Raw genomic sequence first — 142,039 nt, forward strand, 5'->3', positions numbered from 1 at the left:
TTGTATGAAGTAGAACGGAACGAGAACATGTTTCTCATGTAGGCCGGATAGCTAGTGAAAAATAGACTTTTGTACAAGGTAGTAAGGAATTTACAGATGCGTTGATCATGAAGTTGGAGACAGTTTACCCTGTCTAGCAGCACATTATAAGGCGATTCAACATCGCTTAGAATGAATCTCAGAATCCTTTTGTTAAGAGCTTCTATTTTGTCCCTGTTGTTTGCACTGCAAAAGTGCCAAACTGTTGAGCAATAATCAAAATGAGGGAGTATGTAGGCCTTATACGTTTCATTAAAATGTCTTTGGAAATAACGTTTCTGAACCTGAGCATTACATCAAACTGGTTGTTGACTTTTTTGCAAATAAGAGATATGTAATTGTGAAAATTTAAATTGTTATCAATGTTCATTCCTAAAATGTCAATTGAGTCCTTTGTAGGAAACGAGAAGGTGTGTTCCGATTTTCCCAGGATTAAAGCCTGATGTTTGCTTTTATTGGCCAACATTCCATTTTGCCGGTACCACCGGTTTGCTGTCTCGACTGCGTTACGCATGCGCCCATCTAGCGCAACAGGATCACTGTCCGATGAATATATTTGGTGATCGTCTGCATAAGCATTTAACTTAACATCCCCGCAAAACAAGAAAATGTCATTTATGAAAATATTGAAAAACATGGGACCGAGGACACTTCCCTGAGGCACGCCTCGTCTTGCATGTAGCCACTCTGAAAAAGTATCCCCTATCTTGACCCTCTGATTCCTTGAGGAAAGGTAGTCCTTAATCAGGGCACAACTTGCCTGGTCCAATCCGTAGGCTTTGAGCTTCGCAAGAAGAAGAGAGTGTTGGATTACATCAAACGCTTTTGACAAGTCCATAGATACAACTGCCACAGTGTCCCCTTGATCTCTCATCCTTCTCCATTCCTCCGTCATGCGTAGCAGGGAAGTTTCACAGCTGTGAAATTTCCTATAAGAGCTGATATAGTCCGATAGAATCAAGCTATAGAAATCACCAAGTTGCGCTGCCAGGCGTCTTTCAAATATATTATTTAGCGCAGGAAGTACAGTAACCGACCTGTAATTCGCTTTATTTAGTTCATCGTCCTTTTTGAATAGTGGTGTAATCTGTCCCATCTTCCAAGATGCCGGATACCTACTCTGATCAATAGAGCAGTTGAATAGCATTGTTAGCGGCTTGGCGATCGCAGAAGCAGAATCCTTAATCAGCCTGGGTGGTAACATGTCGTACCCACATGCTTTGCGCGTAAAGTACGTCAAGTACTACTTACCTGATATCCTTTCGGTGGTTGCTGTTGAAAACCCGTTTGCCTCCAGCCATGACTTGACTTCATCTTTAGAAAACGATTTGGCAAAGTACTCCATCTTTAAGCGGTCACTGTATGTTTCCTTGATCATAAGCACGGCGATTGAAAGGGCGCCAGGGGAGATGCAGCCTTTCTACCACAAATGGACAAAAGGCAGGCTGGAGTACACAGTCATGGGCACCAATGAGAGGTTTACGACTACAACTATCTTTGCTTCTGTTGGACAACCTATGGCTGTCTATCATTTCCCATTTGTAGTTAAAAGCACCATTCAACATAGCGACCTTGAATAACCCAATAGTTACTGTCAATTTGGTGTCCACGTAACCCGGGTATAATCGGCGCCAAAGGGTATAGTTTTTGAGCCATTCTGGTTTGAAATAGAGTATGGTTTGTGCACTCTGGTCTTGAAATGGGAGTGTTTTTTGAAGAAACTACTTCTTTATCGTTGTATTTAGACCATCAAAATCGTGTACGTTTCGCAACGGCTTGTCACGTGCCGGGTTTTAGGGGGTCTGAAATAAAACCTTGAAAGCGCCATTCAACATAGCGACCTTGGATGACCTACTGAATAGTTCGGTTACCCAATACTCACACGAAACATCCCGGGGGTACTCCCTTACATGGGCTATATAGGTATGTGGGGCACCAAAGGGTATGGTTTTTGAGCCATTCTGGTTTGAAATAGAGTATGGTTTGTGCACTCTGGTATTGAATTGGGAGTGTTTTTAGAAGAAAGTACTTTATCATTACAATTAAGACTACCAACATCGAGAAGGGTGTACTTGTACCTATCGTAACGAACTTTAGGGGTCTGAGCTATAGGGCATCAAATTTTGGGTTGGATCTGAAATAGGGTGAGGGTTTCAAGAAGCTCACCGCACACCCCCACCAAATTTTTTTCTGGGAGTACCCCTCCCAGGGTCACATGTAAGGCAACATAAGAATAAAGACAACCTTGTGGCAGACTTCCTGGAAGACATTTTAATTGGATGATTGCAAAGGTTTGCAAAGCCGATTGCGAAATGACAGTCTGGTCACGTTTTCGCGGAAATAAGCTGATTAATTGACTGATTGAGTGAGTGACAGATTGATAGATAGATTGGTTGATTGATTAACTGGTTGCTTGGGAATCTAAACCTTTCTGTAGCATTACATGTATCTGAATGGCTCTTTAACTCATCATGCAGCTAACTATAACGGTAATAAAGCACCATAAGTGTGAGGTGGAAATTATAAAATAAATTTTTCCACAAAATTAAATACATGTTCAAAGAAGACTTGTTTTTCTCCCGGTCACTTTTTGGTTTACATTACATTCCAGTAATTCAAAAGGCTATATGAATAAGAGCAGAACCTACCCTTAATTGGGCCCAACTTGGATAAAATGGAAATGGTTGTATCAGTCAGAGTCAAAATGGCTCTACTGGTTGGGCAGTTTTGGTGGAAGCAAAATGGCTCTGCTTTGCGATGTCAAAACGGCTCCATTAATAGGAGCTTAGACGGCCCTCAATTGGAGCCAACTAGACATGAACGGAAATAGGTCCACCAGTTTGAGTCAAAACGGCTCTAGTGATAGGGGCTGATACGCACCAAGGGGCTGAATTATTGTACACCGTGGGCCAAATCAGTTTTTGGTGGGGCAGAAAGGGTTTTTATTGGGGTCGATATAGACCAAATCGACCAAATGGCCCCTCGAGGGGTCAAATCAGCCCCAGGGGCCATAGAGCTGAATCGGCACTTTGGGGCTGAAACAGATCTTTTGAATTTACGGTGTACTGGCATGATAATGTGGAATTATAATTGTAATCTAGTAAGGATGCTGATGGTGTAATGTATTGCAATGACTGTATCAACTTCCCTTTGGTTCTAATATTGTAACCAAAACCTCCAACTTGGAAAATTTAAGTTATTTAACATGATAAATAATTACACTGTTATTACTTGTTAATTTCCTCCCAAATCACATATTACACGCATGTAATACGTGCTTGAAATTAAATGAGACCGGGTACTCTGCTCGCACTTCAGTAAGTGGTACTTTTTTGTTCATCAGTTTTCTTCTGTCTGGGAATGCGAGTGCCATGCGGTCTTCCACTTTCTTCACGTCTGGTTCTCTCCGCATGTACCCATTCTGTAACCACTCCTTGTGTCTTTTCATGGACAGCTCATCTTCCCCTTCTGGAAATGGTGGCTCCCAGTTGATTCCACCCCTTCTCAACTTCAGTGCTACAGGTTGTACTTCAGACCCCTTAGTTTTTCTCCTCTTGTAAAGGATAACTTCAGGGTCGTCAGTAATGGATTTCCGTTCATTCCTGAACGTCTCATAAAGCTGGGCAAACCAGGAGTCCTGAAATTTGGGTTTTAAAGTTAATAATATGCTTTTGCATTTACCAGTAACAGGTAAGAGCTTTTCAACTGACTACTTAAGAGATGTGACCTACCTGATATTATTTTTGTTTATTCCGATGATAAAAATTGACATCCTTAACTAAGCTCTTTAGTGCAGAGTGCACTATTGGAATGGTTTGGGAGGCTGCTGTTCGCTAAGGCACTACTGCACTAAACCATAATTAAAAAATGCCATAAGTTGTAAACTTTAATGTTTGCTTAATTAATTAATTTCAATTAAGCAATTAGCCTTGCAGGAAGGGGGGCTAAGTGTGGTAGGTACTCGAGTGCACTAAGCAACATGTGTCATACTTACGCTGATTTCACGACAACATGACAATGCTACATATATGTTTTTTGGGCCTTGAAAGAAAATACAAACATGAAACATACACAATGCTGAGATAATGTCTCATCAAGTTTTTGTCCGCTCATATTTTGCAAGGGGAAAAGCAAGTTCACTACAAAGGTGGAGAACGGCATGGGTGAGGACCTATGTGACTACTGTATCAGAGCCGTAAATTGCACTCTGCACTATCTGAGATTCTCTCACTAGTTTTAATGAATATTACCTTCCTAACTATAGCTTGCTATACTGAACTTACATATCCAGTTCCAACAGATTTGTCCTTAAGGAATGGATACGTCTTTACAATGAGCTGCGACATTTCTAGCAGCTGATTTTTTGTTGGATACCTGAAACAACACCATTAAAATTTACAAAATTGGAGTAAAATTTAATTACCCATGGTTTATTTTGTCCAATAAAATTTACCCTTGACTGGCAATAAAACCATTTGCCTGTTTTACTTCAGTTGTGAACACTTTGGCATTATTTCTATGGTCTGTAAGCGAAAAGACCATTAGAAAATGTGGTCAGTTTGTTTACTGGACTAGTTGTTATTTGGTTTGGAAAATTATTGACTGGACCATTAAGCCTGATATCAAGCCTCACTCAAGCGAGTGTGGTACTTTTAATAAGCAGGTTCAGTGAAACCGCTTTTCTTCTCTCCCAAAGCTTCTTTATTATTGTCAAGACAAATTTAATTAGAGGGAAATAAAAAATTATACACAAAGGAAATGAAGAAATAATCTCCATTTAACTGCCCTGAGAATAAAGGCAAAAAAGGGGATAAAAGCCTTTAGCCATTGTTAAGAGATTTAGGCTGAAGGTACCATTCACTATATAAGTGGATTTAAAAACTTTCTACTTACAGGGTGAATCTTGAAAAGTGCTCATATATTCGGGAAATGAAGCTTTTCCTAATTTTCCTTGTACGTTTTGAGCCATCCTTTTCCTGCAAAAGTTTTGCCACCTCTGGTCTATGATTAGTGGGCAAATCAATTTTCGCAGGCCAAGGGAATTTTCCATTAAAAACAACAGTTTCAGTGCTCACTTGGGCTGTGCTGGCAGCTGGTCGCTTCCTTAAACAAGAGTAAGAGGGTATAAGTCACCTACCTGCTTTTGGCTTGTAAGTTTATTCATTAAAATTGACTTAAATACATGGTATTGACGTTTTATTATTATAGGTAATACAACAATGATAATATTATTAGCAGCAAAAACTTAAGAAAAAACTGTAACTATAAACTAAGACACTTACTGTGACATATACTCATAAACTGCACATTTCTAGCTACTATTAATGGTGCAGTTCAAATTAACTGTTGAAAAAGTGCTCCCTTTAAATGTGTTCCCTTACAAGTAGATTCATAATAAAATAAGGAGTGCACATGTGTGGTTGGTAACTGAGCCAAACTACTCTACAGGGAAACTTAAAATAATACTATGGAGCTCTGATGAAGTGCACCTACTTGAAACAGGCTTGAGACAATTTTTTGCTAGTTCTTTTAATGGACGACACTTGGTATACTTATAAATACTTGTTATCATTACCCCAAAGGAATACATGTGACTCATAACTGATTGAGCATGAGATCCTTCAATAACCTCAGGTGCAATATGACAATGTTCCCTATAGTACTTAGCCTTTTCTTCCTCTGTTAGGATTTTTTTCCTTGCTTCAGAAATTAAACAAGCCTTTCCAAAATCAAGAAGTATTGGTGAGAAAAAGCTCTTGGAACTGCATGTAATAACTACATTATCATTCTTTATGTCATTGTGAATTATTTGTTTATTGTGTAGGTAATTAAGGCAGTCACTCAGCTGTGTTAAAATATGGAACCAGTTTTCTAAACCTCTGATTGACACCTCTGCTTCTTGTTTCATTGCACTTTTCAATGTCACTGGTTTAAAACTGGTGTCACCATAAAACTGTGTGACGATGAAAAATGGTTTGCTATTATTGTTCATCCCATATATTAATGGAAGATTAATATGGCAACACTGCTGTAAATATGATGCCTCTTTTTCAACCAGTTTGCTGCAACCGAGGTTTCAAAATACTTAACAGCTACTGGAGACGATCTAAATTGTTTCAGGAAGACAGTACCAAACCTTCCATTACCAAGTTCAACAGGAGTACCTTCAACATCTTCCAGCAAAGAAGGATCTATTTTCAAAATTTCTCTACACTTATCAGCAATTTGCTCCTTGGAAATGCTTTGATGACAGCCCCGAAAAGTCAACTGAGAATTTTTAATCTTATCTTTCTCCTTTTCAGATGCTCTCCACATCTCAAAATATTTTTCTTTTATAGTTGCTTCTATATTAAACTTTTTGGTGAGGGATTCATTCTCCTCTTGGAGGTCTTCAATAACTGCAGTTAGTCCTTGTTTCAAGAGCCTTTTTTCTTCCCTTTTTCGTTTGTTCCGTGCTAAACGCTGTCTCCTTCTACTTTCCAGTGAATGTCTAGACGATTTCTTCTTTCTGAAATTCATGAAGTATAAATTTATACATGTCCCCTTTGATGAGCGGCATACTTGATGTATTCACTCAAAAGGGGTGTCAGGAAAAGGCGGCATAATAAGATATAACCACCTAACATGACAACAGCATCTGCATCAAGATAAATTTATACACCTTGTATTATGGCCTTACAGCCCTCACTGACAAGCGTTGAGTTACACTCGAGTGAGTTGTTGGTTAAAAGCGGCTAATAATGCCACCCTAATCAACAGCTGTTGTACAGCACTGTAAAAGCATAAGATCAAGGTTCCAGCTGAGTCAGAAAGATTTTTCTCTAAGTTAGCTTAAAATGGCTTTCCAGAGTTTAGTTTAAAAGAGGCGGTTCATTAACTTTGGCATTAAATGCCAGTCAATGTGAAGTGTTTTTTTTTATGATTGTATACGCAACATCTTTTTTACATCAATGAAGATAAAATTGAAATTAGCGAACAAACGGAACAAAGCGATCTTAAAGGCAAAAACTAAAAGATGAATTTTTGTAACTCGTCGTTACCTTGATTTTTTTAAATTGCCAGTGGAAGTTATCAACAATATTTTATTCCTTATATCTTCCAATTCTCATGTATGGCTCTGAGGTTTGGAGCATTTGTGACAAAGATGATTATAACTCGTGGGAGAAAGACATAATTGAAAAACACATCTATATTTCTGTAAACAAGTTCTAGGTGTTAATAGAGAAATTCAAATGCAGCCTGTAGAAATGAACTTGGGTGGTTACCTCTAAAAGAAATAACCGACATAAATGAATATCAACCAGAAGTCAGCATTGCAAAACAATGTATACAAATATCAAAGGACCTGGGAATTTTTCTAAGTTCCCCCACCCCTCTGGAAATTCCGATTGAGCTTCATACATTTCTTTCAATTTTTTGGTCTTGCAGAACCCCCCATCCCCCAGGAAATTCAAATCCCTTCTGTGGGAGGGGTATGGATATTTTCTGGAACTGAACATTATGCTAAAAGCAACCAACCTCTTAAAAAAATGAAATCTAAATATACATGTATTGAACTTATCTGAAAATAACTCCCTGTCATTTTTTAAATTTTCGAAAATTTAAGGTGGCTCTGAACCCTACCTACAAGAATTTTTTTAAACTTTGCCAAAAGTTGCATCTTGTTATGCTTATCAAAAGTTGATAATATAAGAAAATTTCACCGTGCTGTTTTTCAATTACAAGCCCCTAAAGGTGTGATTAGGGGTGTTTTTAGCAGGTCATGCTGTTGCTATGGTAGCCTATTGCATCACGAAAATGATGCCAACGTGTTCACCAATGATTGGGCAGTTTTTTGATACCATGATTGTAGCATCAAGTGATAAAGAGGGCTTATAACGACCCATCAAAATCTAAGTGTTGGAAACTGTTTTGAGCCACCTTAATCAAAAATTGTTGTATTTTAATTACATTTTTTTATTTTGTTTATTTATTTATTTTTCTTTTCTTTTTTTTTTTTTTACTTGTATTATATTTTAGGTAATACCATGTACTCATATGGGAATTATACTGAAATAAATTGTTGTTTTTGGATCAAAAAAAGTGAAGTTCACTCACACGAACGTAATAAATTTTCTCTAGAGTTACATGTATATACCTCTGATTTTGCAAAGCCTGGGGTTCCTTTGTTTGCTCTTCAACATTGGCGGGGTCTTCAGGCGAAATTGCAGTGGGCGTGCGCGTATGCCCGGAGTCATTTGAGCTTTTTTCTTTTGTCAACAGCTTTAGAAATTTCATCCTGTGCCCCATGACTGGTATGAGTTCTTCGCAAGCCCTTTCAGTAAGGCACATGAGTGCTTCCCCGTCTATCATGTTTTCTGCGAATACAGTAAAGCTTAGAGTAAGTTTCCTACTCTGGGGTTAACGAGATTACTAAAATCAGCAGTTTTCCCGCCGCTTGATACCACGTTTATGCAAATCAACTTAAGCATAATGGAACTCGTTTCTGGTTCTTCTGCTGCTAAGAACTTAACAAAAGAATCGTGCTTCATGAACTGAAGCTTGAACGATGACAGAGTTGCGTCGTACTCCTTATAAAACGATTATAACACTTAACAGAATAATATTGGCATCGGGGCAGCAAAGGTCACTTAGGCTACACAAAACACTAATCGACAAACAATGCACTGTTACGCTCAAGCTGTTCTGTGTTCACTTACCATGAAATGCAGATGCATATTCACCAAAGCCGTTGTCATTCAGCCATGACCTTAGCTCATCAACTGATTTGTGTTCCATAGCTCCTTGCTAGTTGAAAGCGATAAAAGAGGATACAAACGGATGGCAGATCGTGACCTTCGCAGCTTGAAAGTTAGGCGCAAAAAGAGACCGAACTGGTTACTGTTCAACGATTTAGCAGTATCATTTATCGTTTAGCGCGCTTTTCTGCGCGATCCATTCGCCTTAATCACAGTCCGCCATGTTGGATGCGACGTCACCATTTTTCGCATGAAAGCGAGGCCACGCGTGTTGAAACATCATGGCTGAGTCAGCGAGTACCTTGATTTCTTCAGAGTTTTGGTACTGCAATCTGGTGGACATACCGACAACAATATTTACCTGTGACAGTGACAGTGTATATTGGCTCGGGGAAGTCTACAACAACAGGAGAGGATGACAGTTCCGGTTGGACCTCCATAGAACTTTCCTCACCAGAAGCTTGGCCGAAAGTTGATGCTATGGATTAAAATAAAAAACATAAAAATACTTCTGATTATTTTACGATTTTAACCAAGGAATGTTTAAAGAGATACCGACAACAATATTTACCTGTCACAGTGACAGGGGACGATGGCACGCTTACATCAAACAATCGCACTCGTGCACGCGGTGGTTCTCGCTTTGTCTGAGATTTTCTTTTCCTGGGTGATCTTGACCAGCAAAAAATACTCGGAACTGCATGCTTCTCCAGAACACGCTTCCCTGTTAAAGTTGTCTGAAAATCCGCTTCCTTAAAGTGTACAGAACATACTCTTGTGCTGTTTGTTATCTGTAGATGGACCAGATCATAATAATTAATGTAAATACATGTGCGCGACAATGACATCGATAACCTAACCAACTTACCTGGACACTTTTGCCCACGTCTCGCCGTATTTTGACAACGCACTGCTTTCGAATGGCTTCATCACTGGGAAATTGGTGAAAGGTATGATCTGGAATATTTTTAGCCCGATTATTTTTACATTGCGGGACGCAACAGTGATCTCCGTTGGGCATGATTGCAGATGATCGCCTTGTCTCCTCGATCGCCGGAAGTTGACTTTACACGCGTGGCCTCGCATTGGTGTCAAAAGTACATGACGTCAATCCAAGATGGCTGCTGTGCGATAAAGGCGAATTGGCTTGAAAAACCATGTGATGTTTGTTTTAATCGTCATGTGAGTGATATGCTTCGTGACGAAACCATGACGTTGCTTCGATTTCGCGCTAAAATTTACAGAATGCGCGAATGAATGCACGGGTTCGCGTCTTGTCGGCAGTGAACTTCACGGGATGCTTATGTGAAGGCGACTTTGATGTATTCGTGTACGTTTTGCTCTGGTTTTCTAGGGCATTCTTTTAAGAAGCTTCTTAGCCACATCAAATTTATACATAGTCACGAACCTAATTTCGCCATAACATGCGGTGATTGTGGGTAATCATTTCGCAAATTCGCTTCCTTTAAGACCCACATCAGAAGAGAGCGGGCAAAGAAAGCACTAGCCGAACATCCTGAAGACGCTGACACCGAAGTTGACGATTATGAAATTGACGATGACGGTGAGCAAGACTCTGATGAAGAGCAAGGAGCCGAGAACTACATCGGTGACGTCACGAAGTTTTTAACCTCGTTTATTTTAAAAACTAAAGAAGAAAACCAACTCAGCCAACAAACTATTGATGCAATTCTTGCAAACACGGAGGATGTTGTTGAAAGCAGCGTACAGTGCCTCAAGGATAAAATAAGGAAGTGTTTGGCGAACAATAACACAGAAATTGAGGCCGTGGATGGTTTAGGTGATATACTCGAAGAACCATGCGTCTTTTCAAGGGCCAAGGAACCACTGTCAAATGAATATCTTCAGGTCAAGTACTTTCTGGAAAACTTCGATTTAGTGGTAAGTTCATCATTTAGTAAGTTATTTAAACTCACTTTCAAGCTATCCAGTCCGTTGAATGTCTCTATCCAATCCATAGCATCATTGATTTTATATTGTTTCTTTCACAACTGCTCTGATCAATAATTATGGAGGGAAAAATAATTCTAACTCTGCTCAAGTTTTCAGATTGTACATGTAAGCGAGAGTGTAATTATGTCCTACGTATGCAATCAGTTTGCCTGGGATGATCCCAGGCAAACTGATTACATAACTTAGGATCCAGTTGAGTCACTTGAGTGTCTGTTAAAATATCTCTTCATCAACATGTTGACTGACACTTCATGACATTGGCTGATATATACGATAGCTAGTTGTCTGTTATGTAACGACCAACAAGCTGGCGGCCAGAAGTGGTAACCATCATCATGTTCACCAACATACTTACTTCTTAATTCTCTTTATCCCCTGTGGGACATAAGTCAACATCAAAAGAGGTAGACATAGAGCTAGACTTATTCGCCAAGAGTCTGTTGTGTCGACTCATAACATTTATAATCCTCCAAACACAAAAAGAATTATGTATGTGTGTAGAGTTAATTAATGGGTTAGAAGTATATTTTATGTAATGAGGTTGTGATGGACCTGTTCTCTTGTGGTAGGCATTTTACCTCTTTTCTGTCCTCGCGTCTCACTTTAGACTAATACATGTATATTCTTTGTTTAAAAAACTATACTGTCTAGGAGCCACAGGAGATAGTCTTGAGTCAGCACACTGAATACCGTACTATCAGAGGTCGACAAAAATTAAGGATTGTCAAGGAAACATTTCAATATATTCCAATATTGAAAACCCTCCAAGGTTTACTTAATCAGCCAGATATACTTGCAGAGGTAATAAGTCAATAATTGACCAATGAATATTAATATTAACTAGTAGTGATCAAAGGTTAGAGCAGTAGGTTGAGGCCCATACTTTGCACGTTTGGTCTACTTTGGTGGCGTTCAAATGGCTCAATAGAAAATAAGTTTGCTTGAATGACAGATAATGGTCTGCACCTGAAGTTGAACTAGCCATGTAAATAGATAGCCTGCGGTAAAAGTGTTTTTAATTAATTAAGTATTAACTTACTCTCTTTTTTTAACCAGCGACCTGGCAAGACAGCGCGTTGCAAAGTGGTTTCTATTTGTTTTACATTGCTCAAATTGAAAGTTTGTTTTCTGACAACCACTTATGGCCACAACAAATTGGCCAAGCTACAAATTGGAAAATTTATTTTCTGACCACAGGCTAAGGTCATCATAGCCATTAGCCGAGCTACGTGGAAGATTTTTTTTTTCTTACCACAACTCACACCAAGCTACAAAACATTCACTCCTGATGACGCAAGCTTTAGTTACTTGTTGTCAAAGGCGAGCCACGGCTCGACTTTCAAGAAAGAACCTTGGGTCCAGCTGGCTCCTGAGTTTTCAGATTTAGTTGCCAGCAAGAGTATTTCAGTTTCAACGCGTTTATGATGATAATTTTGTTTTTTATATTTCTTACCCTTTAGGTAAGAAAACCCCACAATAGTACAGATGGTCTTCTGAGAGATTTTTGTGATGGTGAAGATTTTAAAAGACATTTGCTGTGTGGGCAAGACCCACAGGCTCTTATTCTGCACTGCTACTATGATGACTTTCAAGTTACTAATCCTCTCGGATCCAAGACAAAGAAGCATAAAATAGGTACTTAAATGATAAATAAATTTCTAAACTGTAATAACAGTCTTCATGAAGGACACAATTTTTGTCTTCAATGACTTGTTATTTCTAAAGATAACCGTGCATGAAAGTCATTGAAGTTACAGTGCAGCTCATATATAAGCGAACTACGCATACACGAATCATGCGTATTTTGCGTATACGCGCATGTCAATACGCGCACATATGCGCGTATATACGCGCGTATATGTCTCTTTGTTATGCATTCCCATAAGTTTCTTTATGTGAAGCATTGTTAGTCAAACAAAGGACATTATATTTCTTGGGAATGAAAATGGCTTCAAAGCGAAATTTGCATATTGTTAAAACGTCATGCCGATCAATAAAAGCTATCAAAAATACCATATATGTTATAAATAAAAAACATACCTAAGAGAGTATCTACATATAAATTTTTGCTGTTTTTTTTTTATGTTTTATCCACTATCAGTTATACTATTGTTGATTTTATAGGGGCATTCTACTTCAACCTTGGAAATCTTCGTCCACAGTTCCGCTCAGCAATAAACATGATACAGCTGGTGGCACTTTGTCCAGTTCCTTACATAAACACTTATGGAATGAACAAAATACTTCAACCATTTATGCAGGATATAAGTCTTCTTGAGTCTGTGAGTAGCATTTCAAAATTCCAAAAGTAGTCTTTTAGGCAAGACTCAGTAGTTTTAAAGTACGTATTACTTGAGCGCAGCGAGGTTTGTACATAAAAGACTGTGGAACAATATTCTCTGGTATTTTCCTGAGCGAACTTTAGTAATAAGAGATTCGCTGAATGTCTAAAATGATAACCAGAAATGATTTTATTAAATAAAAGCAAAACGCAGAATTGAAAATGAAAAGGTTTCAGTTTCTGTTGGGTATTTCAGTTGGACAAGAATTCCTTAATGCTTTTTTGCAAACCTGTTGTAATTACAAGAGGTTTTTCATGAGAGTCAAGTTTTGTCTTACTTTTGCAAGCCATCACAGTGGTTTAACCAGATTCAATCAGGGCAATACCTAATGTGATACTTAAAAATATTTTTTGAAAAAGGAGCAATCTGAGTTGAGTATAATTTGATGGTTATAGCTTGAGGGTAGCCTGGCCATTAGCAGTTGATTTGTAGTCACTGTGGAAGTTTTAGCTTTTCACTGCCTGTTAAATGAAATCATTTATTTAAAATATATGTTTAAGTAACTATGATTTAATATGTCATGATTCATATCATCTGTTCTGCAGGAAATTGGTGTAAAGATCAAAATAGATGAGCAAGATAACATCTTTAGGGGAAGCATTGGACCCTTTGTTTCAGACAACCTTGGGGCACATTGTATTGGTGGATTTATAGAAGGTTTAATACCTTTAGAGTTTGCAGAGTCTATGGGTACAAACAATGATATTCAAACAAAGGTACCTACTACATTATGACATTATACTTGCCATCAATTCCAGGATAATTTGTAGTAAATGCTTCTTTCAAAATGATGTCCATTTCTGTCATTTCACTATCAAACCCATGCAAAGGGTATTTTTGTTGTTTTGCAAATTATGAATAATTAATAACGTATGATAAGGTGAAATTGTAGGATAAGTTTAAACTGAATTGTATAATATATACTTACACCTAATTATACACTTATGTTCAATACAGTTCACTGAGAACCAGTATCAACTGCAAACAAGAGCAGGCCACAAGAGACACTGCCAGCTGGTAGAAAATGATAAAACTTTATCTACAAATTATGGAGTAAAAAAGTTGTCCCTTCTTTATCGGTCCCGTTTTTTCCATGTGGTAGACTTGACCTTGATGTCATGCACGACCAACTTGAAGGGGTGCTGCCCCTTGAGATTAAGTTGTTGCTGCAAAAGTTTATTTCAGTGGAAAAGTACTTCACACTTGACATCCTCAACAGAAGAATGGCTGCTTTCAGTTATCCTATAGTTGATGCATGCAATAAGCCAAGTGCTATAACGCAGCAGGCCTTATCTTCTGATTCTCCCAGTTTAAGTCAGTCAGGTATGTTTAAGGCTACCTTGCCAATTTTGTTGCACTTGTTTTCTTTTAAGGTTTCTCTTCTGAATCAGACTGACAAAGAAACAAAAAAATAGCTTTTAGAATTTATTTGATCAATTATTATTTTTACGATAACTGCAGAAATTCTCGCATGCTCATTGGCTATTTTTTATTGTCAATAAGCGGACAGACACATGAATTTATAATTTGTGCGATGTTTCAATGGGGGAGAGCGGACAATTTGACAATTTTTTATTGTAAAAAACAAATTGATGTCAGTTTTTAATGCGTCTGACCTGTTATTGACAAGGAATTTCGTCATAACATTGTCAAAGTAGTCTGCGGATCCACTTTGCTATCGCCTCGTGGATCCACAGCTACTTTGACTATGTTATGATGAAATTCATGATCAATAGCAGGACAGACGCATGGAAAACTGACATCAATTTGTTAAACAAATGTGTAGTTCCATAAATTATCCATACCTCCCCCATGGAAGGGATTTTTCTTAAGACCCCCACCCCTCTGGAATAATCCCAATTGAGCATCATACATTTTCTAAAATTTTTGGCCTTCAAGAACCACCCACCCATCCCTAGGAATATCAAATCCCGACTGTGTGGTGAGGGAGGATTTTGGATATTTTCTGGAAAGAGGCAGTACATGTGAAAGGTCTTACATGTGTACATACAATGTCTGTGTGATTTTGTCTGTGGCATTAATTTTCATAGTGAGTGTTTGAACAAACTTTGATTGTTAATTGAGGGAATCTCACTGTGCAAACCCATGAGAAAATAATTTAGTAAGTATCCCTCTTGTGCTTGTTTTAATTAGCCTCGCAGATGTGGTGCTTGGCACGAATGCTTCCTCTCCTTACTGGGGACCTTATTCCTGCTGATGATAAACACTGGGAAAACTTTCTCAGGTTACTTAAAGTGGAAGAGATTGTTTTTGCTCCAAGAACAAGTGTTAGTTAGCAGCATATCTTGCAGTTCTTACTGAAGATTACCTCGCTGAATTCAGTGAACTTCATGAAAGAAGAATGATCCCAAAGCAGCACTATATGGTCCACTATCCAAGGCAAATTGGGAGGTAAGAATATACAGATTAACAATTGATGCAGAAAAAAACAAGTGAAATATTTTGTAACTAATTAGCAATAAATTAAGATAGTTCAAATTAGGATTATTAGGTCGATTGTTGAAATATACAGTTACGTCATACAGTGTAGGAATAAAAGTAGCTTTTGGTTTAAAATTCAGCTGGTCTCAATGAGAGTAATATTGATAAAAATAACATGTATTTCATAAAAGGTTATGTTAAGGTTACTGGTAAGTTAGAAAGTTGCATTGTCCTTAGGAATGGAAACATAGTTTCGTGATATATGTCTACACAAAATAATTATCATAACGAATTAATACCAATTACAACACAAATAAGTGGCTGCTTGAACAATATTTTAATTTGCAGAAGAGGACCATTAGTGAGGAATTGGGCCATGCGATTTGAGGCAAAGCACAATTACTTTGAAAGGCTAGTGGAGAGAATAAATAACTTTAAAAATATTAGTTAATCTCTGGCAAGGCGCCATCAAGCACTCCAGGCATATTTGCTCCAGTCTTCTACGGGAAATTTCTTACGAATGTCACTGGAAGTTGGACCAGGTACTGCAAAACTTAAAAAGCAACTCTTTATTTTCATCGATGCATTTGAACCTACATGTAAATTCTTTGGGAAAATATATCATTTTACGATAACATCTTCCAGGTACCTATTGAGCGACATTACATTGAATACTCACATGTCCCTACTTCATATCCATAGCCCACATTTGATCTATAACATTTCTAACATGTCTGAAACTTTCTTGTTGAAAAATAGAAATATTTTAATATTATTTTGCCCATTTATTCCCACAAGAGACTTGATTATTAACCATATTTGAATTATGATGATTTATATTGAACATGGACTTTAATACAGGGAGAAAAACAACTGTTCTTGAAGGTGGCTTTTTGGAGCCTTTGGAAGAGATGTATCAAGAAATATCTGGCGATGGCACACTAACAAGGTATGAGCAACAATTCTAGTTCCATAGTAATAGATGTCCAACAGTAGCAATTAAATAATGAAAGAATGAAAGATGCAAATGCAGCCATAACACTACTGGAAAAATGACCTGAAAAAATTGCCAATCCTGTTCAGAGCCTGAAAATTTTTTCAGGTCAGTTTTCCAGTAGTGTTATAGCTACATTCGCATCTTTCATTGTTTCAACAATTCTAATTGTTCATACAGTAATTTGCTTGTTCAACAAATATGAACATGTATGCATGACTGTGAAGAGTATAACTCAGGTTCATACATGTATTGTAGTAATACTCTTACTTCTGCATTATGAAAATAAGCTTATCAATATTTTATTTAGTGAGCTCAGAACTGCATGGCATGATAAGGCTACAAACTCCTTGCGCAGCATTACTAATTAAAGAAACATGAGCAACAATGTGTCTACTACAGTGTGACCTCGTTTGCCACTGCCTTAAGACATTTTGAAGTGGAGTCATTTCAAATTACATCAGCAGTTATGATGCGTATAAAACAAAGGGAGTTTATTTTTTGTTAGTACCATCAACATATTTTGTCAAAATGGCAATAATTAAACTTAATATGGCGACTAAATTGATAACTGTGAAGGGTAAAGTTACCTTGTATCTAGTTGCTCAGAAATTGCCATGAAGGGGGAGGTGCGGGAAGGGGACTTAAGGAAGCCTAAAGAGGAGGGGCCTTTATGTAGCTTTTTATACAGTTTTTAGTTGAGAGTTGAGAGGTCATTTATGTTATTATTTCATTTATGTGGCCTGCCCCTGGTGCATATATTAAGTATGTTTGTTAATAATTTACACTATTTGTATTTCTTTTATTTTTGGCAGAACCACGTGGGTCAAAGTATATGATGCTAAATATTGCAGGGGCTTTGTTATTATTGTTCGCATTTGGTGTGGCATTCCAATTTTTGGAGAAGTAAAGGAAGTTATAATTTTAGATGGACATAAAGTAATTTTGCAATATAGAACTTTAAGAGTCCTTGAATACGTCACTCATTTGAATGCCGTCAAAGTTGTGTCAAGAAATGAGGTGTCGTGTGTGAAGCAAGCAGAGCTTGTTGATTTTCATCCTCTTGGGAAGTGCAAGGGTTTTGGACGCTATACCAGTAATGACTTTATTGCCCTAAAATATAAAGTCGACTGCTGCAATTAGTGACAGAAGTAGAAAATAACACTTACAAGTTTTCTTTTTCAAATGTTTCAAAGGATGATCTTCTCTGCTAACCATTAGGTCAACATTTCAAGTGTCACTCTCTATTAGAATGCCTCCTTTATTGTGCTAAATTAAAGTGATTGTTTCAAGAAAACTTGTTAGTACTGTATTAAACAACAAAATCTTGATGTGATGTTGCACTGGTAATTTATAATTGACACTAAGAAATGTTTTTAATAGCCCTTGAAGGCCTGCTGTCCTTTGCAGGGTTACACGCCCATCCCCAAAATGCCCAGCAGTAAATTCATTGATATCGATTTATACATCCGGGGAAAGAAAGGCAGTGTGAGAGTAAAATGTCTTGCCCAAGAACACTACGCAGTGCCCCAACGAGGGCTCGATTACAGACTGCTTGATCAGGATTTTATTGCAATAGCCATTAGGCCACACTGCACCCCCACGCTTTGTCACTTAGAATATTGTTAGTTTGAGCCCTTTTAATAGCTTTGATTACACTATACAGCTATAGGAACTGAATAAACCATGTCCACTTCTTACTCTCTGAAAGTGCATTTCTTATACACACGGGATAACCGAGGTTTTAATACATCTGCTTATACCAGTCCTGACATTGGTATAGATACAAAAATTATCACTGTGAGCGTGCAATAACTAAGATTGTGTCTGTTGGTCCTCATCAACAAAGCAATTACACCGTCTTAATAGTGGAAAGTGTCAGCCACTTCCTCAGCCTAACTCCAGAAGAAGGAGCACTGGTTCAGGCAAGAAGACAGCTTACTCCACTCTACCGTTTTGACTAAACTTAATTGTTGCTATCCATTACCCATGCGTGAGTGGTGTGCACTTAACCTTTGAGTAAAAATACTCTTCATAATTTTTACTCAAAATGAAGAGTGTTTTCTACTCACTATTTTGTGCATTAAATAGTACTCAAATCGTGAGTAACTTATCTCATTATTTCGAGTAAAATAACCCTTTTACTCAGAAAAATGAGTGTGTTTCACTCAATCCAAAAAAGGCTTTTTTTGTTGTGTGATGGCAATGTCAGCCAGGTCATCTTCTTCACAATTGTTTATCTCCCTTATCTCCTTCACAGCTGCACTCATGCTCTCCTTAGCTTCCAAAATAGCCGCAGCCTTGATATGTTTTGAATGCTTCTCGTAACTTCTTTTGGCCATGGGCCCAGGGATGTTCAAAGTACTGCATATCTTTGACAATGCTACATAACCTCGTCAAATTAACTTGGAAACAAAAACAGCATTCCTATTTACTGGGAAAAACCGTCCAGTCTTGCAATCAGTACTAAGGGAGGTTTCTTCGCCACATTCAACGTATTTGAAGGTCATCTGGGATGCCAATCCCATTCTTCCATCCTCGTGAAGAAGCAGAGAGCCTTCTTTGCAGCTTTTGCAAACCGCAGCTTGCTCAATCGCCGAAACAAGGCTTTCGATATCAAAAATTCGCCGTCCTGAACGATCTTCTTCAAGATCATAAATTTCTTCCGATTCATCTTCCTTGAGATCAGACAGCCGTCGCTTTCCTCTAACAATAGGCACCTTAAGATACCAGGACGGGACGAGCTAGGACGGCTACCGGAAGTAAATTTACTCAACCGGGCATGCGCACGAGAACTTTCGACTAATCTCTCTGCAGTCCTCGTCTCGCCGAGGACGTCATTTCACCCGACTAGCCGTCGTATCGAAAACATGAGTATTTTGCTCTTGTTTTGCCCCGCTAAATGTTCCAATCGACTTTATTTTCAGTTATATTGATAGGAATTTTTATAAGGTTCGCATTTTTCGTGTTTGTAGTGTATAATTCTACGCTGACATACGAAAATGTGAATAAAAATATTCCTCGTCTGTTCGTTTGTGTTTCAGTCACTGTTCAGTCGCTCTCACGAGTGTGCAAGCTCAGTACAAACTGTATGCGTTGAGGATACATCAGTGTAAGTACAGTCGATAAAATGTTGTAAGAATGAATGCCATGGAGCATCTATCGAGCAAATAGAAGATACATTTTCAAACTGATGTTTAGTTGTTTTTTATACTACCCGGAACTTGATGCAACGTTTGTTTTATTTTCATAATGCTTGTTACAATTACAGATGGAAATTTAAATGTTCACCAAAAGTCAGGATTCTTCGGCGACAGAATTCTCAAACGCTCCGGTGGTAAAAAGCCATCTGAAGCAGGTCGATCAGTTTGTTCGTTTAATTTTTTCATACGGAAATTCGGTTTTCTCTATTAAAATATTGACAGATGTGTGCTTCGCTTATAAAGAAAAATAAATTCAGCATCGCTGTTCACTATCGTTTAAGCTTAATAGGATAACATTTCTACCATCTTTTTTATAGTCTAAAGGAAGTTTGAACTATTGACGTCGCCGTCCTTTGCGAAAATACACATCTTAAGCATTTTGTTTTTGGCGAAACGACGGGATCCGCGACAGTTTCCCGCGTCCACTGCCGTTCCCGTCCTGGCCTTCCCGTCTTCGTATCTTAAGGTCCCTAATTTTTGTGACGTGGGAATTTTGAGCTAATCACAGTTTAGCTCAAGTAGCCCCAGAACTACTGCGTGAGGTATTCGCTGCGAGGAGCACTCGAGTTTCATTCTATCATGGAATCTGATTGGCCAAGAAGAAACAAAAGTCATTACGTCACAGAAGTTGTCGAGGAAAAGGTTGTTATTCATCGTGGTAGATGCAATAATAAAGTGTATTATCGTTTGTCTCACGATGTAGTCACTTGAGATGTAGATCGCGACGTTTCGACTGCTTACTGCTATTCTTCTTTAGGCGATAAGGTCGACTGATTGCACGGTATCATTTATATCACAAAGGTCGGCTGTGATTGGTGCATTTCGATCCTCCTATTGTTCCATTGTTCAGGCGAGTAGCTGTTCCCTCAGTGGTCCGCTGTCGTACCGTTCTCCTGTTGTTGTGTTTCTTGATCGTGGGTATACATGCTTCAGGAGTTTCAATTCTACTATCCCTGTTGATGTTATTAGGGTGAAGTCTTATGTGAATAGCTTCCTTGACCCTACGTGTGTACCAGTGAGGATCTCGATCAATAAACTTGACCTCATTCCAGATAGGATAGTAGCCGATCTCGTGGGTGTGTTCAGAAACGGCGGAGGTCTGGGTACGGGCGAGTCGTATATCCCTGTCGTGTTCTTTGATCCTCTCCTGCATAGATCTCCCTGTTTCCTTGATGTAGACTTTGCCGCACTCACAGGGAATCCTGTAGACAACACCATCTTGTTTAGCCGGGTTGACGGTGTCCTTTGGTCGCACTAAGTGTGACCGAAGTGTCGTGTCGGACTTAAAGACGGTGCGAATGCCTTGTTGTTCTAGGCAGCGGCGGAGAGACTCCGAAACGCCTTGGACATAAGGTAAAACGGCGGTGGATTTAAATTCCGCGACAGGCTCTCTTCTTGGGGTTGTTCGTGCCTTTGTGATCTTCTGTACAAAAGAGGAAACAAGTACAGATGACTGATGTTTCTTCTCTCCAGCGATTACTGATGGTTTGGTCACTAGACGTTTAGCCCGGTCGTACAGACACTTCACAATACCGCGCTTTACTGACTGAGGGTGGTGTGAATCATACGCTAGGTACTGATCAGTATGTGTTGGTTTCCTGTAGTCAAGGGTGGTAAGGCGGCCATCAGGTTCTCTGTAAACGGACGCGTCGAGAAAGGCGATCTTGCTGTTGTTCTCGATCCCCATGGTGAAACGGATTGATGGTTGTTGACTGTCAGGTGCTGCAGGAAGACATCAACTCTATCCCGATCCAGGATGGTGAAAGTATCATCTACGTAGCGTTTCCAGATCTTAGGCTTGCAAGGTGCGGACTCTATTGCTTGTTCTTCAAATATCTCCATGTAGAGATTAGCAATAACCGCGGATACAGGGCTCCCCATGGCTGAGCCGTCTCGTTGTTCGTAAATCGATCCGTTGTACTGGAAGTAAGTAGATCTTAATACGAAATCCAAGAGGTCCGCGATTTGAACTGGTGTAAGTGTCGTGCGGTCAGCCAGGCCCACGTCGTTCTCCATTTTTTGTAACGCGGCTTGTACGTTTACCAACGTACCGATCGAGGGCGCCGTACAAGCCGCGCCACGACACTTACAGGGACCACCCTCAGTCAGTAAAGCGCGGTATTGTGAAGTGTCTGTACGACCGGGCTAAACGTCTAGTGACCAAACCATCAGTAATCGCTGGAGAGAAGAAACATCTGTCATCTGTACTTGTTTCCTCTTTTGTACAGAAGATCACAAAGGCACGAACAACCCCAAGAAGAGAGCCTGTAGCGGAATTTAAATCCACCGCCGTTTTACCTTATGTCCAAGGCGTTTCGGAGTCTCTCCGCCGCTGCCTAGAACAACAAGGCATTCGCACCGTCTTTAAGTCCGACACGACACTTCGGTCACACTTAGTGCGACCAAAGGACACCGTCAACCCGGCTAAACAAGATGGTGTTGTCTACAGGATTCCCTGTGAGTGCGGCAAAGTCTACATCAAGGAAACAGGGAGATCTATGCAGGAGAGGATCAAAGAACACGACAGGGATATACGACTCGCCCGTACCCAGACCTCCGCCGTTTCTGAACACACCCACGAGATCGGCCACTATCCTATCTGGAATGAGGTCAAGTTTATTGATCGAGATCCTCACTGGTACACACGTAGGGTCAAGGAAGCTATTCACATAAGACTTCACCCTAATAACATCAACAGGGATAGTAGAATTGAAATTCCTGAAGCATGGATACCCACGATCAAGAAACACAACAACAGGAGAACGGTACAACAGCGGACCACTGAGGGAACAGCTACTCGCCTGAAAAATGGAACAATAGGAGGATCGAAATGCACCAATCACAGCCGACCTTTGTGATATAAATGATACCGTGCAATCAGTCGACCTTATCGCCTGAAGAAGACTAGCAGTAAGCGGTCGAAACGTCGCGATCTACATCTCAAGTGACTACATCGTGAGACAAACGATAATACACTTTATTATTGTCACAGAAGTTGTTTCCTGTCACGGGTTCGCAGACGTTATTTTCGGCGGAGACAAGCGACAGCTGGAAATACGTCTGCGTTCGCAGGCTAAGTATTCTGCAGAAATATATGGAACTGATAACGAAAACTATGCCCTAAACAACAAATAAAGCACCAGCACACACCCCCTCTCTCTTTGACTATGTTTAAAGCAACGTGTTGTATTTCACATTTATTTTGTCGGGATAGAAACTGAGAGCAAATAATTTAACTGTTTTAGTAGAATTCCCAATACATTATCCACAATTAAACGATTTCCAATTATTTCTCTCCATTTCTCTCAGAGTAGCATCTAATCTTCACGCATTTCTAGCCCTACACTTGCTCCTATTCTGACTGTTGATAGCACACGTGTAGCTCAGGTAATCAAAATCGCAGCATTAGCATTAGAACACACGCAAAATTCACTAATTGTTGGTAGAAAAGTGCCGGATTGACGTCACTTTTCAAAGATATCATGAATTTTTTAGGTCAGTAGCCGCCTTATTTTTGTAGTACACTGTTTAAGGGTATATGTGTCTGTTGCTTCCCTTGCTTCTCCTTCGTCAAGCAATTCCGGGTACCCGTCCTCATTCATTTCGTACCTACGATTCTTTATTCCATTGTTTCGCCAAGAACATAGAGCGTCACATTTTACATCTTCTTGACCATGAATGTGCAGTTTTGGGCAATGTTCCTCGGAGTGTCCGTGGTAACTAAGTTTTCGTCGCAAGGGCGTATAAGTAAGAGGACGGCCCCTTCAGATGCTGATGGCGACGAACACCATTTAAATACTGGTGTTCGTCTGTCTCCATTGGAGAAATCTCCAGCATACCTTCAAAGAGAGATCAATGCGTAACACTCAATATTATTTGCTTGAACCTGAAGATCGTGAACCATTAGCCTGCATAGCAGATGCCATTCTCGTCCCCATAGTCCTTTTCGCTCCTCTTAACCGGCGGGGAAGCGAGAAGGGCTATGGGGACGAGAATGAGCAGACTCGCTTGTTTTTAAACAATCGTGTCTCGAATTCAGATATCCCACTGCCAAGCGTCAGACAGAGGGAGATCTGAGTACGAGATTAACGCTCGCTTTAATCAGGTGGGCGGGCGAAAAGTCACGCACGCGAATGTCTGCTCACTCGTGGAAGTGTTACTCGCGTGTCGCTGAGCTCTGCTACGGGCTAGTGGATCATGTGTTTATATGCTTTTGTATCTAATATGGGCGAAACCAGTAAACAAATTCTAAATCCTACAGAATGTTTTTGGATTAACTCCCAATGTTTGACGAGTGCTTCTGTTTTGGCAGCAAAGCAGAGTGGCGAAGTTGAATTGAATTTAACTTGTAGCTTCGCCACTCACGAATTCTCTCGTGGGATCTGACCGTTTGAGAAAATGGCGGAGAGCCACCAAAAACCACTAATCACGAATTCCGCCAGCTACGCAGGCTAATGCTATTATTCTTTTCACAGAAATACAAAAATAAACTAACCTGCGGTGAGAATCCTTAGAGTCAGTGTGACTGAGCGCATTTATGCCTTGTTGACCATGATTTCCTTGATCTTCCACTTTAACCTGTATATCAGATTAGAGCCAGTTTACGTTAACATTGGTATTTACAGTCCTGCATAGATAGAGGCTAGGAGGACAAAGTTTACCGGCAGCGTTAAACGCACTATTTTAGCCTGGTGAACTGTATGATTTATATGTAATGATCCCATCCCAATTGTAAACCAGCTACCAATTGTAAACCAGCCATGTGAGAAAGTAAAAACGACTGCTATTGACTAAACGAAACTGTGTGAATCACACAACTCTATATTTCCAGTGGTTCATCTTCATTATCGAAAAGAGGTCTTCCAGCAGGGGAATCAACACTGTTGCGTGTCCTAAATCATTCATCAGTCAATCAATCTATCAATCATTCCGCAATTGTGATAGAATTTCGGAGTGTTGATACCAAACCTAAGGGTTCTGGGATGGTTCGTCAAATTCCTAAAAATATATATCCCCTTGCCTTCGCCCTGAAAATTTTAAAGTTCCAATAAAATTGAAGGCAGGGAACACGTCAATAACGCACTAGTGAATTATAAACAACTACTCTGAACAAACACACTCGTCAATGGAAAAAAAATCAAGTCACTGTCAGGAAATTGCATGTTTTACTTGTTGAAAACTCTGAATGACTTTCAAGTATAAGAATCTTGCGTCAGATATAGTAAGGAGTGAGAAATTTGTTTTTCGAAGAAGTCCATGCATGCCTTTCGCGACTTCACCGCTCGCGCCCCCGGCCGAACACGAGAACCTGGTAGCAGGCTGTCTCAGAAACGAAACCTTCATGCGGAAAATAATTACTTTTAAAAGGCATTTATCGTAAAAGAAAATTCGCATATTACAATTTTTCCTTTTTGTAACGGGGACAAAAACGTTAAAGCATGTAATTTTTTTTAACTTCGGTTTCGACGGTTTGTAGCTATTAGGTGTTTACACTCTATAAATAAAGATTAATTGATTGAAGTACGGTAGTGAAGTTTTCATACCTCTTCCCCTCAGCTCTTCTGGATTTTAAAAGTTGTCTTACAAATTTACCTAGGAAGGACAACCTATCTTCGTTTAGATAACCGCGAGATTATCGTAGTTTCTGAAACTCTTACTAAAGTTTACCAAACAAAATAGTTCAGATTTCAAACCTAGCTATGCGACCAAGAGGAAGTCAGTACAGCACTAAAGAGTCAGTTAAAAGATATATTTGCCAAAGAAACTACTGTAGCAACCATGACAATTCTCTACATTCGTAAATCTTAAGAAGTATCCATTTTTCTGAGCAATAAAAGATTTCCTTGGCATTTTTTTTGTGAATTTTCTCTCATTTGTTGTAGCAACATTTATATTACAGTAAAAACCCGCATAAAAGGATACATGTTTGGGGAGTTCAGGCTGATTTTGTTCTTATATATCGGGTGGTTTCTGCAAAATCAGCCTGAAAATGTTCTTAAGGTGTTCTTAAAATTGTTTCTAAAAATTAAATACTGCATAGACTATCAACAGATGAAATCAATGTGCAAGCACAACATTTTAATTAATTAATGGATAGCACATACATTGATCTACTTAGTACAAAGTAATGTTCCCTAGTAGGTTATACTAATCTAACTGGCAACCATTTTTTTGTATATATATAAGAACAATTTTCATCTTGCAGGCTGAATGTGTTCTTACGTTTTTGACCAAATTTCAGCCTGAGCGTTCTTAACGAATCCACTTGTTCTTTTATGCGGGTTTTTACTGTACTTCTAACCGAAATGTTGAGGACAATTCAATGATGGTAGGGAATGGTATTTTTGCGTTAAAGATAATTTCCAGTCCGTACTGCGCACTCTCGAGAGTTTGTTTGCATTTTGTTTTGTTTCATGTAGGACATCACAAAATGTAAACACATACATGAATACATATCTATACTTTCATTCGGATTTTAGAGTAGCATAACAGCAGTTGTGCTATGAATGAATGAATGAATGAATGAGAACTTTATTAAAGTGTCAAAAACCTTATAGCCTGGAAATAACGTAATTAGTGAGTAGTTGTAGTAATTGTAGCTAATATCTCGGAACAAAGTAAAATAAATAGATAAATGAGTAAGGCAAAGCTGAGTCACTAATTACATTTCAATAATACTGATTAACAATAGGATAAATCTAAGTTACTACTTACACTACAATAAGACTAATTAACAATTAGACCCGTAGTCCTTGCGGGCCACGGGTCAATAGCCCATGAGGCGAAGCCTTGAGGGCGAAGGGTCTAATTGTTGTAGTATCACCCAACTCGGACAAAAAAGGTAATAATAAAGTTAGCAAATGCAAGTTGAAGAAATATTTATTTGGGAATAAAACGAAAGAAAGCGTCACGCTCGTTTGCGCCAATTTCGCTACCAAGGACTATTACTAATAGTCCTCTAGGAGCGTAGCCAATTAAAATGCAGGATTGTATTAGTCCACTAGTTGAGTGATACTAATTCACAATATTAACAACAAGAATTCTGAAAATCTTAAATAGAGGATATTGCATGGCTGCGCGGAGATACGAAATTTCTCTTCGAGTGTTGAAAAATATTTTTCAAACACGAAGAAAAATTTCGTGTCTCCAAGCAGACATGTAGTTTTCTTTTTATTATATAAAATCCTCACAATACAACAAAAGATGATTTAGTTTTTATTTCAAAATTGACTACACAAGCTTTCAGTCAGTTGTTTATTTGTATGAATCGTAAACAAGGCCAAGTTATTTCAATACAAAGAAAGACGTAAGCGAAAAGACTGAAATAAAATCTGTATAAATAGAAAATGGTCGTCACTAAAGGCATAAAGATAGTTAGAAATTTGGCAAACAGTAGCAAGTAACATACCGTTCTTTAAGCTTACTCCTGGCTTTCGTCGCTGCTTTCAACTACCCTTACACCCTTCCATTTCTTACTACTTTCAAATGTGCTCGAAATCACGTTTACCAGGAGAGGTTTTTCTGCTTCAAATTCACATTTATGTTGAATGTTCCTCCATCAATTGTTCCGCTTATTAATGAACCAAGCCCTGATAGAGGCATCCGAAGTCCTTCAGGGCTACGAATACACTGATATGGATGCGCGTGGTTCTTGCAATTGATTGTCATTCTGGCCTCTGAACGACAAAATACCGGATATTTTTTCTTTTTGTTTGTCCGGCAAGGATGAATAGTTGTTTACGGAATTAACATTCCGGTGTCCTGTGACCTGCATGATTTGTGTTGGAGGTATTTCGTTGTCATTTAACTTCTGTACGAGGTGTTTACAAGCACTATGGTTTGTCAATCGCTTATTTTCTAGTCCAAGACGAGCCTCGTTTACCATGTCTTTTAGCACTTGATACTGTTGAGCTTGTTTACCCCGATGGGTTGTACTTTATGCCAGGATTTTACTGATAGGCTGGATGGCTGAATATTATTCACCGCCAAGTAAAATGGGAAATCATCCGTCTTCATGCTTTCCGGGCGCTTGCTTGCATAAAATTTATAAACACGAACTGGATCTCTCTCAGCTCAGTGGTAGATCGGGAGCTGAGTACCTTCTTGGCTTAATCTTCCGCGAATCTCTGGGGTCAGATCCAGTTCTAGTTTTAGTCTGTCTCTCAACCGAGTATTCTAAATACTCTTTTCCGTCGGGCGTTTGCTTGAGTTTGACATCTCCCCAGCACAACTTTCTCTGTTCTTTGCCGCCGCGAAGACCAAAATGTATGGTCGAATTTAGCCACAAAGTGTTTATAACGGATTGAGGGCTTTCAATCCTCAGGCGTTTGGAAGCATACGGTTTTTCAATTTCCTCGTCTGTTAGGCCATCAGATCTCATAGGCGTGTTTCCAAATCCCTTGGCTTTTAGATCCATTTGTTTTGCTTTGAGGGTAGCCATTGTAGTTTTAAACTCAGCGTCAGTAACAATTGTGAAGCCGCATAGTTTTGTTTGTTCACATTACTCTGGATGCTTAAAAGAAAACCTCTCAAACTTGTTAGTTCATATTCGGAGCCATTTTTTTTTTTCTAACGCCAAAGATGAATTTCGAAAGGTCATTCAGAAATTGGGGTGAAAGCTCATGAAGAGATGCTGAATCAAGCAAGCCAGGATTTGATATCCGAATGAACCTCTTGAATAACTCGACGTCGTACGTAGTTTTCTTAGTCGTCCTTCGATGAATTCGTTCAGTTCGTCATCTGTGTTCTCGACAAACCTGCTTGTCTCCATTTTAGAATAAAACTAAACTTAACTTTGACTCGCGAAAAAGCCAAAGCAAAAACTCTCAGCGGACGACGGGCGACGGTTCGGCAGAACACAAGTGCTTGACAGCGCGCGAAAATACTGCAAGCTGATTGGTCAAAAATGATATCTTCACATGTGAGGATATCGTATCGTTTTTATCAATTTGTTACCACTCGGAATACCTCTGACTTTTATACAATAAAAGCGAATGTTGTGCGCTTTCCATTCGACCAAAGATTCCGGTTTGCATTTCCGGAAATTTCCAGAAAAGAGGACAACTTCGCGAACTATACCCAAATTTCCGGAAATTTCGTACCGGGAATTTTCGGTTCAACGTTTCGCGTTTCGGAAAGTCGACAATTTTCGGGTTTTCTGGAAACGTTCCCAGGAAATCTCTGTACCATTTGCCACCATTCGGAATTTTCGGAATTTTTGGTTGAGTAGGCAGCTTCCATTATCTTTAAAATCTTTACAACCATACAGAGCTCACACGGATTCATTTAAATCATTCCATCTTCAGTTTTCACAACAGAGTATCTAAGCGAAGAAAGCTCGTGTGTTGTTGTATTAACTCTAGGTGTCAAACATCTACTTCATCTGCATACTGTGATGGTTAATTCTTTTTGCAGATTACAAATGTAGAACCTTAAAAAGTATTGTCATTTAGCAATAATTCTCTATTGTTCCACTTCATTTAAAACACTGCACAGAACGAAGACTTAAACACTACACGCTGCAATGAATATGGAAATAAAAACCCTACACCGTCCTGTTTTTTAGCTGTTTTAAGCTTACAAAGACAACAGGACCCACTCGCAAATCAACGATAAGTTACTGAAAAGTGCATGCAAGAACTAAAACCAAACACACCATCACAAAATGTCGGTAAGCCCTATTGTTTTCCCTTTACAACTCGGTGATGGTAAATCCCTTTACAGATTGCAAGTGCAGATGTAGGTGTATCTCAAGGCGGCATGAGCCGTGCATGTAGATCTTTCACAGTCGATCTCAACCCGTCTAAGGAATCCGGGCAGATCACACCCATGATTAACCTCACAAGTGAGAAGCAGTTGATCCGGCACGAATGCGCATATCGTACAAAGAACATTGACACCTCGCTCTAAGAACTCTTCGTAGGGGGAGGTCTGATCGTTATACATCTTTTTTTTTCAGTAGCTCGAGTTTATCTCTGTCACAGACATTACAAAATTGCCAGACAGAAGAATAGTATCTGAAACGCGAACAGGTAAGGGCCTTGAACAGTTTGCCTTGTTTATCTAAGGATACGGGATTCTTAAGCCGAGAACAGAAACAGAAATCTGATTACTAGCTTTAACAAGTCTCTGTCAATACCGCAGTCATCCCAAATAGGTCAGTGCCATCATAAATAGGTATTGATTTACCTCATGCCCTCTCCCCACCCCACCCTCTTGTTATTGTGGTGGCTATTTACTGAAAGGCCATCTCTAAGTGATTTTCACTTTCCTTTTAATCCGAAGACTCTTCAGGCTCACTTTTATTGACACTTAAGGGCTCTTTATTGACCTCTTTATTCGCAGATTGGACTTAGGTGATTCTTAGAAAGCTACATGTACATGTAATTCACAAAAGTCAATCTGGGTGATGCTGTAGAGAACATTCCTTTTCGTTCACCCAGTAGCGTTCCCCTTCATTGCATATACCGACGCCATATTCTAAAAGACAGTGCCATTTTGAAGGGTAACAATTTTCATCCAGAAGATCATTTCTTAAAAAATGTTCAAAGAGGTATGATTATCCAATTACTTGTCGGTAAAACAAAAGGTAAAATGTGCAAGTCGGTCAGATAAAGGGATTTGACAAGAACTGCCAAGAAAATTGAGGGTAAAATATAAAAACAGTGACTCTCACGCATTATAATCATGTATAACGTTACCACTGTTGGCTCGCTTGTTTCAAGCTCGCCTCGCTTCGTCTGAAATAATAACAAACGAAAAACATAAACGCCAAAACATCTGCTCAGTGACTTCTACTCGTTTATTTTATTATGTAAACAAGGCGCGGCCACTCCGTGATAAATTACTGTCGTCGCATGAAGGTCTTCGCGGGTTGAAGTGAAAATTAAAATGCTCTCTATGGCCTCCATGTAAAATGATTTAGTGGTCTCCTCGGAGCCGATCAATCGTCCCGGCGGTGTCAATTATATTTTCACTGCCCTTTTTAGCGAGGCTTCGTCTGGGTGTTGAAAGGCTCATTTGGTTGAAAACTTGCATCAAGACCAGTTTGTGTTGTTTAATTAAAAGTCACCGCCACTCAGTGTGTCTGGCGTCAGAAACTCAGTGAATTTACTCTGAAAAGGTTAGAATCTCCGAAAGACAAATTGGACTTCCTGGGAAGTAATTTCCTAATAGCAGTAGTTTCTCTTCACCTAAAAATTTAAGAAGCTAGGAGGAAAGTCTAACGCGTCATATTTACGAACAACTTGATGTGATATTTTAAACAAAGAAAGAACAGCTTTCCATATGATTAAGACAGACAAGTGCGGCCAAGTCACAGCCATTCGGCCGATTCAGGTTATTTTTTTAAATTTATTCTTTTCCAACTGAGCACATTTAACAGAACGTAAATGATTTTTTTTTTTTTTTTTTTTTTTGGCATTTGGCATTTGGCCGCTGGGTGCAAAATTGTCGTAGAAGCGTGTACTTTTAATTTCAGTGTTTCGCGGTAGGTTTCTGTGTTTATTGTCAGTCTTCAATGCATCTTGTGGAGTGGGAGGACATCGGGAGAACGAGTTCGTGCTGAGCGTTGTTTGTAAATTATGTCTTTTTCATACCAGCTGCTGGCATCTTTTCAACATTTAGCCCTTGTATGTGTCAGTTTGAATCCTATCCTTGTGTTACAAAAAAAAAAAAAATGCTTCAAATTTTCTTCCTTTTATATTTTATTTACTAGTTCTTGGTATTTTTTACTAAAGATTGCATTGGGATCCAATGAGGGATGTACCACTTGACTTTAAAATTAATTCATATGACTTCATTAAATATTCCGTGTGGGTTTTCCTTCCCGGCGTTTCTACTGTACATCATTAGGATTTACACAACGCCAGAAAAACAGATAAATTAAAAATCCCTACAAGTAGAAGATATCTATGACATGGCACGGACGTTTTTCATTAACAAAAATTTCTCAATGAACGCTGCCTTTTTTCCGTGATAAACGATTCTTTAATACTGTCAGTACATTTTGCAAGACAAAACAACTTTCTTCCAAGTTGTCTTTGGTAATTTATGGCTATTTTAACAATATCTACAAAACCAGATCGAAATCTTTCCTCTGATATCAGTCTCGGCGCGGCTGGTTTGTGAAAATTTATTTCCTAGCTAACAGTTAGTAGCAACCTACCTAAGAAAACCGGGATATTCAGTTCAGAGAATTATTTTTTCCCGCTGGGAGATATTCTTAAATTTTGAGCCGTCAGTCACAGAATTGTCTTGCTGAATTACCATTAGCTTGACAGTTAATTTTGTATTCTGTGCCACCTGGAGTTCTCAAACCACAGCTCATTAGCATAATGCTTGAAACAGGCGGACTTGTTTTGTTTACGAAGTGTTTCACCTTTGGAAAAAGAAATACTTACTTTAGGTTTCACTTGGCGAAGACTTTTTAAATCACTTAATCACTCGACCGAAATATGAGATCCGTTATGAGACAGGTCAAATAACACGGGGAAATAAGTACGCTAAAATTCGGTCGAGGAAATAACATCTATTGCTTTTTCTCGCTCTTTGAGATGGTGACGTCAGCTGTTACGAGAAATTATAATGCAAGGAGAATAATAAAACCCACCAAAAAGGAGTGACAGCTGTTTAAATTCAAACCGCATAGAAAAGACTTTTCTTTCGAAAATCTCCTCGAAGACGGAGATTTTCTTGCACTTAATTTAATACGGGCTTGTTAGAAAACACGCCGGATTCAACAGAAGTCACACTCAAACAAAGAACATACGATTATTGGTGGATCAGACTTATTCCTTGTGTCGATTCTCCAGCGCGTAAGGTTTGGGCGCGTTGCCTAGAGGCGAGCACAAACTAGAGATGTGTAAACTCGAAGGTAACGTCGAAAACGCGAGCAGTAAATTGATACCGGAGAATGGAAACCACCGTTCAGTTTTCTATTCCCCCAGGGCTAACTGATCTACTCGAGGAATTTGTGGTCAAGTGCATACAGGAGAATCCAAGCGATTTGGTGGACTTCGCAGCTGATTACTTCAACATGTTGCGATTAGGAAGAAAGAAGAAGGACAGCAAAGCAGGAAAAGAATCGGCAGCGTCGAAACCAGAGAAAAAGGAGTGCGTGGAAGACAAAGATGAGGTGCAAGAGCCGCCGAAAATGCCTGCTCGTGGACGAAGACGAGCAGTTGCGGCGGAAGCTTATAACCCTAACGAAAATGACGCGAGTGCGAAACCTGTAGTTCACCCCAAAACAGACGAACAATTACAGCGCCTGAAGAAATCGGTGGAGAACATTTTGCTTTTCAAGTCGTGTGACCGGGAGCAGATGAAGGAACTTCTTGATGCAATGTTCGAGAGAAAAGTCAGCCCTGAAGACGAAATTATTCGCCAGGGAGCGGATGGAGATAATTTCTACGTGATAGATAATGGCGTCTTCGATGTATTCATCGAGAAAGACGGTAAGGAAGTGAAAGTTCACACTTTTAAGGACGCGGGCAGCTTTGGAGAACTTGCTCTCATGTACAACTGCCCTAGAAATGCTACTATCATAGCTAAATCTCAAGGAAGCATCTGGGCTCTCGACCAAGCGACATTTCGGCGAATTGTCGTCGGTGCCGCGGCGAGGAAGCGACAAATGTACGAGGCGCTTCTGGAGAACGTGCCCATGTTAGCACAGCTACAGGCGTACGAGAGAATGAATTTAGCCGACGCTTTGGAAACAAAGATCTTCGAAGAAGGCCAGTGTATTATACGACAGAACGACGAGGCGGACTGTATGTATTTTATCGAGCAAGGTACCGTTCGCGTCACGGTTTCAGGCAAAGAAATCTCACACCTAAAGAAAGGAGCCTACTTTGGCGAAGTCGCGCTTGTAACAAAGAACCCGCGATCTGCCTCTGTGTTTGCGGATGGCGGCGAAGTGAAGTGCGCTTGTTTGAATGTAGACGCGTTTGAGAGGCTTCTAGGACCATGTATGGATATCATGAAACGAAATATTGCACACTACGAGGAGCAACGGAAAGCTTTGGGCTTGGATTCTTAACTAGCGATGCTTTGAAGAACATTTTCCAAAACACCTGCCCCACCGGCGACTAGTGGTTTTAAAAGGAAAATCACAGAAAATAATATAAACAAAAATATCAAACGTTGGCCTTTCTCGTGGTGTTCAGGTGATTGTTTCAACAGAGAGGGTTATTTAACCTTTTTTTTTTTGGCAAAATTTCCAAACGTAGTTTTATCCAAGCAAGAAATTGTTAATATATTGTGATGAATTCATTGAGGACTAACCGCTCGATAAGAGGCTCGCTAATTGTCAATGCGAGATGCAATGTTTTGCATGTTTAATTACTTGAGCTGGTTGTTTTTATCTGTCATGCTGTGTTGATGCCACGTTCTACCGCTTTGAGTTTTCTTATTTTCAAAAGATCAGGTTGCGTCCAGCGTGTCTGAGAAGTAAAACAATTCTGGACCGCGGAGTTAAACTTTTTTGATTCGCGACTTTCCACCGAAACCGTGCTAACCGAAAAAAAAATGATGCATGTGAATGTACCTAGAGCTAAATAGTCATTTCTCGGATATCAGTTTGGTTTTCTCTACATCTGTGAAGTTTATCTGCCCGCAACGAATGACCTTTTAGGCTTCACCGCCTGTTTTTAACAATAACCACAGCTTAAGGAATCTCTTTATCACTGTCACGAATAGATAAGTTAATATATATATATAAACGTATTGTGTTTTCATTTGCAAGGCGGCATATCCAGCCTGGTCATACGCTTTGCTGTTCCAAATTGCAATTTTCCTTATTCCATTATATATATTTAAATTCCCTTTTCACAGAATGGAATTTATGTTAGCAATTAGTGCAGGCTGGAGTGTTGATTGAAACTCTCATGTTGACTCCAAAATTAAAATAATAATGTCTGGCTTTTATTCAAATGATTTGAACCACAGATCTATTTTCTAGCGAAACTGAATATTATATTGTATATGTGACTGACTTACTTGACTAAAAACTACGAAATCCAGGCTAGATTGGTGCTATTAAATCTCTGTTTTGCCGTCTTAGGGTGGTTTTATTGTTACCATGTGTAATTACTAATACATTTCTTTGGGTATTCCTTTGTTTAGTGGCCCTACGGGAGAGGTATATAGATATAATGAGATACTAAATTTACTTTCAAGGGTATTAAAATACCTCTTGTGAAGTAGAAAAAAAAAAAAAAAGACAGTGAGTACAAGATTTATTTTTACAACAAGGCCTGTTACGTCAGCTCTTCAACAATCTTAAATCTGGCTTTCGCGAAATTCTTCTTAAGCATACTGTGGTCGCAAGGACATTCTTGATTGACATCGTGTGGACCCCGGATGAGGACCGGCTCATTCGGATTTGCAAAGCGGGGTTTGCTAAATGGGACGGATAGCTGATAAAGTGAAACTGCAATGGGCATGCAGGCATGGGAGTTCTTGTATTTGAGGTTAAGCAACGAATAAGTATTTAGAAATTAGGGATTATCAACTGGAGTTTTTTTTTCATGTATGCCCATATCTTAATCAGTTAATACCGCTCATTCAACTCCTGATTGATCTATCGGTAACTGAGATTTGCATCTAAGATGAAATGGTTCAATGGTTCAATTGAATCTTCTTTCACTTCACGGCGAAACAGCATCGAGATAAGAACGACCTTTACAATTTCGTTCTTCAGTGATCTTGTCCTCATCTCCGCTTCACCATTTTGGTCAATGGAGTCTCTCTCTGTTTATAGTTGTAACAATTTATTTTTTCGTCGAATATAGCATAGCCTGAAGAGGTTTGAGTGAGTGAATGATAGCATATGCATAGCCTGTAAGACAGGCCTTTCAGATGTGGGAGTGCAGGATAATTTTCCTCGCGTGTTTGGCTCAGTGCCACCTTGGTAGAAGGCCAAGATGAAATCCATTCACATCAAGCTTCCTGTACTTTCTGAATCCACGATGACGCTCTCTCATCCATTACAAGCGTAGATATAACTTAAAAGCGATCAAGGGTTATTAAGATAGACAAGGCTATTCCACGCGATCTGAAACGTTTAGAGTTTAATGACAACAAATTGAACTCTTTAGAATTTCAGTGTGGGGAAAAACGTTTTAATCTGTTAACAGGTAGAAGTAAACATTTTTATGAATTGCTTATTTTGAGAAAAGCTAAAGTCTCAAGAGGTTTCATTAAGTGGAAAGAGCATTCTGCCTGGACGACACAGCTGTTTCCAAAGGTTTTCTTAATGCGAGATCCATCTCGTCTGAAACCTTTGTAAGGAGCTTTCAGTTCAAGATTTTGAACGACATTACTTTTACTAATTACCGCTTAGCAAAGATAGACTATGTCCCAAATGACCTGTGTACATTTTGTGGAATTGAATCGGAAACTGTAAATCATCTATTTTATAGTGTCTTTCACAAACCTAATCTGGAATGATTTCAGTTTGCATCCTTTTGGTCTTCGGTTTCTGGCAAAAGAGTGAACCTCACGCTACAAGATGTGTTACTAGGTAAATTGGACGCAGAAATAGAAATATTGAATTACTTTATTACGCTTGTTAAGCTACATATTTGGATAAGTAGGAAACGTGGTGTAACTCCTAATCTAAGTGCTTTTAAGGAAATTGTCAAAATGAAAGTTAGAACTGAGAAATATATAGCTATGAAAAACAACACAGAACTTAACTTTCAGGCCAGATGGCAGCCGTACGTAAAATTCAAATTAGAAACTTAATTTATGACATTCAGTCTTATTTTTATTTAATTTCATTATAATATCAGGGCATGTAAAATAATTGGTGTTACTAATGTTAGGCGTTATTAGGAATATGTAATTTCTTTTTGTTTTTGAACCTCACAAGGTTATAATAAAAAAGTGGAAAAGTGAAAAAAAAGATAGACAAAAGATATCAGGGGTGCGTCCAAACTGTAAGTATGCTTTAGTTGTGTTGGATCTCCATCTGTAAAAGACGACAGCTCAATGCAAGCGGTAGTAACCTTCGGCATTACGAGTTGTAACTCGATTACTGCACGACTTAAAGTGACCAGTTTGGAAAAACAACAAAACTATCATCGACTGATTAAGAATTATTCCAGCAGTGTGCGTTGGATATGAGATGGTAGATAGCCAACGAGGTCAACGAGGCACGTAGCGCCGAGTTGGCTATAACCATCTCATATCCAACACGCACTCATGGAATAATTCGGTAAAATAAAAAAAATTTTAAAAAAAGTCAAAACGCCCCAAAACATGACGCCCACGATTACCGCATTTGTAAAGCGTGGTATAATTACATTCATTTTATGAGTGCGAGATCCCACGCCAGCTTGTAGAGGCGTCTCTGAATTGAATTGCTCCTGCGTGCTATCAACCCATTTCTGATCTCAACTCGCCCACACAGCCCATTTTAACCAGCCTGATTGGCAAAGACCTTTTTCCCTTTAATTTGCTGCTCTTTAACTCGTAAAATGCAATAGAAAATTACGAGTTGTTGTTATTCACGAGTAAGCACGATCCTACAAGTTATCCGTATCAGCGAATTTCGTCGTAGCCGGAGCGCCAATCAAGCGAGCTGACACGAAGATTTTGGAAAAGTTGAAGTTCAAAATTGTGATGGAGTTCATATCGTTACTATGCAAACTCTATAAACCTGCGACACCTGTTAAAATGGGTTAATTCGAGGGATGTAAATTTTCTTGAAGCCATTCTGTTTTACACTTTTACAGAGTCTCATTTAGCCCCGTGACTGTACCATTTGAGTTAAACAAAAGTGGCAATTAAGAGAATTAACTTATTAATCATCCACAGAATCAACCAAATAATCAGCCTTTGTTGTAGGCTATTATTCAGTAGTTAACGGGAGTACAAATATCAGTCCGGGATCGTTATCAGATTTGATAACCTCGACCAAAACAAACCATTAACCAATCGCTGCGGAAGTTTTCGTTCACGTGACATTATTTGGTAGCAACAGTGTATAATTCAATATGGCGGTCGACAGGGCACTGCGATGAAAGGAGTTACTTTTTTCACAACATCACAATGCAATTTCATTTAATTGTAATTGTATGTTTTCTTCGCAATAGGTTACTGGATTATGGAATAGAAACAGAGATGTATGGAAGAAAACTGTCTTTGTCCAAAAGCTACAGCGAAAAGTTTCATTTTCAGATAGACACCGTATAATATTTGTTCCGAGTAAAAACACACGAAGGTAGACAACAGTTATTCTGTTCACAAAAGCTTTGTTTATTGATACTAATATGATAGCTTCTATTTTCACTCAGGCTTCATTTTCTTGGTAGTTGGCGAAGCCGGCTGTTCAACAGTCTGTATAAAATATAAACGAAACACTAACAGTAAATACATCTTGAGTTCACAAATTGACACTGAACAAGTTGCTTCTATATTCCAAGCGGAGAGCTGTAACTGAATTTCGTTCAATTTGCATGAGCGAAGCGTGGTTAGGACCGAAACATCTCCTACTATGATTCATTACTATGAAATGGAAATAACAGTATCGAAACAGTTCGCGACCCTCCCTCTGTCGACTCTCTGTCCAGATATACTGAAGATAGAATAGCTTACCTCGATGGCCATATCCCATCCCACGCCTAATTCCATTTCTGCGATTGCTAATTCAATCCCCTCTGCCGTATTGTACATTTCGTTTCCATCTTTGATGCACTGGAGTTCTCTTTGTCGTTGTGGGCTCGCCTGATATGGTTCTGGCACAACAACAAAAATATAGCAGGTATATTTACTTTAATTCGTGATACACCTCCGTTCAGTGGAATGGGTACATGCAACACTTTATGTCGTGAGATGTGACAGTAAACTTGGAAGTCTTGGCATTTGTTTTAGTTATAGATCAGTAGTCTATTGTTGTGCATTCAGTGATATGGAAAAACGCTTTTAATGACCGATTCATATAAAAGAAACTATAATTCAAGTAATATGTTTTCGTACCATAGTTCACTCGCTAAATCCAACAATAAGCTTCATTTTATAACGACTGGTGTGCCAGAAAACTGACCTAGTTTGGCCGGCATTTCCGGAAAATATTTCAGGACCGCGAGTTGTTGAAATTGACTCTAAAATATAGGCAACTTACCCTTTAACGTGGTTGTCGATTTTCCCGCAGTCCGAAAGGTGTTTTAGTTCCCTGTTTATGAAGTATTGCACCCGGCCTATCTGTCTTCCAGCAACTTCTCTCAAAGTGTAATTTTTCTTAGCGCTCTTGGATACCAGACTGTGGCACGTCTAGAAGTGTCTCGGGTATTTCTCTAATTTCCGGCAAAACACAACGAAGTGCGAACGAGTCTTTGTTTCCAATTTTCAGGAAGGACATGAAAAGGAGTTCCTTCTGGCCCCTTGATTTTGACCTCATGGTAACCCTTCAAAAGAAAATAAACAACTAATGTTAGATTCGCAAGTGGTTTCCCGACCACCTGGACTGCCGTACCATGAATCGAGCGACTCACTAAGAGCTATAATTTTTTCTGAAGGGGCTTAGATGATTTATGTAAGTTACTTTTACGTACCCCTTGATTTTGCCGCCAGTAATTCTTAAAGTTGAATGGTGCGTGTCTGTCAGGCCTAAAAGGAACGAAAATTTTATGCTGCAAAACTCGACAACAATAAACCTACCCTATGTAATGACCAAGCTATATCCACAAAATCGACATAAATTTGCTATTTTGATTCTATGGGTACCAGCATCCGCCATCTCAATACCTAGGAACATATCGATTACAGCTGTAAATATGGCCGCCGTTACGAACAACACATCGCAAATCAAAATACCCCCGTGTACTTTTTTCACAGATCGTGCACAACACTAAAAACACGTTAAATCCCAAGAATATGGCGTGAAGATTAACGACACATTTTTTGTGATTTTCGCAAAAATCTCCAGGTAACTTAAATCTAATGACAAAATGAAAAACATACCTGGTTTGGATGCAAAATTGCAAGCGCTGTTTCACTTTACGAGTAGCATTTTAAATCGTTTACGCTGGTCTTCAACCGCCATCTTCAAAACACGTGAGGCTCCATCTTTTCTGGTAATTATCGAATAGATTTATGGGTAAATTACCCGAGTATAATCGAACAAATAACGAGCAAAGCGAAGTGAATACGAAAATTCCCGGTTTTTGAAATGGCCGCCATGTTGTGACGTCACATGGTTATCAAATCTGATAACGATCCCGGACTGAATATGTCTAGCCGAATCACGATATAAAGCGGTGTATGGTGTATCATACAGCTTGAAACAATGCGGAAAAATCGTTGAAGGGAAATTAATTCACAACATAGATATCTGATAGGTAGCGTGGAATAAGTTGTTTGTACGTGTCCTTTGAAAACCAGCAAAACAATACTTCTCGTTGTTTTTCACAAGGAGTGAAGATGCGGTTACTGATACACTCTTAACCACTCTTGTAAAGCTTTGTTGGCAAAGATACTTGTAAGTAGTTTTCTTGAACTTTTCTTAGTAAGAAAAACAAACTGACATTTAGATAGAAGACATCTTGTGATTTTTGCTTTTTAGCTTTGTACGTAACCTTAAAGTGAAGTTCGAATGTGGAAGTCCAGTTATTGAGCAGCATTTTCAAAAGTTTATAATTATAATTGGACTTCACTTTGCTTTTAGTAGTGGCATTTATAACAGAGTCCCACTCGCCCTCTGCGAGTCAATAATTCATTTCCGCCGTGAAAACGTCCAAATAAAAGTCAATTATTGATGCAGTAATGAAAATTTGATTGAACCAACTGGAAACAAACCTTGCATTTTCTGCAGTCGTTCAGCGATGCCACTGAAAGGCTAAAATGTCTGTTTTAGTGAAAAATTTTTTAAACGCGTACCCCAGAAGAAACGGAATAACAGAAAGTGAATCAAATATTTTTCTTTCGTATTACGTTCTAACTTAAACTACCCGGGGTATGGGTAAAATGTCGAGGATACAGGTTTTTCTTTACTTTGTATTCTTCATGGCATGTTCGGCTCTCACTACAAAAAAGAAGATTCGCGATATCAAGATAGGTGAGTAATTTTAAAACAAATATTCGGCAGTAAGTTACATGCTCAAAATTCCTCTTGAAAAAAGGAAACATCTTGTGATGCTTTTTTTTGTTTTGTAAGATCTCGACTTACTTATAGACTCATTTCTTATAAATGAACCATTTATGCTAAATATGATATGCTGTTGATGATTCAACTACATATTTTTGGAAATGTAACTCAAGTTTGAAGGAACGTACATGGAGCGTTAATCTCATACATCGAGGAAAGATCTCGCCTCAGACATCGTACGTGTATTATTGTATGGATAAAATCGATCAATTTTTTGGTACGCTCTTTAAGCGGACCTCAGAAAGCAACAACAATGGTAGTGATTATTTCGGCGAAGAAAGGGGTATTTTTACTGGACTGTGCAAAGAGATATGTTGGGCCCTTGCAAGAACGATGACTGAATCGTTACAAGAGGCAGTTTGCCATTTAATGATTATTTACAAAAAAAATACAATGTTTTTTTTTCACGGTTATGAATCACATAAAAATCGACAATGTTCACGAGATAGGCCCTTTCCGGGTTGCGTTTGCCTTTGTGTCAAAACGAGTCTTCGGGCAAAACTATTCAAATGAAAATGAATTCACATGCGCGTTCATTTCCATTCAATTCTATGTTGCCTTAACCGTTAGGAATACGATTCCCGAAGGGCTGCATCGGTTGGGGAAAACCTGTGTTGCCCGTTAGAATATAATTTACCTCAAGCTGATACCTCCTAGGTTTTCAAGCTGTTTCTTAAGAATAATTTGTTTGATTAGCCTATTAATTACCTTTTACACGTCCTATTGTTTTTTTATATAATCATACATCTAATAACTAATGTATATAATACGGTTTGCACTGTTTTTTTTCTTCTCATGTTATATAAGCTTATTGTCTACCCCGGTTAACTTAACTTGGCAGTGACCAACCTGAAAGCCTTAGCTACTTCGGTAACTGTGGACATTTTGCTTTCCATTTATAATAATTTTTGTGTTATTGTTATTAATGTTATGTAGCATTTATAGATTTCTTGTTAACAATATGTAAATAGTGCAAGACAATAAAATCTGAAAAACGGGATCGTCCCAGAATGGGAGGCTTCTTTGCAAGGCTTTACACAATGGAACTGAAATAAAAGAGAGAGAGAATGAACTATTTAAAGTTTTGATGTCTGTAATGACTCTCTTTTAATTAATGATGTTTACTGTAATTGATGTTTGCGTTGATCTGCATGCTCAGGAACGCTGCACCGCAAGGAAACAGAGAGCCTTCTTCACGCCTTAGAATATGTCTTTGATTACGTACTTCCAAGGAAGCTACAGTTAGAAACACTCAGGTTCAGTTTGATTCACGTCAAGGTTGATGGCAAAGATCTTCTTTCCAAGGGTATGCGATGAACATGTCAAGATTTCGCTCATTTTCGCCACTTGTTGCATTGTCTGTGATTTTCACTATTTTTGAAAATGTTTAATTAATAGCTCATTCCGTTTTCAGTTTCTCATGGCTATATGATTTCTTTGTTTTCTTTCATATGTAGATGTGATATCTACACTGTCCCAAGTTGTAACCATCATTGACTTGGAATGTAAGAACAAGGAGGCTTTAGCTCTAAGTTCCCTACTTTATGTCCCGACAATAAAGGTGGACGCCTTAGAAGATAGCTCTGTGCACAAGTTTTCTATGTCTATGAGACCGTCATATCACGTCGCAAGTCAAGCCTTGTTTGATGTCATGGATTTCTTTGAGTTCTCCAGAGTAGCGGTGGTGTATGATGGTACTTTGATTTAGCTTGATAATAAGATTTAAACCCCGTTTACATCGTTGAATGATGGGAGCAATGCCAAAGTTATACAATGCGTCCATTCCCACTCAAAGTGTTTGCACGTTCTACTGTTTCAAAAGTCCGTTCAGTAACTCAAACGTTTGTTCACGATCTACAAAATTAGGAGCAATATAACAATAAATTCGGCTCAGGTGAGACTCAGGTGTCAATGGCACTGATAAACTCCAAGATCCATGTCAAGGTTATCATACCTCGGTATCCATCGTACTAATTAAGGGCCTTAGAGTGATGGTAAATGATGCTAATCTACTATGGAACGTTGCTTATCAGAGTTTCGCCTGGCCATAGCAACAATTTTCCAATACCCATTTGCGCACGTCGTTGGAAAGAGTTACTATAAAAATGAGAATATGTTTTGTCCTAGGAAACAAAACCGTATATATAGCACAGATACTTTACTCAAACTCGCAAACTCTTTTCACCACATCTGCTATGCCACATTTGAGTCCGTCTCTAAAAGTATAAAACGTTACTATTTGATTGATTTATTCATGCCTAATTTATTTAGTTTATATTTCAGCCCGGAAAACCAGAGAAGCATCATACTTTTACGCCAAAGCGCAACGCTGGTCACGCTTTAATATTGAAATGATACCGGAACTTATTGTGACCGACAAAAGGCAGACAAGAAACGCTCTAACTGCACTACGCAAGTCGCATATCAAAGAAATCGTCTTGTTTTGCGATCATAGAGACCTACCTGACATTATGAATGAGGTAACTGCGCAATTGTTGTCTGTGATTCAAGTAACTGGGCCCAATGACGCTCAAGGGCCATGCTTCAAGACCTTTAAATGCAGCAATTATGTCTAAGCGTATTGATATTTGAATTAAGGAAACATGCCGACGATAATTGTTGTAACTTTGCCCCAGTTTATTGCTTACTTTTTAATCAAACATGTTTAGTAGAGTTGAAAGGAATACAGGATAAGCCTCCAGATTAAAAGCGCTACCAGCCATAATTCCTAGACGTTCTAATGCTGTAGTCTGATAATGCATTATATTAATAGAGAATATTTGCTAAAACCGAAAAAATGTTTGTGAAAACGAATGTTTTCAGCGACATAATCTTTTAATACATTATTGGCAAAAAGTCGAGAAAGTAAAATAAATAAACTAAAAAGACTAAATTAAACGGCCTTTAATGGGGCCAGGAAAGAAGACCTGATCTCTTCAACTGAATAGTGATCAAGGCTAGTATTCATTTCATCTCCTTTTGATGTTCTAGGCGCTGTTTGTTGGAATAAATGACAAGGAATATCGGTGGATTACCTCTGACTTGGTAATGTATTATCGTACATACAAGCTTTTCGATGAATGGTAGAAGACAAAGACTGGGATGCGTCAAAATATAACGAAACAAACGAACACATAACTAAGATACCAAACCCTTTCCGAACTCCGTGGCTCAACAAAGCCGGCAGTGTACTCCAGTTTCCATAGTTTCAGAGTATGAAATGGTTTGAGTATCGCTACTCCACCCCCCAATCCCCTTGAATAAGATGCTGGTCTATCGACGGAGACGCTAGCATTCTTATAGAGTTGCCCCAACAGATCGTCCGTACCCATTTATACTCCAGGTGAAGAGAGGCACTTTGAACGTTAAGTGCGAAGTTGCACAACTGAGAACTCGATACAATGACCCCAGAGCTCGAACCCAGACAGCTCAAGCTGGATTGCATCGTAGTTACCCCGCTCTCTAGGATGAGGGTCCACGATATACATGTTTGATACTAACCTAAATAAAATAAATGATAGCATCTGTTCCGCAGAGTTGATTCGATAAAGTGTAGTCCATTGAATAGCGGTTACTTGCCTCCTGCACAGATGACATTATTGGCAAGAACTTTTCTTTGTTAACAGGAGGTTGCAGGCCCAAACCGGACGTATCCCGCAATTCTCGGCATGCTAGGACTCACGCTTCATGTTAGCAACGAGGCGATAGCCAGGATCTTGCAACAACATGCGAACAGTAGAAAAGGTGTCGAATACTCACTGGTGAGATACGTTATTCCGGCCTTCTCTGTATTGTTAGGGTTATGTGCAATAAAAGCAATATCTCAAATATACACTTTTTCAACGGGCCAACTAAGTAAGTGAAAAATAAAATAATGATAATGATAATAATAATAATAATAATAATAATAATAATAATAATAAAATAAATCGCTTTCGCTAAACCAATCAAAAGGCTACCTTTCATCTAGAACACGTTTCACAATGACCCACCCTGAATAAACGCATTTTCAAAATCAAAATATGGTTTGAGTGTGCACAGCTTTCTAGTGAAGGATAAAGCGAACCAAATTAATCTTTTCGATCAACTCTGACAGGCCATGTACGCATCAGTGCATGACGCTGCACTCGCTGTGGCAACAGCGGTGCACAATTTAATGAACAGTGGCCGCGAGGGTACGAAGTCAATAGATTCCCATTTCACTGACAGTGAGTGTCCTTTACGAAGTGCGTCAGCTTGGCATGGGGGACTAGGTTGGAAGCTTCTGCGTCAGCTCAAAAAGGTAAAAACAGCTTTAAATAGAGATACAGGTTTTACTGTATAATTAGGCGTATAATTAGGTTGTATAATAGGCTGTAGATTGGGTGGTTTAGAGTTTGAGCCCAATATTATTACCTCTCATAGTTCCTTTCTATCTATGTCTACCAACTCAAGATAGCTCTGGGAGCAGCCTGTCATGGAAAAACTGATCCCATCAAAGTGAGAGAAGCAGTACTCCTAACACCTTTATGCTGAGAAACCGCGTTACTGGGTGACGTTAAAAACCGACTAAATATGTGACGTCAGATTCTGCCACGTCTACGCTTAGCACGTGAGGATGACGTTTGCAGAGGGTACCGACCAGGAACGCGTTTGATATATGGCCTTATATTTCTAAATTCCCTGTTTGTCTCTAACACTCTCATCAGCTTCCACTTTGATCAATTAATTGTTATAGACGTATCTTTCATGACTCATTGCACTGATACCAAAACGCTACTTTTTTCTCAATTGTATTTGAAGGTGAAGTTTCAAGGTCTTACCGGCGAGGTGCAATTCAACTTGGTTACGGGCGAGCGACGAGTTCACAGCGGTTTGGACATTTTAAACGTTCTCAAACACAACGTAGAAAAGGTTTGTACGAGGTGGTAAGTCCAAAGCTTTTCACGGTAACTAACCTGGGTGCTTGCAGTACTTGTTTAATTCAGCGGTACTAGGCTCATAACGGAACTCTCGATCGACCAAGCTGGAACTTAGCTCCAACACAACTGACAAGGACTGAACTAAATTATCAAGGTTACCAAATTAGAGTAATTTACGAAGCTGTCATTTCCCAAGCAGGCAATGTCAAGCTCTGAAATAATATTTTTTGTACCTTCATACCTGTCCTTGCGTAGCAATTATTTCTTCCTTTCTCAGATCGGCTCGTGGCAGCCGGAACCTGGAATGAAAGAACATCGTGTGTCATTACAGGACAAAACGCCCCGGTGGGTGGGGGACTTCGCTGAATTTGTCAAGTGCCACAATCCGGGGAATCTTCAGCCCCAGGAGCCAGAGGCCATCCCAGTGTTGAAAGTTACAACTGTTTTGGTGAGAGAGATTTGAAATTTATAATTCCAAAGATAGTCAGGTTAATACTGATGGAGCCACCTAAAATTCAACATGACTCTGAACCCTTCGTACAAAATCGTATCATTCTTATCAAAATTCCATTGTAAAAAAGGTTTAGCCGTGCCGTTTTCGAAATACAAGTTCTTGAAGCTAACATTAAGGGTGTTTTTAGTAGATCATATTGTTGTTATAGTGACCTGTTGAGTCACGAAAATGATTACAACGTGTTCTCCAATGATTGGGCAGTTTTTTGGTTCCATGATTGTAGCATCAACTGATAAAGAGTGGTAATAAAGACTCATCAAAATCTACGTCTTGGAAAGCGCTGGAAATTGTTTTCAGCCACCTTTAAAATGCCTATTCACTGATGTTCATTGGTTCTTACTAGGAGCCGCCGTTTGTCGAGAAAGTAAATGAGTCAATGCCTTTACCAACTGGCAGAGTTCCTAAAAATCTTCTTCAAGGCTTCTGTATGGATTTGATCAAGGAATTGTCGAAAGAAGCAAACTTCGACTACGAGATTTATTTGCATAAAAGCTATGGAGGAATGGTGGAGGAGCTGAAAAAGAAGGTAACATTGCTCGCATAATTTATAGGCGTGTATAATACGTGTAATTAATTGCACCTATTTTTTTCCTAATTCAAAGCCTTCTTAACGTATGGCATGTATAAAGATCATCTTATAGCCTGCAGAGCCACAAAAAGTGCTATAATAACAAATTTGCATTTTACATCAATACAATACTGAATTTACAAATCTTGATGGCTGAAGAACTTGTTTTGAGTTTCACGTCGTTGTAGTTGAGACGTTTTACACGCAGGTATACCTATACCAGCTAAAATCTTTCAAATCCTGGATCTGTTATTCTTAACAATTTTCTAATTAAATGCAGAAGAATTACTCCTTCAGATAATAAACTGCCTAAAATAAGCAGTCCACACAGAATCATTTATATGGCCTTGTTCTATTCCTATAGAACCACAAGTTTGCTAGTACAACGTGTTGACGTTTTTCTAGGGTACCCATTATTGCTTTTGTTTTAAACCTGTTTTTTTATTTTTTATTTATTTATTTTTTTTCTCTCCCTTTGCAGGAAAAAGACATTGCTCTTGCTCCTATCACGATAACGGCAGAGCGCGAGTTGGTTATTGACTTCAGCAAGCCATTTATGGACTTCAGCATGAGTCTGATCATGCAGAAACCGGGAGAACCGCCCATCAACATATTCGCTTTTCTTCTGCCTTTTAATGGTGGCGTATGGTTTTCTACTGTCGGAGTGGTAACGTTTACCCTCATAATAAGTTTTCAAAGTTTATGTATCTAAGAATTATGATTATTAATGCTTGTTTTCCACGCTAACGGTGTCCGGTCTCTGACAAGTTTTCATAGTTGGGGATGAAACAGAGCATTTAAGTTGTTTTTTCGAGTAAGGCCTGGTTCATACGTCGCCCTTCTGCCGTGTTGAATTCAATTCAATTAAGTGCGGCAGAAGTGCGACTGTCGATTCATATGTTTCACTTGTGTCGTACTTAATACAGAATTCAGTAATATTGTCGGTTATGTCCGTCAGCGGAAAATGTTTTAAACGTAGACTTTTCAATATGGCGGTCGTAGATGCCGAGCGACGAAGGATTTCAATTTTGCGAAAAATTGTCAATTTAACGAGAAGGAGAAGACTGACGATGCAGCAGTATTTGCATGTTGCATTATATTCAGCAAAGGCACAGGTTAAAAAGTTGAATTTTGTCTCAGGTCATCGGCATGACAGTAATGATGTTTGTTATCGACTATTTGAGCCCGTTCGGTTACCGTGCCCGAGCTCGAGAATCAGATGAAGAGCCTGGAAATGAGTTCAACCTGTTGAACAGCCTGTGGTTTGCTACAGCTTCCGTTCTGCAGCAAGGTCCGGATAACACCCCCCTGGCGCCTTCTGGTCGGCTGTTAGCTTCTGCCTTCTGGTTTTTTATAATGATACTAATATCAACTTACACAGCAAACCTTGCTGCTTTCTTTACCAGTAAGTATTGATGTGTTTACATAGAATGATGCAAACACGGCTGAGCTTGTCGCGAGCTGCAGTCGAGCGTTTCTAGAAGGACTATCCCGTTCTTCAGAACAGTCCAGTTCTATGTTTCTCTAGTAACAGACCACGTTCGATATATCAATATTCTAACATGGCTCCGAGGCTTTCGGGTCAAAATTATACATTTTTAAAGTTTCTTTTGTCTCCTAATTCCCAAAAGAGACTTGGATACAAAGAAAACCACAGAAATATAGAAGTTTGTCCTGAAAGCCTCGGAGCCGTGTTAGGATATTGATATATCGAATGTGGCCTGTTGATAGTTCGTCCAGTGTTAGAGGCTAACTAAACAATAACTACAAGAATGTGACACAAATCTCTTTCGTTTTAGGCTTAAATTGTAGCTTAATCGAATCATTACTCATCTCGGAAGTCTATGTCAGGGTTTCAGAAAGTCAGAAAAGCGATCCTTGCCAAGGCAACTTGATTTGGGCCCTTTCTTCTCTTATTCTAACCTTTTAAACGCACGTTCGCATTAAAGTTTACCGCTTCGCCGGCTATGAAAACAGTCGCCCTATTAAACGGTCACCTATTAAACGGTTACTCTTATTAGGCAGCCAGTAATCAAAGTCACAATAATTAATGGTTTTTCTATTGTTGTTACCTCTATTAAGCGGCCAGCCCCCTTTAAGGTGGCCGAACACAGTTTTCGCGCGCGCTTTTGCTGATGCAATTGAGCGCGCGCACAAGGATTGCAAAAACAAACATGCCGTCAATAGAGCGATCATTTTCTTTACTCAACACCCGCACTATCTGTGCTATTTTTCTCTATTATTGAACGCAGTCTATTGATGGCTTCAGTCTTTTATTACAAAGATATGTTAGAAAAGGTAACGACGGAAAGAACCCAGCAATTCTCAGCTTTCTCTTTGTTACCGAAAGAACCCAGTTAAATGAAGCGCATGCGCAGTTGCTCGAAAAATTGAGACCGATTGCTTTTGCAGAAACTTGCGGATTTCTGACGATCCAGTCGTTAGAATTTCAAGAAATTTGGCAAAAAAATAGTTCAGAAACCACGTGAATGATCTATCGCAAAAAATCTGAATTTTGACATAGGGAATTTTTAATAATACAGAACATGCGGTGAAAACGATTAACGGCGAATTACGAAAATTGCCTATGTCAAAATTTTATTAGAACAGTGTTGACAGAAGGGATTTAATGTCAATTCGTAGTGGACTTTTTAAATAAACAAAAACCATTTTTTAAGCCTTGTTTTTAACCAGCCCCGTTGCCATGGCAACAGCACACACCTCAGCCAAAATGCGAGAATAAACTTTTCTGTGGTTAACCTTGACTCTTGCAAAAAACGGGCGCCAAAGCATAAATAGCTTAAAAGTAATGGTGAATTAGGCATAGGCTCTTGAAAACTGTGTTCGGCCACCTTAGGCGGACACTATTCATTTTCCCGAGGGTGACCGTTAATTGAGGTTGAACTGTAATTAATGATGTCTAGGCATTCTTCACGATAATCAAGCGACTGCTGCATAAGATTTGCATTCATGGAAAATGAATGAAGAACTACATGGTTTTCTTTTTTATTTCTTCAAGTAAAACGAACCGTGAAAACTATTAACTCCCTGGAGGAACTGGAGAATCAAAACGAGACTAAATACGGAGTTCTCAGCAATGGCTCTGTGCAGAAGTTCTTCAAGGAATCGGAAGATCCTCTTTATCTAAAAATGTTCTCGCATATGAGGGAGCACCAGACATTCGTGAATGCTACTTCAGAGGGCGTTAAGAAAGCGAGGAACGAAAACTACGCCTACATAACTGAACAGCCCTACCTGGAATACTACAATCAGCAAAAACCGTGCAATACAAGGTTGCTGAACAACCTTCTACAAGCCAAGGGCTATGGGATTGGCTTGCAGCAGAATTCGCCCTACACAAACAGAATTTCTGTGGCAATTTTAGCGGCGAGTGACGAGTTATTTAATCGTATATATTCTTATCTTTAAATTTAAAGGCCGTTTCTTTGCACGAGGTTTGATGTTGAACTAAACCAGTATAAGGTTCATTAACTCTTTATAATCAAAACCCATCGTCCCTGGTTCAAACTGAACTGCAAATCTTGTCACTTAATGTGGCTCCACTCAGGAAAAGTGGCCAGTGGATGAAACCTTTAGTACGCTGCCATACAAATAAAAGATATTGAGCAGTAATTCATGTAAGATGCTGCTTTTCGCCTTCTGCTGACGAATTTGCAGGTGAAGTTAATTGAGATTTTTGACCGAAAGTGGATTGACAACTAGTGACTACATATCGTGTTGTTAGGCAAGGCACTCGCCTCTCACAATTTTTCTCTTTACTTATAAGGGAGCATAAGTTTTATAGTAAAACCTGTCAACACGCTCGAGGGGAAACCAGCGATCTCGATAGACCCTTACCTAATCCAGGTGGGGGAAGTGATACTCCCAATCTCCTTATCAGGTACAGAAACGGAGAAAGTACTGGTTTGGTCTGGCAAATTTCGCCCTAGTGCAGAATTGTTTTCTCCTTAATCTCGTGTCATTATGTCCTTACAGTTACGTGAGAGATACTTTATCGAGAGGACTCGTCGAAAATGGTGGGATGAACGTAGCCAGTGTCCAAAACCATCACAGTCCAAAACAGGGAAAACACAGAGTCTTGATGTCAATAACATGGCCGGAGTGTTCCTAGTTTTGCTGGGTGGTGTCATTATCTCCTTAATCCTACTCGTTATTGAAATACGCTGCAAGAGGTTGGTTGTGTACTTCACAAGTAGCCAGGTAATATTTCGTGCGACAGGGACGATACAATAATACCGTACTGAAGTATTTTAAACAAGATCTTTAAGACAAGGTGCCCAACGGTGAATCATCCTATCTCCACTTTCTCCCATCCATTGCCAATATCCTTGAGTGATAAGTTAAAACACCCGATTGTCATTTTGAAGACAGCCGTAGAATGTAAATGTTTGATTTTGTAAAGTTTTTATGGTGATATTGAGACGCGCGAAAATAGGTACGAATGAGGCATTCATTGGAATCTTTACTGAGGCATAAGCAGCCTACATCTGGCAAACGGCATTATCTTAAGCTGGATGTTGTTACTGACGTTACGAGGTGACATTTCCTTTGCAGAGTGCCCTTAAGCGACGGCTGAGTCGTAGTTGTGAGCCACGTGAACAGTCAAGCGTTCCCAAGGCGATTCCGGTTCGAGTGGCTGTGGTGTTGTCCCAGGGAGACAAGGTGCTAAGACGAACTGAGGAAAAACCTACATCAACTGCTTGGAATAAGTTGTTTGGAAGAGGCTGAAGGTAGTTCATTCCTTGCATGGTGACGTCTTGTTGGGAATGGGAGAGATATGTAATGATAAGATACTGCGGTGGGGATTTGGTACGAGCAAAAGGGGTTGTACATATAATACAGTCGATTCTCCCCACAACTGCCACCTTGAGGATAGGGGAAAGTGGCTGTTTTGAAGAGGTTGAATTGGGGCTTTGTATACCACTATTCGTCAGTCTTTGACTAACAGGCCGTTGTCGAGATGTTATTTTGGCAGTTGGGACGCACTTGAGTGGTCCTTGCCACTTTACTACGCCCGTTTCGGCCTTTCTTGTCCAGAAAATAGCTATCTCTTCTTTCTTGAGTAACTTTGCTTTTTCCGTGATTTTCAGTGTCCCAAAGATGAAGATGAGGATTACGCATACGAAACAATAGATGTAAAGTTAATATGCTGAGCCTGCTATGAACTTTAAAAAGCGATCAATCCTCCTCAACACAGAAGTGGGCGCTCGCATCCAAAGAGCTTATTACCGCTAAAAAACTACACGAATTGACTTGCGTTGCTAGACTTGTACTCATTTCATCGAGCAACACACAAAGGCTTTACAGTGGGGACTAGCAAGTGCCTCTGCATGTAATTTTTGTGGTTGCTTTCTTCTCGAGTTCTGAACATCTTGTTCAGTAGTTTCAACATAATCGAAACGTAAGTAAGGTGGTAAAAGATAATGGAAGAAACCAGCGCTTGAAGTGGGCCACATTCTCTATGGAATTATTTATGAACTTGAACCAAGAGATTATTAAGGTAAGAGAGTGAATCCCTCATATAGGCCTTATGCCATAGGTAATCCCTCTTAAGTTATTTTTAGATATGGTGCCCAGTTATTCCGAGAATGTTACTCGCGCGATGCGTGGACAGCCATGGGTACCATGTCTAAAAGTGACTTAAGAGAGATTACCTTTGGTATAAGACCTATATGGGAGATTCTCCCTCTTACCTTGATAATCTCTTGACTTGAACTGACTAATCGCACAATTCCTTGAACATAGACGCACAGTGATAAGCTAAAGGAGAACGTTGACATGCTGTAGAAGCTAAATTCAGTGATGACTGTGTTACTTTTCTATGGAGTAAAGACTATAAGGTCTCTAAAATGTTGTTGAAGGTCCTTCTAACAATCTTAATTCACTTCAGTGGCTTTTTGCCTGGTAATGTAATTATGAAAGGAAATCAGAATGCTCTGTTCTCCAGCATCTTTTAAGACATCCAGGTTCGATGCATAATACATTATAGAATAGAGAAAATGTAGCGGAAATGTATAAATTAATAAAGAGCATCTTAATAAGGAAGGAGACTTTCTCTAAATCTTTTCGTTGGGGATATTAAGTAGGCCCCACTCTTCATGAACATATACTCCAGGCTTCTTATTAACTGCCCGCAGCCGGCTAAAAAACCGGCTACTTCGATTTCTGAGCCGCCTACTATTCGGGAAGTAGTACGTGAGTAAGTTGTATAAGAGTAACTTGGGGAAAACACAGTTCATAAGTTATTAGTATAAATCTATTAGCGCTCTATCAGGAATGCCGTTCTCTGATTGGCTACGCTACTCACTATCTATTCTGTGATAGATAGTGAGTAGTGTAGCAGTGTGCCCTTGTTAACAAATTGACGGCCGCTTCTTGGCATTTTTGAAGTGTCTGTGAAGAGGATTTGGATACAGTTTTGAACGACTAGTAGATTTATACTAAAACAATTGGATTGTTCGTCTCGATTTCTATGCGATAGAAATGTCGAGCTCATAATCCAGTTGTTTATTAGAATAATAGAGCGGTTTTCAAGTGAGTGTCGAAAGTAATCAGGTAGACTATTAGCAAAATTTGTTAAATAGCAAGGATAACTATTACGTTCCCTAAATGTCTGTTTCTCAATCTGGATTTTTCAGTACGGCCTGTTGCCATGGTAATTAATAATCCTCTCTAAGTCCACTTTGCGCGCTTTTGCTCGGTCAACCGATCATTCACGGAAATCTTTTGAGGTCTTCGGAAGTGCTTGGCTACCTTGGTCGTGAACTTTTAGACTAACTTTCGGAATGTTCGTTAATCTTCGAATATTGGGGAGAAGATCGTGTCAGTCTTCGGCTGATATTCGTGAAAGTAATCTTCACGCTCTTTACGTTGCGTCGATCTATTGGAAATCTCCCTTTCACTGATAGTGAAAAGATTTAACAGCTCAATCAGTTAAGAACTAGCTAAAACTTTGGAAAAAATTGAACAGTAAAAGAGCTAGGGATTAAATGTAGTTAGGTCGGAGACCAAAGTGGAAATAATTTTCTGGGTATTTTTTCAGCTTTGTCAGAGTTGCTGTGTGGGTGTCTTGCCGGTGAAAAAAAATTGGAGCTAAGGTCAATCACACCTTTACTGCAGTCGAAGCACCTATATGTAGTTCATAAGGCGGGACCATCACAATGACACAAAACTAAATGCAGTTAAGTAAGGTTTATTCAAAGGATACATAAACGACAACTGAAGACCCACTTGCAAGTAAGTACTATAAAATAAAGGTCAATGATTATGCTAATTAAGAGTGTGTATACGTGACGAACTGATCAGGAGTTGCCAGCAAGAGTATAAGTCTTAGTCAGCATTAAGCAGCGCACGATTCAAAGCCTAAATTTTCTGTTTACGGAATGGTCTTCATGACTGCATAACTGGTAACTGGAAAAATAATAACGATGAATAACATAATATCAATCTCATAAGCAGCCGTCGATAAACGTGATTTCGACTTCGGAATATGTGCGTGCGAAAGTGATTTTTAAGAGTGCCGACTTGTTTACTATTTCATATGAATTTTAATGCAGGCAAATGTCCGTTTTCCAGATTTAGTCACGAAACAGGCCGCTATGCATAATTTAACAACTTCGTTTTCAATGTAAACACGTCCTGAGAAAATCAATTATTAAAGAGAAGTTTTCTGACTCATCAACGAAGGGCTGCGATGCGCATTTAAAAGAGATCTCGAAGAGTGTTTCAAAGATCACTGGCTGATTGTTTCAGGAGGAACTGACCCTGGAATCGATTTGCTTGCAAAAACACAAAAGCTTTAAATATTACGGAACGTAATTTCACCGCTTGGAAAGAAAACACACGGACTATTGCCTTCACGGAGTATTTCAGTATCCTGAAATAAGCTCACAATGTGGAAGTCTTTCGTACCGGCTTTTCTCCACGCCTTTTTCCTTTTAGCATTGACGTCCCAAGACAAAGCGACGCTGATCAAAATAGGTAAGCTAAAAGAATAAGAAAACCTAGCTAGCCCTTTTTGAGACTCATGTTATGAGAAAATGAAAAGTTGTAGCCAGACGAAAGTACATCACAGCGCCTGCAAGCCTTTTCAAACAGCGAAATCAAGGTATGTTCGGAGTTTTTGTATGCGTTCTTGAAAGAAAGTGTTTGTTGAAAGATTATTTTCTGATAGCCACTACTTTCAGCCGTTTTGTTAACAAAATGTAAACCCAGGAAATAGAATCAAAGCATGAAAATTCTTTTTGTCTAAGAAAATACGAAATTAAATATCAGAAGATAATTCAGCTGAGAAATTGTCATTTCGAATAACTGAGTTGAATTAAACACAACTTTGTTAGCTAATTTTGGCCTCGCACTCTTTTGTTATGTCAGAAACATAAAAGTTTTATGGTGTTTTCGTGGAATTGATAAAATTCTAAATAAAATCCGTATGCTCCAAATCGCTAAGGTAAAACTCAAGAACTGTGTCATAAATCTTTATTTAAGATATGGTTTTCTTCAAAGAAAAACGAAGAATCATTTTACTCGAGTCAAAGAATTTGATGTACTTAACAAAAGGGATAGCTAACGATTGATTTTGGAATAAAACGTGAGAAAGCTGCAAAAACATAATTAATCTTGCGTACAGCCTGATCATATTGTGGTTAACAAACCAGATGTTGACAAAATACCGTCATACTAGAAGCACATCATTACTGATGGTGAAGATTCATTTACACAACTTGGCAACTTATGATTATTTTACATTGCTCCCACATTTTCCAACACTTTCTCTGGAAATAAATAGTTTAGGTCATCATATCTTAAATACATTTTCTCACATGCATATTTTGCAAAATGGGAAGACGTTTTTCATGATCGAAGTGTAGTCAAAATTTATCCAGCATCATTTTCACTGTAAAACAGATTAATATTTCATTGACACCAAGTGAAATTCATATAATGGAGAGTTTTAATTACGGCCAAAGGTGAGCTTTCTAGAGCATGTGTTGTCATTACAGTTCAGCCTGCTCAAAATACAGCTGTAGGGCTGTTCATGATAACGTTCAGTTTATTCAATAATGAAACAACGATAACAAGAACCAATCAGCCAAATTATACAGAACTTTGTAGAAAACGCTCTCGGTGTGGAATCTTTCGGGTCAAATCTCGGTAAAATCTATGTAGTTAGTCAAAACTGTGTAGCTAAGAGTCAGTCACTTTAATAAAGTGTTACTTCTTCTTATTTCTTCCTCGGACGTAGCTCGAGCGGGGCGAGAATCGAAGATTGTTTACTTATGTGGCAGTCCGCTAACAAACCACTTTTCCTCTCCAGGGGCGTTGTACAACAAAGACAGCGAAAGTCTTAAAAGTGTTCTTGAGGACGTCTTTAGGAACGAGTTGCCACGGATACTTAAGACGTATGACTACAGATTAGTGTTAACTCCTCTGAGTGTTGATGGGAAGGATCTTCTTTCTAAAGGTATGTACAAAATGAACACGTCGCGTTAACTTTCAGTCGTTGAGGCCGTTTTTAATTCTCTTTTTCCGTTTGTTTATACGGTAGACATACTGTTGCTAATTGCTTTCTGTATTTCCATATCTTTAAGGGAGGCGGCGTGGCCGAGTGGTTTAGGGCGCTGGATTTGAAATCTGGAGGTCCCTGGTTCAAATCCATCGCCCTACCGCTATCTGGATTTGTTCTCGGTAACCCCGAGTTCAACTCCTCGGCCGCGTTGTGTAAATAGCCAACTGGTCAGCCTCCCACCAGTTGGGATTCTTAACAGTTTATGTTATATTTGAAATATTTGTTTATTTATTTACAGTGTCCCCAATTAGCACATTAGTGCTAAATACATCGACACTTAAATAAAGTGATTATTAATTATTATTATTATTATTATATTTCACGCTACGTTTCATATTGCAAACCAGTTTCATTTGGCTAAGTGTACTTTTTAACATCAGCGTTGAAGCTACTCTTCGCTATGCTCTTACATCTCATCTGTACATCTTTTCTTAAAAATGACATGGGTTCTTGGTTTCACGAAAATGACTGTGAGATTAGAATTCATGTTCATATGGAAGGTTTTACATCTGCACTCAGTTTTGAAGCAGAGGTAAATTCTCTTGATAGCTTTAGGTGTCAGAGAAATAAGCTTTTCCGTCAGTTTGCGTCACTCAGCCATGATACCTTGTCAATCATTTCTTGTGAGTGAAGAAAGTAGTGCCATTAAAATTTTGACAATATATTCTACACGGAATTGCTCTTTAAATGAACCAGAAAACATTTAGATGTACAAAAAATTATATAAATATCAATAATATTTCCCCTGTCCGCAGTTTTGATACATAGGACATCACATGGCTGCCACTATGTGCAAACAACTGTAGCTCTTTTGTTACGTAACAAAAAGACGCAGCCAGCAATAGCAGCTACTTGAAGGCTGTGTTTACATGGCAACCTATCAATGCGAAAAATTTTGGCCATGATGTCACCGTACGTAGGGTGATCTTCTTTGTTTCCTTCCTCTTGCAGATGTAGCGTCTAACTTCTCTTCAGTGTTTTCTGTTATCGACTTGGCGTGCAACGATGAAAAAGCCTTTGCGTTAAGTTCACTCCTGCAAGTTCCTCTGATAAAAGTAGACGCCATTGAAGACGAAACTTCTCACAAATACGCCATGTCTATTAGACCGTCGTATCGTGTTGTCAGCAAGGCTCTGTTCGATGTGATGAAATTTTACTCATTTAATCGAGTAGCTGTTGTCTATGATGGTAAGTGCATGTAATTATAGTTCTGCATATACAGTAGGAACCCAATTTTTTGAACCTTCAAAGAAAACGAAAATTAGGTTGAAAAATCGGGCAGCTCGAGAAATCCGAGGTAAAATTACAGTATTCGAGTGAGGGGAAAGAAACGAGTTTTGATTCAAGTTATCGAACCATGACTGTGTTTGGATATCTGATCATAATTAGCGTAGGCTTTTTAAAATTTTTTCCTCCCTTTTCTCCTTAGTTTTAGCTTCGATTGAGAAGATATAGAAAACTAAAACTCATGATAATGTGTGACCAAATTTAAAAATGCCTCGAAGCTCGTCAAAAGTATCATTTTCAACTGTCATCTCGGTGTTTGGAAATGTGGCCAAACACGGTCCTTCGTGTTTGATATATTACTTTACGAGTTTGGACTGTATGCCAATACGCTTTGTTTTTATCTCAATTTCAGCTCGCAAGTCCCGACAGGCTTCCGTGTTCTATGCATCAGCTCGCAAGTGGACGCAGTATAACGCTGAAATGATGCCAGAGCTTCCTTTAGATAATAAGTACAAGCTGAGAGAAGCCCTTACTTCCCTCCTAAAATCACATATCAAACAGGTTATACTCTTCAGCGATCAAAGGGACTTAACGAAGATTATGAACGAGGTAACATGATACTGGTGCAATAGTATTCCATAATGGTCTTGGCCATGATTTGGTTCTGGTTAGCTCCCTGGGCGCTTCGAAGTTTTCAAACACGCAAACCAACTTCACCGAATTATTTTGTTTGAAACTTTGTATAACGAAAGCAGTTTTCTTTTATGGAGTGGTGAGAAACCCTTTTATAAGTAATTCTGGTGTATTAGCTTGGGAAAATAGAAAAAAGCAACTCGTAACGTACTTGCTAGTTGCTATCGCAGCATTCATTAGGGTAGGATCGTTAATGTTTTCCCGATCTTTACATTTATCACCACTGATTTTATTTCTACCACAAGCTTATTTCAACTACTAGGAGTGAAAACTGAGACTGTCGCACTCGTAGTCAATAGAAAGAAAATACATTGGCCAGTGGCGCGCACTAATACAACAGTTTTTGAAAACTGCTGTTTCATTACCACGCTTTCTTATTTTATATTTTTCTGGTCGTTACAGGCACTGTTCGTGGGAATCAATGACAAGGATTTAAAGTGGATAGCCTCCGATTTGGTAAGGCTTTGTTATTTCATGTTTTGCTTTTATAAATTGTTTCTTGATCGATTTCCCGACATTCAAGATATCTTAAAGACAATTTTACTACATCAGTGCTAAAAATAACCGTTTTCACTCAAGAGACAGATAACTCCTCCGAAAATAGTTATCTGAAAAGAGTTATCTGTGAAACAGGACAATCATGATTTCAAACGCATAACTCGTACGATTTTATCCTTGTACTTTTCTGTTGGTTCAGGTAAATCACTGAGTAATATTGTATTACCTTCCTGGTCTATAAAGCAATCCCGAGTTAATAATTATTCAGTGATACTTGCTCATTTTGAAATCAACAGGAAGTGGCCGGTCCTAACAAGACATATCCAGCCATTCTTGGCATGGTGGGACTAAGTCTTCACCTCAGCAATGAAATCGCTGCGAAAGACTACGAAAAGAGAGCCTCAGAAGCCATCCAGAGAGGAGCCCTTGATTACTCCCTGGTGAGTATCGCGAAAACGGAAAGAAAGCATAACATGTTGGCGGAAGAGTTGGCGTTTTTTCGCTTTGGTTTTGCTCTAGTTCATGTTATGCTCAAATATATCACGTGAAAAATACGCCAATACTATGGGCAATGAGAGTTTCGTCTGTCTTTCAATAATATTGATTACCATATAGCTGAAAATGCCAGGACATTCTCAGTGAATATATTTGTATTAGAGTTCGAGTGGTAATGTTCAGACAGACAGTGATTTCAATTAGTTTCAATATAATAATTGTATGTTTACCGAAACTCCGTTCGTTTCGATTCCCTTGCGAAAATCGAGGAAAGTACGACTATAACTCGTAGCAACAGAGGCCAGACCACTTACTTGATAATTACTTTTGAAGCAGGGATGGCGCGGTACTTAGATCGCTCGCCTCCTACCATTCCTCCTACCGGGTTAAATTCCGGCCCGGTGCCATATGTGGGTTGAGTTTGTTGTTGGTTCCCGCCTTGCCTCGGGGTTTTTTCTCCGGGTATTCTGGTTTTCCTTCCTCCACAACAAACATCTCCAAATTCCAATGCGACCAGGATAGAGGACCCGCATTAAAAACCAGCAAAGCCTGATGTGGCTTGCTCTCTAAATACTGTGATTTAATTTCCTAAACGACTTTTTAATGAATTAAGTTCATCTTTCCTTAAGGCAATGTACGCCGCAGTATATGATACAGCCGTCGTGGTCGGAAAAGCAATGGAAACAATCCTGATGAGCCCGGAGGGGAGAAAGATGATACATTCATATGGAAACGATGTGAACTGTCCTTTGCGAAGTATGGTGAAAGAGGGTGAAGGACTGGGACAAAGAATACTGCATGAGTTAAGAAAGGTGGGGGAAATACGAATCCTGCTCTCGCCTGATGTCATTAACACTCCGAAAACAATAGTACATGAGCTGAGAATTAGGCAAAATACTGTACCCTATCCCCAAGGACGGACTTGGTGATAAGACAGCGAGAGAGAGTGTGTATCAAAGGGATACACTCGGAAAAAAAAATACAACGAAGCGACGTTAAATAAAATGCACTCAGTGAATTGCTTATGTAGTGACTAATTTCAATTTTGATTTCCAAAACTCCATAGCATATCTAGTATTTCGCTTGGTTTTTTCTCTCTCGCTCTGATCCTATGTCATGCCAGATGTTTATTTATAATTATTCACATTCATATTCATATCATTATTCATTTATAAGTATTCATAGAGAAAATGCTTGTGTTCTCATCGTGGAGCGACAGATTCAATAGGTTTGGTTATTCTTTGGATTAATTTCCAAAGGCAACATGTGCTTTAGACTCTAGAACGTTTTCTGTGATATTATAATGGCAGTTAATCAGGGACATCAAGAGAAGATGAAGGGTAAGAGAGTTAATCCTCTATATAGGCCTTATTCCCAAGGTAATCCTACTTTTTAAGTTATTTCCTTAGATCACTCGGCTTCAGAGATCAAGGAGGGTCAAGACATAACCAATCTTATAACGTGGATTTCACTTATTTGGACAGGCAGTTTCATCCTTCTCGAAAGCATATTACGCATCTTGCGTGGCAACATTATCTGCGGGAGGACTGGTTCTATATCTGAAAATAACCTGAGACGGATTACCTTAGAAATAAATCTATATGAATAATTAGCTCTCTTAACCGTCATTCTTTCTGGGGATTATATACATTATTTAGTATTTAGTGAGATAATAGTTATGCGGAATTACTCATAGAAACGTTTCTTTTTTTTTCGTATTCCAGGTCAGCTTTAAAGGTTTAACAGGTGATGTAAGATTTGATGGCGATTCAGGCGAACGGATGGTGCAAGATGGCATGGACATTTTGAATGTTCTTCCTGAAGATGTCAAAAAGGTACAGTGTAACTGTGTTTCTTTAATAATTGCTAAATGTGTCATCTTGGATTGGGAAAACAGAGGAAGGTGAATAAGAGTTGGTAAAAGTAGGGGGGGGGTCAGGATGAAAGACTAGGGGGTGGAACAGGGGAAGTTACTTCCTCTTTTTCACCTCCCCCTACTTATCAATTGCAAGTGTCTCATTAACCTCTAAATTTTGCGAAATTTAGCTGAAGTGGAAGCTAACTGCACAAACAACTCCTTTTTTCGATGCTAAATTTGACAGGAGGTTGAATAAGTGGGTCACTGGGTTGAGTTCTTGGGAAAGACACTTTCACAGTAGCGAAGTAACTCTCGTCAATCGGGTATGTGATCGAATGGGTGACGGTGGAACGCTGGAGGGAGGGAGAACCCTGCGATAGACTAGCATCCCATCAAGGGAGAGGATTGAAGCTGGACATAATGCCACCGTGTGGGTCACTATGCTCTAACACAAACTTAGCCTTACCTTACTTTTCTGCTTGACTTGCACATTAGGTTGGCTCATGGAAGCCAGTGCCTGGTGAAAATGGAGTCTCTGTTTTACCGATGAACAGCGAGGAACCGGATTGGCTTGGGAACTTCTATGAGTCTGTTAAATGCCATAATCCTGGTGACCCCGGGCCGCGTCCAAAAATAAGGTTACCAAAGCTCAGCATAACTACAGTACTGGTAAGGAAAGAGAAAGAGAGAATTAACAAGTTGAAATATCTTACATTATGATTCTCTTCCACAGACTCGTTTGTCTGAAGATGGTAAAGACGTTAAGACCGACCCTTTTGATTAAAACTTTCATCAGTTAACAGAGAGCGTAATGACGTGATTTGAATAAAGAAAACTCTTTGCGAAGTTTATACAAGAGATATGAAAAAACAAATTCTTGGCGTGATTTTGAATTTCGTATTGACAACAGGAGATAGAAATGTCATTTTTCAGTGTGCGACCGTATTACTTGATAATACTGCCTTCCATAGCTTTCGCATCCTGATTAGCAATCAGAAAGGTTAGAGGGTTGTCAAAAATATCTTATAATGTTTTCAGGATTTTTCATAAAGTCGCTTTTAGCTACTCCTCTATTGAAGAAAACTGCTTTGAAATCAATAGATTCATCAAAATCATCGATCCTTACTTAAGAAGTGAAAGATTTCTCTTATGTTTAGGAAGATTTAAATGGATTACGAAAGTTGAAAAGTTCAGCACTACGCGGTTTGCAGACATTGCTGAGGGTGGTCGGGTGTGAGTTTCCAGGGAGTCGAGGGGCTGAAGGCTGGGGTGATCTGTTATCTATGATGTAATTCCTTCAAGTTAATATTGCTTCCTTTTAAAATATCGCACGTTCTTCTAGGAGCCACCATTTGTAGAGATGGCAAATAAGTCAGCTAAACCAGAAGACCTGGCGGGAAAAGTGTCTGAAGGAGTTCTTCAAGGATTTCTCATTGACGTAATTAAAGAGCTTTCGATAGAAGCTGAGTTCGAGTATGAAATCTTCTTACGAAGTGATGGAAGTTACTCAAATGTAATTGAGGAACTAAAGAATCAGGTAAACACATTCTTTTAATTTGAAAGGTGTTGAAAACCTCACAGTATGATTAACGGGTGGGTTTCTTTAGGATTCTTAAATAAATAACGAATTTTGGGTTTCTCTACTTAACGTACAATCCAAGATCGACTGGATCGTGGTGCATCAAGGCAACCGAAGAATCCCAACCCAGAGTGGATTTTTCGGTTCCCTTAATGCACCACGATCCGGGTGATCATGGACAAATTTGCTTAGTAAAGAAACGCAAAATCCGTTTTCGGATTTAAGAATTCAATTTTGGTTATTTCCTGAGAAACGCAATCTCGTTCCCAGAGTCTTCGCCCCCCTTGACCAGCGGTCGGAAAACGAGAGCTCTGGGAGCAACCATTTTGAAATAACCGAATTCTGCCCATCCGGTTTCTCTGCGCAGTCTGCATCTATTGCGTAAGCCTGAAATGATTGCTCCCAGAGCTCTCGTTTTCCGACCGCTGGTCAAGGGGAACGAAGACTCTGGGAACGAGATTGTGAGAAACGCAGCTCTGGGCATGCAACATCTAGCAACAGTGTGGCGCACGTCACTAGCTGTGAAGTTACTAAGAATAAATACCATGTTTCTTTTAGGAAAAAGATATGGCGCTTGTTCCAATAACAATAACCGCAGAACGCGAGTTGGACATTGATTTTAGCAAGCCATTTATGGACTTCAGCCTTAGTCTCATCATGCAGAAAGCGGGTGATCCACCCATTAACAACTTTGCTTTCCTTCAACCTTTCACCGGTACAGTGTGGTTGTCCACGGTTGGAGTGGTGAGTGTTTGATCCATTTTTACTGACCTCAATCCAAGGGCAACAGTAAATTTTGTTTCAGCGAGGTCCTGAATGTTTGTTTAACCGAGATTCTGAGTGTCAAGGGAGCAAGAAGTCATTGTTTCCAGTTCGTCCAGCTATACGAGTTTAGTTAAAATGTATCTTGCAAACGGTAGTTGTGAGGTATAACTATTAAACAATGTTCTAAATTACGTGTCGATGTTCATTTTAAGACTGCAGAATTGTGTTTGTGTCGTGCAGTATATGGCTTTATCGAGTACAACCTTTTAATGCGATATACTTATATGATCCTCGACGTCACTGAAATGCCTTTTGAATATATGTCCAAGCATTTTTAGGGCGCTTGATTCTTTCCAGTAGTAACCCCAACCCACCCAACTCCACCCCACCAAAAAGAGCAAGCTAGATAGTCTGGTCAACAATTATAACAATAACAACTATGATTGTTTTGAGAATTTGACGGTTGGTTGACTTGTGCATTTCCTAGTAGGCTTCAGGCATTGCAGCACTGCAGTGGCTTCTTTTAACGACACTTGCTATTCCAGGTTTTGTTTATCACGGCAATGATGTGTGTGATGGACTATTTGAGCCCGTTCGGTTACCGTGCCCGAGCTCGAGAATCAGATGATGAGCCTGGAAATGAGTTTAACCTGTTGAACAGCCTGTGGTTCGCTACAGCTTCCGTTCTGCAGCAAGGCCCCGACAACACCCCCTTGGCGCCTTCCGGTCGACTGTTAGCTTCTACATTCTGGTTCTTTATTTTGATTTTAATTTCTACCTACACGGCAAATCTCGCTGCCTTCTTTACAAGTAAGTAAAAAAAAATCAAAAAGTGCTGTTATATTGGTCTAAAATATCTGACACCATAAAAGCCTCTCCATCTCTGTTTTAAGCTTTCACATTACAAATACTAGATTCCTTCGGCTTTGTTGAGTAGAAGCCGGTTACCGTTTAAAAAAAGGTCACATTTAAAGTGTGCTAAAGGAATACACTGGAAGCCCCTGAGGACATCTAGTCGAGCTGTTTACCGCTCGTGTCGATGTGCGGAACCACCAAATATCTGTAAATTGATTGTTTTAAAGTATGCAGTCAAACCTCTCTACAACGGCTACCTTGGGGACAGATGGAGGTGGCCCTTATAGAGAGGTGGCCGTTAGGGGAGGTAAGGGTGTAAATTATGACACCTGTTTTTTTAGGGGTACAACATATTGTGTTTAAAAAATGTTGACTGTGGCATAGAAATACCCATCACAATCTAATTATATCGATAAAACGGAAACCAAATAGCAACGCCGCGCGGTACAGATCACGTTTGCGACCTTTTACAATATAAAATGTGATTTTGTATACACCATTCGTCTGTCGCTGATTAACTGGCCGTTGTCGAGAGGTTATTTTGGCAGTTGGGACGCGCTTTAGTGGCCGTTGCCGTTGTGGAGGTGGCCGTTGTAGAGAGGTTCGACTGTACATTCAGTATTCTCCTCTTGCTAAATGACGCTATCGATGACAATTTATCAAATCTACTAGTCTACCAAAGTAAATTCTATCTTCAAAATATTATCTCGGCAAATTAGGAATCAAGAAACGACGAAGAAACAAGAACTATTTGCCATATGTCTGCAATCCTGTGCTCTTCTTACACATTTAAGATATCTGGTAATACTAATTACTCGCTTCTTACCGTCCAAAACTGTTTTAGCAATGTTAAATTGCAAAATGGGTTTCAGTAATTATTATTTTATTTCTCTCTCTCTTTGCCAGTCAAACGTACTGCAGACACCATCAATTCATTAGAGGCTCTTGCAAATCAGGATGACATTAAATACGGTGTCAAAGATGGAGGCTCAGTGTACAAGTTCTTCGAAAAATCAGAGGACTCGCTGTATAGAAAAATGTTCTCTCACATGAGGGAGTACAAGACCTTTGTAAAGGATACCGAAACAGGAGTGGGACGAGCGAGGACAGACAAGTATGCTTACATAACGGAATATCCTTACCTGGAGTACTACAATCAACAAAAACCTTGCAATACGAGACTGTTGAAAAATCTCATTCAAACAAAGAGCTATGGAATTGGACTGCAAAGAAACTCTCCGTACACCAACAGAATCACGGTTGCCATTTTAAAGGTAAGTATCATTGGAGGGACACAGTGATCTCCGTTGTCATAACCTGGCAAAGAATTTTCGATTAGTTTTTTCCAAGAGAGAGAGAGAGAGAAAAAAAGAAAATACGAACAGTAGCAACTGTCTTGTTCCTTAAATCTTTTACTTTGTGGAACACGCCACTTTAAACTTTTTATTAGGAGTCAGCTTTGCAACGATTTTCGAACATTCTTATTAGCCACTCAGATATTGCGTTTCTTAACAACAATGTAAGATCGTGTCTTCAAAATGGAGATAAATGACGGCAGAGTCCAAGTTCAAAAAGCGGGAAAAAGGCACGTGTGTAAGAAGAAATTTACTTGATAATTTCACCATGAAATATTGCGATAAAATTGAAAAACTTAAAACCATTTTGATCAAAATCACAATTATTAGAGAAGAGTGCTCTTGAGATCTCGAAACCTCTATTTTCATTCGTTCTTGTAAATGTTAATTTGCGACTCTTCTGTTGTGAAAGCTAGGGGTATTGTGTTTTTTCTTTACTGTTTCGTTTGGCCAATTATAAAGAGTCTTGTAAGTGGTGATGGTCGACCCATGCCATTCAACGTCCAATGAAACTTATGCAGTAGTTGTTCTGCGCTAAAGACGAGAGGTCTGAACCAGTTAAGTATGATGAAGTTTGTCTCCTAGCTCAAACGACGCTCTTGACAACTCAAGGGCGAATGGTTCAACTCATACCATCTATAGAACCTACTTTAGCTAAGTTGCCCACATTGTGAAGATTGACGTGCCTCGATTTTTTATTTGTAGTTACGAGAAAAGAACTTTATTGAAAAGACACGTCGAAGTTGGTGGGACGATCGCAGCCAGTGCCCAAAGCCTTCACAGAAGAAAACTGGCAATACACAGAGCCTCGACGTGAACAACTTGGCCGGTGTTTTTATTATCCTTCTTGGCGGTGTTGTAGTCTCAATTGTGCTGGTCGTTATCGAGATACGCTGCAGAAAGCTGGTAGTTTTCTTTACGAATAGCCAGGTGAAGTATTTAATTTGATGCGTGTTTTTACCTGGATTTTGGTGACAGTGCTCTCTCTTTTCGAACTTTTAAGAAACAATTTATCGAAAACTTTATCAATGTGTTAAAGTTTAGCTAGCGAGAGGGGAAACACCCTTCTATTAATTGGGGACACATATTGTAGCCGAAAAATCCATACTGATGGCAGTGTCATCACAATAACCCATTTTAGCATTTAACAGTTCCGTGCTTTGCGATCAGGCCTTTGAGCAGAAGCAAGACTCGAGCGAGACTAATTTTCCGTTATTAGGTTGACTAGTTTCTTATTTTTATCATTCCAAGATCACCCTAAACTTCGCTTTCATGCTGAGGCTCGGTTACTTTTCACAGCACCGTACAATGGTCTATTATCTATTCGGAAAATACTGAACAACAATGACAAGCAACACTACATGAAACTTCAACTCGCTGTTAGCCAGAATTACTCCACTACAGTTATTGACCGTAGTTTTGTTTTCGAGAGCTGAAGGGTTAAATAGTTCTAAAGGCGCAGTGGCGTCCTGGTTAGTGCGCTTGCCTCCGGATCGAGCGGTCCGGGCTCGAGCCCTGGCCAGAGAAATTGTGTTATGTTCTTGGGCAAGACACTTTATTCTCACAGTGCCTCTCTCTACCTAGCTGTATAAATGGGTATAAATGATGAATTTAATAAGGGGGGGGGGGGGGAACCTCGCGATGGACTAACATCCCATCCAGGGGGGAGTAAAACTACTCTCAGTCGCTTCGTACTATTGATACCGGAGATAAACGTTTTGGTTTACCTGCTAATGTTGTTTGAAATACTTACTGGACGCGAGAATTAAAATCGAACTTCCAAAACAGATGTGTACAGGAGCTACATGGAAAGGGAAATGAATTCCATGCATAAGCAATAATAAGAAAACAGCTCGCACGCAACTCCTTACCTATTAAATAAACATATCCTTTTAACCAGTCTTATTATTTTCCATCGGCAACCGTCCACTCAGAACTATTTCTGTTATTTTTTCCACGTTCCTGTCTCGGGCACGTTTCTAAATTTAGCTGAAATCTATACGATTACAGCAAATAAAGGTAGAACTAGAAGTAAATTGAATTTCAGACAACATTTGGCAGGACGTAGCCTTCTAGGTTATTAATATCATTAAAAAAAGAAAATGCGAGTTGTTTTGATGTCTTGGAATTCATTTCCTTCTATAGCGAGCCATCAAGCGACGTCTAAGTCGCGAGACACGAGAACAATCACGTGATCCTAACAACACCCGCGTGAGAATGGGAGTTGAATTGTCGCAGGGAGACAGGGTGTTAAAACCAGTACGACAGCGTGATCCTGAAAAAACTGGCTGGAAAAAGTGGTTTTAAAAGGACAAAAGGTATCAATAGAACATGATTAGCATTAAACGATGCGCCCTTTGTTTGAGCACCACCTTTGAATTGGTGTAGCCTTGATAGACAATACTGGCACAGAAGGTTTTCCTCTTAGCGAGGGATCAATATTTGAGAGACAACGTGTCGGTTTTTGGAATGCAAGGAATACGAAAACGTCCATAACAAGGAGGTACCCGTGGAAGTCCTATTCTTAATTGACCGGAGGTGAGGTGCAGAAAGTGCCCGTGCCTATTGGTAATATCAGAACTTGGAGCTGACGTTGGAGCTTGTGGCCACGTGCACTGAAATTGTTATGCATAATGTTTAGTTTAAAGGTCGGTACACACTAGGGCACTAGTCCCTGCAACAAGTCGCGGAGACAAGTCCCATCGTGTGAACTGGCCATTGTTGCTTCAAAATCTAGTCGCAGGGACCAAAGTTTAGTCCCTGCGACTAGTCCCACGAATTCAAACCAGTTTGAATTTTTGGGACAAGTCCCTGCGACTTGTTGCTCAAAACGCTTCGTGTGAACTGTTCGTGGGACAAGTCCCTGCCACCAGCCCCTACGTGTAAACTCTTCAGGGGACTAATTGCAGGGACTAGTCGCAGGGATTAGTCCCCTCGTGTGTGCGACCTTAATGACGCGGCTTGTCTCGGGCGCTTGGAACGTTTTTAATTGCTTGTGTGATATGTTCGTCATTTTCAGTGTCGAAAAGATGAAGACGATGAAGACGATGAAGACATCCCTATGGAAAACATCAGATTTGTTGAGCCCGGAATTAAGAAACCAAACATGATTAATCTGCAGCACCATGACAAATACGCCTACGCACCCGAGAGTAAACTCTGAAAGAACAGTGCAATCTAACTGAACTGCAGTGTCTGCAAACAGAATCTCGTTATAAAATGAGATAGGGTTAGGCCACCCACGGGTTTAACAGGTTAAACTGGTTATCTGTGCGAGGTACCGAAAGTAACTTCCTCGTAAATTTAAAAGAAGCTCAGTGTACCCTACATAAAATACAGAAGATATAAATCGTATAATTTTGATTAATTGTGGGATATTTCAACAAGTTATGTCACCACTCTGCGCAAGAATAAGTAAGTAAGCCCTTGATAAGGCATCATCACCAACGACAAATGAGGTGACCATTATCATAAAACAACGAATGAGATGACGATATTCAAAAAGTATGCAATATTTTAAAGATGATCAAAAAGCAACAAGGATGTTTGAAACTGAAGGGCCAATTGAAACTGCAAAACAAACCAAAAACATTACAAGCTTAAAATTATGTAGCACCCGTGACCTAGTTTCTTTGGTGCTTTTAAGTTGCTAAACATGCCTCGCGGTATCGTCACACTGGAGGCGACAGACCAGTTTAAGGATAATTCCCGCGTATTTATATGTTCTTGGTTCAGCTTTTCGTACACTGTAAAATTATTGTGCTGCTAATATATACATTTGCTGCTGTCAATCTGTTATGTTTAAATAGTAATACGGAGACATCTTTATTACTTCAAATCTTGCCTTGAGAAATAATGATTTTAAGTGTAATTTTGGTGCATTGAAATGTGCCCACAACGTAATTTCCATTAACACAATCATTTTTGTAGCTTATATTTGTATAGATAATCAAATGATTTCGAGTAAAATTTGAAATAAATAAGTCCAAGAACTAAAAAACCTGCACGAGCCTGTTGGGTGAGTGCAATTTGTAGTCTTTGAAAAATTCACGAGTGCTTATTTATTTCAAATTGCAATTGGATTACTTGCTAATAATAAACCATTATGTCATTTTAACTTTCCACCCTCAGAAAGTTAAAGCACTGAGCTTCAACTTTTTACATTACTTGGAACTAATTGGCGTGTTGTCAGCCAATAGGGACGCTTTAAGTTTTACATTTTTATTATTATATGCTAAAAGAACATTTTCAATTAAGATTTATGAAGTTTTAGTTATTTCCAACCTTTTTTTTCATATAGATTTCCTTTTAACATTTAATAGCAAGTTCTCATCATCATGAGAAAATTATTGCGCTTTCTATTACCTTTAATATTGTAGCTGTACTCAGGAGTGGTTGACTGTTTTTGATCCAAACACGTTTCGGATAATACTTTAGCCTTCGTCAGTTTAGCTACAGAAAGCTGACTTTCATTAGCGTTCTATACAGTTTCTCGCTGAATTTCTATTTATAGTCAGCCAAAACCGCCACAGAGAATAGAAATATGCATTCTCAAAAGGATTCTTCTGCAAAATTTTAAACAGATATTCATAGTTTATAAAATTATAGACGCTGTCGTGCCACTTTAAATGCGAAAAGGCACTAATGGGAGCGAAGTAAGACGAAATCATACAAAACGCAATAAAAAATCTACAATCAAATGAAAGAGCGCCTTGTTTTTGGTGACTTCATCAAAATCGACCTTACTTACATGAAAAGTGAATAAAATACAAAGTTCTAAAAATCACTCTGTTCAGTGCTCTCTACTTCAGAAATTGCGCCTTTTATGAAGAAGTTTATTTTATGACTCTTGAAAACGTTATATTCAGTTCCTGATCATAATGAAACAGTTTTAGATTTGGTAACAAAGGCCATTTCCTGAAGGATCGAAGCTGAACTGGCTCCCATACCTTTTTCGTTTTTAAAGTGGCTCCGCTTGACAAGCACAATAATTTGGTAAGCCTTTTGGTCTGACTTAGATGCGCAATTGCTTTTAAACCTTGTCGTAATAAAGACTATACAGAAAAAAAACGGCTTTCAGCGAGTAAAATTAGTTTCTATATTGATAAAGGGAATGGGCCGCCAATAGTTGGCGATTTCGATAAGAGGATTTTGGGGGAGTGTGTTAACACAGTGGAGTATACCGAGTAAAATATCAACTGTGCAAAAGATAGAAAATCGATTTTCATTTGAGCATCGTTCATCGTTCCGATGGGAACTGAGCCATCATTTGTCCGTGATCAAATTTTTACGCTTTCTAATTAAAACCAGGCGTTTTGAAAATGATTTTTACTCAATTGTTATTCATGTAAATCTAATACATTATTTCTATAAAAGCATTTACGCCGAGACTCTTCTCAAGACAAGGACAAAAAGACCAAAAACAGTTCGGCTATATCATCTTAAAAGATAAACGGAATGTGCATTAGAATGATCTGTAGGATAAGAATGGAAAAATATCGATAAAACCTCCTTTGAAAACCTTGCGCACCTAACCCCGAAAGAGGCGGTTAGCCTTAACAACTGTCCCTTCTTCTGCTGGTTCGCCAAATGTGTCCATGAGGGGTTAATTGGGTATAGTCGAATTGCTTGAAATGAAATGCAACGGAGAAAAAAAAGAAGGAAATTAAACAAAATCACTATAGTCTACAACATGGATCGTCCAAATACAAGAACACTTATGGTTTAGAGCGTTTGTTTTGGTGTCTATCTATTGAATACTAACCTTACAGATTTTCGTTTCTATTAGAGCTTCAGCTGTCCTTAATTGTTGCACAAAGTCAATAAATCCCCCATCAAAAAAAAAAATCTCTCGTCGTTTCTCCACCGTGAAATCAGTAAAAAATCGAAAAAAAAAAGAAAAAAAAATCAACAAGAAACTCGAATGAATGTCTAGAGTTTTTTAATTGTTAATTAACAACACATTTTGGTTCCATAAAGCCTACAAAACATCGAACGATTAAGCCCTGTTAATGAATGAAAAACCTAGCAGGCAAATATTATCCGTCCTTAATTAAACAACCCTGCAGGTGCAATTTATCAGCGTTATTTGGTTACTTTCACTTGTCCGGCTGACTCGCAGACTAACTAGGATTTTAATTGGTCGAGCGAGGCGGAAGGCAACAAAAGATGTCAAAACTTGTCAGGGAAAAAGCTAATCAAAGTTTTTTTTTTTTCGGATATACGGCAAACGGTGGCAATAACTGTATGGTTTTGTATGAAACAATTATGTATGAGATAACAGTTTTTTGGCAAGTGGGCAGTGAAAAGTTTTCCTGCAATTTTACTTGCAGAATATCTTATCCTTTGTGAGAGTGAAAAACGTTTATTTTTTTTATCTTATTACATAAGCGAAAATTATATTGATACAGCTGTCGTCTTGAGTCTTTCTATGCCCTTTGCAATGCCGAAAAACTAAACCGACGGCAGTATGCCAATTTAATATTAACCTGAGTTTCAAGAAACAAACGTGTTTTGTTATTAGTTTCATAGTAAGGAATAGCACCGGAGAATATGAACTCCTTCATTTAATAAAATAACTTGAAGATAATAATGTTTTTTTTTTAATTGCACAGGATACGCCGCAGTTTATTTATTAAACGCGAATAGATAAGAAAATTTCGAAATTCATCCAGTATTTTCAAGTGAAAAACGTTTAGTACTATACACATTTTTTTTTTTTCGTGCTTTGAACTTGGTTTTACCTCCGATCTTATCAACAAGGCTTAAATAACCCATTATATCAGACGTTTCTTACTCCATCAAAATATATTGGCTGTAGATTCCCGTTGATGTCAAGAAATCCATGAAGTAAGAGTGCAATTTGAACTGTTGTCATGGAAACCAGTAAGAACTAAGATAAATTACTGATATCACAAAAAGACTATTGATTGGTACAGTGATATCTCTTGCAAATCTTTCCCGACGTTTGAATAAATTTGAACCGCTGTTAATCGCTCGAAATCGGGTCAGATGAGATTTTTAAAGTGAATTTCCCATTAGTTTTTAACAAGTCGATCATCTGGCTTAAACAAAGAAGTAAAACTAGTATGTATTCACTTGACGTTAAAACTGACTTTCAGGCTCGAGCTTTACTGTATATTCCAAACAAAGGCTATTGCTTGGCAGTAACGTGGGAAGATAGGCGCATCATTATCATTTTTAGGAGGATTTCAGGTTTCAAAATAAAAGTAAAAAACAAGAAGAAACAAAATTAAGCGTTTCACTCTGCAGTTAATAAACTGAACTTGATCTCTCCGTGTACAGTATACGTACTACGACCAGGACATGAGCGTCCCTTTTTATAGATTCAAATTTCAAGTTAATCTTGTCGTTTGATTTCCACGAGACATCGATCATAACTAACACATCCTGATAGGACATCGATTAAAACTAGGATTGCCACTACCATTTAAAGACTCTTATCCTCTTGCAAAGTTAATGTTTTTCGTTCTTAATAACGGCTAAATGTTTCTGTTTGAAACTAGTGCACGTTCAGCCGTGTTCGATGAACCAGCATTCTCACTCACGTCGATACGTAGCGTATTGTTTTTTCGAAAAATTCCTATTAGTGCTTGGCGAAAAGCTTTGCTTCGCACCCAGTAAACAATTGGATTCACAACCGAAGTAAGCCCCACCGAAAACGTTGAGAGCATCCGTGCAAATCGAGGAACATGCAAAAGAGTGAACATTAAGAAACCTAGGAGAATTGTGGGAACATAGCAAATGGCAAATAGGCATATTACGATGAAGATCGTGTTTGTTAGTTTCACCTCTTGTGCGTTTATTATTTCCAGCTGCCTGGAGCTCGAGCCTTGGGCAAAGAGCGAATGGACTCTGCGATTTCTTGTTTTCATGGCTTTGAAAATTTTTGAATAACAAGTTACGATCACCGTTGAGTTTACTATCAAGAAGACAAATAGGAACATGCTGTACGATGTACTGGAGCTGTGATCGTGAATGCAGAGAGCGTAGAAAGGCTCAAACTGATACCGTCCCCATCCGACTAGAGGTGTACCGGCGAATGCAAACGATGCAACCCAGACAGCTGAGATCAAAACACAGAGTGTTTTTACTTTAAATGTTCCACGATGCTTGACTGGATGAACTGTGGCGTAATACCTTGTAACACTGGTGACGGCCAGGGTTAAAAGACTGCAAGAGTAGGAGAGATACGTTTGAAAAGCCTGAAACTGGCAAACGCTTCCCTGAAAACCCCACGCGCCGCTGACGAGAACGGAGATGAGAAGTGGGAAACTGGCCGCCGCGTTAAGAATATCAGCGGTGGCCAGATTCAGCAGGAGGAAGTTTGGTACGGTTCGCAGTAGCTTGTTTCGATAAATTGCCAAGTAGACAGTAAGATTACCAGCTATCGCCAGGAGCATGAAGATGGTGGCTATGCCTGACTCTAGAAGCACCAGAAATGTTGAACGAGGTGGAAGAACCACTGTCCCGTTCATGACGTTATATTCAGATAAAACAGCAGCCAGTATTTTTAGAACTGATCTTACTTAAGGCGAATTAATCTAAATCTTTGAGATGATGCTGACTGATTTTAAGGAAGAATTTGTATTCAGTCGCCCTTGCAGAGCCAATAAGATTAAGATGACGCAACAAAAGGCGACGTTTGAGTAAACGAAACTGACAGCTTACGTCCTTTGAAGTGCTTGAGTAAACTCGTCGACCATTTCAGTCGATGAAATGCAGCGTGGGTTGGGCTAATGAATAAAATATGTTGATGGATCATCTGACTGGTCCATTAGCCACGCGACAAGCCCAAGTATATGGCCGATTAACACTTATTAATATAAGTTTTGCATAACGTACCAGGATGATTGGTTACCTGAGTTGCGACAAGAATTTTTTGTCTATTCATTGGTCTTTATTTACGAAACACTTAAAAACAAATTGGGATTAAAATTTGCATGGGACATTTAGCGGATTTTTTTTTTCTTTAATACGTGTCTGATCGAGATCCGCGTTGGCTGGGAGGGTGTTATTCAAAGAAAGAACTTAGTCTAGGTTGTTATTAAGGAAATGCTTTTCGTTTTGGTATTGTTCACAAAGACCAATTTTTTTTGAACAAGAACCTAAAGGGAAAATGTGATATCTTAACAAATACATTAGTATGAAAATTAATTTAAAAAAGTTTTGAATGGATGAAGATAAATGAGGTGGTCAAATTAATGTTTGTTTCCGTTTGTTGTTTCCTTGGCATTGGCCTTGGGAGAGACGTACCCTAGAAAGCTACTGTACCCCTTTGTGTTCGTCTTTAAACGAATGGTGAACTTCAATAGTCCGACCTTTTAAAACTTTGTCAAGAAATACGTAATTGGAGGTAAGATCAGTAACGTCGCTAAATGCATTGCCCTTGTAGAAATAACTGTATTCTCTCTACAAACATGCACCATTTTGCCTGACCCACCTAATAATAATAATAATAATAATAATAATAATAATAATAAAATATAAGACATATTTATGCAGGGTGGCCATTTCAGTTATACAAAATGCTATCGATATCAGTATGGGTCCTGCATAAAATAATAAATAATTAATAAAATAAAATATAAAATGTTCAAAAATTTAAAAAATCTGTGCAAAAATCTAAAAATATAAATATAAAAGGAGATATAAAGACTAGAACTAAATCCATGACACAATTATTAAAAATGTGTGCCCCTTTGTAAAAAAATGCTCTTTTAGTCGATTCTAATTTAACCTTATCGATGACTAATTCATTCTTATTCCTTATTCCTTTGTAGAACAGACGGTTACGTGCGTTTTTTCTAAGCGTGTTACTTTGATGAAGGACATGGATAGTTTCCCCTGTGGAAATTAAAAACTTTTTCTGTGTTTTAATCAATTTCGCTTTGTCTTATGCAGTGTATGTTACAAACATGAGGAAATGTATGCATGTTCTAAATCAAATTAATCAAGAAATAGGCTATAGCTAGTATGCATTACTGGCGTTGCATTCAAAACGTGGTGCAATTAATGTCTTGGGAAAGTTTTCTTGTGAAATTAAAATTTAGTTCGTTTTTTTCTTCATTCTGCTATTCAGTGTAAGCATTACACAGAGTAATGCTGAATGCATGATTTAGGATCTATCGACTATAAAGTGAAACTAGATTCATCCATCATAAGCTCATAATTTTGCATTTGACGTTTTTTTGGTCTATAAATACATTGAAACAAGGGTAAGGGTGGAAAAAAATATGAATCTTTTATTCACTTCGTTAGCACTTTAATAAAAACAAGTAATGGACTGTTTGCAGGCCGCACGTCATGGTTAAAGCTATGAAAACGCCGGTCAGAAAAATATGTTTAATTATTGAAAATCGTGTTGAGACAACTGTCTGCCATCAGGTTATTTTGTGCTCAACTTTTTTTCTCTTTGTACTTGATAACGCTTAATCCAGTTAAAAATCAGTGGTTTCGAAAAAATGTCGGTAGCTGAGAGAGGGTTTTGTTGGTAAAGCCTTTAATTTAACGCAGTATTTTTTGCGTGGAGAGCTAACGGATTTATTTCCCGAAAGCTTTCTTGACTTGACTTTTTGAAGTTTTAAATAGCGCCACGATAACACAAGCGAGTAATGCCACCAGTGTTGGCGTTAGCTAGACATAAATTTTAAAGTTATCTTATTTTCTCCACTTTGAATTGTCCACAATTGCCTTCAGTATCTTATCATTTCGTGGGTAGTCAATGACTTGTTTCTTCTTGTTATCCTCAAAACCGACCGATACCCTAAAAGGAATTCATCAAGAATACTCAATAACAATCAACTTTTATTTGTCTAAACGAGCCAAAACAAGATCGGTCCAACTTAATGAAAAAAAGTTGACTACGTTTTGCATAAGAATTCATTCATCCAATTACGATGAAAAGGAGCAGAGTTTTAACTAATTTTTAAATTTCAAACGCGTTACTGTTTGCCATACCTTATGTTTTGAGATACATATTCCGTTGAAGCCTTATTTTGCGTTCTCTGACACAAGCTGCGATGTAAAAGAGAAGTGGCACCTACTTCTTCCCACAGTAACTCATTTGCATTTTTGTTTTGCATTTGAAGAAAAAAAGTTTGCAAATTTGTTGTAAAATTCCGTTACAAATTTCCCCAATCCAAAGTGAACAAAAAACCTTGTAATGGTTTGAAATCCCTCGGGTTTTTTCAGGAAGATGTCAATTAGAACTTTTGGAAACTCGAGATAAACGTAAAGTTAAGTATTTCATATACATGATTAGGAACTTTGTGGACTGAGCTTGAATTTCGCTGCGCACACTAGCTAAGACCGGTATTGCCAAATGTTCTTCTGTTAGATAAAAACAATATTCGTGCACGCTGAAAATGTTCAAGAAAGCACGGGAGAAAGGTTCCTTTAATTATATTTATCGATCTTGGTTGAAAGAGGAACTCTCCTGGGGAACCCCCTTGAGCATTTGTGGTGCACTTTCGCAAAAGGTACTACGTGATCTGAATTCTGCACGTACAATATGTTCATCCCACCGTTTACATTTGTGTGTGATTTATTTCAAGAGAAATTTCCCGGACTCTTATAAAAAAGTGCTTCGATCAGATTGTTATATGTCACTTAGTGACAAATCAAGACGGAAAGAATCATCAAAACACAAAGACGTGAGCACATCCTACAAGGAATTCATCAGAATACTCATTAACAATCCACTTTTATATGTCTAAACGAGCCAAAACAAGATCGGTCCAACTTAAAAAAGTCCACAACGTTTTTTTCATAAGAATTCATACATCGAATTACGATGAAAAGGAAGAAAGTTTTAACGATTTTTCCAATTCCAAACGCGTTACTGATTGCATGCCATGTGTTATGTCTTGAGATACATGTTCTGTTGAAGCTTGGTTCTGAGTTCTCTGACACAAGCTGCGATATGAAAGAAAAGTGGCCTCTACTTCCTCCAACCGTATCTCATTTGCAGTTTCGCTTTGCATGTGAAGGAAAAAGGTTTCAAAAAGCAAAAGCTTTATATTATCTTTATAATGTCCTCCCTTATATTTTTTCTTTACAAAGATGTGAATTAGAAGTTTGGAAATCTGAGATGCATGAACGTAAGGTTCTGTATTTCAAATGCGTGATTCTGAACATTGCGGACTGAGTTGAATTTCGCTGCATACACTAGTTTTGATCACTACCTATTGTCAAACGTTATGCTGTTAGCTAAGAAAAAATTTCGTGCTCGCTGTAAACGTTCAAGAAATGACAAAACGGTTTGTTTTTATGTTGATCGCTGTTGGTTGGAAGAAGAACTCTGCATGGTCTATTCTGGGGAACCCACTTGAGCATCTGCGGTGCACTTTCGCAAAAAGTAATTCGTGATCTGAATTCTGCAAGTACAGTTTGTTTATGCCCACCGTTTACATATCTACACGATTTATTTCACGAAATATTTAACCCACTTTAGTAAGCGCTCCGATCAGATTGACATGCCTCTTTGGGACAAATCAATATGAAACGAATCAACAAAAAACAAAGAAGTACGTGCAATGTACAGGAAATGAGCTCTGTTTTGACGTCTGTGCACAATGGCCTAAGGTGGTCTGCAAAATAGCAACGTTTTCTCCTTTTTTCGAAGTTTTGAGGGAACAGCCTTTTTAATTTTCAGAAAAAAAGAAGTAGTAGTAATTAGGAAATACAAATCAACTTAAATTGTTATTTAGCATTTCGTAATTGTAGCAGAAATCAGAGAAGTTTAGCTAGGTGTAGATAACTTAAGACAAAAAAAATTAGTGTATGTTACTATTGTAAATAGTAAACAACAAGTAGAAATGATGTAATCACAAAAATTAATGCAATGCAATACGAACAGTAATGTTTTAAGTATATTTATGTAGAGTAATTAAAAAAAAATTTTAAAAAATTGTAATTTTCAAATGAATGATTCAGTCCGCGCAATACTAAGTCGACATGCCAAATCGTTATCTAAAGTAAAGCTAGTTCGAATTGTACCAAAACTGATTAAAAATTTTATTATGAGCTCGAGATTAAAGAAAACGGCAGAAATGTTAAAGTAATAGAAGTATGCACTGACCATTCTAGGGACAAAAATCTATACTTCATTTTACTTTCAGCTTCAAGCTTCTATACAATGGCTAATGAAGACGATTTCCGCTCAACATTCGAGTATTAAAGACAAAAATATAGTTACCAAAAAACCCTCATGGCATGGTAACATTTTGAATACTGTGAATCAAGAAGAACTTATCGAGACTTTATTTCTCAAGCTGACCCCTAGAGAGAAAGATTATTTTGAAGTTTTACGTATTCTGATAAAATCGGACGTACGTTCAATGTCAGCTGAAAACAAAATAACACACGCTTTAAGCATTTTTACGAGGTTTGATACAACTTTCTCGAGAATCCTTGAGAAAAAAGTATTTCAAATGTTATCGTGTTTTAAGGAGATTTTAGAAGATAAAGTTTGCACTTATTGCTTTAAGGGGCTAGGTCTCGCAATTTTAGGCAATTTCAGCTCTGATCAAATGGTCATAGAATTAATTAAAATAACACAAAAACGGCTCAAAACTATAGAAGATCTCAAACAAAACACAGGAAAGCCAAGAAGTGACATGGATGGACAAAACTGGAGAGGATTAAAATGGATTGCTTTTGGGTCAATTTGAAAAACGTCGGCCCACCTTTTTTCAAATTTATATCAGTTTATATCAAAATGTCACTTACACAGCTGGAAAATCATTCTCAATTGTTATGTGTCTGGGAAAAGAGGCTTACGGAAAGGACCTGCTATCAGTCCAGCGTTAGTTTCCTTGGTGAGTTTATCGTGAACAATGTCGGGCCGCGAATAGCACTCTTTAAATAAGAAGGCTCAAAAACTCGCCTCTCACCTTGGAAGTGTACACGAAAACCAAAGTTAAGACTTTTGCTCTGCCATTTTGACGTTTAGAGCTCATAATTAACAAAATTAAACAAAATTACCAAAAACAGCGTGACCTAGCCCCTTTAAACTTTGAGCAGAATCCGCCTTATAAAACATTAAAAAATGTCATATATTTAAGTATATTTTAATCCTCTAATTCCAAGAAATTGTTCCTGCCAACATCAAATCTATGCTGGCAATATCGATAAATCGCTAGGCAGGTTTGGCTGACGGAAACATCTTGTGACATCTTGACGACGCACCACTGTTCTGTGGTAACACAACGTCTTTTTCTACGGTTTCACGGCTTTACAAAACATTTCGTTTTGCTGGCTCTCGACATGCATCGTTTTACAACTATTGCAAAGAAACACAAAGACGGCAAGAGAGTCACGTGACGCTTCAAACACTATCGCGGGGTACCCACGGGGTACTATTACAAGTCAAGTCTGTTCGGTTTCTTACTTGTCCGGAAAATCAGGGTGCGCATTATATACGGGTGCGCATTATACACGGGTAAATACGGTAGTCTACCCGTGCAGGCACCTTGCGTCTATGTCGTAGTGAAAACCACACCTTGCGAATAATAGCATCTCATATTGATCAGACAATATAATTTTAATTTCCTTCTGTAATGCGTATTTTCTTTTAACTGTCATTAGACTATTTATTTTAACTGTCATTATTTAATCCACGCATGAAAGTATTCACACCTCGTCATTTCATGTAAACATATAAAGACAAAACCTACAATTATCTCTATTTCTAACTTAAAGGTGACATCAAAACGTCAATTTCTTGCGTTGATCGATAGTCATTGTAAAACAAACAAACGAACAAACAAACAAAACGTACGGAATTACAACAATAAAAAAATTACATCCTAATGATAGATTGCAGTTCATTTAAATATAAGTAATCCTAAGATAGCCCTCCTATGACTTTTCTGTTGGGATGTATCGCTCAGTTCTCCAAATCCTTGCTCTATTTCAGACCAAATCGAGTCGTTTTAGAATTGTACTTTGTTACCCGAAAACCTATATGACTAACACTAATCCAGGATCAAGAGGTGAACAAGGCTTTAACTTCTCTTCCAAAGAGCAGTTTTCGCTCGAGTGTCGACAGTGATTCGCATTTGTCAAGTGATTGGCTCAAAAAATTCCAGCCAAGTTTTGATCCAATCAGAAGTAAAATTTGATTTGACGACGCACGTTTTCCAACGCCTCGCATCAGCTACACGTGTTTGCTCCGAGTGTTTATTGATTCAATGAATTGTCTGCGTCCTTTGTCATTGGTCAGAGTGATTATTTTGGTTTTGATTTTTATCAAAGTCGATTAAAAGCCGTTCTAAACGTGTTTTTCAATGCTTTTTGAGATTATTCGATGTCAAAAATGGTTGATAGAACGTTTTTCAGATAACCTCATTGAAACGTAAAAAAACTGAAAGCAAATTGATGCTACACCAGTCAGGTTTGGCGTCGAGATCATAAACCCAACTTTTTAGTATGGAATAATATGTATATTTTTTATGCAACCACTAAGATAAAATGGACCGATAAGAAGGGATAAATATACGTTGACGTAAATAAATTCTCTTGCTTTTCTTTAAACCATACCCAATTTGAGACAAGAGGACAAACCGATACCTGAAAAGACCAACATGAGAAGTCTGTAAGTTATGATTCATTTTCTGACCAAAATTACTGTATCATTTGGGGCAGTGCAAAACGATATTTTTGTTTTCAAAGAATACTCCCTAGTAATAGATAGTACAAATAATGTATTAAATACTTTGAGAAAAATATTATATATCGCCATGGATCCTTTGGTTTCTTTATTCCATTGAGAACTGGCACAAGATGGACTTTCGTGATGTTCATCTAATCACTGTTAAAAGTGATTCAATACTACTGAAAGGACTTGAGCGCATTTGTTGACGCTGAAAATAGCCTAGTTCATTACCTGCTTCTTTTAAATCTGCATCTTTATGTAGTTTCGCATCCAAAACAAAAAAGAAATGTTGAATGACATGGTCGCATGCAATGTCGAGGCACCAAAATATCTTTTGTTGTTTTCGTCGAACTGTCAAGGGACTACTGGCCCAGGCTTTTTCGTGCAAAGGTATGTCAGAAAAACAGTAAACATTATCGAGGTAATCTGGAAATATTATGTGTAATAAAGATTTAAATTTTAGATTGAGTTAAGTTAAATATTTTGCTGGCGGTTTTGGCTTAAAAATTCACCCCATATTTAATTATAAAGGTTTTCCTTTTGTGTATAAAAATTTCATTTGGTCTAATTAAGCTGAAAATGGAAGGCGTGTTTTCGTTGAGGTCAGAAAAAAGGAGATTTTCTTTCAACATTCCTTCTTAGCTTCAGAATTATTTAACAAAACAGAATACGCTTAAAGAAATGTCTCTTTTTATTTTAGTTTAGTTATGTCAAATTAATTATTGATCATTTTGTTCGCAGCGTTTTTCATTAAATATCAAAGAATGCTTCTTAAATTTAATTAAGACCTAGGAGTTGGATTTTTCTAGGTTGAGCAGAAACCACAGCAAAACAAAAATATGCATTTACATTATCAAATGTTGTTTTTGTCTGACAATCCTGGATAATGTCACGTAATTTTATAATAATTTATACCCAAAGGCTTAACTTTAATTCTACTTCTTAATATTTGCCGTTTTTTCAATAAAATGGTGCAAAAATATGGTATTAGTATTTAATCTTTTGAAACATTTATTACCGACTTGCTTTAGTATTGAATTATTCACTAAATAAGCATTTAAAATTACACATGCTTGGTGAAATACGCCAAATTCAACCACACCGAGGGAATACATCTACACCGGAAAAACGTTTGATTTTCGCTACAACCGGTCCTCCTTTTCAGTACACAAGGATTACAATTCAATTCTGCAAATGCGTGCGATCACTTTCATTCTTTTTATATGCCCGATATTGGCTAATTTCATACAGCGAGTGGACCTTTCCGATCGTCGAGGGGCAATAGGTAAGGAAATTTAACACAAAAATCACATTCTCCTTCTCATACGGAAGTAATATTTTACAGTATCTTGCACAATGGTAGTTTTTCATGCAGTTTTCAGTTTAATCACGATCTCATCTTCTATAAAAGGTTTTTTTTTTAACATTCAATATTGAGATAATTAGGGAATACTTTATTTTCCACGCCAGCTGCCGGCAAAAGAACTTGTAAAGCTTACTAGGATTAGTGTTACCAAGGAGAAAGCTTACAACAATTGATTGCCTTTCAGGTGTCGTATATCACCCCAAAGATGAATCTATCGCTTTAATGCTGAATGACAGGGCTGCTTCTATCAACAGGACTCTTATTTACTCACGACGCCTGAGTATTGACATAATATCAATCAAAGCTAATTCTGCAAAGGACTTGCTACTGATTGGTAATTATTTTCATATTCTTATCAGTCAGTCAGTCTGTCAGTCCGTCCTTCCGTCATTAGGTCAGTCAGTTAGTCAGTCAGTCAGTCAGTCAGTCAGTCATTCCGTCCGTCCGTCCGTCCGTCCGTCAGTGAGTCAGTCAGTCGGTCAGTCCGTCCGTCCGTCCGCCCGTCTGTCCGTCTGTCAGTCAGTCAGTCAGTCCGTCCCTTCATCCGTCCGTCCGTCAGTAAGTCAGTCAGTCAATCAGTCAGTCAGTCAATCAGTCAGTCAGTTAATCAGTCAGCCAACGAACCAGCCAGTTGGTAAGTCAGTCAGTCAGTCAGTCAGTCAGTGAATCAATCATTCCGTCTGTCTGCCTGTCTTTCTGTCTGTTTGTCTTTCAGTGGTTCGGTCAATCGATCGATCAACCAGTCAGTCAGTCAGTCTATTAGTGTGCCAGGCGGTACGTCAGCTTAATGAGCCAAACAGCTGGTCAGTCACGCTGTTATTCAGCCACTCAGTCTGTTTGCCTATCTGTCCATCTTTCTTTTAGTTGGTTGGTCAGTTATTCGGCAACTCGGTCGGTCCGTCAGTCGGCCAGCCAGTCCGTTCGTCCGTCCGTCAGTCCGTTTGTCTATCTGTCTGTCTGTCTTTCAGTGGTTCGGTCGTTCGATCGATCAACCAGTCAGTCAGTCCATCAGTAAGTCAGGCAGTCTTTCAGTGAGCCTTTTTCACAAAAAACCCTAAGTCAGCAGCAGCAGCAGTAGTAGTAATAGTAGTAGTAGCAGCACCAGCAGCAGCAGTAGCAGTAGTAATAGTAGTACTCATAGTACTCGTGGTAGTCGTAGTCGTAGTAGTGGTAGTGGTACTGGTAGTGTAGTGGCAGTGGTAGTGGCAGTGGCAGTGGTAGTGGTAGTGGTAGTGGCAGTGGCAGTGGCAGTGGCAGTGGCAGTGGCAGTGGCAGTGGCAGTGGCAGTGGCAGTGGCAGTGGCAGTGGCAGTGGCAGTGGTAGTGGTAGTGGCAGTGGCAGTGGCAGTGGTAGCGGTAGTGGCAGCGGTAGCGGTAGCGGCAGTGGCAGTGGCGGTGGCGGCGGCGGTGGCGGTGGCGGTGGCGGCGGCGGTGGCGGCGGCGGCGGCGGTGGCGGTGGCGGCGGCGGCGGCGGTGGCGGCGGCGGCGGCGGTGGTTGCGGTGGTTGGGGTGGCGGTGGTGGTGGTGGTGGTGGTGGTGTTGGTAGAGTCGGCTAACATACATTACCGATGCGATATCCGCAACAACTCATTAGAAGCAAGACTGATCAATGTTTTTTTACTCCCGCTTATAGAGAACCTGAGGAGGATGTCATGTGCCATAGTAATCTTTGACTTGTCGTTTGGAGATCATTATACCTTTGCATTTGCCGAGGTGCTGAACGTTCCATTACTAAGCTTCAAGCCCGTTATACAAGACTTGTCAAACGAGTTCTTTTATTCAGCGCTACCATCTTACGAAACGTACGCGCGCGCCATAGTGGACCTGCTGAAGTTCTGCATTGGCAAAGAAAACACTCCGAGGGAAAAAGTGGCCATTTTGTTTGAAGGTAGCAGTAAACGTTAAATATTTCTTATCATGCAATGTTTCATGGGGAAACTGTAACAAAATCTCACTGAAAAGCTTCAGAAACTTCAGACTCGTGCAGGCCTGATTTTACTGTTCGCTCGTTATGACTGATTGCAATGTGGATGATCTGTATTAAAAAGATTGAAATATAAATATCAGTAAAAATACATAACTGCTTTACCCACAAACGCTAGCAGAATAGTAAAAACAGCAGCCAAAGTCGTGCAGTGAGGTTATCAGAATCGCATATTGTTACAATCAAACGTTATCATTGTTGTCGACTAAAGTATTGTGCATTGTGTTCAAATTGTTTTTCAGATGAATACTCCACGATAGCAACAAAAGTGTATTCCATTGCCCGTGAAATGGAGAAATTCAAAGTCGACCCTATTCCGGAATTAGAAATGAAAGACAAGGACAAATTACAACGCGCACTTAAAGTTCTGCCCAAAGTTAGAGCAAAATACGTTTTGGTCATTTGTAGACCTGAAAATCTGGCTACCATCCTGGAAAAGGTAGTATTTGTCCTTCAGGCGTCATGTTATAGGAAACTTAAAAAAAAAAAAGAAAGGGAGAATAGTAATACCGTCATAATAAGGAAATAGGAAGGAAGTCTTGGAAATAGTATAGAATTACTATTCTTCAGCCATTTTCTGTCGGATTTAGAATGTATATCGAGCTGTATTTTGGATTGTATGACGCAACAAACGGAGGAAAACATGTGACGTCATAGGATTCAAAATGACCGAAACTCAGAATGCAAATTGTCATATTCAAGGACAATTAATATTGTTACACTTTTTCCTAAAATTAAAAATACTCAACAGACTTACTTATCAATAATTCGTCTGTACAAAGTAAGTCTAAATTCATAACGGACCATGCCATTGACGGCAAATCTTCCCGTCATTCTATACTCTATACTTATAATTGATCAAAGGTCGTTAGTATTCATTTGGATTAATTTGATTTAAATTAATTTTTCTCTTAGTCTATCAATAATGTGAGTAAATGCTCCCTTTCTGTCTCAGTCACTTCAACTTGGAGCTATGAACAAAGATTCAAGATGGTTTACCTTCAACGTGGTATAAACTGTTCAAATGATGTTGTTAATGTAGTCAATGCGCTCAGCTACACCTAGTTAGTTTACGGGCATGCTACTTAAACTGAAAGAAACAGATATATCTACTAAGCATGACAGTCGTAAAAATCCCAACTGGCGGGAGGCAGACCAGTTGGCTATGTGCAAACATGACCTAGGAGTTGAACCAGGGTCTACCGAGAAACAATTCCAGCTCAGCGGTCAGAGCGGGACTTGGACACGCGACCTCGGTATTTCAAGTTCGGCGCCCTGGCCACTCGGCCACACTACCTCCTTGCTATTAACGCACGTAATTACTTGAACAATCTTGAAAAATGAGTCTGGTGTAAGCTAGTCTTCATGAACTTGAAATATAATGAAGGATATCAACAGTAGAACAGTAAATTGTCAAAATGGGAGAAAACTGATATTTTTTCTGTTAGCCAAGAAGCACACGTTGTGCACATTACTGGATGGTATGGCAAGATGGCAAGAAAGCCGTAATTTTTTTATCGCCCGTCTTTATGCAGTTATTGGGCGGTTTAGCCTATAGGGCTATAGGGCTATCATATTTCACACGACGTGCCTAGTTATGGGCGCTTCAGTTTTTGATCAAACTGAATATAGACCTCTTTAGCCTGGGCGGTTTGTTTTTCATTACAGACCACGTGATCTTCTCTACGGAATTGTTCTTTTGTTTTAAAAATTATTCCTTCATAAACACGTGACTTTGAAAATTTAAAAGCAAGAATTCTCAAGAGTATTGAAAAGGCATGGACAGATTAACTGCCTGCTGTGGATTTACATGTTCTCAAACTCATCGATGATTAACCAAGTTAAGACAAGGAAAATCACGACCGTGAAGGAGGTTTGGATACCCGGTCTCAATTAGCTTAGATTTTGACGATTTTACTTCTCCGTTTACTCCTTGGTTTTTGTTTCGATTGAGGAGATAAATCAAACACTCGAGACAGTACTGTTTCATCGGCTATCCAAACACCTCGAATTTCGTCACAAATACTCCACTGCGCGTCGTATTTTCAACTCTCTTCTCGGTGTTTGGATATCCCGATGAAACACTGTCTCTCGTGTTTGATATGTTACATTGATAACAGCATGCTGCGAACGGTAAAAAAGAAAAAAAAACTGTAAATAAATCGACAAATAAAGCGTGCTTCCCACGGTAAAAGCACACACACAAAACAAATAAACAAAAGATCAAAACAATAAACAAAAACAAACCTGGACTTGCCACAAGTCGACCTTTGCTTTTATCTTCCTCGAGCGAAGCGAGAGGGCAATCTTCGAGCGACGAAGTCGCGAGCGTGAGCGACGTAGAAACAAACAGGCCAGGTAGAAATTATTGGAAAGGACTTTTAGAAAATCTAAAATAAACCTTGAGAGGACGTAGAGTTACAACGAGAACAACTCTTGTTTCATGCCCAGAACCGTGTACATGCAAAAACATAACGAAGCACCGCCCTTGAATATTTTAAGTACCTTACAAGGTACTTAAAATATTTAAACACATGTTTCCTGGTCTGACCGTAATTTTGTTTCTTCTTACTCTTATGTTGTACAGGATGTAAATGTATCAAAGACTTTCTTTAAGGGACTTGTAGGTCTCCAGGTCAACTTAACGCACCCGAAAAAGGCAGAAGAAATGAAGAATAAATACGAGCACGACAAAAAGAAATTATCTGAGGTGACTTGGATTTGTCGTCTAGGGAGATAAGTAACATTATTGATGTTGTTGTTTGTTTTACAAAAAAAATAATAAAACTTTTAATCGAAGACTATCATATATGATAATAAATGAATATTTTAAGAGGAAGCCTCCAACCACCTAGTGGTGGTTTTCAGGAAAGTCCTCTGAAAAAGAAAGGTCAAAAATAAATTAAAAGCCTAAAATACAGTATATTAATAAAAGCTAAGAGCTTAAGACTACAACTAAGACTTAAACCAGAATTAAGATTAAAAATACTACTAACTTAATTAGGTTAACAACACTGCTAGTGCTTCTGCGAGGGCTAGTAATGTTTAATTACTGTCGTAAAATCAGAACAAAAGTAATCAAATGATGTGAAGTTTATATGAAATAATTCATATATGAACTGCGGTTGTAGATGAACTTAAATTGGAAAATTTACTGCGATGATCATTCTTCACTTTCATCTATAACCGCAGTTCATATATGAATTATTTCATATAAACTTCACGTCATTTCACTCCTCACGGGAAGATATGAACTCAATAAATTGACCTCGCTCCCAATGTGTGGCTTCATAGCTCAGTTGGTAGTCAAGAGCATCGCACCGGTATCGCGGAGGTCACGGGTTCGAATCCCGTTGAAGCCCTGATTTTTTCAGGCGTCTTCTTTCCAATTGCTTAAATTGGAAAATTTACTGCGATGATCATTCTTCACTTTCAAAAGTAATCAAATCTGACTACAGTATTTAACAAAAACATTTTTTTAGAAAACAGTCTCTTAAATTTGTGTTAATTTTACGTTATCAGTTTGTCCCCATGATCACGTACGCGTTGGTTAACGACACTCTCTATGCAGTGAAGGAAGCCTTTGAGCAGCCGAAAGTCGAGGAGATCTTGAAATCAAGAATTAAGAATTGCTTTGAACCTGGAAGGCGGTCTACATCAAGCGCAAGAGCACTGCTTAAAATTTTAAACGAAAAGGTAAGTTAAATCTAATGATAAAAACGGTTTGTTCTGTCGTTCGTTCCTCCATTCTTTTGTATCCTGCAGACGCGCTCTGCAATCGTGTATCGCGTTCCGCTCTCTGCCCCACTAATGCAGGCTATTCTTTTGTTTCTGTTTTTTATCACCTGCATGACTCCAAGAAGTTCAAATTAAACACCTGGCCAAACATATCCGTTCGGAAGGTCCTTAATCCCCTCTGATTTTCTTAAGAGAATTGTCACCTCGAGCTTTCGTGTATGAGAAATTTAATGCCGGTTGTTTTCGGAGTGATAAAATGTCGTTTTGGGTACCGGAAAAAGGTCGTCTATGACAATGAGACCTAACTGTTTTTGCAAAATAGACAAAAAATTAATTTTAGCGCAGCCTAAAATTAACTTACGGAGCTCTAAAAACACTCTAGATTAGCAAGAACAGTGGTTTGAAGCGTTTGAGAGAAAACGTGGTGCCCCTGCATGAAAACCTCCCAAAAAGACATTTTCATTGATTGAAACTGAAAAAAAAAATTGTTTCGTTTATTTTTTTTCGCAAAGTGCTGCATAGGTCCCCTGAAGTTATTAAAGGGGTTATGAATACATATAAAGGCTGTGATGTTAAATTTTCTAACTTCTGACAAACGTTTTCAAATTCTATTGTCGCGTTTTCCTCTTAACATTCTTGGTCTTAGTGTTTTAGGAGCCAAGGCAGTCAGTCATAATTTTAGCACTGTTTTGAACAAAAATGGAGCAACATGCAGTGATAGTGTCCCATAAAGAATTGGCGTCAATAGCGGGAATTGAAAAGGGGGTGAACCATTTGACTCTTGAAGGAGAGGGGTAGGGGGTGATTTGGGTTACGTCTTTTTTTTTAACCCTTTTATGCACTAGGAAATCTTTCCCGGACATGTGCATGTATGATATTTTTATCTCCATATATTATACTTCTTTTAGAGCTCTCTGAACGTGCGTGAACTTTTATTCGCCAGTACAGTGGATGAGTGTATGCATTAGTTTTTGGTACAAGTATACTTAGAGGATATTTTGCAAAATCACCCACCCCTCTCTCAAAAGTAAAATGATACACCCCTAAGTCACATCATAAATATTTTATCCACCACGAACTGACTCATTCACATATGTCGTATATACAGCTTCACTTGATATGGTCGGGTCGTGGCATAGCATAGCGATTTCACAGGTACTAATTTGTTTTTAGGTTAAGTTTAACGGAGTTTCAGGAATAGTAGCCTTTGATAACAAGACACAAAGCCGGCAGGTGGAGAGACTGGATATCATGAACGTTCAGGAACAAGAGAAAAATGGCAATACAAAACCTGTGTTAGTGAATGTAAGTCTTTAATGGCTGTTGGAATCTACATACCTCTCACTAACCGAACTCGAAGTCCGTACTGTAAGTTACGGATCCTCGTTTTTCCCCCTTCGATTTATATGGGCCATAAATCGAAGTCCAATACGGACGTAAATCGAAGTCCAGTGAGGACTTCGAAGACGAGGTTAGTAAAATATTTATTATGTTTCCACTACGTGCCTGACAGGTTCGGGAACGATTTCTATTCACGCGGAACGGCTTCAAATTTCTGACGCACCTCGAAAGCAAAACAAATCAATTTGAAGTCGTTAGCACGCTTTAATACACAATTTAGAGTAAAAGAAAGTTTTGAACTTTTACTTGCAATAAACGTTAAGAGCACTTGGCGATAAATCACGGAACAGTTTGGCAACAAAACCAACTTTAACATTTAGCGGACCGTACAGGAGAATACGGCCTGCTAAATTGATCAATCACAGCGCACGTACTAACTGAGAGATATAAGCATATTGTATATGAGATGATAGATAGCCAACGATGCGCGTAGCGTCGAGTAAGGTATAATCGTCTCATATCCAAAAAGCGCGAGGGGAATAGTTGCTTTATTAAAAACTCCCCCAAAGTATAGAAAACTACACTAAAATAAAAATAAAAGATCCCCAAAAAATTACTCGTACGCTTGCCCTGTTTGTAGAGCATAGTATATCGGCTCATATACCATTATGGCTAAACCAATAAAAACTCTTGTGCTGTGGAGGCGCATTGGCCTCATGGTTAGTGCGCTTGTCTCCGGATCGAGCGGTCCGGGTTCGAGTCCTGGCGGGGGACATTGTGTTGTGTTCTCGGGCAAGACACGTTACTCTCACAGTGCCTCTCTTCACCCAGGTGTATAAATGGCTATTGGCTAAGTTAATGCCAGGGGTAACCCTGCGATGGACTAGCATCCCATCCAGGGGGGGAGTAGAAATACTTCGAGTAGCTTCATGCTAAGGAAACCGGGATAAGCTCTGGCCTGGTGGGCCACTTGGCTTGTATGCAGACTTTACCTAATAAAAACTCTTCGACTGCATTATTCTATGATCCAGTTTTCATGGACACCTATTGTTATTACCTGTATTAGATTATCCGCATTTTGTATCTACTAATGTATTTGCTGTTTTGTGGTTCTGTTTAACAATTAGATTATTCGCTTTCGATTGCTGTGCGTAATAGTTGAGGAGTGCGCAGCCCTCTTTAACTATCTCGCATAGTAATCGAGAGTGAATTATCTAATTGTTTTAGTACAAATCTTCTAGCCGTTCAAAACTTAAGCTAAATCCACTTCACAGACACTTCGGAAACGAAGTCGACACTTCGAAAACAAAGTCGACACTTCGGAAACGAAGAGCTGCCCGCCATTTTGCTTTAAGAAAACCACACACTGCTAAGCTACCCCACTATCAACAAAAGTATTGAAAGTTAATAGCGAAGTCAATATGAGAACGGCTTTCGTAGTGGGATTCAGAAGTAGATTTAGACTGAATAGCCGTAGCCAGTTTCAAATTCACGGCTTACCAATGGAATTTCAGAAAAGACAAATGATTATTTTCTATTGAACATAACCACTTATGGAAACTTGAAGCAAATAAACAAATTAGAGATTTTGCCGAGGCAAGTGCCTCCGTTCGCTGCCAAGGAACTCGGTTCGTTACGGCCCTGTTCTATAATAAGCGCTGGGACAGATTGGCAAGTTCTGGCTCTATTGACGTTAGTCAGCGTGTCTTGCATCTTTACCATTTAAGACAGGTAGTTTCTGAGTGATGGATCTGGTAAATGGGCCTATTGAACCCGCTCTCCTCCCCCCCATCTTATTATTTTACCTGCGTCCTTCTGGCTGCAGGCAGCCTCGCTGCCCCTTTTGTACTCTATTCATTATCTGAAACAAACAATATTCATTCAGAAACAACTATCGCGTTTTCACATCACGGAAATGTGAAAACACGACGCAGGGAATATCTACAGGATAAATCAATATCGTTCAGATATAAAAAGAGTAAGTGACAAGCTACAGTGCTGGATCATTGTAGGTTGGTCACTGGAGCGCAAACAACGAAAAAACAGCGAACAAGCCAGTTCAACTGAACAGCTTGGAGGACTCCATCGATTGGACTGGGGATTTCTGGGAGGAGTTACAGTGCTTAAGGAAGCAATCTAAGAAGAAGCCTTTGAAAGGACAGCATCTAAAAATTGTCACTATCGAGGTTAGAATCAGCATTGATTGTAGCGAGGACAGATTCAGTGACAAATGTAAAATAATAATTTTGCGATAACTGCAGAAATTCTCGCGCGCTCATTGGCTAATTTTTATTGTCAGTAAGCGAACAGACACATGAATTTATAATTTATGCGATGCCTCAACGAGCGAGAGTGGGCAATTTGACAATTTATTATCGCAAAAAACAAATCGATGTCAGTTTTTAATGCGTCTGTCTTGTTATTGACAATGAATTTCGTCATAACATTGTCAAAGTATTCTGCCGATCCACTCGGCTATCGCCTCGTGGATCCACAGCTATTTTGACAATGCTATGACGAAATTCATGATCAATAACAGGACAGACGCATGAAAAACTGACGTCAATTTGTTAAAGGAAATATAAGGTATACAAAATCACGAAGTTTTGGGATTAATAACCTTACATCAGGCAGACGAACTCAGTTTCAAACAAGGATGAGTTACTGCATGGTCTTGTACAAGGATGGGCACCTTGGAAACTTAAACTAGAGGGACCTTGTAAATAAAGTGACACAATAACAAGCAATAGACCATTTTCCGAGTTACCTGGTTCCTCTGTTTTAAAACGAGTCTCCCTGGAAAATCGAGGAAAATAGGTTTGATTTGCATGAAAATGAACCTAAGGCGGAACTCATTTTCATATAAATGGTTTTGCACAAAGACTCGTTAGGCAAAAGGCAACTCGGAAATGGTCTATTTACGCCATCGATCGATAGCGAGATTTTGCTAGCTTGAGCCTTCAGTCTGAACATGTGGCGTCACCCTGCAAAAAAAATAATTCCGAAAATAATATGAATGGTTTCGCACGAAGACACGTTTTGAAACAGAGGGAAAAGACAACTCGGAAATGGTACCGGCCTATTCAATTTCAAAACCACAGCAATCCCTTCGACACTGAACCATTTGTTTTCACTTGATCATTTAGCAAAAAATTTGAAAACGCTGTCTAAGAAATTGATTGTTTTGTAGGACTCACCATTTTGTGTGAAGATAGCGAACCATACAGAAGGCAAACCACAATACGAAGGATTCAGTATCGACCTTCTTGAGAAAATAAAAGAGAGGATGGGTTTCAGTTACACCCTCACAACTTCCAAAGATGGAAAAATGGGTTCCAAGGACGCAGCTGGAAACTGGAACGGACTCATAGAATATATCGTGAACAAGGTTTGAGCTAACTGATGGGATTACAAATTATACGACATATACCTCTCATCAATCGCTTTTGAATGGCCAGGGTCGTTACGTCGCGCTTAGAAAACACCTCCCGACTCTTCAACGTTGATTTTTCCGACTGTGTGACGATATCGCACGTGCAATCAAAATTTTACAGCGGAGTATCATCAGTCTACTTAACACCTCTCGTGTCAATACATAACCTCTAGATTGGCATACTGAATGAACTAAACATAGCATCTTCAGGAAATACATGCTGCAAATTCCTGAGCTGCTCTTGGCTATTCAGGGATATTTTACCCTCACAGTGCCTTCCTCCACCGAGGGGTTTAAATGGACTCCGGGAAGGGCGATCTAAAAAGTGCTGAATGCATGAAGTAATGGAAATAGTAATAGGGGCTACTACGGAAAAAAGGTCAAGCTCCAGCAAGATGGGACACCTACCTAAGTTCGAAATTTTCCTTGACTAACACTGTCTTGTTATAATTAAGGTTTTATTTTATATTATGGTAATTTCAGAAAGCAGACGTAGCCATAGGAGCAATAACTATTTCAGCTGCAAGAGAACTGTATGTCGACTTTAGCAAGCCTTTCATGGACTTTAAAGTCAGCTTGTTGATGCAGAAGCCAAAGAAAGAAGACGTCAACCTGTTTGTATTTTTGCAGCCTTTTGAAAGAGATGTTTGGCTTTCCACCATTGCCGTTGTAAGTATACTTGTGTCACAAGTTTAGTGAAGGCACAGATGAAAATGCCATTTTCCTGTTCCATTCAGAGGCTGTGTCGTTGATGTTTCACCAGTATTGAAAATTGCATTTGAGAAATAGCTTTTATTTTTCACTTCGCATCTTCTCTTCCCACTGCCAGGTAATAGCCATCACGTTCCTCATCTTCTGCTTGGACCACTTCAGTCCCAGTGGCTACCGGGCGACAGCCGCCAGAACTGGCGAAGGGGATGGTGACGAACTCAACCTGTTCAACAGTCTGTGGTTCGCGGCAGGCTCTATTCTGCAGCAAGGTGCTGACAACACTCCAAGGTCTGCCTCTGGAAGGATGCTGGGTGGAGCATTCTGGTTTTTCACATTGATTTTGATTTCTACTTACACTGCTAACTTGGCGGCCTATTTCACAGGTAGTTAAATGACTTATTTGTTGTCTTATAATAAATTCAAGAACGTGATACACGAGGACGGAAATTTGCGAACCAAAACAAACATCCTTCCCGATTCAGGATTCCCAACATTGACGATTAGGTCAACTTCTCCTGGAATTAAAGCCTGACCCTAACAGAAAAGGTGAGAAATAAATTTGGATTGAATTTGTTGATATTATTTACTTCCAGCCAAAAACACAAAAAGCAGCATCAACTCTCTGGAAGACTTGGCCAAACAAAAAGAAATTAAATATGGAGTGTTAAACGGAGGTTCGCTGTACACTTTCTTCAGCCAGTCACAGGTGGGGACCTATCAAACCATGTTTCATACGATGAGCACCGGCAACACGTTTGTCAACTCGACAAAAGAGGGCGTGGAGAAAGTGAGACAGGGTGGCTTTGCTTACTTAACCGACGGGCCGTATCTCGACTATTACAACAGTCGAAATCCCTGTAATACCATGATGCTGGAGAATTTGCTTGAGGCTAAGAGTTATGGCATTGCACTGCAACGAAATTCGGAACTGACCAATCAATTTTCCGTCGCAATACTTAAGGTAATTTTAAAAGACTTTCTTATATGGCTAGGTCTGTGAGCGTGCCAGATGAATCAAATACTTTGCTGTCAGCAAGCAAAATGGAGCTATCTTGGCCGCTCGGTATTGTGCACTGTACCTTGAAAGATGAGAACATTTTTGGGTGTTCTTTATCCCATATATTCACCAAGCTTGTACGTTGAAGATGGCGGGGTATTTATCCTCGTTCTTTTCTTGCTTGTTTATAGACCTCGACTCCGTCTCGGTTCATAAACACGCACGTAAGATAATATGTGTTTTTCAAGTGATTGGTTGAAAATAATGTTCCAGGTTGTGCATATCGAGGAAGAAAACTGATCTGATCATCGTTCATTTCTTAGCTGCGCGAGGAAGGTGTCGTGGAGAAGCTCCGAGAGAAATGGTGGGATCATCGCAGTGAGTGTCCAGACCCCAAAGCAAAGGTTAGCAGCACGCCTATGAGCATCTCATTGGATCACATGTCTGGTGTGTTCATTGTGTTAGCAGGAGGAATCGTTGTGTCAATAGTCTTTCTGATGGTAGAAAGAAGATACAACAACCTGAAGGAACAAGTCAACAACAGCGGGGTGAGATGATGGCTTAGTCTTTATGATACTCCATTTAAGTTCACAGAAGAAGTCGTCCTGTATCAGTAAAATATAAGGATTTTTTTTTGATGTATCAAAACCAAAATCCAGCTTATCACTCGAAATCAAATCTGCGGATCTTAATAACAAAAGTAAAAAAACGCAATGAACCAATCAAAACGCAAAGAAAATACATACAACCAGTGTAACCACGCGTCTCATCGTCTCAAATCTGGACTATTCCTCTTTCGTTTATCATGACCTTACGTTGGAATTTAATTATCTTTTGTCGAATTTCCGCGTCTTGAGGGCTACAGTTCGCACGAGACTGATTCTTCTTCATATTGGTGTAACTGGTTTGTTTTTTAGCAAAGGTTTTTTGTCAAAAGAAAGATTGCCCAAATTTCGTTGCATTTGACTTTTAAATGAATTGTGACTTCCTTCTTCATTCAATTACTGGTAGGTTGTACTACAATTATTAGCATACAGCCTTTGATATCTCTTTTGCAGTCAATGGGGAGTGTGGGAGAGCAGATGGACAAACCAACCGTGGTGACTCGAGTCAATCCCAGGCCCCTCTCAGACCAAGGATTCGAGACCAAAACTATTAACAACACTGACAATCGAAGGAAAATGGACATGAAGGACGGAGCCCGGGCACGAGACAGCTTGAATGTTCTCAGAATGCCCAGCAGGCTTCCAAATATTTACGCCGGTGCACCAGAAAGTAATCTGTGAATGGACACAGCGAACCCTCGTCAATCGAGGTTTTAGTGGCCCGTTGGTTCCATTCTGCGTCGATCACGACTGGAGAAATTATATTTTGAATCCAGTTGTATCACAAGTTTATAAGGATACACAAGACACTGTCCACCCGGCAGCAGTGCAAACGTCTGCAGCTTTGACGTAACTATTTAGGTTTCAAAAGTAATATCTTGGGATGTCGCTGAATATTTAACACATAGTTGCCTGTTTGTAACTGAGTTACTTCATGTAAATGTCGCAGCTTATACGAAGACATACTGTACGGCTCTCTTGCATGTTTACTCTGCTAATGAGGAAAGCACGAAAAGCAATATATCTCCCTTAAATTCTTTCGGTTTTCCTGGGCTATGACAAGTAAATATGGAGTTGCCGTGTAAAGTTCACGAACATTTTTCGTCAGTGTTTTTTTTATTTATGAGTCCATGTTTTTGAAATTATACCTACGAGAATCTACTAGACCCGAAGTGTTGTCTTAGGGTCAGTAATTGAGGTTAGCAAACCACTAGTGCCAACCGTTTACCTAAAAAAAAAAGCATTTCAGTCAACTGTAAATATTAAAAATGGTAAGGATTATTAAGTCGCTAGAAGACTTTAAGCAAATGTCCGCTTTCCCTCAGATCGTGCTCGTGCCGTGAAAGACCGTGTCTGAAGCCCTCCGAGCCACAGCTCTGTGACAGGGGAGGTTAAGAACTCTGGGGTGGGTTTTCCCGCGCTTTCGATTCTCTTGACTCGCGCTTTGCTGCTTTGTCCACACTTCGATTTTAACATCGCTTCGCGTTGTTTTCCCTACTTAAAAAGATTCATGTATATATAGAAAATAAGATAAAATAAAATAAAATAAAGTTAGGTCACAATGGAATTATTGTCAAAAGGGAATATACAAGTAAGCTATACTATATTGGTGATTTCACATCCTAATCAACGTGTTTGTGTGAGGCAACACAAAAGAAAAAAAGGCTGCTCTCAGTCTACAATAGAATACTCACACACAGAGAGATATATAAAATAAACAAAACAAGCAACAAAAACAACAACAACACAATGGAAGGCCGGCGATATATTACCACAGAGAGAGTTGGGAATTCTGGCATTTCCGGACAGTTTTTTGGAAATTATTGCTGAACATACGAGTAGATAGCGCTCTCCACGTTGCACTTTAAAGGGATATTTGGAGGAGATATTTGGGAATTCCCGTACTTTAATAGCTTTGCGGATTAATGGGGATTTTTTTATCTCTTATTAACCATCTCTTATTAACCAAGCGCGAAGGCCGTACGCCCGGGGAAAATATCAGCCCGAGGTCTTGATTGTAGGGACCGAGCGCTGCGAGGTCTGTCCAAAAAAGACCGAGGGCCGATATTCTTCTATCACGGTCCCGAGGAAGATTGGCTCAGGATTAGAGATTTATCACATGACTGATAATGTTAAGAAAAAAAAAAATACAAGAAGCCACGATCAAGAATTGGGGAGAAAAGCATCGCATACCTTCATGAGCGCAATTCTGATTGCGACTGCCAACAAGGCGTATACTCACATCTGATGCTCAACAAAACAGAAGGGAAAAAGAGTTGGAAGAAAAAGGAAAGCCATAAAACTACCAGAAAAATTATCAAGACTGATCGTGCGAGATTATTCCGGACAGTGCCCGGTTCAATAGTTTGAGAATATTGGATCGCGAATGGAGCAATCTGATTGGCTGATTATAGTAATTGGACCTCTGAGCTATCTTACGCCCGGGGAAACGAATTTTGTCTTCGAGTGCGGTTTATTTCACGAGATAAAGCTCGTATCCCCAAGCGGTCACGTGCATTTTTATTATATGGGTATTGATTAAAACCCCAAAACTAAGACATCTTCATCATTTTTTTAATTCATTTTAAAAACAGCGAAAAACTGTGGTCACCTTTACTGAGGTCGGGAAAATGTGATAGAAAATATTTAAATTAATATAAGGACCATTTTAAAGAAACGCAAAGATAAAGTTTAGTTGCTTCCAAGTGTTGAAAATGTCAAATTCAACACCAACGATGTTGACATGTCCAACTGCTATGTCTGTAGCCATGACAACATCAATATCCTTACTTCAGGCCGGTGCTTATCCCGATTACTGTACGATGAAGCAACTAGGAGTGTTTCTACTCCCCCATGGTCAGGATGCTAGTCCATTGCAGGTTTAAGCCCAGCATTAAGTTCACCAGTACCCATTTCTACGCCTGGGTAGAGAGAGACACTGTGAGAGTAGTGTCTTGCCCAAGAACACAACATAGTGTCCCCACCCAGGGCTTGAACGCGGACCGCTCAATGCGGAGGGCAAGTGCAATAACCATGAGGCCACTGCACCTCCACACAGTTCAGAAGATTACGTATTAGTACCAAGCTCGATCTTTCGCCTTTAGAGGATATTAACCTTTGATGACATACGTATCTTACAATGTCTTGAAAGGCCTAGGGATGAGTCAGTTGAGGCATAAAACGTCCTAGTAATAAACAAAGTGAGCTCAAGTAAATCTGACAAGTCATTATGTGGGTATCTCACAGAAACAAAGTTGCTCACCAAACCACCCCGCCCCCCCCCCCCCCCCCGACACACACACGCTCACACACAAGATTCCTGATTTTCATTGGTCAAGTACGGAGAATGGAACGTGATTTGGCAACAAGTTTCAAAATTGAGAGGGAAACACACTTGACCTACAGTACAATAACCACCACTGAGCAATATCACGGCCTACAGTGTCTGGATTTAAGTCACAACAGGACCTCATGCTGGTTTCTGAAGCATGAATGAATTTTTTTCCAAGATATTATAAACCTAATATTAGATCCTTTGTTACAAGTCATTAACAAAGGCTCGCCTTAGTTAATTATAACATAGCCTCGGTTCGGTTTATCATAGCAAAGGCCCCCTTTTAGCTCGTTATCTTAGCCTAATGTACATAATTATTGTAAATAATTAGTTTTAAATTAATCACACTATTCATAGCATATCGTTTAATTTATATTACTCATATGGTTTGTTAGGCGCATTTGATCATATTCACATGTTAATTTGATGATGATGATGATTATTATTATTATTATTATTGCAGCTGACTGTGTAAAACATTTGATAAATCTTTCTATTGAAACTGGTGCAGTCCCGTCTGAATGGAAGCAAGCAAAGGTTGTACCCTTGTTCAAATCTGGAAACAAAGATGATCTGGACAATTACAGGCCTATATCAATTTTACCGATCTTGTCGAAAATTCTGGAGAAAGCTGTCTTCCATCAGCTACATAGCTACCTATCAGAAAACTCTCTTCTCTCGCCTTATCAATCGGGGTTTCGCGTAAATCATTCAACTCAGTTGGCCGTTACCTTCCTTACAGATAAAATTCGTGGTCATATGGACAAAGGGCTATTGACGGGGGCAGTGTTTATTGACCTGAAAAAGGCTTTCGATACTGTTCCTCATGACGGTCTTTTAAACAAGTTGTACAGATATGGAATTCAAGACCAGCCTCTCTCGTGGTTTGAGAGCTATCTCACTAACAGGACTCAGAGAGTGTCCATTGAAAATCACCTTTCTTCTGCCGCCAACATCAGTAGCGGAGTACCTCAAGGTTCCGTGTTAGGGCCTCTCTTGTTTATTCTTTACATAAACGATCTTCCTTTGGCCGTTGGTCTGTCTAGTGTTATGTTATATGCCGACGACACCGTTATTTTTACTGCTGCTTCAAACATTGACCAACTACAGCTGAACTTAAGCCTTGATCTCAATAACGTCTCTAACTGGTTAACAGCAAACGGTCTTTTCCTCAACCTAAAGAAAACTGAGTATGTTTTATTTGGAACTCGGCAAAGGCTAGTCAGATCTGAATCTCATAGTCCGCTTTGCATGGAAGGAAAGGAAGTCAACCAAGTAAAGTCGTTCAAGTACCTAGGAGTCTTGCTAGACGAGTGTTTATCTTTCAACGATCACATAAGCTATTTAAGGTCAAAAGTTGCTAGCAGACTTGGCCTCCTGTCACGATTACGAGGTTGTTTAACCACGGAAGCAGCAAATAAGATCTATTTGTCCACGGTGCTACCGATATTAAGCTATTGTGATACGTGCTTTTGCCCTCTGGGAAGCACTAACAGAAAGACTCTTGAACGCCTGCAACGACGAGCTGCGAAAATCGTATACGGTTTTAAACCTGACATAGCCACGGAAACAATACTCGAGAACCTACGCTGGCCCTCTCTTACAAAAACCATGGAAAAGCACTGTGCACTGTTAGTTAACAAGTGCTTGGTCGGAGAAGTTCCTCTATACTTTAAAGACTATTTCCTGTTACGCTGCCAGAGCGACAACCAACATGTTTTTAACAGATGCACTAGATCGTCAATCACTGACATTATACTTCCTAAATTTCATTTAGATGTCGCTAAAAAGTCTTTTTATTATCATGGTGCATGCACATTTAATAGCCTTCCAACGAACATAAAGATTTTGCCACCTAAGGAACGTTTCAAGGCTATCTCCGATTTTTTTTCTTAGGTTATTTTTTAGAACATTTTCAATTCTATATCCAATTTTTATGAGAACGCTATTACCTTTTTAAGCTTTTAAATTTTTTAAACATTTCAGCGTATCTTTTAAAGTAGTTAGTTTTTTTTATAGATATATATTATTTATACATGCTCTTTTTATTTTACGTTATACAGGGCCCCCGTTGATACCAGTCCTGCGACTGAAGGGGTCACCCTGTTTAAATATTGATTATTATTATTCCCATACATATCTTGACCGCATCCATTTTAATGTTTGTTCGAGTGGAGAGAGTTGTAATATGAAAGAGTTAAATGTCATAACTCATGTAGCAATTTAACAAAAAATTAATTGTTAATTGGTAATGTATATATAGGTAACATGTTGAGAAAATACAAAAAGATACCATCAAGCATTCAAAATATACTAACAATTTATTTGAATGAAATCAAATTTACATGCTTTTGAGAAACATTAGAGAAAAGATTTCCAAAGCTCACAATAGGCACCCAATTTTAAGTTCTTAGAAGCATAACACACAAAGTTAAAAGAAGACCAAAATCATGAAATTTTTACAGTGTTAGATGCTGTCACGCCTGTTACAGTGACGGTTTTACTGTACTAAATTAATGGACACAGCATTCCTTGACATCTTTTCTCGGTGTTAAAAAATAGAAAAACAAACATCTGAGACAATGTATCTTCTGTTTGATGTTTCAAAGGACAGTTTCTTTCCCATATTCCAGCTTATTTCTTTCCTTCAACTCTTTCTCGCAGTCTGTTCACAATGTCTTTTTTCTCTTCCACCTGTTTTTCAAGCTCAGCAACTCGTGCCTCCTTAATATGGAAAATGAAATGAAGAGTTATGTTAAAAGTGTGGGTCAACCCAAGGGATCAGAAAAGCCAGGTACTGAGCTGTGGGCTTAACAGTGACTAGAAAAAAAAAAATCAGAGTATTACATGTACTTCCAATATGGTGGGTAATATTGCAATCAGAGGACAGACACGAGCAAGGTATGCTTAGATTTTAAATCAATCATGGTGTTTTCAACTCATTGTTTTGTTCATCTTACAGTTGTAAAATTATTTTTGAATGGCAATTATCACTAACAGGAAAACTGACTGTCTGAGGCTAATTTCACTTGCCAACTGGACCACCAGACCTCCATTTTCAGTTGCACAAGAGCAAAATTTACCTGCCCTGAGCAATCAGACCTGGGTTTTTCCCTGCCCTGATGTCTCCCTGTACTAACAACTTTGTGTATGGTAGGTTTGAAGATTTGAGAACTTTTCCATCCATTTTTTTTATTAGCATTGTTAAGGTTTTTGTGCACTTATTGGCTACTTCAAGGTCCCAAGTCATCTAACAATGAAACTCACCTGCCAAACATCTCTGAGCTAACAAGACATCTACCTGTCCATGTACTTATACATGTACAATCCTCCATGGAGGAAAGAAAAGATAGCCACTTGACATAGTTTTCCCTTTGGGGGATTGTATGTATACGGTTTAATACAGGTATGTGTAGATGTCTTGTCAGCTCAGAGACTTTTAGCAAGAGAGTATCACTGTTAAATGTCACCTGACCTTGAAGTAGTCAACAACAGCATGCAATGTTGGGGAACAGCTATATAACAACTGAAGAAGCTAGTCATAAAAGGGGATAAGTGACGATTTTGGTTGCTTTTCTTTTCTCTTGCTCCAAATTAGCTGAAGTTTTGCATGTGGTCTTCAATGTAATAGAAAAACGTGTTCCTGTATTTTTGCCGCTGGTTTTTGCTTCGCTTTATAAAGACGCCGCTAGGAAAACCGAGTGGTTTTTTGCATACGCAATATCCTGAAAACGAAGCAAGGTTTAGCGCAAAAACTACGGGACATTGCTAAACATACCTAAACAAAACTCTATGCGAAATTTGGAGCGTTTTCGACAAAGTTCACTTTTGATTAAAATACCTAACGCCTTTTTCCCGCCGAGGCTGCAAATAAACGAAGCCGGGCCTTTGTTATGATAAACAGAGCCGATCCTTTGTTATAATAACCAAGCCAAGCCTTTGTTATAAGTCGAAGTCTCGCCTCGGTTTATCATAACAAAGGATCGGCCCGCCGCGACCGCAGGGACTTTGATCTCACTTAGAAAGCAGCAAAATGTCAATTTCACGCAACGTATAAGCTCAAAAATGTTGATTTTAGGTCAAAAAAGGTTTAAATGTTGATTTCACGTTAACGCGTGACGGCAAGGATGTTGGTTTCACTTAGAAACCAGCAAAATGTCAATTTTACGCAGCGCATAAGCTCAATGATGTTGATTTCAGGTCTAAATAGGTTAAAATGTTGATTTCGCGTTAACGCGTGACGGCAAGGAGGTTGATTTCTCTTAGAAACCAGCAAAATGTCAATTCCACGCAACGTATAAGCTCAAAAATGTTGCTTTTAGGTCAAAAAAGGTTTAAATGTTGATTTCACGTTGACGCTTGACGGCAAGGATGTTGGTTTCACTTAGAAACCAGCAAAATGTCAATTTTACGCAGCGCATAAGCTCAATGATGTTGATTTCAGGTCTAAATAGGTTAAAATGTTGATTTCGCGTTAACGCGTGACGGCAAGGAGGTTGATTTCTCTTAGAAACCAGCAAAATGTCAATTCCACGCAACGTATAAGCTCAAAAATGTTGCTTTTAGGTCAAAAAAGGTTTAAATGTTGATTTCACGTTGACGCGTGACGGCAAGGATGTTGGTTTCACTTAGAAACCAGCAAAATGTCAATTTTACGCAGCGCATAAGCTCAATGATGTTGATTTCAGGTCTAAATAGGTTAAAATGTTAATTTGACGTTAACGCGTGACGGCAAGGATGTTGGTTTCACTTAGAAAACAGCAAAATGGTAGGAGCCCATGATGGGCTCCTGAAAATGGTAATTTCACGCAACGTATAAGCTCAAAAATGCTGATTTCAGGTCAAAAAAAGGTGTAAATAAAAATAAAATGAAACAAATAAACATTTCAATAAACACTTTTTCAAATACGGCAACGTCTTCAATGGCTAAAAAATCACGAGATAAAACATAGTTTTCGACAAACGCGATCGTAGCTTGATGTCACGCACCGCCATAACTTCCAAGTTCAAAATGCGCTGGTACCTCTTATGCCTGATGAGGATAACAACCTTGGCGGCTGTTTAGTTTTGGATTTAAGAATTTGATGACTCCACGTGAAAACGCTCTATAAATAGGGCTGACAGATTAACAGATTAACCCTTCTGCGCAACGTACGGGTCTCCATACATCTGCATGTCCCCTGATCCCAGAAGCTCAAAACACTACAAATCATGCCGATTTGAAATAAAATCAACGCAAACTGGATCACAGATCTGTTACAATCGATCGCCACTTGCTGGCCATTATTATGTTTAAATCTAGTTACCAGTTCGAGAAACGTCCGCAGAACGTAATCGCAATGCATGCCGGGAAGGGTCTTTACACCTCGTGCGCGGGAAGACATGGCGGTCGATACAAGACAAATTTTATCACTCTAAAACCAGTTCTCGCTTTCCAAACTTTGACGCTAGCAACGCTTGGCAAGTGGGCCACAACTCACCAGAGGGTATTTTTCTTGGGCAAGAACTGCTCTTGGACTTTGCTACCTGGCTCGATCTGACTTCGAACGCCGATAACACGATTACGGTATATCAGCTGCCTTCGAAGTTTCAGAACACATTTTGATTCTTTAAAACGTGCTGATGACTTACGGGTTTATCGAGGCTTTATGATGCCTCTCAACCACCAGGTAGGCACACAAGGTACTTTAAAACAATGCTTAAGATATTAGTTGACAGAGCTCTAATGCGGCACATCTCTTTTTTGTTTGATGGCATTTCGTTTGACGCTCGATCGATTCACGTGTTGTGTTCACGTCACAATAACCGGTGTAAACAATCCGTTCCCAGATTTCCGCTCTATATGCTGTGGGATTTGGTTTTGACTTCATACACTATAAACAGTCTGCCTGTTTGCTGTTCAACAAATAAACTCCTAAAGACATGGCTAGGAAAAGGCAAGTTTTTTGCCTACGTTTTAACTTGAAAACAAAGCAAAAACCAGCGACAAAAATACAGAACCACATTTTTCTATTACATTGAAGACCACATGCAAAACTTCAGCTAATTTGGAGCAAGAAAAAAGAAAAGCAATCAAAATCGTCACTTATCCCCTTTTATGACTAACTTCTTCAAATGGAAATTGAAATATTCTTTGACAGGACTATAAAACCCTCTGCTGGCAAAAAGCCATCTGAACCAAGTTGATAAGATCATCAGCATAATTTCTTCATGCGGAAATTCTGGATCCTTGTTTATTAAAATACTGACAGATCAGGGATGTTTGCTTCTTATAAGCTTATATAAAGAAGAATAATTTCAGCCTTGTCTGTTCATCATCACCCAGGATAAGAATTATATTTCTGCCATCTCTAAAGGATTTCATTGGTTTTGTGAAAAGCTTTTATGTAGCTCAAGTCATTGATGGCGTCGTCCTATACGCAAAATACAATATATTAAGCATTTTGTCTTTGGCAGCACGACAGGACTAGCGAAAGTTTCCCACATCCACTGCCATTTCCGTTCTGGCTGGTTCCCATCCAGACATTGCAAAAGAGGTATATTTTATCTGCTCTTAAGCTACATTCTGGCCATTACTAAATGGATTTTCAGGACAGTGGGTTTTTTTTTCTTCATTTCATTTTGCATTCCTTGTGTCTGATATTTACAGAAAGCTGCTCTGAAATACAGTAACCTGACTTACATGTAATAATATTATTAACTAGTGTACCATCTCACAATGTGACCTAGTTCCTTTAAATGATTAGGGCACAGGTACAAGGTGCTGCAGCTCATGATCAGTAATGACTTACCGGTTCGCCACTGGGTCCTGGATCACCAGGATCTCCTGTTGGCCCAGGTTGACCCTGGTGACAGCAAAATGTAAAGTGAGATTAATTTACTCAAAGTAATAAAGGTCCATTTTGACCAAAATCCTTTTTCACTTCAGTGAACAGGCAGGGTTCATTATTGCTTCAAGTTACTCAGGGTTCAACCATCTAAATGTAAAGGTCACTTCACGATCATGTCAATGTAGCAGCTGGTTTAATTTTGAATTAACCTGGAGTTGTAAGGGGCAGGCATTCTTGCTACTAAACAGCATTCAAGCTACAGTAATCAGTCTTTGTGACTTTCCGACACCTTATTTTTTAAGCTTAATTGCTATTTTAGTTCAAATTTTGATTGAAGTCAAGTTTACTCCAAATTCTTTACTTTTCCCTTATATTGTTCATGATTCTTTTAATCAGTTTGAAACACTTTTGAAATCCAATCCATAATTTAAATTGTGGCATTCTGTGATAACAAATTAAACTGGACATGTAATTATCACTTACTAAGTAAACAAGTTTTGATGCTTAATACTCTCCATATAAGTTTTATTTATTGGGTGAATTGTATCATTTCATTTAGAAGTAGGGTGAATATTCTTGGAGATACATGAGAGAGGAGGCAAAAGTGCCCCACCCCCAGGTTCATGAAAGAAATACAAGTGTACAACTGTACCTAGAAATTGTTTGAGCAGTTGTGATCATTCACCAGCCAACTCGTGTTTAGTTTCAGTACTGAAGTTCAGGGATGTCAAGGGAAAAAAGTTAAGATCTAATAATTCACAATCCTGGATGTTTAACCAATTCTCATGCCAGTATGATAAAAGATAATTTATGTAGTGCATGCTTACATCATTGCCGTCTGACCCTCCTTCACCAGGGGGGCCATTTGCACCTTGAATACCCTGCAGATCAAAGAATAAACTTTATCAAAATATATCAGAAATTATCCTTTAATTGACACAACCATTCCTGGAATTCTAGAATATTTGGAAGAGGCAAGAGGCCAACAACAGAGCAAATTTATTCAGTTTCCAAAGGAATTGTTGTGCTGTGTCAGTTAAAAGCTCACATTTCTTGATGATTGTTAAGCCTTCATCAGATCTCTGATGCAGGGCAAAACGGAGGTCGCTTGTACCCAAAATAAGAGGGTATCTTTGCCATAAATTTCAATTTAAAAAAAAAGGATAGAAATTCATAGCCATTCCTTGAATGAGAGCAGTACAGGATGGATCACACAGCCATAACTTTATACACATAGTCCTTAACAACGGCCATTTTTAAGCTTGTTAATCTAGAGAACTAAATAATGAGATCAGCAATTTAACAAATTGACGTAGGTTTTTCATGCACCTGTCCTTTTATTGACAATGAATTTTGCCATAACATTTTCAAAGTAGCTGTGGATCCACGAGGTGATAGCTGAGTGGATCCGCAGACTACTTTGACAATGTTATGACAAAATTCATTGTCAATAACAGGACAGAAGCATGATAAACTGATATCAATTTGTTTTTTTACAATAACAAATTGACAAATTGTCCACTCTGGCTCATTGACGTATCACATAAATTATAAATTCATGTGTCTGTCCACTTATTGACAATGAAAATTAACCAATGAGCGCACAAGAATTTCTGCAGTTATCATAAAAAGTCTATTTTAAAATGAAATTCAGAGCTTACCGGTGCACCAGCAGCCCCAACAAGACCTGCTTCACCCGGTTCTCCTTGCGATCCCTGCAAGTTAACATGACTTCAATTAAATATATTCTCAATGCACAGCCAATTACAAATCACATGTTCAACAAGCACAAAACAAAGCAAAAATGTTATTCCTACGTCTGGTCCTCTGGGTCCTGGTATTCCAGCCTGTCCAGGTGGTCCCTGTTGCAACCAAAATAAAATGTATAAATAATATATTATATAATAATAAATAATAATATATTAAATAATATTAAGCATTTAAATATAAAAATAAATGCAAATAAAAATTCAAGAACAAAGCTAACCTGATATCAATAAAAGCTAACTTAAAACAATATGTCTTTTATACGAATACAGCTGCTTAAACCAATTAGCATCCGCCCCGTTCCTAACTTCTAAAGGCAGTTGATTCCATATCCTCAGCGCTGCTACCGCAAATAATAATAAATATAACTATAATAACAAAAATTACGACTTTCCATCATATGATGAAGTACAATTTACATCATAAATTTACAATCATATGGTTTTTAAATATTACTAAAATAGACACAAAAATTCAATAAAAACTCAATCACCAAGCTAACCTCATATTCTCCTAGAGACTTTTTTCTTACATCCAGATGCTAATACCAATATTTAAATGGTAGTAAAAGCTGCACACCAACAAACTCGAAGATTCAAATCAATAAATTAAATTAAATTCTCACCTAAATTGACATCTACAATAACTTATGCTGATGATTTTCTTTATTCTTGTCACCTGAAGTGCTTGACAATAATTGACAAAATTAGGAGTAAAAAAGATGTTGATCACTTACAGCATCACCTTTCTCTCCCATAACCTCTCTTACTGCACTTGCTGGACCTTTAGAGTCACTAGGTCGTATGAGCTAAATAGGAGGGGAAAATGTTGTAAGGAAATAAAGTAACACCTGAACATAATTAGGTTTTAATTATATCGCTGCCCACTAGTTGAGGGATGAAAGACATGAAACACGTTGTTCTCAGGTTACTACAAAAACCACCAAACCATGGAATGGACCCAAATTTTTGTACAGTGACCACTCCCACTTTCTTTTGTTGACCCGCTGACTCCTTCGTGTTGTCGTGACTTGACTGTAAGAGAAGTTCAAACTAAAGGTGTGGAAAGGGAGAGAAGCAGGTAAATGTACTATAAATAAATGTCCATGTTGATCATACAGGAGACTGGAGGATTCAGTCAATCAGATGATCCAGGAGAGTTGGGATAGATAATTTCTGTAGAGCAATATTAACAGCGTGGACATTTTCTGCTTTAATCTCTGATGTCAACTCAGGGGAAGAACTGCATGGAAAGATCGGTGTCCATTTACTCCAATCCCAACTAATGAAAATTTGAACTTTTGAATAGGTAACTATACTGTACATAAAAATCATCAACGAATTGAGTCTGAGAGCCAGCACCTTAAAAAAGTTTGGTGAAGCCAGGCAGCAATTGGGCATGACCCAATTAGCCTGGCCCTTAAGGAAACACCTACATATACTCAAAGGCCTGCAAGCAAAAAAGTGTGAATGCATTTGCATTAACCACAAGGTGCCCCTGACAAAGGGCTCAAAGGTCACATCTGAGCCAAGTAGGGGGTACCCTGCTGAACAGCATTGCCTTGACATTAACCTCGCCTAATTATATTTAGCCACATTATATATTACAAAAAAGCAGTTTCTTACCCTTCCAATCTCAAGAGGATCTGGTCCACCATCGGGTCCAGGGTCACCAGTTGGTACTGCAATAATATCCCCAGGGGGTCCAGGAGGCCCTGGCGGACCAGGAAGTCCTGCTGCTCCCTGTGCACCATTGTTTCCAGGAGTACCCTACAAAGGGACAACAAAGAGCTACACGTGATGCACACAGCAGAAAATGTACCTTTATTCTTTGAAAATCCTTCACTGAAGTTCTTTTAAAAGAGCTCATGATTAGGAAAGTTCAAGATGATTTCCACAGAACATTCGAGCAATAATGGCAAAAACTAAGTTACCAAAAAAAACCTCATGGCGTGGTAGTATTCTGAATACAATTAAGAAGACCTTATTGAGACTGTAGCTCTCAAGCTGACCCCACAAGAGAAAATTGAACTTGAAGTTATCGATATTTCAATTGAAACAGACATTTCATGTTAGTTATAAAAACACTTAAGCACACACTTATTTAACACTTAAGCATTCTTACGAGGTTTGACATTAACTTTCTGGAGAATGCTTGAGAGTTTAATCTCAGGGTCACTTAGAGAAATGAACTAAAGTGAGCTGTTTTAAATAGTATTGTGCAGTACCAGAAAATATCCATACTCCTCCCACAGAAGGGAATTGAATTTCCAGGGGGTGGGGGGTGGGGTGGGGGGGGGGGTTCTTTAAGACTGTGGGGGAGGTATGGATATTTTCTGGAACTACACATTTCATTTTATTCATTCATGAGTACATTTTCAGTAAATGTTTGCACTTATGCCACAGCACTTAAATGAGTGTTCCAAAAATTGTCACACCATCTTAATAATGGGGTAATCTGTCATGCATGTTGCTTAAGATCATTTTTCGTGAACCAAAATAACAAATCACATTTTGCTTGCATAAATGACATCAGCAATTCAGAGATCAAACATGTTGGATAACAGACAATGAAAAAATAAATAGCAGTGTCAGCACAGATCTTAACTATACAGAGTTCATTGCAACCAATTCAACTTAATGGAAAAACAATAACATTAAATTCACAAAATTACAGAACTTGCATGTCTTTGCATTATCATTTTGGTATGCCACTTATAGGTATGACAAAATATAAAATTTATATGGCTGCCAAAAAGCTAACAGGAACATTCCAGAGGGCTGCTGAGACCAAGAGCAAAAAACTCCTCTGGGCAGGAGGCGGAGTATAGATATCCTGTTTCCTGAATGAATATGTCACATTTACATGTACTCTGGGTGTACAAAGTAGACACTATTTTTAATTACTGGCTCTCCACGGTTTCCGACTAATCCCACTACACCTGGAGGGCCAGGCTCACCCTGCAAACATCCAATTACCAAATAGGTCAATAACACGAGAGAAGAATGGAATTTATCAAAGGACATCATAGTTTTGTGAAAACAGATCCAATATAAGTGTGCCAAAATGGGGGACATGTTGTCACTCGTGGACTAAATTTGTGTCTCTAGTTTCTGTAACTTGTTACTGCAGAATCGTGCATGACCTGCATAAATTTATTTTCTGAGAGACATTGCGGTGGTACAGTCTAGGCCTAGCCTGAAGAGCCTGGATGACCACACTAGCTTTCTGCACAAATTTTCGTAAACAATTTTTCATTATACATTTTACAGTTTATATGTTTAATACAGCTTCATGGACTTTGCAATCTCTATGAGGTGTTTGCAATGTTTCAAGGACACAGATGTAAGTTTTAAATATACTTTGAGTCATTTGTTTTCTGTATTCGTATCATTTTAGTTAGGACATTGTGCCCACTTTTAAAACACTAGCCTTAGCTTTTCTAGTTTTTGTTATCGCACCGATGCATTGACACACTGCATCGCACCTCATCGTACCACACCTCGCTTTATCTTATGTATGGTTCTACCAATGGTGTGCGTAAACAAACTCGTAACGTTATAAGTTGACAGTTTTGCTATCATATGTGGCAAGGGCTTCAACACCTTGATTGGAATAACCTTTAATGAAAATCACCTAGTACTGAGGTTTTGACTTTATGGACTGAGGTGATCGTCTGACCTCCCAGGTCTCATTTCCTACGCATATATTTACCATTAAGAAATGAAAATGTTGCACTTAAACAATGACCTAATAAATGTGGTTCCAGCTTAAACAGAAAGTTTGAGACAAAGTTGCCCTCTTCATCTTTGTCATATAAACTTTTGTAACATGCCAAGATAAATCTTCTCTACTAAAGAATGTGTCATCAATTTTATTGTCAAAGGCATGGATTTATTTCTGGACGAATTTGAGATTATTTGGTGAATCCCTGGGTTTATTCCAAGTCGTCTATACGAGAAACATGGTCACCTAAAAATTACCCAGCCCAGAAAAAAGGCCAATCTTGATTTTAAAAAAGGGTAGGAACTTTACATGTATACAGTACCGATCAGAAGAAACCTAACAGGGACTGCTTGACCGAACACGTTCTGTTTCCATTCCACACGCGTTCCCATTCCCGTTCTGTATCCATTCCGTATCCGTTCTGTATCCGTTCCGTATCCGTTCCGTATCTGTTCCGTTCCCATTCTGTATCCGTTCTGTGCTGTTCTGTTCCTGTTCTGTCAGCATTCCATCAGTAAGCATTCTTGAAACTCGTTCAGAGGAATAAGGTTTCCAAGAACCCATTTAAAAGATTAGTGACACTCATTTGCATTTCATAGCATGGGTTAAAACTGTCGCCTTTATGCGAGAATACGGACAGTAAACTTAACTTTTCGTGGTGAGAATATCAGTCCAGTTACTCGAAAAATACGGGAATATGGTATTGTAACTTCAAGGCTAGTTTATAGTATGTCTTTTTCCAAAACGATACAAAGTGACTGGTAATCTGTGTGATTGCCCGAGGAAAGGAAGAAGTAACCCAGCTTGCCAAGCACTTTTAACGCCATCGATGAAAAAATTCAAGCAAAAGATGAACTTTCGGCTCTTGTATTTACACGAATACCTTTAGTGAGATTTAACTTTGAAGTATCGGCGAAAACTGTTCGGCAAATACGAATGCGGTAGAAACTTGGCTGGAGGATGCGAGCGGTGCAAAGTACTGACAAAAAGCCGAAGCGAGCATTTTGTGATACTTTCACTGATGTTATTTTCACAGGCAAATTTTCAGTTAAGACTGAACGTTATCCTCGCCGATCCTTCCGCAAAGTTGGTGAACAACACCGTAATAAAGGTCAACCAACACATGTTTTGTTTTGTTTCTCTCCACAAACAAACCTTTCAATCCCAGTCTAACTCGACTCATCCATCCATTTCCTTATTTGGACATAAGTTGAGCTTGTTGACAATAACAAAATGGCCGCGATGAACACAAAATAGACAAGAAGATGCAGGGAAGATGCTTGCTTAGTGCGTGTAAAAAGAAATCAAAAAAGACATAACATGATTCGTTCTGTCATTTTCTCAAGATCGCCGGGCTGGACAAAAATTGAACGAACGTGTATTTAAAGTTACATCGTTTCCAAATCCTCGGTAAGCACTCTGATAGTGTAACTTACTACCATGTGTTCTGAAGAACGCGTTCTCTTATAGTTTGCATTCTGGAGAATGCTTTTTTCCATTTTTGTGATTTGTAACCGTTCCGTATCTGCTCCATTTCCATTCGGTATCCGTTCTGTATCCGTTCTGTACCTGTTCTGTATCCGTTCCATTCCCGTTCGCAAATGCGTTCCCTGTTAGTTTTCTTCTGATCGGTACTGTACAACTTGTATGTTGCACACACAGAGCTTGTTTTGCTTGTTTTGGCCAGTGTGGTTGTTTTGGGGCTTTTGTTTCAAACGTGTCAGTCAGTGGCTTCATTTCTGCCTCAGTCGTTCCATTTCATTCTTTCTGGTTTTGCTGGTACATGCCAAATATATACAAAGACATATCATTAGCCATGCATACATACACACCTTGTCTCCTTGTGGTCCAGGTTCTCCTGGGGGGCCAACCTATCATTCCAAGAAAATGAAATTCTATTTACAGATATGCATTAAACTAATTATAGTTTGTTAATATACGAGAGAATTCTTTAAATTTTTCTCCAGGCTACTAAAACTGAAACATGCTCAAAATCAGCACCTCCAGGATAACAATCAACTATTACATAACTATATTTTCTTGATTAAAAGCTGGGTCCCGAATAAATGCCAGGTCTTGTGATACATACGTAAATAAGACCCTCAATTTATTTGTATATTGATGTATAATAAACTTATAATTAGCTCGTAGATGTAATGAAAAAAAAAGACTAATTAACTCCAGGATCGAATGAACTACAAAAGTCAAATAAGCACTGGATCAACAAAGCTGAATTTAAAATAAGTACAAGAGGCATTTAATTGAGACAATATATTTACTCGTTAACAAGTTTGGAGGGCTTTCAACAAAACACTGACCGCTGGTCAGCAGACCCCCTACTCACCCCCTACTGATGCCTTACTGACCCCCTACTGACCCCCCTACTGACACCCCACTGACCCTCTTACTGACCCCCTATAAATCAATGGGAAAAAGAAAATTTAATTAATAAGCCCACATTTGAAACATAGAACGAGACGATGCCAAGACAGGAAGTATTTCTCCACTCCCTTGGTACAAATTTCCTCTATCATGTAATGCACTCGTCATGGTATCTCCATATCAGCAGTATGGCTTATCATGCATCACCTTGTCCCTGCAATGCTAAGCTTTAGTTAAGAGTTCATATAAGATGGCCACACCAGCCTCTAAATATCGCGGCTAAATTCAGAGGTATAGCAGGCTTTCCCCTTGTCGCAGGATGCATTGATGGAACTCATATCCCTCTGAGCCCACCTCATAATAATGAAGAGGCCTACGTCAACCGTCATTATCCTAAATCTCTGAATGTCACCATGGTAGCACACCCCGATTACACCATCTACTTCTGTAGCAGTCAATGCCCTGGAAGATGGCATGATTCACGAGTGATTAAAGAAAGCACTCTGTGGACCACCTTTGGGCCACAGGGGCATAGACCATTTTCAGAAGCACTTATTCTAGGTGACTCTGTCTAAACCTGCAACAAGTGGTTGAACCCCCATTTCAGAGGAAATGTAGAAGGAGCTCACCTCAGGTTTAATAAGGCACATAAGAAAACATGTTGAAAGGGCATATGGCATTCTCAAGAAAAGGTTCCACGCTTTACAGATGGGAATGAGAGAGAGAAACATGAAAATAGTCGCCAAGCATGTCCAGCGTGCACATCACCTCTACATTCTATTTAGTGACAACGGTGATGATTTGCTTGATGATTCAGATCTCAACATTGGTGATGATGAGCTGCATGGTAGGACAGACGGCAACAGCTGCTAAAACTCAAACTGTTTCAAAATCATTGACAGAGATCAGTCCACAGACAAAATACACCCCTTTTTTAGATAATTAATGCCGTGTTTTCACGAGAGAGGTTTACTACGGTTACTGCTTACCGAGGTTTCGTTACTAAACTGCAGTTATTAGAGAAGCTGTTTACACGGAGCTAATTAACTAAAGTATGCCGCATACAATGGACGGTTTGACGTTTTCTTGGAAAGCAAGTGCTGCAAAGTTGCACAGAAACTATTGGAAAATTATAAAATTTCTGACTTTACTCCAATGCCGAACGCAGGTCGTTGTCAGTTTGCTTGCAGTGATGTCAAGCCAAACTCTCCTTTAATGTTAAGCTTTGTAGATGAATAGTGGAAAGAAAATTTTGATATCTCGCTGGGTCTCTTCACACAAAAAAACCTGAAACGGCATCTGCCATGGAGCCCAGGCTACGTTAATGTTTACCGATACTTCTTCTTATTTGGGGCCGCCTAAATTTAAACATTTGCTTTTCTTCGCCATAGACCACAATTATGATTTTTTCTTTCTCTATATATATTTGTGCTAGTTCGTCTTCTATTTGCACCTGCCTGTACACTGCTACTAAGCTACTGAGCTTCTAACAAAGAGGAAACACTTACAGCACTTGATGAAGAACGGGAAACAGCAGTCCGGGATTTCTTTGCCTAAACATGAGTTTATTTAGCTTTTTTGCCCATTGACTTGAAACCTTCTTACATTAGGAGGAATCTTTGTCAATTTTTCTCTTCTTTACGCACTGAATGCGTGAACACTTGCTGCCAAGATATCCCAACGTTTGCTTTTCCTTGGTTACCGTCGGTTACTAAGCTAAACCATACCTGATGAGGCGTTCAACTGTCGACAAACCAAGGTTGGCTTACTTTTGATTTTGCCACCATTTACCGAGGTTTGCTACTGTTTCCACATTTAAAAATTTCACCTCATTAAAGTTAAAACAAAACCAAGGTAAACATCTCTCGTGAAAACACAGGCTTAGTTATCGGTGGCATGCCAGATTAATACACTATTTGTTACTCAATGACAATGTTCATTATATATGTGCATTGCACAAAGGGCACATCTACCTAACTTCAAAAGCAATCAGAGTTGAATGCTGATCACACACGTCTGAGGAGATTCAGTCATCGTAAAATTAAAAACTCACCCTTTGGGGAGGTGGCTCCTGAGGTGCGTCAGGTTCTATATGTGAATAAGGAAACCAAACAAACAATTTTACATAGCAGTCAACTCTCTCTAATAACCACTCTTGTAAGGGACTACTTCCTCTAAGTGACCACTTTGTAACTAACCATTTTCAAATACAAAGCGTCTCTGTCAAATTCATTAAGTGACACAATAACCTTTTGAGGCAACAAATTCGACAAATTTGTTTCTTTGTGTTTCCACGTAAACCATAATGTGAAGAAGGAATCACCTATTAGTAATTATTTTGGGTTCCTTTTCATGATCCACTACAGGTTTTGTCAGTCTGATTGGACTTAGGTTTGGTCAGTCAAACAGGACTTGGTTTAGGTTTGGTCAGTCAAACAGGACTTGCTTTAGGTTTGGTCAGTCAAACAGGACTTGCTTTAGGTTTGGTCAGTCAAACAGGACTTGCTTTAGGTTTGGTCAGACAAACAGGACTTGCTTTAGGTTTGGTCAGTCAAACAAGACTTGGTTTAGGTTTGTTCAGTCAAACAGGACTTTCTTTAGGTTTGGTCTGTCAAACAGGACTTGCTTTAGGTTTGGTCAGTCAAACTGGACTTGCTTCACAGTAACCACAAGTCTCCCTTCAACATAGTCACTTAAAGCTTACAATGTTCATCGTCTTGACTTGGAGTAAGTTGTGCATTCACGAGCAAACTAAAGAGCATTCATTAGACTTTTTAGCACCATTTTGACTTGCTTGTAACAAAATGCATGCACAGTTAATTGTTAATAACTCTTTAGTACAACCTAAAATTCTTAACTTACCTACACAATCAAGTTCACAGCCAGTATGACAACATTTCAGCCCCTCTCGACAGTTACTGTCATCGGTACAAAAGTCTTCAGGTTCCAGTGGACATTCAAAATCTGATCCAAAATCTGGACATGTGCCTGGTCCTGGAAACAGATTTTAAAACCTGCTTTATGTATGTGTCTAAACCTGTTGTAAGCATATTTACACTTGAACCCAGACAGTGTTCCTAATTAAATAAGGAGCAGTGTGGTAAATTTCTTTGTGATTGGGACCAAAAATGACCTCAAAAAGGAGGGTTGGATAAATGTAACAAAATTCACAAAATGTGGTATTGGTTTAAACCAGCAAGCTAGCCTGATCTAAGCATTGATAGGACGGTTTTAAGGTCATGTCACATTAACTTTATACAGTTTAACTGAATAATACATGTATGTTCCTCTCTTGGTTGGATAACCATACATTATATATAGAATAATTAATGTGGTTAAATGTAATTTAAGCTAAGTTAAATGCGAAACAATGCTGGTCAGCAGCCTTCCCCTGTTTTGGACATGCGCAGTGGTGTGGGGTCTGCTGGGGGGTCGTGTGGTTTTACAGTGTGGCTTTTGAGGTCAACTCATTCTCACGTGTATTTGTGCCATTTCGACTGTGCTATGTATGAGAAGGAATAAGCAGATTCTGGCCACCCTTTGACACTTCAAAAATATTTAAAGGAGAAGGTCACTCCAGAAAGCTTTCTTTTTTTCACCACCCAAAGCGAGTAAACATTGAGTTTTTCCACTCGCCAAAGTTTCGGCCTCTAAAGTGCCTGCTATCTTGGAGAAATTCGTCTTGAAAGGAGCCCAAAATTTGACTTTAGAGGCCACCATTATGAAACTGTACTTGGCAGCCAAGCCATGTTTATGTGACGTCATTCCATCAAACCTGCAAGGTCAGCAGAATGTATTTTTTTCAACTGATTATCCACTTCACTATCTTCACTGCTATCATTTTTGAGTCTGGAACACATTTGGTTCGAAATATTACCACTCAACAGCAGCTATAACCTAGAGAGGTAGTTTTAAAAAAAGGCTTGTCGAAAGCCATGGACAAAATCCCTTGGACAGAATGACATCACAAAAACATGGCCTCGTTGTTCAAGAGTACTATACAAAATAGCACAACAATGTCGAATTTTGGGCTTCTTTAGAGGCAAATTTCATAGGGAAAACCTACACTTTAGAGGCTGAAACTTCGGTGAGTGGCTAAACACAGCATGAGGTTTTTATTAGCATTGACAAAAAAAAAATACATTTTTTGGAATGACCTCCTCCTTCAACAAATAACAACTACACTCTGACGGTGTAATATAGTACATCCAAAGACATATCTTTTGATATAAGCAACATGGCAAGAAGACACAAGAATTATGGGAATTACATCACGAGTTACATCATGTTACATCTGCCATCTTAGATTTTTTATGTCAGAAAACCTCTATAGATTTTGAAAAAGTAATCAACATCAATGGAACAAAGCTAAAAAGTCCTAAAAATGTAAAACAAATAACTGCATGAAAGTTAAATGTTGCTGACAAAACTGAAAAACCTCAAATATTTTTAGGAAAACATGCCAGTCTAAGTCTGGCACCTTCCAAACAGTACAACATATTTGAAACTTATCTTATCTTATCTGAAAAACTAGCTGATATCTGTCAAAAATTATACTAAAATCGAACTGTAAACATGTACCTGCAGATGACGTAGTGCACGTGCAAAACAAGTGCAAGATACGCAAATGTTTTACTTACTGGGGAGGTGACAGGAAAGAATGTAACAGGCACCGTAAAACTTTTTAAAAAAGATGAATACGTTTAAAAAATGCACAGTTACCCCTACATTTTATGCTATGAAATGGAAGTGCAAGCCTATATCTATTCAACAGATGATTAGTTTCTGATTGTGAACAAAAGATATTTTGACTGTATTTTAGCTGAACAAGAAGAAGGTTGTCAGAGACGCTAAAAGTGCTGTTGCAACGATTTTGTTATTAAAAACATACCAAAAATGGTTTTTATGTTACCATTTACCATGTAGTTTTAAGATCTTAATTTATAAATGTGTTTGCTTTTCTGTATGTGAAGGCAAATTCTAAGGAAATCTGTGCAGAAATATCCTTTCCTTCTTTTCTAGAAAAATGCTGATGTAAGCGTTTTTGCTAAGATTCAAGGCTAATTATCTCGAAAAAAAGCGTGGCTACCTCCATTTTTCTTTGTGGGTGCCAATAGCCCTTACAAAGATCTACTTTTTCCGCATGATCCCAACTGGGCGCAAAAACCTTTGTATTTAGTAGGCACCGTCCTTAAAACGACCCTCATGGTCAAACAAATACAAACACGTACGATAGTCCAAATGACTTGCTCATACTTTCTTGCAAAATTGTCGGTTTTACAAAGGCAACACTTATAAGTAGTCGGTGTTTCTGTTGCTGTTGTTGTTGCATAGGCTAACACTCATCATTTGCAAAAAAAAAAATGGCCAAATTGCCATCTTTTTTAGTTAAAACCATTCATCAAATCAGTGCAAAACGGATCGCTTTCCAGCAAAACTTGCCCAGAAAATTCCCACAAAATCGGCTGTTTTTTACCAATAGTTTTTCAGTGAAATTTGCCCCGAAAATTCCCATGAATTTCCCGCAAAATCGGTCATATTTCTGCGAATTCATCTCTGAAAATACTGCGAGAGTTTATTTTTTTCCGCCACTTTTCAGAAGCCCTGCATAGTTTCTCTACGGTTTATCGTGTTTCACAGCCATTAATAGAGGACACAAACTTTTCGAAACCGTACAAGTTGCATCATACAAACCAACCAGTTATCGTATATCTCTTGCCCGGGGAATTTCTGGGAATTTCTGGGTGGGGATGTGCCGCTGGGACCATGGAATCCTTAGCCTATACCAGAGCTAGGTCAACTGAATTTTGCTACCCTATACTAGAGTAAACTTCCCAAATCCCCCCATCTATCGACACTATTGCAGCTAATTTGCGTAAATTTAAACTTGAGTGGCAATTCCTGGTTTCCTTAGTCTAGACAAAATCTTCAACCAAATCGTCAGTTTTGGAAAAATGATACCCTATTCTAGACCCAAACGCTCTGATTTATATACCTTATCCTAGAGTAAACTGCTTGAAAACCATACCCTTCACAGCAGCACATACCTATATAGCCTATCTATGGCAGTTCCTCCCCCTGGGATCTCTTCGTACGAGGTCAAGTAAGGTGCAAGTAACGTCGAGATACAAGCATTTACTGTTATACAAGCTCAAGTTTATATACCATCGCTTAGTTATCGTTCTCATCATAAGCTGTGGATATAGTCATCGAATTAAGTCTTTGATTCTGTACGCATCTTCGAACTGTGTCTTCCATGTGAGTAAAGCATAAAGGTAGTACTGTGTTGTTTGTTTGCTTTGGATCGCTTTATGTACTCACACACTTTAATATTCAAATCCTGTGTTAGATCTCGATATAGCTGGTTTTCAGTGTCACGCAATTCAAAATAGATCAAAATAAAAATCAAAACCGGTCAATAGATAAAGTCCAGAATCTGGAAAATGAAAGAAGGTAAATATGCAAAGACTCTCGCCAAAACTCTGGTCACAGCAATTTATCTTATGCGAGATATGCAGAGAAATTTTTTACCCAAATTTATAGAGATTTGTATGGAGACGCCATGCTGGTGCCCATCTATATGGGCACCAACATGGCGGCCGGAAACCAGCAGAAACATCTGTCACTGAGTTTTGCTACAAAAGCATGAATTTATCCCTCGAGGAAATCTAAAACATTAAATAATACTTTTTCTAAGACATGAACTGTTCAGATAGTGAAGTTCCCCGAAATAAGTCACTTTTTTTAACCATAATGACACCTCTCTAGGCAGTCCAGAAAATGCTGCGTCACGCAAAAGCTTAGAAATTCAAGCGCAGTGTACCACAAAACCAAGAACCCATTCGGAGCGAAAATTTGTATGAATATTAGTTTCCAGCTGCTCTTATACATCATTTAAGTTAAATCCAGGAAGATCAATAGTTCTGTAGTTCGAATTTTAGTGACGTCATGTGAAAACCAACAATTCTGTCAGACTCAGTAATTTATGTCATTGGTTTGTTATTTAATACTTATATTTCGTTTTCAGCTGGTGTCTTGCAAAAAAACTACAATTTAAAAACCAACCACTTGCTTCTCACAAATTACAAAATGGCTCCGAATTGATCGAACTACTCAGTAATCCTCCGTACGAAAAAAAATATGGCGGCTCTACATTTCACCTCACACAGCCCATAAAGTACAAGGAAAGTCATATTTTTGCAATCTTTGTCCCTGTGCTAACGGTATTGTGCATACCAGGTTTGAGGATGTTAGAACTTTTTTGCACGTTTTCATTTGCGTTGTGAGAGTCTTGATGCGCTACCGGAGTTATGGGTAAGCTTAAAATGTACCCGAGTCGCCATCATTTTTCCGACTCAAGTTATTTTCCAAAATTATCCTCCCAAAGCGTCCAGTTCGTAACTTAAAGATTTAGCTGAAGTGAACGAAGTCGAAATAACGTTTGGTCGGTAAAATTATACAGAGTTGACAATTAGGTAAGCCTAATATGTGCCCTGCCTACTGGCCGTTGAGGGGCTAATCGACTTCTGCGCAACCGGCTTTCAAACTTTTCAACGGCCCCACGAACTTTGAGAAGTAAGCTTACGTTGATTAACATAAGATACAGCGCACTGGTTCCCCAACGTGAAATTCCGTTTGAGCTAAAAAGTTTTTTCACGCAAGAAGGTTTCTGGATTTTGATGTTGCCGCCTCCATGAGGAAAGCTGAAGAGATGATAATGGTTCCTGTGCATGTGACTCGTCTGCGTGAAAAACTCGCGACTTAGAATTTGCTAATAAAATGTCTTGACTACTTCGAAATGGTAACCATAAACGTAGCAGTATCGAAAAACAAGAATTACTTTCTTATAACAAAATCTTACCCGGCTGATTCTACAACAAACATTCTTTCACTGGTGGTCAAAAGGTCGCAGTTCCTCCTCGAAGATTTCTCGTCTTCACAAGCATTCATGTGCGAAAACCTAACATTATACTATTATTCTTGACATAAATTTCAAACCACTAAAACAACAATTCCATATACATACTCCGTTCTCTAAAACTGAACGAGTAACGAAAGAAGCATTCGTTTCCTTCGAAAAGGGTTCAAGTGAGGTCGGCGAATGAATACCCTGTTGTTTTGTCACGCTGTATCTGTCGTGACAGCAAACCCAGATCCGAAAGCATTCCTGGTATGTCTAACAAGAAATCCTTCAAAATGAAACAAACCTTGAAGATCTCTGGTCTTTGGAACATTCAAAGCTTGAGAGTATTTTAGCTTTGCCATTTCAAGCAGAAAAAGTCATCTGAATAAGAATTTTAGCCTATGTTCTTTTTACAATAGACAGTGTGAATAGTGAAGGGCTGACAAGTCACAAAGACGTATTGTTGTAGTCACGAATGCTCTTTTTGTTAGTGGAAAATAAAAAATGAGCTCTTCTAAACATTCCTACTTTGCCTTTCTTGACGATTCTTTTGGAGACAAGGCTTTGTTTACTAAAATCGCCCTTACCCGGAGAGGAGCAACCGTTTATTATGTCAAACAGTCTCTGTGCTCTGTGTCGACGCAGCGACGGCTGTTTGCGTGCGTGTTACCTGCTAGATATTTGGAGACTTACAGAAATGCTTTCACATTGGTAACTACCCCAATAATCTGCAAAATTAGTAAATATTTAAATTCCCCGAATAGTAATACTCAAACCTTGAACAAAATATCATGGTCCCATTAGGAACTAGAAATTGCCGACGTATAACCTTTGCAAAACCAGTGGACCTACGCTCAACTCAGTCTTGGACAATCCCAAACCTATTTTTGGATAGATACCACGCAAAATCTAACATCCAAGCAACAACAAGTCATTCTTGAAGATTGCTTCAGATCTAACATCTTTATACTAGCACAAAAGAGCAAAATACGAAGAAGAGACGAGGTAGAACGAATGATCTAGTCGACGCCTTACACAATGAATTGATTATTGTTAAATAATTTGAAGCGTACTTACTCTGGGACAGTGCGAGACTCGCAAACAACAGCAATAACGGCAAAATGACTAACGTGCGGGTACGGGCCATGTTTGAAGGCTTTAAAAGGTCCGGCACTGTGCAAAATGCTTACAGCACTAACACACCAGTGATTGGACTTTACCTTGTGAGCGACCAGAAATTTGTCTTCGGTGCGCGTGTAAAGGCAGTTCTGATGGGAAGCGTATATCGAATGTCCATTGTTCGACCAATGAATAAAGCTTTTAACTTGACGAAATATGATAAGCAATCCTCTACTCACAGCCTACTATGCGTGTGGTTTCAGAATTGTCTAGACAAGGTAACGCTTTCAAAATCCACTTCATTCTTCAGTGCCAACACTGAATCAAAGAGCTACAGTTAGTCGAGAGACTTCAGGCGCCTTCTTGATTCGCAGTTAACATTTATTGATTTGGTATAACGTCGCTAATGGATTCTGGGATACTGGATCTGGCCTGTTTCAACTGTTCAATTCTAGGCGCCAAGTTTGATGATAGTTGGGTAGGTTATCATAACGCAGGAGACTTCCATGTCTTCTATCCAACGCAGAGACAATCTTTTCGTCCGTCACGCACTCCTCCGAACAGGTCTGACCGTACCGGGCTGCAAGAAGGAACTGGCTAAGGGCTAAGAGTAAAGTTGTCGAGTGAAGAATGGGGTGAGGGTTTGGACGTCTCCCCTCTTCCCTCTCCCCTCCCCTCTCTTCTAGCCTCTTTCCTCCCGATTTCTCTTCATCCCATCCTTGACTAGAGAGCCTGTCTACCGGGTACTACAGGGCGTAATCTGAAGCACCGCTCGAACTACTAGACGCTGCACGGACCATTAGTTGAGGTACAGAAGAACGGCAGAAACGAACAGTTCTAACGTGACTGGTATTGTGAAATCTCTTTGTAAGCCAAAACAGACTGAAAGCATATAGATTGGAAGCCACGGCTACAGGTAGGCTAGAACTGCAGACGGCAAGTGAACTGAAAATACAAGTCATGCGTTCAGAGCAAGAGTGCAGAGGTGATGGTAAGTGTTTAAAATTAGTAATCGACAAATTGGAAAAACCCAAACCTGGATTTAGTTGGTGTAACTGAATGGGGCACAAGTCTCTCACACGCTTTCATTGAAAAAAATTTCTTCTCAGTTCGCTTGCGTAAACAAGCTTTTTAAACACTAACCAAGTCTCTCACACACGTCCATTAAAAAAATTCTCGCATTCGTCTTGCGTAAACAGACTTTTTGATTAACAAGAATAACTTTATTTACAAGTACTTTTACAGTCTTTTTTTATATCAGTGAAACGTAAAGACAAATAAAAAAGTATACTATATGAGTCCGGAGACTGAAGTAACCAAGGTTTTTTTAGTCAGCCTCCAGTTATTATGTTTCTATGGAGATATAACCCTTTGAATACCACCTACGCATATATGCGTAATTAATGGTCGTGCTCTTTGTACCACTTCTGACGTCATCAATTTAAATGTCATCAGATATTCTTGATAAGCAGATAGTAGTGCTAGGCCAGCCCTTTCCGCACAATGGTCAGGTTTAGATATCGACGACATTCCGACGTCGCAAATCGAAAAACAAGGTTATCAGTTTTGGTGCAAAAACGGTGGTAAAATGGTCCACAACGCCTATGATTGATCAAGGTCCATTTCTAGGCTTCGCCCGTAATTAACATCCAACTTTTCACTGCAGCCAGAAAGAACATACAATGCAAAAGGTAGCCAGTGTAAAAAGGCAGAGAAAAACAGAAAGGAAAAGGCCAACAAAGGAAATTGAGAGCGGTTAATGGTCTCCGTCCCCGATTATGGCTCCTGATGTCATCAAATATTCTTGAGAAGCAGATAGCAGTACTAGACTAGGCTTTCTCGTACAACGGTTTATCGACGACATTCCGACGTCGCAAATTCCAGGTCCATATTTAAGTCCAAATTTTGGCTTATGCGCATGCCCGTAATTGAAGTTTTGCTCAATTTTGTACCTAATCCTCGAAAAATCTCTCCTTTTAGTAAAAAAAAAAGCTTTTTTAGCAAAACTTAGGCTTATTTAGCGTCATGGCAGTTAAAAAACCTGATTAAACGGTTAAAAACGGTATTTTTTGGCGAAAGTTTGGTATTCAAAGGGTTAAGAGAAAAAAAAAGCCATTAAGAGATAGAGATATGTCCATAAAATTGGAAAAAAGGAGCATATAAAATAGAGCATATAGTAGAACCCCGGTAACTCGAACTCTGAAGGGAAACGAAAAACAGTTTGAGTTAGCGGGGCTTCGAGTTAGCGGGGTCGATTGATAGTTTTCTGATTTTTCATCACGTCAGTATACAGTGAGAACTTAATTCAAACTCCGTTCAAACATATGTTTAAACCTAGGGCCAAAAAAATATGACAAAAAAAAAACTCGATAGACAACCGGTAAAAGAGTTCTAAATTACTCTTGCTTCCTCGCACGCGATACATGGTGTCCCAGAGCCCACGTGTCTTTTGGTCAGCGCCAAGACACGACCGGAGCTCTGGAATAACTGATCAATTTCCAGACTACAAGATTTCAAGAGTTCCGGTTTCACGGCTCATGCGTGCCTTGGTTTAAAACATGGCAATCTCGTTCCCAGAGTCCACATGTCTTTTGATTGGTACTGACTAACTAGAGGGATAGCATTCATTCAAAGTAAATAGTAAATAGGGTCTTAAAGAAGATCGACAAATCGTGGCAGACGTGACACCATTTTCTGGTCTTTTTCTTCTGTTTCAGTCCTTTTCTTGACCTCTGATGTATTTGATCTTCCTAGGATCTCATGGTACTATAGGTCCAAACAATTGTGATACAAATTATAGAAATAAGTCAATTGAAAATAGTTCAACTTTGCACAAGGACTATGAGCTTCAGTGTTATTTTTGTTCATTTTGTCGACCGATCATTTTTGGTAGTGCATAAGATCAAGAGAATAGTGACACACCATATGCGACATATCCGAATCTGGCTATCGTATAAAAGGTCTGAACGAATTTCGTCCAAAAGGGCTGAAACGATAACGCACGTTAGAGCTTGTTGTCATTTTATACCGCTCGAGAAGACAGTTGCCGTGTAAGCAACGAGAGACTGAAAAAGGGAAACGTTTGTGTGCCACTTAATGAAGGTCGTCATAAAGACCTAACTGAATTCAAAAGCCTAATTCCGGTATACAAGATCTCTGCCAACTTAGTCTGTGAACAGGCTCCCGATCGTGTTATAAGGGAAGGAAAAAACAGGCGGGCAGAGATAGCCGAGAGTGGTCTGGAGGGGAAAATCCCACCCCTCCAGCCTCGCTTCGCTCGCCCTACTGTATTTTTTTCGCGCTGGTGCTACTACGGCTGACGTGACTGAAAAGGTCTGGGGAGAGCACGTCTAGGTGGTTTGCCAAATTTTAAGTTCAGCAAGTAAAGCGAAATGCAAAGATGAAAAAAACATCGGTTAAGGAGTTTAAAATCTCCCTTATTTAGTTTCTTACAGGCAAATGGTTTCGCTCAAAGGACGACGGCCGTTATTCGCCTCCCTAGGAGGAACATGCAGATTATTTCTGAGCGAAAGCGAATGCCGTACACTTTGTACTATAACAATTTGATAGATGAAATATATATTTTCAGAGACAAATATCTCAAAGAATATCGAGTGAAGAACACAAATATCAATACTCAAAGAAGCAAAATAGCATCGTATAGTTATCCGGATACAAAACATCTTGACTAAACCCTAAAAGCAAACTTAACCGAAGAAAAAATAACCTCGTGCGCAACACGAATATTTCACTTGACTCACTTCGCCATTCCAACACCTTTGCCACAACTTATCGTAAATTCAGGATACGGATTTACAAGCGTATGAGAGGCAACCTTGACACAATTGTTTCGATATCGAACAGATCGTAAAAAACTGTTTAAAGTGCTTTAATGGAATCGAGTGTTCCCTAGAATACACTTGAGACAACGCCTTGTTCTATCTAAAAAGGTGTTATATCGATTACAAAATCACGTGACACACTTGCGTTACTATGATCTCTAACCTAGTGATACTATCTATCGTTACATCCCTTCTTTTCTAAAAAAATCAAAGAATCAAATAAGTCAAATTGAGTTCTACTTAAGTCATGTCCTGTTTTGTTTGTCCCTTTGCTTTAGCAAACATAGTCCTTCAAGTACAAAGGGGTCTTGACAACTCGACCAGAACGAGTTTGCTTTACTCCCGCCGGCTGCTTGTTAGCGCTGAATCGCCTGCTGGAAGCTTTACTGGTGTCTCTGGAGAGGGCGCTGTCTGCGACGAATTGAATGGTGAAGTTGCGGTTTCTTGGGCTGCCGGTGTATTGTTGTCCTGTGGCATTTGATCTGTTTGCGGCTGCATTGGCTGTTCTTTAATTGCCTTAAGATGTCGTCTGTTACGCCGTAAGATGGAACCATCTTCTGTAAGGACATTGTATGACCTAACATTGACTTCTTCCTGGACTGTAGCTTTCTTCCATGGTTCTATCCTGTTCTTTAAAGGCTGTAGTCGTACTGTGTCACCTTTCGCTAAGGGTAATAGATCTTTAGCATTTCGATTGTAATAGAATGCTTGTTTCATCTTGATTTTGTTCCTCTCTTCCTGGACACTTTCAGCCAGCTTTGGTTTGAGAAGGGTTTCTCTTGCCGGGAGTAGTGTTCTGGTCCGACGGCTCATCAGCCGCTGAGCCGGACTGCTTCTCATGCCTTCGGTGGGCGTGTTCCTGTGATCGAGAAGCGCGAGCCAGGAATCTTTTCCGTCGTCATGTGCCTTCCTAATTAGCCTTTTGACCGTCTTGACAGCACTTTCGGCCAGGCCATTGGACTGCGCATGTCCGGGACTTGAGGTGACATGATCGAACTCCCACTCACGTGCAAATCTACGGAATTCGTCCGAGTCGAACTGGGGACCATTATCCAAGACCACTTTGTCGGGGACGCCATGTCTTGCAAAATGCTGTTTCAGCTTGGAGATAACAACTTTTGACGTTGTGCTGGATTCCATTCGATCAACTTCCCAGAAGTTGCTGTGGTAATCCACTGTGACAAGGTAGTGACGGTTGCTGAATTCAAATAGGTCAACACCTACCTTGGACCAAGGCTTGTCCGGTACGTCGTACGGGTGGAGCTTTTCCTTCTGCTGTGACATTTCGAAGGTTCTGCAGACGTCACACCGATTGACATAATTCTTCAGGGCAGCTGTCATTCCTGGCTAGTAGACACTCTCTGTGGCGCGTCTCAAACATCCTTCTAGGCCAATGTGCGATCGGTGGATTCTGGCAAGAACTTCGGGCCTGAGAGACAGTGGAATTAAACATCGATCTCCCTTGAATACGATTCCGTCTTCAACTGAGAGCTGGTCACGCACATCAAAGTATGGCGCTACTTCGGCGGGAAGATCGTTTTTGGTTTCAGGCCATCCGCTCTTGATCACTCTCTGGAGAGCTTGAATTGAGCTGTCTTTCAGACTTCCTCGGCGGATGTCCTCCAGACTAGCGCTACGGATCGGTAGGAAGTCGACCATCCGTATTTGCTCGATTTCCTTTTCAATGGACAGAATTTCATCGTTCCTGCTGAGAGGTGCTCTTGAAAGCGTGTCAGCCAAGTACTAGTCTCCTCCGCAGCCGTTTTTTGGGATGTCACGCAACGCTCCCCCCAAAGAAACGGCTGCTCACATCCAAACAACATTCCTTTCACGAAATTAGCCAATCACCGCTTCCGTTCCATTTTCAAGAACGTTTTCGCGCCAAATTCGCCCTTTGAAACTTGTCCAATCAGGGAATGTTTTTTATCTTTGTATCCCGTCGTGGGAGATGTCACAAATAAACATACAGATTTTCTGGCTTTTGCTTAGGGACGCCGAAAAATACCGGCGACGCTTGAACGAGCTTTCTGTGTAGCTGAAGACTCTTCAAAGTTCAAGTTAATTATTAGAAGCTTTCAACTCAAAAAATTACTGTCGAGAAGGAAGATATCTATTTTAACTTAATAAAGGAACCAGGAAATCAAGTATCTTCGCTCGATTTGTTGACATCGAGTTCTGAATGCCGCTCTTCCGGCCTGATTACAATCTGTAGGGAGCGTTTAGCCCTTGATTGACGCTTACAATTTGACATTTCGAGAAGATATATATTGTCTCATTTATAGCTGAACATAGCGATGAGCACATGAAGCACTTGTACTTAGGACTTTCATTTACAATATTTTTCGTCCGTCATGATCGCAGGCTCGATTTCCGCCGCTTTCTCGAGTCCGGTCTACGTTCCTCCCCGAGAAGAGACGGCTGGACGCGTGAGTGGCAAAGCATGTCTGTGACGTAACTTCATAATGTAATTCTTGCGGCACTTCAGGTGACCGCAAATGTCATCTGATGACAATCATAGGCAGGCACACATGACGCCTACGGCTCGTAAAATTTGTGGCGTTTTCGCCACTTCTTTTAACTATGGCCCTCCAACCTATTTTGTTTCACATTATTGTTGCGGAAGGGCTTTACATGCTGTGTTCTATAGAAGAGTTTTTTTTTTTTTTTTTTTTTTCTTAAAGTAGAGCAGAGCTGTTTGACTATGCTGTAGCAACTGTCAGGTCAAAGGTCACACATATGTTGGTGTAAATGGTGTTGACACCATGTTTATGTTTTGCTTGTTCGGTTTGCTTTGGCTCATTTAAAAATTTAATTTTGTCTGGCTTCGCCAGAGACTGGTGTTGCCTCTCTTCAAGAAGACTAAGGTACACATCAATTTGACTGGGTGTTTTGTTTCTTGAAATCGTTGTTTGCGTTTATCACTCCCTTTGTTTACTTTGTTCGTTATCTCATATTCTGGTACCACATGATTCAAATATAGATTCTAACGTATAAGTCTGTTGACTATTTTGCGTGTTGTATATGCTACTATGGTTTAGATCAGGCGAGATTTCATCAGTTGACGGTATTTGGTTAAATATCCCACTAATGCCATCGCACTTCATATCGAACAACTCCTTTGCTACTGCGAGAAAGCTAATTTATGCAGCCTGCTCGATTCAGGCAGGCAGATTTCTTATTGGTTGGAATTAACAATGCCAAGTCCACGAGTCCAGCCGTGAGTTCGGGGGAGGAGCGCGGGCTCTTTTCCCGAACAGCGGCTGGTAATCGAGCCTATCATGATCGTAACCTGGGAACACCGCCTATTTTTGGCGACGTGCGGCGTGAAACAAAAGCCAGAAATCCCTCGCGTGTTCGCACCGCAGACCTTTCCGCGCGAAAGCTTACGTCATTCACACTTTGCTATTATGTGATCGGTCTGTTCAACGGAGCGCAAACAAACCACAAACACAAAAGGAAAAGAATGTGGTTCGGATGTGAGCAGCCGTTTCTTTGGGGGGAGCGTTGCGTGACATCCCAAAAAACGGCTGCGGAGGAGACTAGCCAAGTACATATGCTTGCCTGGCTTAAAATAGATCTCAAGATCATATTTCTGTAGGCGAAGCAGCATTCCTTGGAGACGCTTGGGAGCAGCCACGAGAGGTTTCTGGTAGATTACCTCTAGTGGTTTGTGATCGCTTTCGACAAACACTTTTCGACCGTAAGTGTACTGGGTGAACTTCTCTGCTCCAAATACGATTGCTGGTAGCTCCTTCTCGATCTGTGCGTAGTTGTGCTCTGTATCCGTCAGTGAGCGGGACGCATAGGCGACTGGCTGGCCATTTTGTAACAGTGTGGCTCCAAGACCAGTGTCTGAGGCGTCACATTGGAGCACAGTTTCTTCCGCCGGATTGAAGTATCTCAGGACGGGTGCTTGAGTGGCTGCTTGCTTGATTCTTTGGAATGCATTTTCCTGTTCCTCGCTCCAGTGCCACTCAGCACGGCGTCGACAAAACCTGGACCGGATCACGGACCGGATCACGGACCGGATCACGGACCGGATCACGGACCGGATCACGGATCGGATCACGGATCGGATCACAGAAAAAAAAAAGTTTTAAAGAAAAAAAATCAAAAACTAAAATCAAACCGTTTATAAGATAATGATAAATAAAAAATAAAAGTGGAAAACTAAAATATGTTAAATGAGAATAAGAATCCCGAATTTGACGCAATGACATGTTAATTAAAGAGAATGACAAGAGGTCATTTAAAAAGCCACATAAGCGCCTAATTTACGACGAATTTAAATTGTAATGAACAGGCAGATGTAGTTATATTTGAACGTTAGTTGGCTCGAAGCTTGCGTGAACCTCCCATTCTCGTTTTTGAAATTGTTATCAGTGGCTAATTCTCGGCTACATTTTCGTGTCAGATGTGAGCGTTACAGTTGGCATTACAGTTAATGAGAAAACTTACGTACGAAAGCTTAAGGACATAACTTGTTTTGAAGGAGCTACGTCACGATTTGCGCATCTTGAAAAAACTAGCCTAGTTTTTCAAGTTCGTCATTTGCAATCCCCGTTAATCTTTGCCATCCTTGACGATACTCATTCCGTTTTGATTTGTTCTTGCCTCTTAAGTGTTTTCTATCCTAGAACACGATCATTTTAAGGTTTTATTCTATTTAAAGGCAACTCTTTACGACCCTAAAAATGACTCTAAAACTCGTGACGTAACTCCTAAAATGTTGTTTATTCTCGGGTTACGTTATCGTTCACACTATCGATGTCATTCCTAGAATTTTTGTAAAACAGCTATATTTCCTTGAAACACAAATGGTTTGTTTCGTTTTATTCCAGTGCGAAATATCGTATTCCAAACTCACATCTTGTAAAAGTCTAGACTTGTCTCAAAAATGGAAATTGTTTGAAATCATCAGGTGTTTAATTTTTTAGTGTTTTTAGTTTTTGTTTCTATTCATACGTTCGTCCTATTATTACCATACTGACTCGTTTTACGACAGTTAACCTTTGATGCAAGTGAATACACGAAATATCATTTATCTGAACTGCGGAGAAAGATATGAAGACATGATTGATCATCGCAATCAAAACCCAACAGCCTGAAAAAAATTCATCTGTGACCAACTCCCAGTTGGCTTGATATTGCCCAGTGATGACGTCATACACTCAACCGAATTTTGATCAAATATGATAAAAAGAGATATCTCTGCCAATTTGTATCAGAAATGTTTGATTTTTTGCAGTCAGATTCTACTAAATGTGCTCCACAACATGAACTCAACAGTTTGGTTACCAAGGCAACATACTGGGTTCCAGACCTCCCCAATGTTAAAGGCATTTCTGGCCACCTTTGGCATTCCATTTTGATATTTGCTAATCGTGCCTCATATGCTTGATCCAGCAAGCATATAAATATGTTGGCTCAAGTTTGTGGCCTCATTTAATGTTTTGCGAGCTGAAAATCACTAACACATTGAAATCAAGTGGGTGGGGACTGGAAAAGAGTGAGTTGCCATGGGAACAGAATTTAATATAACCGTAGGTGTGTTTTCTGTAGAACTATTAGCCTACCAAGTTTCAATGGTCTGCGCTGCAAATTACCCAAGATAGCTCTATTTATATACTTGATATAAAATTGGGTTGAGTGTATGACATCATCAGTCATCTCATTTGCATATTTTACACATTTTTCAAACTTAAATATCTCCGGAACTGATGCAGATATTTGCAAACGGTAAACAGCGTTTTTATTCTTTCATGCAATTCTATGTGATACACCTAAAAAATCGAGGGGGAAAAATTTGATCATAGTACCACTTTAAGAAACAGGAGCCATTAACATGGCAAAGCAGGACAGTTACAGCATCATTAGCCTGTTCCAAGCTCTCGGTCTCTTTCTCTACAAGAACCCGCTTGTTGCTCGCCACTTTTTTCGATCGTGCCCATGACCGAGAACCTGGAACAAGCTATACAGCATCATTTAAGATGTGGCATTGTTCAGGAATAAGCCAAGTTATCAGGTTATGACAAAAGATAAATAAATCATTGATTTCACCATAACTGTAATTATATTTAAATGCTATATATTTTTATACCAAAACTGTAAGTGGCAAGAAGAAAACCAAAAACAGCTTACTCAGGCTAACTCTAATTTGCACTTTGTTGTAAATATGAAATCACAACACTGAACACCACAATTGCAGTGGACAGCAATAAGTCAACAGTTGCAACGAGACAGGAAAAAAAAGTCAACAAACCTTCACAACAAAAGCCACCAAATAAAGCTGCTGTACGAAGAAAGCCAACAAATATCACCATACAGCGAAATAATCCAATCGGCGCGTGTCGCGGGTCCATAAAATTGTCGCGGGTCCGAAATAACAGTAACAATAACAATAGCTATAAAAAAACAAAAATAAATTGCCCTTTTCCGCGAAGTGGGTTTCTGAGTGGGGCGCTAAAATGCGAAAATTGATTTGAAATGACTGGAAATGAATCTAAAATTAACGAACGTAATAATAATTTTAATAATAATTTTGTTTTAATTGCTCCTTGTTTCAGCTGATATCTATGTATTCGTCATATGATAAAAAAGAAACCACCACGAATATCTGAGACTAAATCGCGAATGGCATAATTTGAATCTCGTGAAAAGTGGGGCCAAAAGCTTTCCCAGTCCCTACCGATGCGCGGTGCCTGCCTTGTACCTTGTACTGGACATAGGTCAGTCTGTCACTCTGCGAGTAGTGGATAGTGGCCTGTGGTAGGGTCAAGGAAGCTATTCACATAAGACTTCACCCTAACAACATCAACAGGGATAGTGGAATTGAAATTCCTGAAGCATGGATACCCACGATCAAGAAACACAACAACAGGAGAACGGTACAACAGCGGACCACTGAGGGAACAGCTACTCGCCGGAATAATGGAACAATAGGAGGATCGAAATGCACCAATCACAGCCGACCTTTGTGATATAAATGATACCGTGGAATCAGTCGACCTTATCGCCTGAAGAAGACTAGCAGTAAGCAGTCGAAACGTCGCGATCTACATCTCAAGTGACTACATCGTGAGACAAACGATAATACACTTTATTATTGCATCTACCACGATGAATAACAACCTTTTCCTCGACATTGACCAGAAATATGGGCGCACAGCCCTAAGGTTGATTCATCGACATGAGCGTTGCTCTCGTAAGCTCGCACGCTATACCAACCATCTCACCTTTCTCACAAGGTGTATTAAGAACCACATTGTTCCAAGAGATCTGCAAGTTCGGCCGCCAGTTCCCACCAGAGGCGCACGCAGAGTCGCTGAACTAGCATCCATGAGATTCCTGAAGGAAAGAATCAGACTGACGCAGAGAGCCAAGGCAGATACGAAGAAGGAAGCCGAATCAACAGCACAGAGCATAACATCTGCTCTTTCTGCGGATGACGCTGTAGAGGTACTCGACAAGGTTAAATCCACTACCCAGCGAGTCTTTAATACCACCAAAGACCGTCAACAGCGCAAGTTTGAGAAACTTTTGCGAGAGAAACAGTCTTCTGTTTCTCCTACAACTGTTGTTGACAAAACAAAGTGGGTTATCAACTTGTCATCCAGGACCCTTAATGAAGCTGAGGTGTCCCTACTGAAGAAAGGTCTAAATTTCGCTGTGACTCCTACGAGCGTCCCAGCCACCGAGATCATCGCCAAAATTGAGTCAGCAGTCAGGCCACTAGATGCGGAGCGAGCAGACACAGTCAGGAGATCCGTCAACACCATCCTTCAACAGGCACAACCACCCACGCCCAACATCACGAAGGAACAGCAGGAGGCTCTTAAAAGCTTAAAAGAGGACAACTCAATCATGGTCCTTCCGGCCGACAAAGGACGCGCTAGCGTAATCCTGGACGCTGACACATACCACGCAAAAATGTCAGCGCTAATTGATTCCGGACCGTACCAGCTGCTCAACAAAGATCCGACAGACCGCTTGACCCGGAAGCTATCTGAGAAGCTACTAACCCTGAAACGGAGTGGACACATATCAGAGGCGGTTTATAATAAGATCAGACCTCGACACAAACAACCACCTAGGATCTATGGTTTGCCGAAGATCCACAAGGCCGACACACCGCTTAGGCCAATTGTGTCGTGTGTCAACACCTTTGCATACGACCTGTCTGCTTTCTTGGCTAACGTATTATCTCCTCTTGCAGGTAACTCGAACTTCACAGTGAAGAACTCAACTGACTTCGCCTCCACCATCGCCAGTGAAGAGATCCAGGACCACGAGATCATGGTGTCTTTCGACGTAGAGTCACTGTTTACCAACGTACCGATCGAGGGCGCCGTACAAGCCGCGCTACAAGAAATGGAGAACGACACAGGCCTGGCTGACCGCACGACACTTACACCAGTTCAAATCGCGGACCTCTTGAATTTCGTATTAAGATCTACGTACTTCCAGTACAACGGATCGATTTACGAACAACGAGACGGCACAGCCATGGGGAGCCCTGTATCCGCGGTTATTGCTAATCTCTACATGGAGATATTTGAAGAACAAGCAATAGAGTCCGCACCTTGCAAGCCTAAGATCTGGAAACGCTACGTAGATGATACTTTCACCATCCTGGATCGGGATAGAGTTGACGTCTTCCTGCAACACCTGAACAGTCAACAACCATCAATCCGTTTCACCATGGAGATCGAGAACAACAACAAGATCGCCTTTCTCGACACGTCAGTTTACAGAGAACCTGATGGCCGCCTTACCACCAGTGTCTACAGGAAACCAACACATACTGATCAGTACCTAGCGTATGATTCACACCACCCTCGTTCAGTAAAGTGCGGTATTGTGAAGTGTCTGTACGACCGGGCTAAACGTCTCGTCACCAAACCATCAGTAATCGCTGGAGAGAAGAAACATCTGTCATGTGTACTTGTTTCTAACGGATATCCCTCCTCTTTTGTACAGAAGATCACAAAGGCACGAACAACCCCAAGAAGAGAGCCTGTCGCGGAATTTAAATCCACCGCCGTTTTACCTTATGTCCAAGGAGTTTCGGAGTCTCTCCGCCGCTGCCTAGAACAACAAGGCATTCGCACCGTCTTTAAGTCCGACACGACACTTCGGTCACACTTAGTGCGACCAAAGGACACCGTCAACCCGGCTAAACAAGATGGTGTTGTCTACAGGATTCCCTGTGAGTGCGGCAAAGTCTACATCGGGGAAACAGGGAGATCTATGCAGGAGAGGATCAAAGAACACGACAGGGATATACGACTCGCCCGTACCCAGACCTCCGCCGTTTCTGAACACACCCACGAGACCGGCCACTATCCTATCTGGAATGAGGTCAAGTTTATTGATCGAGATCCTCACTGGTACACACGTAGGGTCAAGGAAGCTATTCACATAAGACTTCACCCTAACAACATCAACAGGGATAGTGAAATTGAAATTCCTGAAGCATGGATACCCACGATCAAGAAACACAACAACAGGAGAACGGTACAACAACGGACCACTGAGGGAACAGCTACTCGCCGGAATAATGGAACAATAGGAGGATCGAAATGCACCAATCACAGCCGACCTTTGTGGTATAAATGATACCGTGGAATCAGTCGACCTTATCGCCTGAAGAAGACTAGCAGTCAGCAGTCGAAACGTCGCGATCTACATCTCAAGTGACTACATCGTGAGACAAACGATAATACACTTTATTATTAAAATCAATGGACTTCTCCACAGCCCATCAAAGAGCCTTCATCGTAGTAAAGCTAAGAAAAAAATTCTAATCATAAAGTAGAAATAGGAAAAGTCCCTCTCGTGGTTGTGCAGATTTCGTGAAGAATTCTGGAAAAGAATTATGTAAACATATAATATGGACATTACTTGACATATGTCGACTGCCGGAGAACAGTAATCTGTTGCATCAGCTGTTTTTAACTGATAACGAGGCCTTGTCTGTTGTTGGAAATTCCTTCTCAGTCATTCCCCAAAACCTGATGTATAAAAAGGGCACCAACAAAACTAGAAAAGAAATAATACAGTAACTTCTTTCAAATGACCCTCGTAGTAAAACCCAACAAGTCTGGACTCTAGAATTAAAGAAAAAGAAAAGAGGACCAGAACCAAGATGCGGGTCTTGTAGAAGAATACAAAATGAAGATGAATTAAACGTCTACGTTGAAGGGCTTTATGTCCCTTATGAACAGAATTTCGTTGCAGACACGATGTTTTATTTTTGTCTGAAACAACAATGCATAAGCAATATTCTGCATTGGACTAATAGAAAACCACCGGATAGAATCAGAGCGGACAGAACAATTAGTGACGTCACAATAGCAGCTTTGAAAAATAATGGTTTGCCTTTGTAATACTGTAAACTGATTACATATTTTAGGGATCGATGCGTTTGAACTTCGTGGGTTCGTTGTTTGTCTAGTTGAAGGGATGTGTTTGAATTTTGAGAGTTTGTTGTCTGTTTTGCTCTCTACTTCTTGCAAATAATAGTAAACTAAAATTTTAAAATTTATTATGCGCTAATGTTAAAGCTATTGCTATTGTTGTTTTTGGAAAACTAGGAAACAACAAAAGTTCAATTTTTCGGACCCGTGGCAATTTACCCGCGACCCGCGACAATTTACCCGCGACCCGCGACGCGCGCCGATTAGATTATCTCCCATACAGCGGACACAATTAAAACACAAATGGCAAACGAAGTTGAAACACAAAGAATTGAATTCAAAGGCCTGATAACTATCACCAAAAGTTCTCCAAAACATACAACAACCGATCACATCGCATCTCAACACTCAAACGGATTGATGAGAGGAACGGCTGGTTCAATCGACACAGAGATACACGCGAATTAAACTTCCTATTAACAAGACTATTGGTATGTCTTTTAAGAGAGAAAACGCGAACGTTTTACGTTGACTTGTCTCATCCCGTTTTCAAGATGGTGGTCCCGCCACTTACCCGCAACAAAATTCAACAAGGATACTCGATAACGCGCTCACAAAACTAAAACAAATAGAGCACACAGACAAAAAGCAGCAACAAACAGTACACACCTACACTTAGTTAGCGAACAAACGCGACATTAGGCCTGTTTTTTTGTCTTTCTTAACCTCTGTTGTCCTTCTTCAATAGCGTAATCGCTTAGCTACTCGAAGCGCTCACTCATTGCTATGTGACGTCACACTGGTAGCGATGGGTCGGTCACGAATCAATACCGGAAAACAATAGAGTCACCCCCTCGCTCTTGGTGACAGTGTTAAAACGTTTAATTTTCATTGGTTCGTTATAAATGACAGCCAGTAATAAATACACATAAATCCTTTTGTCGTCAAACCAAGCGTTAAAGTCTACCGGGACATAAAAATTCCGCCTTCTGGGAATAGTTACGCCTTTCAACTCCGTTGCGATGAAATCACTTTGTGTACTCGCCTTTCTTCTTTGCCTTTCCGTCGGTAAGTTCTATAAAGATAGAATTGCTTAAAGGAAAAGCTGGTAAACTTTTAGGTGCATGATGTCAGGCCCCTGCAGGCTGGCTCCAAAATTACTTTAACACCACCCAGACACCAAATACATTCGAAAACAGAAATGTCATACGCTATAGTCTAAGAATATTCACGAGAATATTTTCAGTTCATGTTTGGAACTCGATTTTGTCGTAAGTACAGCTACAACAGACTTCGTGTGCGGGTAGTAGTGTATTCTAATTAAAGAATCAAGTATGAGTTTCGGTAAAAATTACGGATAAAAAGAACTACGTTTCGACCGCTGTTCCTGCATCCTCCTTACATCTATATAGATAGCTAGATGGAAAGAGGATGAATATCTATTAACAGAGAATATCTATTACGGAGATTGGATGATATCTATTCGCAGAGATTATCTATTATGGAGAGAGGATGATATCTGTTAACATATAGATATACCTATATGTAAATTTTACCCTCAACATTTAACTTGATAATGAGCGCAGAGCGGTCGAAACGACTTTCGTTTTTACTCGTAATCTTTATCGTGAATTGTTTTAAAAAAACCTTACTGATAAAGTTCGACAAAAACACACACCGTCACACGTCATTTACAAAGGCAAGTGTACTTGTGGACAAACATGCATTGGGGAAACAGCACGCAACCCCGAGGTTCGTGTTAATGAACATTCACATGATAATAAGCAGTCGGAGCCAGCCAAGCACATCAGAAAACACCCTAACCACAAGTTCTCGTGGGACGTTTTAACCACTGCCAATTCATGGTTAAAAAGGAGAATAAAAGAAGCGTTCTACATCGCACGCTTCCGTCCAGAACTAAACAAACAAGTGCAATCACTGGACCTCACCTTGTTCCCCATGGGAACGGGTATTACATAGCTGGTATTACCTGAACTATAAGAACCCTGAGCGTATGCATATTATTTCACTCTGATGATGATCAAACAGATCGAAAACGTTTAGACTCATAATTTTAACAGCTTTTTACCTTAAAGTTTCATATAAAGTTCGTTTAGTTGGTCATTGAAGAGGTAAAGTTGATCAACTTTTCCTGTTTAATGGTCAACAGACCGATGGCGTCCCCATGGGCTCCACGGTCGGTCCCCAGCTAACTAATGTTTTCACGTGCGGCGTTGAAAAAAAAAAAACCCTGGAACGCGAAGGCAAGATGCCCACTTATTATATGGCTAGCTCGGTGAACCGATTCCTGCGCTGTGATTGGCTACCCGCGCGGGCAAGATGGCTCTATCTTTTTAGCTTGGGACTACCCGCTGTGTCCTGCAGGAAAATAGTGTTCTCTTTCCATAGAATAAATCCTTTATTGTTTAAGCCAAGCTTGTTCGGTCAAGATAGATAGATATTGGCCTTGCTCTTTTTTTGCGTATTTATGCGCCTCGGGTCTATCTCGGTCCAAATGATGACCCATATATTACAGGAGATATGTGGACGATACGATTAGCATTATGCCCGACAACACATCAGCAAGTGTTTTCCTTGAGACTCTTAACCACTGTCATTCGTCGGTCAGGTTTACCATGGAGATGGAAATCCATGGTATGCTGCTACGTACATTGAGACAAACGTTAATGTGAAACCCAGAAACACTGGCCTCATGTTGTACTACAAGAGTCATGTCGATTACCGATATAAATGTGGCCTGCTAAAAATTATGCTTGATCATGCATTTCGGCTTTCTTTCAGCTGGTCCTACCTCTCTCAAGAGTATTATTTTTAGGTTGACCGCGTAGAGTATGAGCTGAGGCCTGATCTTTGAATGGGAGAACAACGCGAACATTGGTTTCAGGGCGGTCGAAATGTCGTTCGTTTTTACCCGTATTTTTTACGGTGAGTTGTTTAAAAAATCCATTGCTGATAAGTTATTAACTTAACTTTGTTTATTTACCCAAAAGTTATCTGGCAAGTGTTTAGTGACTTTTAAGGAGAACTGAGGGGAGACAGTTTATGGCTGAACTTTTGAACATATGAACTCAAAACTGTCGCGGGAATTACTATAATTCAGCACTGGAACGCAACAGCCAGTGTCCATCTATCCTATTTATCGCTTATCTGTTGCTAAGAAACCCAACAAGCATCAGATGGTATTTTTTGAGGCAACTTTTTTGTATTAAATTTCATTTATTTTGGTGGATCAAGAGCAGACTGGAACTTTGTTGACTACACTTTGAGTTTCTTTTTGTGAAAGCATTTGCTCTTCCAAGTATGCCTCCTAGCGGGAGGGCATGCGCGGGGTTAGCGTGCACAAGCACATTATGAAAGGAATGTGTTCCTTCCCCAAATTGAGAAAATTGTAAGTAATTCGACAGCCTTGAATTAAAAACACTATATGACCGGCAGAGTAAATCTTGAAGGAAAGCACAAGAGAGGCGAGCGCGGCTCAGTGGAGGAAGAAGAACAAATTATCAATGTCCGGGTATCGGAATTATTTCCCTTTTCAACCGCGGCAACGCAAGTGGCAGCAGAAAGAATTTATCTCGACGAAAACCTCACTTCCTACAGACGGGAGCTCCTAAAGCAAACCAACCAAAAACGCAAAGAGGGTCTTCTGGTTAGTGCGTGGTCGATAGACGGGAAAGTTTTCACTAAAACTTCTCCAGAGGGCCGACCACTCAGAGTGTATGAAAAAAAAACGACCTGGTAAATATTTAAGGTAGTCGTTAATTGAGATATTATCTTATCTGCATTTGGGGACAGGAATCTCTTCGAAATTAGAAGAGAGGATTCTCATTAACTTATGACATAATATCGCGTAATGTTAGGGGAATTATAGGGAACAGAGTGAAAGGAGGAGCATTTTTTCGTATCTTAAAGATCAAAAATCTAAATTCTGCTGGATATTTTTGACCTTATAGATATTCAAAGAGTACAACACCCAAAGCGACGCAAATACTCCTACGAATCAAAAACTCTAAAAATGAAATCAAGAATTGATTTTTTTTTTGTTGCTAAACATCTAGAACAATAAGTAAAGAAAAGTGAAAATTATTCCTCAATAGCACTGCACAAAGTAATTTACTTTTCATTGTCGTGGTCTAACCTAACAACCAGGGGACCCGGACTCTGGAAGTTTAACAACTCTCTTTTGAATGATGAAGAATACGTCAACAAAATCCGCGAAACATACGTCCAAACTTGCATCATTACTCTGATTCAGTAAACAAACGGTTCTTTTGGGAAATGCTTAAGATGGAAATTAGGGCAGCAACCATTTCTTTTAGTAAAAATAAGGCCAAATCAACATATTGTAGGGAGATGGAAATTAGGCGCCAACTAAATGTGTTAGGTGACATCAGTTGTAAGAACTTTCACTCCTATGAAATCGATCTGGTCTTAAAAGAATTTAATAACGTCAAAACAGAACTTCAATCAATATATGACAAGAAGGGATTGGCAGCAATTTTTAGATCAAAATGTAGATGGATTGAAATGGGCGAACGTCCCACAAAATATTTCTTTAACCTTGAAAAAAGAAATTACATCAAAAAAACTATAACGGAGCTCCGAATGGAGGATGAAACAATTGCTAAAAACGAGACGCTGATCGGCTTAGACGCTATCGAGAATTACTTTAACAAAACCTTTATATGTCAGTAGACAGCACAACACAGGATGATTACTTTGAATATATTCAGAATTTGTCTCTCCCCAGGCTTTCTGATGGAGAGCGAGATAATATGGAAGGTCTTTTAACGTACGAAGAATGTAAAAAGGTTTTAGAGACCTTTCAAAATGATAAGTCTCCGGGTGAGGATGGTTTCACAATAGAGTTTTACATTTTTTTTTCGAACTTCTCGGACATCATCTCATTTCAAGTTTTCAACGAGACTTACGAGGCAAACGAGCTCACCATCTCTCAAAGAAGGGGAGTCATTACTCTGATTCCAAAAGAGAACGGCTCTTTGTTGGACTTATCGAACTGGTGACCAATTACGCCTCTTAACGTTGACTGCAAGATCGCATCCAAAGCAA

At 39.4% G+C, this 142,039-nt stretch overlaps 10 protein-coding genes, 1 long non-coding RNA gene and 2 pseudogenes across 17 annotated transcripts in view; 8 read left to right on the plus strand and 5 right to left on the minus strand.

The window, feature by feature from the left end:
- Window positions 1–3,158: 3,158 nt before the first annotated feature.
- On the minus strand, window positions 3,159–8,877 carry LOC110069241 (sterile alpha motif domain-containing protein 3-like). 2 transcript variants are annotated; one of them, XM_089279666.1, is made up of 5 exons: window positions 8,739–8,877; window positions 8,177–8,396; window positions 4,933–5,142; window positions 4,323–4,413; window positions 3,159–3,676 (listed from the first exon to the last, which is right to left on the minus strand). In XM_089279666.1, exons 1-5 carry the CDS (start codon window positions 8,815–8,817, stop codon window positions 3,290–3,292), a joined length of 987 nt encoding a protein of 328 aa, XP_089135792.1. In that variant the 5' UTR covers window positions 8,818–8,877; the 3' UTR covers window positions 3,159–3,289. The 2 variants fall into 2 exon arrangements, with proteins under 2 accessions (XP_089135792.1, XP_089135793.1); XM_089279667.1 differs by lacking the exons at window positions 3,159–3,676; window positions 4,323–4,413; window positions 4,933–5,142 and adding an exon at window positions 6,040–6,547.
- Window positions 8,878–9,088: 211 nt separating this feature from the next.
- LOC149097149 (THAP domain-containing protein 1-like) lies at window positions 9,089–9,798 on the minus strand. Its single transcript, XM_089279668.1, has 3 exons — window positions 9,646–9,798; window positions 9,349–9,568; window positions 9,089–9,255 (listed from the first exon to the last, which is right to left on the minus strand). The coding sequence occupies exons 1-3, from the start codon at window positions 9,796–9,798 to the stop codon at window positions 9,089–9,091; spliced, it is 540 nt and encodes a 179-aa protein (XP_089135794.1).
- Window positions 9,799–9,915: 117 nt separating this feature from the next.
- LOC149097150 (uncharacterized) lies at window positions 9,916–14,341 on the plus strand (annotated as a pseudogene). The gene is made up of 6 exons (XR_016204245.1): window positions 9,916–10,679; window positions 11,403–11,552; window positions 12,212–12,386; window positions 12,876–13,033; window positions 13,639–13,809; window positions 14,051–14,341. The product of XR_016204245.1 is annotated as an uncharacterized LOC149097150 (transcript).
- Window positions 14,342–15,385: 1,044 nt separating this feature from the next.
- Window positions 15,386–17,860, plus strand: LOC110054879 (uncharacterized). Its single transcript, XM_089279669.1, has 4 exons — window positions 15,386–15,505; window positions 15,884–16,077; window positions 16,397–16,484; window positions 17,345–17,860. Exons 2-4 carry the CDS (start codon window positions 16,056–16,058, stop codon window positions 17,670–17,672), a joined length of 438 nt encoding a protein of 145 aa, XP_089135795.1. The 5' UTR covers window positions 15,386–15,505; window positions 15,884–16,055; the 3' UTR covers window positions 17,673–17,860.
- Window positions 17,861–32,645: 14,785 nt separating this feature from the next.
- Window positions 32,646–33,770, plus strand: LOC110069264 (cAMP-dependent protein kinase type II regulatory subunit pseudogene; annotated as a pseudogene).
- A 4,199-nt stretch (window positions 33,771–37,969) lies between these two features.
- Window positions 37,970–39,643, minus strand: LOC149097151 (uncharacterized). 2 transcript variants are annotated; one of them, XR_016204354.1, is made up of 5 exons: window positions 39,289–39,643; window positions 38,872–39,141; window positions 38,781–38,813; window positions 38,333–38,472; window positions 37,970–38,074 (listed from the first exon to the last, which is right to left on the minus strand). It is a non-coding gene; the product is annotated as an uncharacterized LOC149097151 (long non-coding RNA). The 2 variants fall into 2 exon arrangements; XR_016204355.1 differs by lacking the exons at window positions 37,970–38,074; window positions 38,781–38,813 and having other exon boundaries at window positions 38,083–38,472; window positions 38,859–39,141; window positions 39,289–39,639.
- Window positions 39,644–40,377: 734 nt separating this feature from the next.
- On the plus strand, window positions 40,378–52,929 carry LOC110069287 (glutamate receptor 2-like). The gene is made up of 16 exons (XM_089280214.1): window positions 40,378–40,790; window positions 42,040–42,186; window positions 42,338–42,574; window positions 43,164–43,360; window positions 43,872–43,925; window positions 44,507–44,641; window positions 44,977–45,162; window positions 45,663–45,773; window positions 46,059–46,229; window positions 46,639–46,821; window positions 47,345–47,530; window positions 48,004–48,268; window positions 49,883–50,250; window positions 50,860–51,084; window positions 51,439–51,614; window positions 51,975–52,929. The coding sequence occupies exons 1-15, from the start codon at window positions 40,691–40,693 to the stop codon at window positions 51,610–51,612; spliced, it is 2,739 nt and encodes a 912-aa protein (XP_089136340.1). The 5' UTR covers window positions 40,378–40,690; the 3' UTR covers window positions 51,613–51,614; window positions 51,975–52,929.
- Window positions 52,930–54,491: 1,562 nt separating this feature from the next.
- LOC110069304 (glutamate receptor ionotropic, kainate 1-like) lies at window positions 54,492–70,847 on the plus strand. 2 transcript variants are annotated; one of them, XM_089279973.1, is made up of 16 exons: window positions 54,492–54,864; window positions 56,201–56,347; window positions 57,404–57,640; window positions 58,092–58,288; window positions 58,775–58,828; window positions 59,167–59,310; window positions 59,995–60,177; window positions 61,090–61,200; window positions 61,719–61,892; window positions 62,566–62,760; window positions 63,361–63,546; window positions 64,113–64,377; window positions 65,329–65,696; window positions 66,483–66,707; window positions 67,923–68,095; window positions 68,797–68,913. In XM_089279973.1, the coding sequence occupies exons 1-15, from the start codon at window positions 54,777–54,779 to the stop codon at window positions 68,082–68,084; spliced, it is 2,736 nt and encodes a 911-aa protein (XP_089136099.1). In that variant the 5' UTR covers window positions 54,492–54,776; the 3' UTR covers window positions 68,085–68,095; window positions 68,797–68,913. The 2 variants fall into 2 exon arrangements, with proteins under 2 accessions (XP_089136099.1, XP_089136101.1); XM_089279975.1 differs by lacking the exon at window positions 67,923–68,095 and having other exon boundaries at window positions 68,797–70,847.
- Window positions 70,848–71,701: 854 nt separating this feature from the next.
- On the minus strand, window positions 71,702–74,459 carry LOC149097152 (melatonin receptor type 1A-like). The gene has a single exon (XM_089279976.1). It carries the CDS (start codon window positions 74,273–74,275, stop codon window positions 73,280–73,282), a length of 996 nt encoding a protein of 331 aa, XP_089136102.1. The 5' UTR covers window positions 74,276–74,459; the 3' UTR covers window positions 71,702–73,279.
- Window positions 74,460–82,538: 8,079 nt separating this feature from the next.
- Window positions 82,539–97,197, plus strand: LOC110069238 (glutamate receptor 2-like). Its single transcript, XM_089279998.1, has 15 exons — window positions 82,539–82,741; window positions 83,007–83,156; window positions 84,455–84,709; window positions 85,048–85,244; window positions 85,761–85,814; window positions 87,393–87,515; window positions 88,328–88,501; window positions 89,717–89,848; window positions 91,897–92,070; window positions 93,075–93,272; window positions 93,801–93,986; window positions 94,147–94,411; window positions 94,622–94,989; window positions 95,349–95,573; window positions 96,084–97,197. The coding sequence occupies exons 1-15, from the start codon at window positions 82,651–82,653 to the stop codon at window positions 96,309–96,311; spliced, it is 2,820 nt and encodes a 939-aa protein (XP_089136124.1). The 5' UTR covers window positions 82,539–82,650; the 3' UTR covers window positions 96,312–97,197.
- A 4,069-nt stretch (window positions 97,198–101,266) lies between these two features.
- LOC110069267 (uncharacterized) lies at window positions 101,267–122,838 on the minus strand. 2 transcript variants are annotated; one of them, XM_089279473.1, is made up of 12 exons: window positions 122,650–122,837; window positions 116,532–116,663; window positions 115,723–115,757; window positions 113,120–113,158; window positions 110,468–110,521; window positions 109,187–109,330; window positions 108,298–108,369; window positions 107,612–107,656; window positions 107,456–107,509; window positions 106,622–106,675; window positions 105,756–105,809; window positions 101,267–101,688 (listed from the first exon to the last, which is right to left on the minus strand). In XM_089279473.1, exons 1-12 carry the CDS (start codon window positions 122,717–122,719, stop codon window positions 101,599–101,601), a joined length of 843 nt encoding a protein of 280 aa, XP_089135599.1. In that variant the 5' UTR covers window positions 122,720–122,837; the 3' UTR covers window positions 101,267–101,598. The 2 variants fall into 2 exon arrangements, with proteins under 2 accessions (XP_089135599.1, XP_089135600.1); XM_089279474.1 differs by lacking the exon at window positions 110,468–110,521 and having other exon boundaries at window positions 122,650–122,838.
- Window positions 122,839–133,652: 10,814 nt separating this feature from the next.
- LOC149097153 (uncharacterized) lies at window positions 133,653–137,704 on the plus strand. Its single transcript, XM_089279843.1, has 2 exons — window positions 133,653–135,633; window positions 137,700–137,704. Exons 1-2 carry the CDS (start codon window positions 133,653–133,655, stop codon window positions 137,702–137,704), a joined length of 1,986 nt encoding a protein of 661 aa, XP_089135969.1.
- A 177-nt stretch (window positions 137,705–137,881) lies between these two features.
- The window catches only part of LOC110058441 (uncharacterized), a 10,329-nt gene continuing 6,171 nt past the window's right edge, over window positions 137,882–142,039 (plus strand). For both annotated transcript variants that reach the window (XM_089280164.1, XM_089280163.1), the window contains exon 1: window positions 137,882–138,019. In XM_089280164.1, the coding sequence (XP_089136290.1) occupies window positions 137,974–138,019 (46 nt within the window). In that variant the 5' untranslated portion in view covers window positions 137,882–137,973. The remainder of the gene's footprint in view (window positions 138,020–142,039) is intronic.

This window comes from Orbicella faveolata, unplaced genomic scaffold (genome assembly GCF_042242905.1).
Source record: "Orbicella faveolata isolate gen_17 unplaced genomic scaffold, um_ofav_v1 contig_47, whole genome shotgun sequence".
NCBI lineage: Eukaryota > Metazoa > Cnidaria > Anthozoa > Scleractinia > Merulinidae > Orbicella > Orbicella faveolata.

What these genes read in the sequence shown, in the direction of transcription:
- LOC110069241 (XM_089279666.1), bottom strand. Translation starts at nt 8,817, where the DNA reads ATGGAACACAAATCAGTTGATGAGCTAAGGTCATGGCTGAATGACAAC. An exon ending in CACTTTTCAAGATTCACCCT is followed by an intron (nt 4,414 to 4,932) that starts GTAAGTAGAAAG and finishes GTGTTGTTTCAG; the next exon opens with GTATCCAACAAAAAATCAGC. An exon ending in AATCTGTTGGAACTGGATAT is followed by an intron (nt 3,677 to 4,322) that starts GTAAGTTCAGTA and finishes CCCAAATTTCAG; the next exon opens with GACTCCTGGTTTGCCCAGCT.
- LOC149097149 (XM_089279668.1), bottom strand. Translation starts at nt 9,798, where the DNA reads ATGCCCAACGGAGATCACTGTTGCGTCCCGCAATGTAAAAATAATCGG. An exon ending in ACGTGGGCAAAAGTGTCCAG is followed by an intron (nt 9,569 to 9,645) that starts GTAAGTTGGTTA and finishes GTCCATCTACAG; the next exon opens with ATAACAAACAGCACAAGAGT. An exon ending in GTCCCCTGTCACTGTGACAG is followed by an intron (nt 9,256 to 9,348) that starts GTAAATATTGTT and finishes TTTAATCCATAG; the next exon opens with CATCAACTTTCGGCCAAGCT.
- LOC110054879 (XM_089279669.1), top strand. Translation starts at nt 16,056, where the DNA reads ATGTCACTGGAAGTTGGACCAG. An exon ending in GTCACTGGAAGTTGGACCAG is followed by an intron (nt 16,078 to 16,396) that starts GTACTGCAAAAC and finishes ACTTTAATACAG; the next exon opens with GGAGAAAAACAACTGTTCTT. An exon ending in GGCGATGGCACACTAACAAG is followed by an intron (nt 16,485 to 17,344) that starts GTATGAGCAACA and finishes TATTTTTGGCAG; the next exon opens with AACCACGTGGGTCAAAGTAT.
- LOC110069287 (XM_089280214.1), top strand. Translation starts at nt 40,691, where the DNA reads ATGGGTAAAATGTCGAGGATACAGGTTTTTCTTTACTTTGTATTCTTC. An exon ending in GATTCGCGATATCAAGATAG is followed by an intron (nt 40,791 to 42,039) that starts GTGAGTAATTTT and finishes CTGCATGCTCAG; the next exon opens with GAACGCTGCACCGCAAGGAA. An exon ending in TCAAACACAACGTAGAAAAG is followed by an intron (nt 45,774 to 46,058) that starts GTTTGTACGAGG and finishes TTCCTTTCTCAG; the next exon opens with ATCGGCTCGTGGCAGCCGGA.
- LOC110069304 (XM_089279973.1), top strand. Translation starts at nt 54,777, where the DNA reads ATGTGGAAGTCTTTCGTACCGGCTTTTCTCCACGCCTTTTTCCTTTTA. An exon ending in AGTGGATAGCCTCCGATTTG is followed by an intron (nt 58,829 to 59,166) that starts GTAAGGCTTTGT and finishes TGAAATCAACAG; the next exon opens with GAAGTGGCCGGTCCTAACAA. An exon ending in TTGAGGAACTAAAGAATCAG is followed by an intron (nt 62,761 to 63,360) that starts GTAAACACATTC and finishes TGTTTCTTTTAG; the next exon opens with GAAAAAGATATGGCGCTTGT.
- LOC149097152 (XM_089279976.1), bottom strand. Translation starts at nt 74,275, where the DNA reads ATGAACGGGACAGTGGTTCTTCCACCTCGTTCAACATTTCTGGTGCTT.
- LOC110069238 (XM_089279998.1), top strand. Translation starts at nt 82,651, where the DNA reads ATGCGTGCGATCACTTTCATTCTTTTTATATGCCCGATATTGGCTAAT. An exon ending in TGGCTACCATCCTGGAAAAG is followed by an intron (nt 85,245 to 85,760) that starts GTAGTATTTGTC and finishes TTTCTGTCTCAG; the next exon opens with TCACTTCAACTTGGAGCTAT. An exon ending in TTAAAATTTTAAACGAAAAG is followed by an intron (nt 88,502 to 89,716) that starts GTAAGTTAAATC and finishes ATTTGTTTTTAG; the next exon opens with GTTAAGTTTAACGGAGTTTC.
- LOC110069267 (XM_089279473.1), bottom strand. Translation starts at nt 122,719, where the DNA reads ATGGCCCGTACCCGCACGTTAGTCATTTTGCCGTTATTGCTGTTGTTT. An exon ending in CTGGACCACAAGGAGACAAG is followed by an intron (nt 110,522 to 113,119) that starts GTGTGTATGTAT and finishes GGATGTTTGCAG; the next exon opens with GGTGAGCCTGGCCCTCCAGG. An exon ending in TCGGAAACCGTGGAGAGCCA is followed by an intron (nt 109,331 to 110,467) that starts GTAATTAAAAAT and finishes GTCCCTTTGTAG; the next exon opens with GGTACTCCTGGAAACAATGG.
- LOC149097153 (XM_089279843.1), top strand. Translation starts at nt 133,653, where the DNA reads ATGAATAACAACCTTTTCCTCGACATTGACCAGAAATATGGGCGCACA.